The 139017-nt window shown below is 33.2% G+C and overlaps 21 protein-coding genes and 1 non-coding gene across 39 annotated transcripts; 14 read left to right on the top strand and 8 right to left on the bottom strand.

The window, feature by feature from the left end:
• Window positions 1–467: 467 nt before the first annotated feature.
• Window positions 468–4963, bottom strand: LOC150028943 (uncharacterized). The gene is made up of 7 exons (XM_090299386.1): window positions 3782–4963; window positions 3460–3730; window positions 2765–2971; window positions 2021–2395; window positions 1848–1906; window positions 1450–1757; window positions 468–480 (listed from the first exon to the last, which is right to left on the bottom strand). The coding sequence occupies exons 1-7, from the start codon at window positions 4961–4963 to the stop codon at window positions 468–470; spliced, it is 2415 nt and encodes an 804-aa protein (XP_090155512.1).
• A 2120-nt stretch (window positions 4964–7083) lies between these two features.
• Window positions 7084–8931, top strand: LOC137810253 (eugenol synthase 1). The gene is made up of 5 exons (XM_068611428.1): window positions 7084–7500; window positions 7583–7717; window positions 7917–8154; window positions 8262–8465; window positions 8550–8931. The coding sequence occupies exons 1-5, from the start codon at window positions 7318–7320 to the stop codon at window positions 8714–8716; spliced, it is 927 nt and encodes a 308-aa protein (XP_068467529.1). The 5' UTR covers window positions 7084–7317; the 3' UTR covers window positions 8717–8931.
• A 696-nt stretch (window positions 8932–9627) lies between these two features.
• Window positions 9628–11425, bottom strand: LOC137810252 (isoflavone reductase). The gene is made up of 5 exons (XM_068611427.2): window positions 11051–11425; window positions 10824–10958; window positions 10480–10717; window positions 10165–10368; window positions 9628–10046 (listed from the first exon to the last, which is right to left on the bottom strand). The coding sequence occupies exons 1-5, from the start codon at window positions 11264–11266 to the stop codon at window positions 9883–9885; spliced, it is 957 nt and encodes a 318-aa protein (XP_068467528.2). The 5' UTR covers window positions 11267–11425; the 3' UTR covers window positions 9628–9882.
• Window positions 11426–18353: 6928 nt separating this feature from the next.
• On the bottom strand, window positions 18354–20117 carry LOC137810249 (isoflavone reductase). Its single transcript, XM_068611424.2, has 5 exons — window positions 19730–20117; window positions 19504–19638; window positions 19160–19397; window positions 18847–19050; window positions 18354–18728 (listed from the first exon to the last, which is right to left on the bottom strand). Exons 1-5 carry the CDS (start codon window positions 19943–19945, stop codon window positions 18565–18567), a joined length of 957 nt encoding a protein of 318 aa, XP_068467525.2. The 5' UTR covers window positions 19946–20117; the 3' UTR covers window positions 18354–18564.
• A 21390-nt stretch (window positions 20118–41507) lies between these two features.
• On the top strand, window positions 41508–43235 carry LOC137810251 (isoflavone reductase). Its single transcript, XM_068611426.2, has 5 exons — window positions 41508–41835; window positions 41928–42062; window positions 42169–42406; window positions 42518–42721; window positions 42840–43235. Exons 1-5 carry the CDS (start codon window positions 41620–41622, stop codon window positions 43001–43003), a joined length of 957 nt encoding a protein of 318 aa, XP_068467527.2. The 5' UTR covers window positions 41508–41619; the 3' UTR covers window positions 43004–43235.
• Window positions 43236–49150: 5915 nt separating this feature from the next.
• LOC137810250 (isoflavone reductase) lies at window positions 49151–50965 on the top strand. Its single transcript, XM_068611425.1, has 5 exons — window positions 49151–49668; window positions 49764–49898; window positions 49983–50220; window positions 50318–50521; window positions 50614–50965. Exons 1-5 carry the CDS (start codon window positions 49453–49455, stop codon window positions 50775–50777), a joined length of 957 nt encoding a protein of 318 aa, XP_068467526.1. The 5' UTR covers window positions 49151–49452; the 3' UTR covers window positions 50778–50965.
• Window positions 50966–57902: 6937 nt separating this feature from the next.
• Window positions 57903–61813, top strand: LOC137809588 (uncharacterized). The gene is made up of 11 exons (XM_068610701.2): window positions 57903–59129; window positions 59397–59507; window positions 59582–59614; window positions 59726–59903; window positions 59998–60179; window positions 60360–60496; window positions 60581–60676; window positions 60772–60841; window positions 60923–60997; window positions 61226–61271; window positions 61600–61813. The coding sequence occupies exons 1-11, from the start codon at window positions 57975–57977 to the stop codon at window positions 61659–61661; spliced, it is 2145 nt and encodes a 714-aa protein (XP_068466802.2). The 5' UTR covers window positions 57903–57974; the 3' UTR covers window positions 61662–61813.
• Window positions 61814–64672: 2859 nt separating this feature from the next.
• Window positions 64673–67751, top strand: PPA2 (pyrophosphorylase 2). Of its 2 annotated transcripts, none has more exons than XM_068611420.2 (9): window positions 64673–64816; window positions 65188–65324; window positions 65505–65533; window positions 65892–65957; window positions 66147–66254; window positions 66357–66422; window positions 66897–67017; window positions 67305–67386; window positions 67494–67751. In XM_068611420.2, exons 2-9 carry the CDS (start codon window positions 65198–65200, stop codon window positions 67534–67536), a joined length of 642 nt encoding a protein of 213 aa, XP_068467521.1. In that variant the 5' UTR covers window positions 64673–64816; window positions 65188–65197; the 3' UTR covers window positions 67537–67751. The 2 variants fall into 2 exon arrangements, with proteins under 2 accessions (XP_068467521.1, XP_068467522.1); XM_068611421.2 differs by having other exon boundaries at window positions 64790–65101.
• Window positions 67752–68881: 1130 nt separating this feature from the next.
• LOC137810246 (gamma carbonic anhydrase 1, mitochondrial) lies at window positions 68882–72222 on the top strand. Its single transcript, XM_068611419.2, has 5 exons — window positions 68882–69037; window positions 69125–69268; window positions 71018–71143; window positions 71241–71392; window positions 71642–72222. The coding sequence occupies exons 1-5, from the start codon at window positions 68923–68925 to the stop codon at window positions 71915–71917; spliced, it is 813 nt and encodes a 270-aa protein (XP_068467520.1). The 5' UTR covers window positions 68882–68922; the 3' UTR covers window positions 71918–72222.
• Window positions 72223–73106: 884 nt separating this feature from the next.
• On the bottom strand, window positions 73107–73178 carry TRNAE-UUC (transfer RNA glutamic acid (anticodon UUC)). Its single transcript has one exon. It is a non-coding gene; the product is annotated as a tRNA-Glu (tRNA).
• A 2102-nt stretch (window positions 73179–75280) lies between these two features.
• LOC137810235 (uncharacterized) lies at window positions 75281–81296 on the top strand. Its single transcript, XM_068611394.2, has 8 exons — window positions 75281–75730; window positions 76330–79432; window positions 79508–79580; window positions 79687–79781; window positions 79862–79927; window positions 80008–80097; window positions 80357–80533; window positions 81160–81296. Exons 1-8 carry the CDS (start codon window positions 75381–75383, stop codon window positions 81193–81195), a joined length of 3990 nt encoding a protein of 1329 aa, XP_068467495.2. The 5' UTR covers window positions 75281–75380; the 3' UTR covers window positions 81196–81296.
• LOC137809864 (uncharacterized) lies at window positions 80457–83024 on the top strand. The gene is made up of 3 exons (XM_090298087.1): window positions 80457–80533; window positions 81160–81212; window positions 82511–83024. Exons 2-3 carry the CDS (start codon window positions 81197–81199, stop codon window positions 82861–82863), a joined length of 369 nt encoding a protein of 122 aa, XP_090154213.1. The 5' UTR covers window positions 80457–80533; window positions 81160–81196; the 3' UTR covers window positions 82864–83024.
• An 823-nt stretch (window positions 83025–83847) lies between these two features.
• On the top strand, window positions 83848–89123 carry LOC137810234 (alpha/beta-Hydrolases superfamily protein). Of its 4 annotated transcripts, XM_068611392.2 has the most exons (6): window positions 83918–84047; window positions 84172–84299; window positions 86723–87340; window positions 87441–87543; window positions 88336–88541; window positions 88677–89123. In XM_068611392.2, exons 3-6 carry the CDS (start codon window positions 86724–86726, stop codon window positions 88951–88953), a joined length of 1203 nt encoding a protein of 400 aa, XP_068467493.1. In that variant the 5' UTR covers window positions 83918–84047; window positions 84172–84299; window position 86723; the 3' UTR covers window positions 88954–89123. The 4 variants fall into 4 exon arrangements, with proteins under 4 accessions (XP_068467494.1, XP_068467493.1, XP_090154211.1 ...); XM_068611393.2 differs by lacking the exon at window positions 84172–84299 and having other exon boundaries at window positions 83848–84047; XM_090298085.1 differs by lacking the exon at window positions 84172–84299 and having other exon boundaries at window positions 83939–84047; window positions 86723–87330.
• A 3399-nt stretch (window positions 89124–92522) lies between these two features.
• Window positions 92523–98023, top strand: COAD (4-phosphopantetheine adenylyltransferase). 2 transcript variants are annotated; one of them, XM_068611416.2, is made up of 7 exons: window positions 92523–92752; window positions 95621–95777; window positions 95866–95937; window positions 96505–96564; window positions 97047–97141; window positions 97467–97536; window positions 97658–98023. In XM_068611416.2, the coding sequence occupies exons 2-7, from the start codon at window positions 95646–95648 to the stop codon at window positions 97781–97783; spliced, it is 555 nt and encodes a 184-aa protein (XP_068467517.1). In that variant the 5' UTR covers window positions 92523–92752; window positions 95621–95645; the 3' UTR covers window positions 97784–98023. The 2 variants fall into 2 exon arrangements, with proteins under 2 accessions (XP_068467517.1, XP_090154214.1); XM_090298088.1 differs by lacking the exon at window positions 92523–92752 and having other exon boundaries at window positions 95567–95777.
• Window positions 98024–99162: 1139 nt separating this feature from the next.
• On the top strand, window positions 99163–100632 carry SYP112 (syntaxin of plants 112). Its single transcript, XM_068611415.2, has 2 exons — window positions 99163–99468; window positions 99573–100632. The coding sequence occupies exons 1-2, from the start codon at window positions 99264–99266 to the stop codon at window positions 100493–100495; spliced, it is 1128 nt and encodes a 375-aa protein (XP_068467516.1). The 5' UTR covers window positions 99163–99263; the 3' UTR covers window positions 100496–100632.
• A 380-nt stretch (window positions 100633–101012) lies between these two features.
• Window positions 101013–102693, top strand: LOC137810242 (Tetratricopeptide repeat (TPR)-like superfamily protein). The gene has a single exon (XM_068611413.2). The coding sequence runs from the start codon at window positions 101013–101015 to the stop codon at window positions 102567–102569; it is 1557 nt and encodes a 518-aa protein (XP_068467514.1). The 3' UTR covers window positions 102570–102693.
• On the bottom strand, window positions 102666–105871 carry LOC137810245 (Galactose mutarotase-like superfamily protein). Its single transcript, XM_068611418.2, has 10 exons — window positions 105737–105871; window positions 105539–105655; window positions 105348–105461; window positions 105137–105188; window positions 104681–104818; window positions 104267–104365; window positions 103914–104011; window positions 103324–103431; window positions 103162–103243; window positions 102666–102923 (listed from the first exon to the last, which is right to left on the bottom strand). The coding sequence occupies exons 1-10, from the start codon at window positions 105802–105804 to the stop codon at window positions 102858–102860; spliced, it is 942 nt and encodes a 313-aa protein (XP_068467519.2). The 5' UTR covers window positions 105805–105871; the 3' UTR covers window positions 102666–102857.
• A 129-nt stretch (window positions 105872–106000) lies between these two features.
• Window positions 106001–108206, top strand: RUG2 (Regulator of chromosome condensation (RCC1) family protein). The gene is made up of 4 exons (XM_068611414.1): window positions 106001–106293; window positions 106643–106859; window positions 106947–107256; window positions 107358–108206. The coding sequence occupies exons 1-4, from the start codon at window positions 106001–106003 to the stop codon at window positions 107840–107842; spliced, it is 1305 nt and encodes a 434-aa protein (XP_068467515.1). The 3' UTR covers window positions 107843–108206.
• Window positions 108207–108305: 99 nt separating this feature from the next.
• Window positions 108306–110960, bottom strand: LOC137810241 (laccase-11). Its single transcript, XM_068611412.1, has 6 exons — window positions 110607–110960; window positions 110377–110528; window positions 110009–110253; window positions 109794–109922; window positions 108778–109701; window positions 108306–108651 (listed from the first exon to the last, which is right to left on the bottom strand). Exons 1-6 carry the CDS (start codon window positions 110712–110714, stop codon window positions 108521–108523), a joined length of 1689 nt encoding a protein of 562 aa, XP_068467513.1. The 5' UTR covers window positions 110715–110960; the 3' UTR covers window positions 108306–108520.
• A 2162-nt stretch (window positions 110961–113122) lies between these two features.
• LOC137810240 (laccase-11) lies at window positions 113123–116407 on the bottom strand. The gene is made up of 6 exons (XM_068611411.1): window positions 116188–116407; window positions 115946–116097; window positions 115606–115850; window positions 115297–115425; window positions 114037–114960; window positions 113123–113403 (listed from the first exon to the last, which is right to left on the bottom strand). Exons 1-6 carry the CDS (start codon window positions 116395–116397, stop codon window positions 113273–113275), a joined length of 1791 nt encoding a protein of 596 aa, XP_068467512.1. The 5' UTR covers window positions 116398–116407; the 3' UTR covers window positions 113123–113272.
• A 6045-nt stretch (window positions 116408–122452) lies between these two features.
• LOC137810239 (tubby-like F-box protein 5) lies at window positions 122453–125554 on the top strand. The gene is made up of 5 exons (XM_068611410.1): window positions 122453–122958; window positions 123379–123770; window positions 123861–123948; window positions 124309–124438; window positions 124529–125554. The coding sequence occupies exons 2-5, from the start codon at window positions 123417–123419 to the stop codon at window positions 125199–125201; spliced, it is 1245 nt and encodes a 414-aa protein (XP_068467511.1). The 5' UTR covers window positions 122453–122958; window positions 123379–123416; the 3' UTR covers window positions 125202–125554.
• Window positions 125555–126364: 810 nt separating this feature from the next.
• On the bottom strand, window positions 126365–132052 carry LOC137810237 (U-box domain-containing protein 5). 13 transcript variants are annotated; one of them, XM_068611397.1, is made up of 7 exons: window positions 131550–132052; window positions 131191–131404; window positions 130224–130295; window positions 129834–130019; window positions 129301–129408; window positions 127939–129095; window positions 126365–127549 (listed from the first exon to the last, which is right to left on the bottom strand). In XM_068611397.1, the coding sequence occupies exons 3-7, from the start codon at window positions 130275–130277 to the stop codon at window positions 126778–126780; spliced, it is 2277 nt and encodes a 758-aa protein (XP_068467498.1). In that variant the 5' UTR covers window positions 130278–130295; window positions 131191–131404; window positions 131550–132052; the 3' UTR covers window positions 126365–126777. The 13 variants fall into 13 exon arrangements, with proteins under 13 accessions (XP_068467498.1, XP_068467496.1, XP_068467499.1 ...); XM_068611395.1 differs by having other exon boundaries at window positions 131191–131428; window positions 131550–131883; XM_068611398.1 differs by having other exon boundaries at window positions 131185–131428; window positions 131550–131800.
• Window positions 132053–139017: the final 6965 nt, after the last annotated feature.

The raw sequence follows: 139017 nt of genomic DNA, 5'->3' as shown, positions 1-139017 counted from the left end.
AAATACGCAAAGCATTAGCACATTCAAAAAATAAATGTTGAATAGATTCCTCGTGCTTTTCACAAAGCGTACACATAGAACAAATATGCAAACCTTTATTTTGAATATGCTGATCTGTAGGAAGCCGCCCATGAAAAACTTTCCAAAGGACAAGAGTTTTGGAAGGCGGAATATATGAAGACCAAATAAATTTACCCCAACCACAGGAAACCCCTGGATCCAAGAAAAAAGTCATAGCTGATTTAAGAGTGAGACGACCAGACTCATCTAGAATCCAATTAGGAATATCCTGTACCGCCCTAACCATGTTATGACTAAAAAGATGAGGCATCTGCTGTAAAGACAATGGAATATTCCAACCACTACCTGTCCAAAACTGAGAGACTGTATCCGGAATACTAGCACCATCAGATAATCCTGCAATATTTGCTAAAGAAGAAGTAGCACACCATTTATCCTTCCAAAAATTAATAAGAGAACCTGTACCAACAGTCCAAGAAGTATAATCAAGTATAGTAGAATAAAACTGCTTAATTCCAGGCCAAAGAGATGACGATCTATAAACCATTCGAAACTCATTTTGATTTAAGGACCCTAGCTTTCAAGAGCAGAGACCAAGGCTTGTTGCTATAAGCAAAGTTCCAAGCAAGCTTAAGAAGATAAGCATTATTTTCATGGTGAAGGTTAATAATTTTCAAACCTCCATTCTCAAGGGGAGAACAAATCGTATCGCAATTAACAGTAGCTATACCTTTTTTCAGAATATCACCAGTCCAGATAAAATTTTGACACCACTGTTCAACTTGCTTAAGAAGAGAAACAGACCATTTATACAAATTAAAACTATAAGCTAGAAGACCCGTAATCACCGTATTGACCAACTGAATTCGACCCATCATGCTAAGAGATTTACCATTCCAAGAAGCTAGCTTCAATTTGACTTTATCAGCCAAAGGTTGAAGAAAACGACCCCTTGGAGCACCAACAAAGATAGGCACTCCTAAATAAGTGAAAGGCAAACAACCATGACTACAAGAAAGAATACGCTGAATTTTGGTGACAAATCTTGTAGAATTATCCATGGTGAAAAAACTACTCTTAGAATTATTAACATATTGACTAGAGAAATCACCATATGTTTTAAGAAAATTTCTCAAATTTCTAAGAGACTTAGTATTCGCCCTACAGAAAATAAAAATGTCATCCGCATATAAAATATGAGAGGGAGTGAGAAAACCTTGTGGACTAGCCATATGTAGAATCTTCTTATCATTCACAAGCTTTGAGAGACCTCTACTAAGAACTTCCTCTGCAAGACAAAAAAATATAGGAGACAAAGGATCACCTTGTCTAACACCTCTACTACAAGGAAAAAAACCCACCAAACTACCATTTATTCTGATAGAAAGCATAGCTGAACGGAGAATAGTACTAATCCAACCGACAAACGAGGGCTGAAAACCAAAGTGTGACAAAACTGATAGTAAAAACTTCCAACTTAGAGTGTCAAAAGCTTTGTGAATATCAACTTTGTAAGCCACATTGCCTCCGTGAACCTTTTTAGAAAGCAAGTTAATAGCTTCAGAAGCAATACTAATACAATCTTGAATCTGTCTGCCCTGCACAAACCCATACTGATTAGGAGAAATAATTCTGGCAGCCACAAGAGCAAGCCGATCTGCCAAAATCTTGGAAATAATCTTAAATTTAAAATTAGCAATAGCAATCGGCCTATAATCTTTAATAGATTCAGCACCCTGAATCTTAGGAATAAGAGATACCACATTGCTATTCATTCCAGGGAGAACCCAGTTTTGTTTAAAAAACTGTTGGACTGCATTACAAACATCTGTCCCAATAATATCCCAACAAGAACGATAAAAAACACCACCAAAGCCATCAGGACCTGATGCACTATTACCATTAAGGTTAAAAACAGCATTCTTGATCTCCAAAAAATCAGGACATTTAAGCAACATCATATTCTCCTCAGAGGAAACCAGCTCAGGAATATAAGTACTAATAAAATCTTCCATATTGTTTGCATCCTGATCATGAGAAATAGACTCGGCATAAAGAGTTTTATAAAAGTCCAAAATATGTTCCTCAATGAGTGTAGGATCCTCAGTAACAACATTATCAATTCGTAGACGATGAATCCCACTAAAATTATTCCTCCTCTTAACCACAGCATGGAAAAAAGCAGTATTTCTATCCCCATCTTTAAACCAAAGCATTTTAGCCCTTTCTTTCCAAAACAAATATTGACAGTGAAGAGCCTGATTAAGCTCCTCCTTAGCGATCCTTTCTTGACAGAGAAGTCCATCAATATCAGACATACTAGCAGTCTCTAAGTTTTGTTGAATACCAAGCAGAAGACCCTGTTTAAGAAGAACTGCATTGTGAACATTACCAAAAGAATTTTTATTCCAGTCACGTAGCTCAACTTTCAACCTTTTTAACTTATGATGTAAAATAAACATAGGACAACCAACAACCTTATTAGCCCAAGAATCATGAATAAGCTTCATACATGAAGCGTCTTGAAGCCACATAGAAAAGAAACGAAAATTGCTAACCTTCTTCAAAGAATTACTAGCAAGACTAGTAAGAATAGGGGAATGATCAGAACAATTTTTAACAAGAACCTGATAAGTACAAGAATCCCATTCATCCAAACACACTTCGTTACATAACGCCCTATCCAATTTTCTATGAATTCTATGGAGCCCTCTCCTTCCATTACACCAAGTATAGCAAGTACCGGTAAAAGGCATACAAGAAAGATCATTAGTATTAATCCAATCAAGGAATTCATTGCAAGAAACTTGATTAGGAGCCACCCCTCCTTTACAGACATCGGCTGAGAGCACAACATTAAAATCACCCATAATACACCAAGACCCTTTGAAGGAACTAAGATCCCTCCACAAAACCCGTCTAGCCACGTATGTGGTAGCACCATAAACTCCTGCAAAACTAAAACATTTATCATGCAAATGACAAGTTACAAAAATAAATTGTTCATTTACCAAGAAATTTCGAACCAAATTAGGAACCGACAAACACCAAAGCTTAGCAGTTTTATTAACAATAGGAGACGTAGCCACCAAATGCATATTAACAGATTTGAAAATGACTTCAAAAGCATCAGTGTACGGCACCATAGGTTCAACAAGAAAAACCAGAAGAGGTTTGTGTAGTTTGAGTAAACTAATCAACATCTCCACAGTTTTGTGCTTTCCCAATCCTCTAACATTCCAGAAAAATGAAGAGACTTTCATTGCGACGGTGTGGAGAGAACTGCCTTAGCAGTTTTTTTGGATTTACCACTCTTCTTAGGTGGTCTCCCTGGGTTTCTTTTAGTGCAAAATATTTCCTCCCCAGTATCACTGTCATCCTCCTCCATCTCGTTGGGATCAGCCCAAAATTTTGAAAGAACATTTGTATTTTCCAAACCATCAAGAGAGGAAAAGTAATTTTGTAGGACCAACGATAGTGCTTTAACATTCGCAGAAGATTTAGCCTTATGAGGTTCAACAATGGCACTAGACGTACCAATATAAGGATCACCTCCCACATCAGTAGTGTCTAAACCATCAAGAGAGGAGAAGTGATTTTTTAGCACCAACGACGGGGATGGTACAGTCACAATAGCAGAGACCTCCTCATGATGGCCATCAATTGGAGTATTGGATAGGGTTGTAGTATGAACAAGTGATTTAACCCGCTAAGGAGAGATGGGACGTAATTGAGGTGATACCACCACAGGAGTCAAGACCTCCACATGATTGGAGCCCTTGGCTTGCATAAGGGGAGGTGAATTCCTTAGCGTCCCCGTTTCTGGGAAATTCGAAGTGTGAGTGGGCAATCCCTGCCTGGATTCATGATCTGAGGCATCTTCAAGAGAAGGCATATCAGCAAAATCGTCCTCCACTCCACCTGGTTTATCAAGAGCAGTATAACCCAAGAGTGACCCTGCTTTAGCTCCGGCAGAAGCATTAATGTTCAATTTATCAGTGTAACCTTCCACGTGCTTCGGCTGCGGATCTTCTTTACGATACTCTTTACGTTGTTTTGGGACCTCAGTCCTCCCCTGATCTCGTTCAATTATCTTATGAGAAGATTTATGTTGAGACCCAGGAGCACGACCCTGATCATGAATCACTCGGCACTGAGCAAGCTCATGGCCTATCACCTTACCGTGAGAACAAAAAGGAGGGAGCCATTCATATTCCACACCAGCTACAAAGGTAAAGTCTGAGCGTTCAACCCAGAGATGATCAGGAAGAGGGGACAACATATCAATATCCACCAGTACTCTAGCAAACATACCCCTTTTCTTTCTCATAGTATTCTCATCCAAAACCAAAGGAGTACCAAGACATTTTATGATTGAAAAAATCACATGTGTCCTCCAATACTCCAAAGGCAAACTATAGATTCTAACCCAGGCCTGAGTTTTTGTACTCTTCATGGTAGTTGGAACAAAATCTTTTGTCCAGGCAAAAAGTCTCAAGAAACCCGGAGATAACTTCAAGGAACCCATCCCGAGAACCCACCGCATGTCTTCTAAAGAAGCGAACTCAAACTCATAAAAACCCTTCCTAAGAGGAATTGCTTTCCACGGTCCAAGAGCCTTCCACACCGGTTGCAACTTTTTAGTTAAGTCTAGGTGTGTGAGAGGTTTATCTCCTTTAGAAAGAATAACCCGACCATGTAAATGAGTCTTGCAATCCTCAAGGCCAGTCAAGTATTCTGTTTCATCGATCCGGACCACAATCATGTCTCCCTTAATATAAGGAGTGGGTAACTCGGACAAAGGAATATCACATGTAGTTCCCAAAGCTTGAGCAAAAGTTTTCTTTTGTCCAGACTTAGCATATACAGTCTTCGCCGAAGATTCTTCCCTATCCTTCAAACACTTCCATGGGATGATGAAACCATTAGAACCCTCTGCCATTTCAAAAGCCCACCGCACCACCGCCACGCACAGCCGCCCCGCACCACTGCGCACAGACCCAGTCGCGCGCCACCCCCGCAACCCCTGGTCGTCGTCGTCCGCTGCACCTGGTGAAGAGGTTCGCACAAAACGCGATCAGAGCCGCCGTGCTGGTGGAAAACGTGAACGCACGTCCGCCGCCCCTGATCGCCGCTCCTCACTGGTCCGATGGAACGCTGTCGCGCCTCCGCAAACCCTAAGCGCGCCGCCACAAACCCTAAGCGCGCCTCCGTTTTCTCTCACTTATTTCGTAAGATCACTTTCACAAATATCTCTTTTTTAAAAAAAAAATTAAGAAGGGATAGTTCAGTTGTACCATTTTTTTTTCTTGTTTTCTTTTCCCTTGGATTTTTTTGTTCTTATTTTAGATAAAGTTAAACTTTCTTGTCGAAAATAATTCAAGACTCTCTCAGCAAATAGATTAAAAATAAAGAGGATGCCATTTTTTTTTTATAAAGATTGGAAATTTTTAAGTGTTATCTTTTTAATTAATTAATTCTTTATTGATAAAAAAATACAAATTATTCGGATAGATAATTTATTAGATATATAATAGATTTACCTAATGTGCATGCGATCTTAATAATGATATTATATTTACTGTTTTAATTTTATAAACTAATTTTATCTTTTTAATTAAAAATAATAATCTCTTTCTTTATTTCGTTACACACTTTTTTTCTCTATATTTTTTTATGTGTAAAACACATCATTTATCTCTCTTGTTATATCTTACTAATTAGCTTGGTTTGAAGGGTCTTATATATTTTATATTCTAAGACTGATATTTATTTGTTTAGGATTACTTTAGAATTGACATAAGGTGAAATTCTGATTACTTTATTTATTTTTTAAGACTTTATGGTTTTTTTTCCCTATAAAAACATAAATAATAAAATTTAGAGTCTAGAAGTTTGTGCAAGCTAATTCAACCTCCATTGAGTCAAATTTCGCGGGCTTAATAGTAACAGAGTATAAATGTTGCTATTTTAAAAGTTATATTATTACTTATTTAATTGTATTAATACTATTATTATTTGTAGAGTTTGCTCAATAAAGTATGATTGTTTAATATTCATTATAAACATTGACTAATTAAATTTTTTATACGAAATAAAATACGACTGTTATCATACCTTACAACACAATATGGAATATTCCTCCATACAAAATAATATTATATTATGTGCAGTTGACCACCCAAAAAAATAACACTTTTGGTGGTACTTTCTTTATCCACCACTTTATAAAATTAATCATAGTCAAAGATCTAACTATTTATTAAAATTTTATATGCAGAAATAATTGAGTACATATAATAACGATCTCCCAATAATTCGTTCTTAAATCTTATTACTAATTAGATATCAATTTAAAAATTATTTAATAATAATAAAAGTTAATATAGAAATCAATTTTTTTTTTAATTTTTAGAATGATCTCTAATTTAATTATATTACAATTAATTATTTTGACATTAAAAATTGATTTTTATTTCATAATTTTTTTGTAATGTTCCTATGTATTATTATTTTATATAAAAATTCACTCAAAAACTTGATAAAATAATTTTTGCATTGTTTCTTTTTGTAAATCTTACACTAATCTTGATACTTGTGATTTGGTGAATTTTATTAATAATATTATTTTGGCTTTAAAAAAAACTCGAAAAAATAACTGTGTAATTTGTTCTGTAAATTTAACAATTCGCATTATTATATTAGCAAATCCAAAATTTCTTAACAATGATACATGAACAACCAAAATTTATATACAACCATAGTTCACCACTGCAGCATTTTTGCACTGTTTCCACTATTATTTGTAAGCTCTCATAATAAAAAAAATTATTATAAAAAAAATCATAATAATACATTGACAATCCTATTTTTTATCCAACCACGTTATAACTCTCAATATTATTATTTTAATATTTTTTATATAATTTAATTATAAATTTATTTTTTATTATATATATTTATATCTAAATCAATCACATCAAAATATATTCAACTTTCATAATTGTGAGAGTGTCATTTCTAAAAATATATTCAAACCATCATTTTCCTTCTAAAAAAAATGTGTGAATGCATAATAAGAAACTTCAAAAAATAATTATAAACAACAAACTTCAATGAATCCCTTCAAGTATTAGTACATTTTTCTTAGTTGATTATTAGACTTTTCTCTATTGACGTCAATGAATCCCAGAAACTGTTCTACAAATAGGAGGCCAATTCATCCCTAAACTCATCACATCCTCAAACTCAGTGCTTATTTTGATCTGAACCTGAAATTTGAGTTGTTTTTGTTGAATGGCAGCGAAGAGCAAAATCCTGGTTCTTGGAGGAACAGGATACATAGGAAAATTCATAGTTAAGGCCAGCACAGAAGCAGGACATCCCACGTTTGTGTTGATCAGAGAGAACACTGTTTCTCATCCTGAAAAGTCTAAACTTATTGAGACATTCAAGGCCTCAGGAGTCACTCTGCTTTATGTATGTGCCTTTCTTTTTATGTAAGTCAAATTTGGTTAGTGTTTCAAATTTTGATGGAAATCCCTGTGGGTGATTTTTGCAGGGTGATTTACATGATCATGAAAGCCTTGTTAAGGCTTTAAAGGAAGTTGATGTTGTAATATCTACACTGGGTGGACAGCAGATAGATGATCAAGTGAAGCTCATTGCAGCAATTAAAGAAGCTGGAAACATTAAGGTACACGCATAATGTCTTGTGTTACAAAACCTTGAATGAGACATAATAATGTTGGAGATCCCACGTCGACTAGAGATTAGAGTCTTTCATTATAGATAAGTGGGTGCAAACCTTAACCTTATAAGCCAGTTTTATGGGATTGAGTTAGGTTCAAAAGTCTACTTTCATAACAATTAATCCTTGTTTCTTCTATCATCAGAGGTTCCTCCCTTCGGAATTCGGGCTTGATGTGGACAGACACAATGCAGTTGAGCCAGCAGCCAGTTTTTTCAATAAAAAGGTGAATATCCGAAGGACAGTTGAAGCTGAAGGAATCCCCTACACTTACGTTTGTTCATATGCTTTTTCTGGTTACTTCTTGTCAACACTGGGACAACAAAATGTCACAGCCCCTCCCCGGGATAAGGTTGTCATTCTAGGAAATGGAAACGTGAAAGGTAACAAACCACATGCCAAATCAATCTATTGCATGTTTTTGTACAAGTAAAGTGTAATAGACAGCAGTTCAGTTATCTCAGTTGTGCATTTGAAACATTTGTTTCAGCTGTTTATGTGTCGGAGGAAGATGTTGGGACTTATACCATAAAAGCAGTGGACGACCCAAGAACCTTGAACAAAACTCTATACATGAAACTCCCTGCCAATGTTTTGAGCTTCAACCAGCTGGTCTCCTTGTGGGAGAACAAGATTAAGAGTACCCTTGAGAAAGTCTACATTCCAGAAGATCAGCTTCTTAAAAACATCCAGGGTCAGTGTATATACTTTATCAACATTGACCACCAGTGAATGCAATGCTTTTGTTTTTATGTTGTGATTTTGTTTTTCTTTGCAGAGTCTCCTTTCCCTGCCAATTTCATGTTAGCATTAGGCCATGCAATGGTGGTAAAGGAAGTTATTTCCAACCATGAGCTTGACCCTTCTTTAGGTGTGGAAGCTTCTGAAATTTATCCTGAGGTCAAATACACTACCGTTGACAACTATTTGAATGCATTCGTCTGAAATCTATGGAATGCGTAATTGCCAATAAACTACTGCACCCGGTTCAATAAAAGCAGAGCATTTGTGTACACTTGTATTGTCTTTCGTTTGGTTAGTTACTTGTGCTTGTGTTGTCTATAAAAGAGTTCTTCACTGTCTCTTTGTTTACTTAACATGGTTCTGCGTAAATCTTCTTCTGATATAGTAATACTAAAGTTCTGTCACGATTTGTTTTAGTACATGTGTGTTACGATTTAATTACAAGATACACTAGTCTTACATTATATTAGAACTTTAAGACAGTATGCAATTTATTAGATTTTTTGAGTTCTAAACTAAAGCACTGGTATTATAGTATGATTTTCTCAAACATTTAACAAAATAATGTCAAAGTTTTTCATTATATTTATGGGCTTAAATAAGTTGTGCAGGTGATAATACCAGCATTATAATAAGAAGGTGAGTGTAAAAAGATTATGTAGTGAGATTTTAAGACCTAAAAACAATAAAATATAGATTTCCTAATAATACCCATACTTGCACTATAAATTCTGGCTACAACTAATACACAGAAAAAATAAAAACATATTTTTTAGGCAAACCATGCTTCACAAAAGCAAGTGTAAGGGTGTTTGAGTGTGTTTTAATTCAGTTTCATTCATAAATTCAATTTTGAACCTAATTTAATATCTTGCCTTTGGTTTTGATGAGTTTTATTTTTTTAAATGTATTTAGCTGCTTTAATTTTTTTAATTTGATAAATGACAAAATAAATTTACCCCTGGTGCTTTTCCACACCATGCACAGTTATATTTTAACATTTTTCTTTTTAATGAAGTGTAGTGTATGCTTCTGTACTATTTTTTATTTTTCCTTAATCTTTTCTTAGCATATATCTTAGCACCAAAGTGCTTGAAATCTTTTGGGAGCCATTCACCAAATCAAGCATAAAAGAAGCAATGAGACGCATTCATCCAAGAATGATGTATAAATTTAGAAACAGTACTTTTGACTGCAGATTACAGTGTTGCTATTCTTACTGGGTTAAAAGAAGATGCATTAATATAATAAATGGTTTCTGAAGGATTAGACAAACGAAGGAATTTTGAAAGAAAGGAAAACGACATCATTAGTCTTATTGGAGATTTTGCACAGCATGATAAAATATGTTCCTGAAATTTGAGAAATCAGAGAAACTGGTTCAGGTATTCATCAACAGTGGTGTATTTAACGTGAGGATAAGCCTGAGAAGCCTCAACGTCTTTGGTGGGATCAATCTCATAGACTGCATCTCCCCTTATCTGCTGTGAGTGATATAACGCCAACAGGTAATTATTTGGGAAAGACAACTCTGCAGTAAACCAAAACCAAAACCAAAATCAAAATAAATGAATACATGGTTTATTAATTTCACAAACTTATTATTCAACCTGCAGCAATATTGCATATATAAGATATGAGAGTGTTACCTTGAATATCCTTGAGAACCTCTTCCTCTGGAACATAGATTTTCTCAATACTCTTTCCAATTTTTTTCTCCCACAAAGACACAATCTCATTTAAGGTCAAATAATTTGCAGGAAGTCTTATATGCACGGCTTTGTTTAAGGTGTTAGGGTCATTCACTGCTTCCACGGTGTAAGTCCCCACATCAGCCTCAGTCACATATGCACCTGAAACAACTCACTCACAATATTAATTATATATATACACATTCTTCAACCAATTTTATCACTTGTTTTCAAGAGTGTGTGTGTGCTAAAACAATTATTAATTATAAGTACCTTTGACATTTCCATCTCCTTGAATGAATATCTTGTCGCGAGGAGGAACAGTGGTGTCAATCTGTGCTAGGTTACGTAAGAAGTAACCGGTAAAAGCATGACAACACAGGTAAGTGTAAGGAACTCCCTCAGCTTCAATTATTCTCCGGATTTTTGCTTTTTCCTCAAAAACTTCTCTCACTGGTTCAACTGCATCTTGACGATCCACATCCAATCCAAATTCAGATGGGAAGAATCTCTGTTGAATAATCAACACTTAATATGTCACAATATATAGAAGGATTTATGTGGAAAATGTGCATATATTCAGAAAGAAAGATATTTTCCATTAGCAAGAGTGGCACCTTGATGTTTCCAGCTTCTTTTATGGCTGCAATGATCTTCACCTGGTCTTCTATCAGGAGTCTTCCAAATGAGCAGATTACGACATCAACTTGTTTGATTGCGCTGAGCAGACTTTGATGATCATTCATATCTCCCTGCAGAGACAAATGAGTAGTATAAATAGTCTGAGAAGAGTTGAAAAAGAGAAAATGGTAAAAATGATGATGAGATGAAGAGAGGAAGGAACCTGGATTAGAAAAACTCCAGAATTTTGGAAGTTCTGAAGGAGCTCTTCCCTGGTTTCAGGATTGGCAGCTGTGACAAGCCTTGGCTTGTTAACAGTGGGTGGAGTGTCCCTAACCAAGACATAGGTGGGATTGCCTGCCTTCACACTTGCCCACACAATGTGTCTTCCAATGGCTCCTGTGGGTCCCAAAACAAGGATTCTATCTTTTCCAGCCATGAGAGGATATCACAGTGAAAGCAAGCACTGAGCAGTGTGTGGTTTTCTTGTTTTGTAGGTAACTGATTAAAGCAAGAATGGCTGTGTGATGAATAGACAGCAACACTTGGGTTGGTATTTATAGGGCAAGCAAGTTTTTGGGATATGAGAAATGTGGCTGAATATGTCAACAAGAATAACTGAGTAAATAAAGAAATATGTATTTTTTGACAGAAGGGAGGCTGCGCCATGAATTCAGCGGTCCAAAACCAACGAATATTTGAGTTTGGTATATGATGTTCATAAGATGTGTTCTAAACGTATATCTACAGCATTGGTCTCCATGTTGAACGCACCAAAAATAAACAAATATCTATTTCCTCACCGCGCCCATCTGCATCATGGCGTCATGAATTCTCAAGGCCAATAAAAGCCATCATTTTGACTTTCGTTTATTTTTATTTTTATGCAGCACATATGTTTGCAAATAAACAAGCTAATGTTTAATAAATTACATCTTAGTGTTTTATGTTTTAGAGATTACTTATGTTTGATGTTTGTGTTGTGTAAGGTGTTCGTGTCTTACCTAGTTTGTAACTCATTTGAAACATATACTCAGTTTAATATACGCTCCAGTCAAGAAGATTATTAAGCAAACTAGAAACTCAAACATATTTAAAATAAAAATATTTTGATTCGAAAAATTATCCAATATTTAGTGAAAAATGGAAACATGAGTTTGTAAGATATTTAAAAAAGAAAAACGTCAATTTTGTGCAACATACCACATTGGAAGAATCAGTCAATGAAGATACAGCAACCGAACATAACTGTCAAAAAAGGGTGCATTCAATAAACATTTTTGTTTTTTTGTGTTTTTCCTGCAACCGCCTTACATAGTTTAAACAAATGAGTCTATGCTTTTGATTAAAATGATTTATAATTTACATAACATTTTTCAGTTTTTAATTATTATCTAGTTTTTATCACAGGAAATAATACAGTAAATATTTACCCAATGTAAAATTGATACAAAATAAGTTTTAAATGATAAAAAAAATTATTATGATGAAGAAACGTAAGAGACATGAGAAAAAAGTTATTATGGAAGAATTATGAGTGAAGAAATAATATGACTGTACTAAGCCCGGCGGTAATCGGATAATGTTATTATAATCTCTAAAGTTCTAAAATGGCGACATCGTTGAATGTCTCTTTTCATCTTTTTAATAAATTGGTTGAAATCTTGTAGATTCTTCTTCTTCTTTGGTCTTATAACAAAAATTATTAAAAATTTAGAATCAGAACAAGTCAATGAGTAATTCTTTTAAAATGTAATATTCAAATATGTTATTAATATCTAAGGTTAAGAATTTTAGTTTCTATCCTTTTTTTCTAAATCATGGTACATTAGAATGTAGTATATTTACGAATGAATAAGTATTCTAACTCTTTTACATAATTATCAGTACAAGAAAAATTTATTTTAACTGTAAAAAAAAAAAGCTATAAAAAAAAGCTATTAAAAAGGTGAAGCCTATTCAATTGGACACAAAAATAAATATTAAATATTGTGTCCACAATGAAGATCTAACTCACATTATTTTTTTTTAAAAAAGAATAATAATAAGTTAGCGTCTAGAACGAAGAGACAAAATAGATGCAATGAAAAAAATTAAATGTCAAAATAAAATTAAGTCTAGAATCGACACACAAAGTGGATGCAAGTTAAAAATTATTAAAAGTAATAATAATAAGTTAGCATCTAGAATGAAGAACAAAGTAGATGCAATCAAAAAATAAGTTGCAAAATTATATTGCATCCAAAATGGGGACACAAAATGGATGCAAGTTAATATTTTATTACATTTAGCTTATGTCTAGGCGACACTAATATTTGTTTCTCAAGTAGTGTCCCCAATGGTGACACTAAGTTTAATTATTGTTAGAGATTTCACATCGACTAGAAATTAGAACATTTCATAGTACATAAGTGGTTGCAAACCTCACCTTATAAGTTGATTTTATGAGGTTAAGTTAAGCTTAAAGTTCACTTCTTAATATGATATAGAATCATTTCGAGTCTATCCTAACAATTGTTTGTTGGTCTTATCAGACCATCTAGTATCGGTATGTTATCATACCACCCATAATATATAGTTCCACACATATAAGTGGGTGCAAATATAACCTTATAAGCCAGTTTTATGAGGTTGAGTTAGGCTTAAAGTTCATTCTTAATAATTATTTAATTTTATATTCATTTTAGTGTCCCCTAAACCTACACTATAGTTAAATAATATATTTTTCTTTATGTAGGCTTAGCTAACATTATCTTGTAAATTTGTATCCCATTGGAGGTCGTCTCTAATGCATAGCCACCAAAAGATTAGCTTCCATTTCTATTGGGACACTAAGTCCACATTAGCTCCATGTAGCGTCTTTCTTTTGCTCTTTGCATCGCCTTTTTGGAGACTCTACCATCATTATTTCTTGTAGTGTATAGAATAAATTTTAATGTCTGGTGACTTATATTGTTGTTTATCTTCATAAAAAAAAATTGTTTTTTTTTCTATTATATTAATGTATTCTTTACTAATTGTCACACCCCTTTTATATATTCCATGACATGATTTCAGTTACTATATCTTATACATCACTTATACAATAACATAATTATGTGCATATATACTCCTATTTTTTACTACCTATTTCATCGTCATTGTTTTCACTAAATAGTTTGAGTACCTTAGCTTATAGTATCTTGTTGTTGTGTATGAGATTGCACGAATGTAAATAAAACAAAGTAAAGAGTTGTGTCATTCAATTGGAAAATTGGGATTGGGGGTTAATCCTTCTCACTCTTTTGTATTTTGAAAATAATATAATATTTTTCTTTGATTGATATTGATGTTCATATAAAATTCATTTATATTGATTCCTCACATATAAAATTATTAACATAGTCTCATGAATATCAATTCCTCGCATATTTATAAAAACTCCTTATCGTTACGAACATATGTTGATATCAATTAAATTTTCAAATCTATCCATAACATTATGTTAAGCATTATCATTTAGGTCTTAAAAGTACTTTCCAGTAAAATCTAAGAATCAAAATAATGATAAATCAAGTGTTAAGAATAAAATTGCAATACCAATCATCAATCCAGAAAAAAAAGTTATGTTTAAATATCATCTCAATACATAAGAGTTTGAACATATTACTCTCAATCCGAAATGTAGAAGTGGTCATCCATGTTGGCCATTACAAACATGGAAAACAAGATCCAAGATATGATTCTCCTTGACGACGACCTCCTCTAGGATTTTCTATCTCCTTCTAATGATATTAATGATGATATTAATATTAATATTTTTATTAATATTGATAATAACAATATTAATATTAATGAGAATATTAATATTAATAACATTATTAGTAATAATAATATTAATAATATTATTAGTATTAATAATATTAATAATATTTATAATATTAATAATATTCACAATACTTAATAATATTAACAATATTTAATAATGTTCCTGCAAAAGGGTCCAAAAACTCTCTTTAAGCAGAATGTGTTGACTTCTCGGATTGGGCTTTTTGGGTTGGACTCTCGGATTAGGCCTTCGGGTTGGACTCTCGGATTTGGCCTTTGGGTTGGACTCTCAGATTGGGCTCTTAACTCCTACTTAGTTGAACCTAAGTTTGGCAAGCTTCTTAAGTTGGGCTGGATCAACTGCACCCTTCGACTTCTCCTCTCGGTCTCCTTTCGCGGTTGGGTGTGTGTGCCTGCAAGACACTCCGATGCCAAAGTCAGAATTAGTTTTATGTAATTATTAGATAAAAATCACTCCACTTACCTCTTAGACTAATGTCCTATTTATAGTGTTTTCTTATTGGGCTCATAACCTATTTGGGTCTTTCTTTTTGTACCTAATATCTTTTTAAACACACACCTATTAATCTGTGCCTTATCATGCTGGACCTTGCTACAGTAACCATATTTATTATATATATATATATATATATTTCTTATATTTAACTTTTTTATATATATACTTTTCGACTAGACCTTTCATCTATACTTTTCGGTTAGACCTCTCGGCCTAGCAGTACACTAGCCCCTAGACATGAGGATTTTTGTTGAAAAAGACATTATGCCTAAAAATAAAAATAAAAAGGTGCATTCAAATCTTGTCGTAGAAAAATCTTTTTTCAAATCATTTTGATTTTGTATTAAATGCCTCGTTTTATGTGTTTTTTCTCGATCACAACGATTGACTTGATGTGATAGATGCACCTGACCGTTAGATGCGAAACATTTTAACGATTAAGATGTCATGACCTTTCAAGTGTAGGGTTTTATTGTTGTTATAAATATCCAATCTCATTTACACTTTCTTGTATTCTTACTTATGAGAGTTTTAGTAAATTGCATCAAGGTATAATGTCTATCTCCAACTCTGTTTCCGTGTCTGATGAATTTATGGGTTTTTCGAGCGCGGGTGGCGAATCTACTGGAAGAGTGATACGAGACGACCGAGATGCATATTCGGTTTCATCATCTGCTACTCTTTCATGTACGAAGGATTCAAATGAAGCGACTACAGATGTTGAAGTCGATAGAGCCAAGAGGACTACACCAAGGATAAATCTTCATCTCGGTAATATTTGGGTCAATCCTAAGGTCTAAGAACTTTTCTCTCGGTATCGTTCTTCTAAAGATCTTCGTGATTTTCTTTCAAATATTCACATTTATTCTCTCAATGTTGTTGAAGAAATAATTTCTTTTCGTGTGGTGGAGATGTTGATAATGTTTGTCATGGTCGTGAAGATGATAGTTGTGATTTTTTTTAATTTTATGAATTTTTTTTACTGATCTTCACATTTGATTTCCTTTAAGCGAATTTCAAATGGGTGTACTCAATTATCTAAATATTGCTCCTACCCAACTTCATCCTAATGGTTGAGCTTCTATGCAAGCTTTTAGTATCTTGTGTAAACTAATGTCGCTTTTTCCTAGTCCAAAAGCTTTCTTGTATTACTATAGTTATCGGCCTGGTAAACGACCAAGTTGGTTGTCTTTGATTAGTGAATCTAGAATTTGTTTTCTTAAACCTTTTACTTCCTCATATAAGAATTTCAAAGGAGGTTTTTTCAAAATTCTAATCGAGGAGGATGGAATGAAATATTTCTTTGATGGTGATGCTCCAAAATTTCCTTTCTACTGGACTAGTCAACCCTTGAAGTTTAACTATTGGTCATACCATTCGATGGATGTCGAAGATCGTCCTGTTATTGAAGTTCTCGATCATTATCCTACCAGATTCCTACTCGCGCTCTATTACGGTTATACACCTCAAAAATGCCGAAAAAAGATTTCTTTGGTATGAGTTTGTTCAAAATTTTGCTACGTAACAAGAGATTTTTAACTTTGCTAAATGTTTTATTGGTTTTTAGGTTTGATGGCTACCACTAATCCAAAAGCTCAATCTTACTTCTCCAAAATTGTGAACAAAGCAGGAGGTTTGACTCCTCGGCCTGAACCAGAAATTAATCATGCAGTTGAAATGGAGATTGTCGAACCGATATCTCGGGTTGAAGCTATTGAGCTCGAAAATGATGAAAATGTTGTTGGTCCTTCACAAAAGAATAAGAAAAGAGATTGAAGTACTAGGAGATCACATTCATCTTCTAGGCGTCATCGTCATATCCAAGGTAGTTCTTCACAATCACTTCTAGGTTCAATCTTTGCTGCTACTACTCGTTTTCGGAATTTATTCTAACGAACCTTGATGAGTCCTCGTACAACATGCTTAAAGCATTTGATGTTCCATCTTTGGTTGATTTTGTTATTGAACTTTCAAGTCGTGCTTTATTAATCGAAAAAATGATGAAGGAAAAAAGTACAAGCGTATTTCCTATGCTGATTTTGAAAGGATGAAGACTGAACTTGCTAAATCAAATGGAAAGCTTAAATCTTTTAATGCTCAAATAAAAGAGTTAGATACTTTGAATTTTCATCAAGAAACCGAGAAGCTGGATGTATCTGAAGCTGAAGGTTTTGTTATTGATCAACATAAATTGGGTTTCGACTTCAACAAGCCAAATATTTTTACAAGATTCCCTTGGATGAATGAAACTTTGATGTTGACAAGGACTTCTACAATGGTAATGGGTGTTATCCAAAACTTGTGGGGTAAGTTTTTCTTATTCTGATTGGTGTCTTGAGCCTCCGGATTACATGAGATCTATCAGATATTGCTAGGTGGTTTTACGTGGGGTGGGGAGGCATAGGAGTTATGTTATGATGTTTTTTTGTTTGTCTGGTTTATGTATTTTTGGTTGGTCATAGTGCTTAATTGTAAGATGTTTGTATAAGAATTGAGGTATCCCTAAAATACTCCATTATATTCCTAGGTTCGAGTCCTAGTCAGTGCAAAATGCCTCTAGGTGACTACGACGGATCATTGGAAGCCAAAAATACATTTTCTAAATTTTAAAATCAATAGGACGAATAAAAGTGTTAACTAGATTTGGGGTTGTGTGAGTTGTTGGTAGATACGCTATGGATTCATAGGAATAGGAAGATTTTTAAAATAAGTACGATAGACCACATTGAAATTTTGAGAATGATGTAACTTAAGGTATGATCATGGATGTTATCTAAAATGTGTAAGGTAAGTTTTTCATATTTCAATTGGTGATTTTGAGTCTCTCAGTGAGATCTATCCTGAGATCTATCCTATATTGTTAGGTGGTTTTACATAGGAATTATAACTTTCCATTATATTCATTCGTTTTTTTCCCATAAAAAAAAAACTCTTTGACCGTCAACCCCTTGCTCAAGTCCACGGAGCTTGCGTCTTCTTTTCAATAACAATGATATTTTTTAGCTGAAACTAATTTCTACTTTCTTTTATTGCCTTTTCTCTTTATCTTTCTCTTATCACATCCCTAGTTTACATTTCCTTATTTTATCTGTTTATTTAGTGTGCCTCTTTAATTAAACTCCATCACGAGTGCAGTCCAGTGTGCTTGAAAAAATTTCCAGGGACCCTCAACACGAAGCATTAAAAGAAGCAATGAGACGCATTCATCCAAGAATGATGTAAAAATTTAGAAACAGTACTTTTGACTGCAGATTACAGTGTTGCTATTCTTTTTGGGTTAAAAGAAGATGCATTAATATAATAAATGGTTTCTAAAGGATTAGACAAACGAAGGAATTTTGAAAGAAAGGAAAACGACATCATTAGTCTTATTGGAGATTGCATGATAAGATATGTTCCTGAAATTTGAGAAATCAGAGAAACTGGTTCAAGTATTCATCAACAGTGGTGTATTTAACATGTGGATAAGCCTGAGAAGCCTCAACGTCTTTGGTGGGATCAATCTCATAGACTGCATCTCCCCTTATCTGCTGTGAGTGATATAACGCCAACAGGTAATTATTTGGGAAAGACAACTCTGCAGTAAACCAAAACCAAAACCAAAATCAAAATAAATGAATACATGGTTTATTAATTTCACAAACTTATTATTCAACCTGCAGCAATATTGCATATATAAGATATGAGAGTGTTACCTTGAATATCCTTGAGAACCTCTTCCTCTGGAACATAGATTTTCTCAATACTCTTTCCAATTTTTTTCTCCCACAAAGACACAATCTCATTTAAGGTCAAATAATTTGCAGGAAGTCTTATATGCACGGCTTTGTTTAAGGTGTTAGGGTCATTCACTGCTTCCACGGTGTAAGTCCCCACATCAGCCTCAGTCACATATGCACCTGAAACAACTCACTCACAATATTAATTATATATATACACATTCTTCAACCAATTTTATCACTTGTTTTCAAGAGTGTGTGTGCTAAAACAATTATTAATTATAAGTACCTTTGACATTTCCATCTCCTTGAATGAATATCTTGTCGCGAGGAGGAACAGTGGTGTCAATCTGTGCTAGGTTACGTAAGAAGTAACCGGTAAAAGCATGACAACACAGGTAAGTGTAAGGAACTCCCTCAGCTTCAATTATTCTCCGGATTTTTGCTTTTTCCTCAAAAACTTCTCTCACTGGTTCAACTGCATCTTGACGATCCACATCCAATCCAAATTCAGATGGGAAGAATCTCTGTTGAATAATCAACACTTAATATGTCACAATATATAGAAGGATTTATGTGGAAAATGTGCATATATTCAGAAAGAAAGATATTTTCCATTAGCAAGAGTGGCACCTTGATGTTTCCAGCTTCTTTTATGGCTGCAATGATCTTCACCTGGTCTTCTATCAGGAGTCTTCCAAATGAGCAGATTACGACGTCAACTTGTTTGATTGCGTTGACCAGACTTTGATGATCATTCATATTTCCCTGCAGAGGTAAATGAGTAGTATAAGTAGTCTGAAAAGAGTTGAAAAGAGAAAATGGTAAAAATGATGTTGAGATGAAGAGAGGAAGGAACCTGGATTAGAAAAACTCCAGAATTTTGGAAGTTCTGAAGGAGCTCTTCCCTGGTTTCAGGATTGGCAGCTGTGACAAGCCTTGGCTTGTTAACAGTGGGTGGAGTGTCCCTAACCAAGACATAGGTGGGATTTCCAGCCTTCACACTTGCCCACACAATGTGTCTTCCAATGGCTCCTGTGGGTCCCAAAACAAGGATTCTATCTTTTCCAGCCATGAGAGGAGATCACAGTGAAAGCAAGCACTTAGCAGTGTGTGGTTTTCTTGTTTTGTAGGTAACTGATTAAAGCAACAATGGCTCTGTGATGCATAGACAGCAACACTTGCGTTGGTATTTATAGGGCAAGCAAGTTTTTGTTCTGCATGCAAACGTTGGCTTCGTGTGGTCTGAAAGTCTATTGCAGCAAATAAACAAATATGAATATGCTGTTCAGCGGCCGGCGGCGCCATAACTTCCTCATGTCCACACCAACCAATAATGACATTTTCTTGACCCAACATATACATCTTGAATCTTGGTCAAGCATTGAATTGTGCATCATAATTATGAATAATATATTTTTTTTCAAGATTTTCCTAAAACTAAAACAATCAAACAGTAACCCAAAGATTAGTTCTATGTTTCATCATTAAATACTTACTAATGACGAATTGTTTTTAACATTAATCATATTGTTTTAATATATTATTTTTCATTCTAAATACAAATTAGTGTTTAATTTTTTCTTTTCTAATTTTTTATTGATTACTTTTATTGATATTTTAAATTATTTTAGTTCATAAACAATAAAAGTTTTGAATGGTATGCTGCTTTCCTTTGTGAAGATTGGGAGATTAAAATAAATATTTTCAAAAGTTAAAAATTTATTATTATTCACTTTTCATGTATTAATTATCCAATGATATTAAAAAGAGGAAGATCAAGGAGAGAGGTTAAATTCTTAATCGGATGAGTCTAATAAATAATTATAATTAACCATTAAATTTAAAAGTAAAAGGTAATTTTCTTATAATCATTTTCTATGTTCATCAAATGTGTTACAAATATATATCTTGACAAAAGGTAAACAAAATAGAAATTATCAGTAAGAGACAATCACTCTTACACCCGTTTAATTTCCAAACAAGAAGAGAAATGAGAGAGTTTATTGTGCATTGAAAACACAATAATCAAGATAATAAAGGTCAAAATTACAGAAAATGAAAACTTTTTTTCCTTTCAATTTTTTTTTCACATTTTAAAAGAGATTTGTAAGAAAACTTTATATATATATATATATATATATATATATATATATAATTTTTTATGATTTATTCTATTATCCTTTTTCATTTTAAACTCATGTTATTATTAATTTTTATGTAAAATAAAATTATAATCTACACACAAATAAATATAAACAAAATCATAAAAATAAAATTTTTTTAAAAAATATAATCAATCATATTATAAATATAATATGTTATATATTATATTTCAATCACTAGAAATAAAATTTTAATTAAAAATAGTTATATATAATTTAAAAATATCAATCAAATTAATTTTTAAATGCAAAAATAAATCTGTAAATTTACATTTTTATTAATTAAAAAAAATATAATTTCAATCACAACAATCACATACTCGTAAACTTTTACCATATTTTCCACTCTTTATCTTAATTTTAACAATTTTACTTTCTTCATATTTTCACTTTAAATCACCTCAAAGTTATTTCTCTTTAAATCACCTAAATCCAAATTAAAGAAGCAAATTTTTTTAATGAAATTATTAGACCGCACTAGCGATGCAATAATTTGCTTAAATATGTTCCATTAATTATGTTATAGCTACTATTTTGATCATCTTTTAATTTTATATTTAAAATAATATAATCCAATAATATAAAAGGTTTTTAATTTTTTTTCCTAAAGTACTAGACCAATTTAAAACTTGTTAAGAGAGATACTCACAATAAAACCTATTTCCAAAAATGTTCAATAAAAGAAGTCAGTCAACGTAAATATTATTTTCTGATATACATTAAACAAAGTCAGTGAATCATAACGTATTCGAATTTTAATTCAAGTATGGCTCAATTGAGATTATGGGGTATAATTACATTTTAATTTTGTGAATATAAATGAAATAAGCTGATAAAAAAATATAAACCAAATAAATCAAATTAAATAAATGCGTAATTGATTCATTATATACTACTTGTACATTTGATATTAATAATTACTTTTAATAATAATTAAAAAAATCAAGTAATATAAAGTTCTTTATTTATTTCTACAATAATAATACTAAATTTTATATCAATAATAATTTTATATCATCGTGTTTCAATTTAGCCACCAAAAACAAAGTCAAACAAGTTTGTGGCTTATACTAAGGACAAACTTATGGAACGGATTGGTCCATTAAATTTTAATTTTTTATTTATTTAATAAGTAGTATTAATGAAAATTTTATTCAAAATGCTCATATAAGATTAAATATATGAAATAACATAAGAAATCAATAATTAGGTGGTGGTTGATTAAGATCAAAAATACGACCTAAAACACCAGATTTACTACTACTACCAGTATTACTACGATTATGAATCACTTTGTGTCCATTTAAACTTCGTTGGGTATCAAAAGCTAAGCCACATTGAGGACATACGAAACTTTTAGGAGGCCTAGAATGGATGCTCTTGTGTCTTATTAAACCATGTTTGGTTGTCATTTCTTCATCACATATGTCGCATGTGTAATCCTTCTAATCTTCATTCTTCTCTTCCATTAAATTTTAAGGGAACCGATAATTTGACACCCCAATTAAGTGTTGTGCCAGATTACGCCTGCTGATGTGGATGAAAATATAATAAAGTATTATGTGGGGCCAGTATTGTTGAGGTGGCAAAATTTTAAAATTTAGGGTTCTGTAGTAAAATATTAGGTTTTAGAAAGGCAAAATCAGCCCCATTTTCTCAGTGCAATTTGGAGTGGTAGCGATTCTCATTCCGATTCCGGTGAAGTCTACGATCAGCACAATTTGTAGTGCGATATCGGTACCGCATTACATTGGATTTCGTTTTTGTTTGGATATTTCTGAAATTGCGATTCCGATTTTGGTAACGTTTGCGATTCTGATTCCGGTAACGTCTGCGATTTTGATTCCGGTGAGCTCTTTGATTTGGCATCTATTTTCATATAATTTTTCGTCAAGTTTTCATTGGTTTCGTTTTGATTTTTTAGGACTTAGCGTTTTTCGATTTCATTTATTTGTTGGATGTTGGGCTTTTGGAGTGTTGGACACTGGGGTTTATTGGTGTTTTAATTTTCTATATGTTGAATGACCTTTGTATTGGTTTGGATTTGACTTTTTAGGGTTTCCTAGCAATTGGTGAAGGAGGGAACTGCAGTTTGGTTAACTCGTATGCGAGAGAGGGTTTTCCTTACAAACCCCGGGAGGTTAAGACTTTGGTCATAAAGGCGTTGGTGTCTGAAGCTGCAGCTGCATCTCAAGCCAATGAGTTCTTGTTGGCTAACCAGGCTTGCTTCTAAAACCTAATCCTATCCTAACTTAATATTTAAAATATATGCTTCTGGATTTTTGCTTCTTTTTCTTAACTTAACTTAACATATAGCTTCTTCCATGTACAGTTTATGCAACATGTGATGCACCTATAGAGACTGGAATTCTTCAAAGCATGTTCCTGGTAATCTACACTAGTTAGTTCGTCTCTTGGTTTATTTCTACATTTTAATTCTATTAATAGTAATTAATTGTCATCCTTGTCTGTTTGGTGCCAATATGTCGTTCCGTAACAGATAGTTATTGTATTATATTGGATCCGACCAAAGATGAAGAAGAGGTTAGTAGAATCAATTTTGGTTAAAATGTTATTTCATTTTCATCTAATTTCTTGGGAGTTTAGTTAGCTGAGTAAATTTGGTCTACATTGGACTCATTTGCATTCTACATTTGTTGTGAAAAATATTTGAAAATATCATTAAACCTTTGTTGCCCCAATTTAGTTATTGGTGTCTTGAAAAGCCTTACGTCATTGATGTTACAAGCCTTCCTGTTAGAGTGAAGATTCCACCATGTACCTTTTTAAATTAGTTTTAAATTATTCTGTTCTTTGGTTCTTAAATTGTAAATGTGTTGAAATAGTTATTTAGTTTTAAAATTTGCAACTATGTTGAAATTGCTATTTGGTTCCTAAATTTGCAAGGGATGGGTGTGTGAGACACTAATGTAACAAACAACTATAGGGCAGTATTCTTTTATGTTAGTTATTGATGAAATTGTGGGACAATATTGTTTTATGTTCTCTCTAAATCCCTTTGTAGTTGCTAATGATGTGCCGCCACCTGGTGATGGAAAATGCTTGGTTAATTGAAAATCTGATTGCTCCCATTTGTAAGTGTATGTTGCCCTATTTGATGAGCTGAAGAGAAGTGCCAATTGATGCCACTTTTGTGATCATACTGCTTAGTAATTGCTTGGAATTAAATTGTAGTTTATAGTAATTCTGATCCTTAACTCTTCTTCCAATATTTAAAATTGATTACATGCATTCTGTAATGTCTTCCAGACAATCTTTTTCAAATAATTTCTTACTAGTGAGATTCAAATAGAGATATGATTCCCCTTTGTATGGAGAAAACTTTATTAGAAGTGTATGTTGGTTTGGTTTTGAACAGGAAACATTCACACAAATTATTTTTTGTTAATTTTAAATCAACGAAGATTAAATAGGTTTGGGGTATCATATATATATAGCTTTATATTATTGTTTTAATTTTTTTAACACTGGGACTTCAACTGTGTCTATTTTACATTATTGACAAAAATATCAAAAGTGAGAGAATATGAACAACATCATATTTACCCAGCAAGATAAAAGTATAGTATAAGACCACAACTGAAATAAGTACGAGTAAGCTGTTGGTAGTCCTTGAGATTATTTAGGTTGAGCAATTTAATCCCTATGATTTCAAAAGCCTTGTATTATTAGACACTATAATTATGCTTCACTGCCCAATCCTCATGGGCCTTTCTTTGAAGGACCACCACTGCCACCAAAAAATATTCAAAACTGTTTGCATAGACCCAAATCTGCATGTAGAATAAAAAACTTATTTATTAATAGAACTGCACATATATTTAAGAATTGAGGTATTAATAGAACTGCACAACAATTCATGTTGCTCTAAATTTACTGAATGTTCTATTATTGAAGCATAAGCATACTGATGTTATAAGAATGTATGTTGGTTTCGTTCTCAACAGGAAACATTCACAAAATTGTTTGAGGATATAATGTCAATTAGCGGATGTTCAGATGAGGAAGTTCTTACGATTGATCGTCATCCTCAGGGTCAAGCTAAGGTTTCTTTGAAATGATGCTTTTTGTTTTTAAGTAGACATGACAATTACATTTATTTATCTTTAATTACAATTATTATAGTGTATTTGTATTTGATTTTGATATACAGGTGTTTAGGCATAATTGCAGGTCAAAGCGTTTGGCTGTTGTGAACATGGTTATAACTTTGCTACAAAAGAGTATTATACAGTCCACCCCATTTGGATGGCTTTTGTTTGTTCGTGAGGACATCAAATTGAGTCGTGGACTTTTAAGTAAGTTATGTAGTTCTTGGGTGGAGAGGAAGCAAAGTTTTTCAATTCAGTATCAATTTGTGTCGTTTAGTTTGGTAGATGTGTGTTTAGGTGTAGGTCTTAAAGTAGGTGGTAGAAAAATTGATTTAAGGAAAAGTAGTATTATATCTCACATAAGGAGTTTTTTTGAAGAAGGTCATGTAATTGTGGAAATGATATATTCTGTTATTTTGAAACTTGGGAATGATATTTCCTCAAAGGACTTTTGTAAGTTGTATGTCTTGTTAGGTTTGTCGGAGTTTATTCTCCCTACTAGATTGGGTTTAGTTCATGATGGGTTGTTTAACCTTGTTGATGATTTAGACAAACTTGATATGTATAATTGGGGGGGTTTAGTGTATGATATTTTGGTTGATAGTTTGTGTTCAGCTTCAAAATGGATTACGCGGGGAAATATGTCGTATATCCATGTGGATGGTTGCGTTTACCTCTTGCAGGTAAAATGAAACATTTTTGTTATTGGTAAATGTTTGTAATAATTGTGCATTTGTGTTGACCTTTTAATAAATGCCTTTTTTGTATTCATTGTTCAGATATGGGCGATGGAACATTTGTTCTCTTATAAGCGTCAAGTACCTACTAGTGGGAATAAATATTCCCGTATCATGCATTGGATGGATGTTAGAGTTGGTGACCATGAACTTGAACGTGGTCTGCGTAAGAATAATGTATGTTTTTTTTTTTGTAATTTGTATTACCTTAATGTTGTTTTGAATGTAGATAATTATTTTTGGAATTATATATGTCAACAAATAGGTTGTTGTTGAGTTATGTGCTTCCAATGAAGAACTTTGCAGTAAATTTGTTGAAGAAGATTTTGACCAAATTGGGTGTCGAATTACGAAGAAGAAACCAACAAAGGATGAAGTCCGTGCAATGAGGGTGAAAGTTCTTCAACTGATGCAGAAATCTGAGGAGCAGGAATTATTAATCACAAGTATGGAGAAAGAGGTTAATGACATAGTTGAGTTAATTGCAAGGAGAAATTGTCTTCGTCGTGATACTCAGTCAGAAGTAGTTGAAGTTGAACCTCTTGCAATGGATTGCACATACTTGAAAAAGGCAGAAAGCAGTCATGAAGATGTAGATGAAGATAAACAATTACATGTAGATGAAGTACAACCAAATGAAGAATTCAACAGTCATGAAGATGTACATGAAGATAAACAATTACATGTAGATGAAGTCCAACCAAATGAAGAAGTCAACATGTTTCCTAAAATGAACGGTGAACCGAGGAAACGTTTCAAGAGTGCTGTTTTGAAAACACCTTGGACCACATATCAAGGAGGAAGCCAAAAAAACCCAAAAACTGATGCTTCATTAATGGATATGTTTTTAGGTGCTTTTTGATTTTAAGTTAGTGCATGTATGCTTTGCTGACATTGTTGAAACCATTGTAATTTGTAGTATTGCACCAATAATTTTGTTCAGGAGTAATTATTATGGAAACTCTGAATGTGTAAGTGGATTAATTTTGTTATTCATTAACAGTATTGTTATTGATTAATTTTGTAGTATTGTTTTTATTAATGAACTTTGTACTGAATGGTGAAAAACCCAAAAACTGATGATTCATTAATGAATATGTTTTTAGGTGCTTTTCGTTTTTAAGTTAGTGGATGTATGCTTTACTGACATTGTTGAAACCATTGTAATTTTGTTATTCATTAATAGTATTGTTATTGATTAATTTTGTACTATTGTTTTTATTAATGAACTTTGTACTTAATGGTGACAATTATATTGTGAACCCTGTTTGCATCCAAAAAATCCAAAACTAATCACTCAGTTGCAGGATTAAGTGACTGTGCAAAAAGTACAACATAGGTCTCCAGTTAAAATAAAAGGGGTCCCCACTTACATCAAAACACCAGAATTTGAGGTAGTCTTTCACCAATGAATGGCCTGAACCTCCAATGAGGTCCCTGGACTCCCATCTCAACCCTCTTTGCAGCCAAAAAATCCAAAACTAATCACTCAGTTGCAGGATTAAGTGACTGTGCAAAAAGTACAACATAGGTCCCCAATTAAAATCAAAGGGGTCCCCACTTACATTAAAACACCAAAATTTGAGGTAGTCTTTCACCAATGAATGGCATGAACCTCCAATGAGGTCCCTAGACTCCCATCTCAATCCTCTTTGCAGCCAAAAAATCCAAAACTAATCACTCAGTTGCAGGATTAAGTTACTGTGCAAAAAGTACAGCATACGTCCCCAATTCAAATGAAAGGGGTCCCCATTTACATAAAAACACCAAAAAAACTGAGATGTTAATAATCGTCATTTAACATTATTTGACGTCACATACAAGTTTGAGCTACATAATATTCAAGATTGTCTAATTCCTTATTTTTTGATGGCCTTGAATAATAACTCCATCTTTTCTGCATCTGAAAATTGATGAGGATGTCAAATGTTAGACAATATACATGGGCAACTTTCATTATAGTTTTTAAAGTGTTGTTCATTTCTTGTATTGTACCTAGAGTCGTGGGTGGAAGTCTTACTACTGGATGACAAGCACGAACTAAGTCGTCAGTGGGTGGACATATGTCAGAATTGAAAACCTACATGAATGACAATTTAATTTCAAGCATGTAATGTAATGTAAAGAAGACGATTATTATTTTAACCTGCACAGTTGTATTACATTTATGTTGTTTGACTGCATACCTTGACAATGTTGTTAAGAGTGATATTAAGGTAGAAGTTCCTTCGATTTGGAGTGAAAATGCCCACCTAAAAAACACACAAAAATACTTGTATGAATGACATGACATGGAATTGTAAAAGAAAAGTTTTTTTTTCGTGCGTTAATACATTCTTTAAGACTAAGACAAAGCCAACTTCAATTAGAGAACCAAATTCTTCATTCTTTAAAACCTTCCCATGAACACTTGCACTTGCAGTCCCCGTCGGATCCTGTAAAGCAAGAAATTTAATATACAACTTCTTCTGCACAATGTAAGAAAGACTACATAATAGGTATATTACCTTAATTGTTATTAACATGTCTCCTAGACCAGTGTGCTTGCATGATTTGATTAGACAACTTAAGAGTGGGAAAACATCTAATTCTTTCAAACTTCCCAGGAATGATCTCTGTTCAGAACCACGTCCTTCAATTTCTCCTTCGCAATAAAATGAAAAAATCATTAGACATAAACTTTTGTTGTTCCATTCTAAAAAACGTGATTGAGTATTACCTTGGAATTGAAGGAATTTTTCTGCCCATTTCCATTGGTTGGATGTAAAATCACGGTCATAAGTTTGTTGACCTATACGGTTTATAAGTTCTTGAGTGTTTACTGATTGCTCAGAGTTTCGATTAAGAATGATGGCTTGCACATTACCAGCTGGTCCCGGAATGACATTGGTAGTAGAGTTGCAACGTCGTACATAACTACAAATGTCATTGTCGTCGATATCAAGCCCTTCCCATGACTCCATTTGGAATGGATGTATAGTTCAACAAATTTATCCTATCGCATGCCATATATAGATGAACGTTGGGCACATGTTATTGAAGGAAGGAAAAGGGACGAAAAAGCAAATGTATTGTCTAATTAATAACATATCATAAATGCAAGAATAATTTGTTTTTTTAAATATTTTCTAAGGTGTGGTGCAGTTTAGGTGAGGTGTCATATAAAGATGAACGTTGGGCACATGTTGACATTTGAAGCAAGGAAAAGGGATTTATGTGAAAAAGCAAATGTATTGTCTAATTAATAACATATCATAAATGCAAGAATAATTTTTTTTAAAAATATTTTTTAAGGTGAGGTGCAGTTTAGGTGTGGTGCAGTTTAGGTGAGGTGCCATATAAAAATGAACGTTTGACACATGTTGACGTTTCAAGCAAGGAAAAAGGACTTGTGTGAAAAAGCAAATGTCTTGTCTAATTAATAACATAACATAAATGCAACAATAATTTTATTTAAAATATCTTTTAAAGTGAGGTGCAGTACGGTACTTTTCTTAAAATGGCAATAAATGCTGAATTTGCCATGAATGTTACGTGGAAGGATAGTTTTGCTCCAACTTTAACTTTACTTTTTTGCAGGTGGGGTTCATTCCTCAAAGCCACAAATGCTGATTTTTCCATTCACACATTAAAGAGAAAGTGTGTGCCCTTCCTCAAAGTCCAGCACCCCGTCCAGCACTGTCAGCATTCATTGATAGCAACAGTTCTTCTTCATTGTTCTTCATTGCATTAACTACAAATTCAAGAGCAGATAACGTCCAGCACTGTCAGCATTCATTGATAGCAACGGTTCTTCTTCATTGCATTAACTACAAATTCAAGAGCAGATAACGACCAGCACTGTCAGCATTCATTGATAGCAACAAATTCTTCTTCATTGTTCTTCATTGCATTAACTACAAATTCAAGAGCAGATAACGTCCAACACTGTCAGCATTCATTGATAGCAACAATTCTTCTTCATTGTTCTTCATTGCATTAACTACAAATTCAAGAGCAGATAACGTCCAACACTGTCAGCATTCATTGATAACAACAGTTCTTCTTCATTGTTCTTCATTGCATTAACTACAAATTCAAGAGCAGATAACGTCCAACACTGTCAGCATTCATTGATAGCAACAGTTCTTCTTCATTGTTCTTCATTGCATTAACTACACATTCAAGTTAGCAGATAACCATTGAAGGTTCTGTTGGTGAAGGTACTCTTGCATTCAATACATAGCTTATTTGTAACTTTGTGCAAATTGTTAAATAATGCATAAAACTAGTCATAGTTGTTTAATAATGTAGTAGATTTATTTTGTTCATTGTTTGAAATGTTTAAGTTAAGTTATATAAAGAAAATTGTATACATATGCATTCATGTTTTTTGTCAATGTGAGTTAAGCTAAGCATTGTACACACAACATGTTTAAGGTAATGGCAGATTTGTCACTTGATGACATTCCGTTCTTTGAAGAATCTCAGCATTTGAATCATTTAGCTGGGAATGATTATGTGGCAAATATACTTCCTGATACAGATTCCCATATCAATATTGATGAGTCCGTTCCAAATGTAGTTGATGAATCAACTCCTACAGTTGGAATGTGTTTTGACACTGCAGATGCCGTGAAAAGTTATTACCGACAATATGGCATTAAAAAGGGTTTTGCAATTAGAACTCGAAGTTCGAAAAAAGGACCTAACAAGGAATTAAGGTACTTCATCTTGGTATGTGCTAGGGCGGGAAATTACATGTCTGCGATTCCACCAAAATTAAGCACTCACCCTACTCAGACGGTTAAATGTCCGGCTCGTATAACTGTTGGAATAAAAGAAGGCAAGTGGTATATTATGTCGGTACACGAGGAACACTCACATCAATTAAGCCCGACGAATTCTAGATTGTTTCACGGTAATAGAAAAATATCTTTGCAGACAAAAGAGTGTTGGATATTAATGACGATGATGGGGTTCGTATAAATAAGACTTTTAGGTCTTTTGTGTCTGCTGCTGGTGGTTACGAGAATCTCGACTTTGTTGAACGAGATGTGCGTAATTATGTTGCCCAAAGTAGGAGAGCATTGGGGAAGGAAGGTGATGGAAAAGCTCTCTTAAATCATTTCTGTCGCATGAGGGAATTGAATCCACAATTTTATTTTGACATTCATTTGGGCGATGATAACCGCATACGACATGTATTTTGGGCTGATGCTAGAAGCAGGGCAGCATGGGATAGTTTTGGAGACATTTTATGTTTCGGTACCACATACCTAACAAATAAGTATGATATGCCGTTTGCACCTTTTGTTGGTGTAAATCATCACGGTCAATCAATATTGTTGGGATGTGGACTCCTATCTTCTGAGGACACTGATGCTTTTGTGTGGCTTTTTCAAAGTTGGTTGCATTGCATGTCAAACAGACCCCCTGTAGGCATTGTCACCGATCAATGCAGGGCAATGAAAATTGCAGTTGAAGTTGTGTTCCCAAATGCACGTCATAGGTGGTGTCTTTGGCACATTATGAAAAAAATACCAGAAAAACTTCAAGGATATAGTCAATACAAGGAAATGAAACGTGGAATGAAGACAGTAGTCTATGAGTCCACAAGTGTTGATGATTTCTTGTCTTCGTGTGCAAATTTGATAAATACGTTTAACTTATGTACAAACGATTGACTTAGTACATTATTTGAAGAACTACATGTATGTTGCACTTGCTTGTTATTTGAATTTAGGGGAATTTTGTGTCGGCACTGCCTTGTTGTCCTTGCTCAAGAAAAAGTGACAAAAGTCCCAAAAAAGTATGTATTTGAAAGGTGGAGTAAAAATCTAAGGCGAAAGCACACGTACATAAGATCATCCTTTGGCACAAAAGACAAGGATCCACAAGTTCAAAGGTATGATGGATTGTGCAAGAAGTTTTATGACATAGCTGAACATGCCAGCGGGGAAATTAATACAACAAAAATCTTGCATAAACAACTTGACCAATTTGTGTTGGAATATGGTCAACGAAGACATGATCAAGATAGGACAAAGCATAACATCTGTGGAGGTCCTGAACAACCAACACCAAGTACTCCTACCACAGCAATCAACATCAACGGTGATATCCGTAGCCCTATGCTTGTGAAAAGAAAGGGTCGGCCGCGATCAACACGACAAAAATCCAGGTGTGAAAAGGCTCCGAGAAGAAAAAATACATGTACTAGACGTCAACTTCCTAGTCAGCCAACTACGGTTAGTAAAACTATTTCTTTTCATTACCTTTTCATTATTTTGTTTACTTTGATATGTCAAATGTAAATATTATATCTAATTCAAAACTAAATGCCTTAGGGAATTGAGGAAGGAAGTTATGTGGGAGGTGCTCAAGCAAATCTGTCTGATCAAACTGAAGGGAACATGAATACATTCAATGGGATGACTAATGCAATTGCAGGGGTACGTGTCTATTGTATTTGTTGTTGTACTTCTTCACTATTTTTCACGTTTGGAACTTCTTGTTTTGTTTAATTACTACGAAATAAAGTGTAGGTGTCAAGTACGGGGTCTGTTGGCTTTCTTTCATTGTTGAACTCAGTCCAAACTAATTTACCAATATCTCAAGAATCAAATGCATCAGAGTTGTTTAGGTTTGTGACCTTAAACCCAACAAATGTTCTATAGATATCAATTTGTTCATGTAAGTTAAATTCATTATTTGGTTGCAGGTTGTAATGAAGGATCCACAAAAATTTTTGCACACAAGGAAGTGTTTTATATGACATAGAAGAGAACCTTTATCATTTTTGGTGCATCACAACTCCTCACTATTTGAACATCGTACATGGGATAAATTCCTATATGTATTGATAATATTTGTTGTACTGCAATGTTAAGTTACAAATCAATTTCATGTCTTCTTTGTTGCATTGAATTTCGTTGAATTGAATGACAATTAGGTTGGTCATAAAATTATTGTAATCCCCTCCTCTGCATGCATGCAGTTGCAGTGAGAAAAAACAACATGAAAACCATAACCATGCAGAAAGTAATTCATGGGTCCCCACTTATTAACACATGGGTCCTCACTTACAGTATAAGGGTTTCTATGACCACCACATCACGGTAAAATCCACCCAATTAACATTCATACACTGCAACTATGTCTCACTTACACACAACATTCACTTCCATTTACAGGAATCCAAAAGAATATTTGAAAACAATGACCAAGCAGAAAGTAATTCATGGGTCCCCACTTATTAACACATGGGTCCCCACTTACAGTACAAGGGTTCCAATGACCACCACATCACGGTAAAACCCACCCAATTAACATTCATACACTGCAACTATGTCTCACTTACACACAACATTCACTTCCATTTACAGGAATCCAAAAAAATATTTGAAAACAATGACCAAGCAGAAAGTAATTCATGGGTCCCCACTTATTAACACATGGGTCCCCACTTACAGTACAAGGGTTCCAATGACCACCACATCACGGTAAAACCCACCCAATTAACATTCATACACTGCAACTATGTCTCACTTACACACAACATTCACTTCCATTTACAGGAATCCAAAAAAATATTTGAAAACAATGACCAAGCTGAAAGTAATTCACGGGTCCCCACTTATTAACACATGGATCCCCACTTACAGTATAAGGGTTTCTATGACCACCACATCATGGTAAAACCCACCCAATTAACATTCATACACTGCAACTATGTCTCACTTACACACAACATTCACTTCCATTTACAGGAATCCAAAAAAATATTTGAAAACAATGACCATGCACAAAGTTATTCTTGGGTCCCCACTTTTTAACACAAGGGTCCTCTTACACTATAAGGGTTCCAATTAATTTATTAACAAAGACCTTCACATTCATGTGCTCCAGTGACAACTTTCTGCCCAAAATATCATATAAAAAAATTCTTAAATTAAATAACTTAAATGAAATTGAGAATGCTTCCATTCATTAAATAAAAGTATCTACATTGTTCACATCAACTCATAATAACTAACACTTTTTTTTGTTATAATTGAAAGTGTCCAATAAAAATCAAGGGCAATCTACTTCCAAATCTGTCAATACGGCTTTTCATTGAACGTTAGACTCATGCAGCACCCACGAAGTTAGCATCTCTTGACGAAAGCGTAAGAGCTCCTTCTAAATAATATATCATGGAATCAGTTTGCAATCACCAAACTATAAATAAAATGTGTTAAGTAATCAAAATAACTTTTACCGTGGTGTAATTGGGAAAGGTATTCCCTTCCAAGTGTTGTGAACCATCCCACAACTCCATATATTTCACAACTAAAATACCACAGTCATAACTGCATACAACCAATATAAATTTAACCCTAAAGAAGAATTCTAAATATTAACTCCAAACCAAATTAGAGAAAATATCAAATCAAAATAAATATGAATATTACTGTCAATACTAACCTATTCGGTTGTAGGGGAACATTTTCTTTTAACAACGAAATTTGAGCACCACTCTTTCCAGAAAATTCGTCAAGAATTTCAAAAAGGTGTTGTAGACGATCAACCTACAACATGCAATTTAACAACAATGATAAAGAAATCCAAACCAAATATATTCATAAGTATTCAACAACATCCAGGTATTTACCATTGCTTTATCAATCTTGAATCGATATTGAATTCCATGACCAATGGAGTCCAATACATGCAATTGCCTGGTTCGACAATTGAGTGCGTAAAGCCACCAGTGTTCCTTGAACACGGTTGGGACAAACACCTACAAAACGTTGCAAAGTTTAAAGTCACACTCAACATCACCATTCTAACAAACACCAACAAATTTCACAGAAAACATCAATAATATTAACTTACATAATCACAATAAGATATTCCCTAATATGGGAATAAAGCATTCTCATAAAATGACATGTAATCCAAACTGGACCATGAATTTTGTACCCCATTGTTGATCATCTCCTCAATTACACGAGTCTGCAACAACAAACTCTATTATTAGTAATAACAAAAACTTAAAAGAAATCAAAATGAATTTAAATCAACACTAACCGCAAAAAACGGATTGAATGAAAAGCGATTCACCACTCCAAAATGAACAATTTGATTCATATTTAAGAAGCCAGTTACAAATAGCATAACCTACAAACACATTCAACATAACTAAGTAAATATTACAAGTAAATAGAATAACTACTACAATATGTACATTTTTACCATATTGTCAACTCTTGATCGCGGCCTTAATTATTGCAAATCCAGCCTCGTCAACATGTTGTTTTGTATATCCACAATGACACTACATCAACATTTAACACCAACTCAATAATCAAGCAATAACAACAAATGAAGTAATGCCTACAATTATATGTACTTACCGTTTCATGTCAAACTTGAATGCAAAAAATGTTTTATAAATTTTGGAAATATCCAAACTGCATGAGCTTGGACCAGCATAGCTTTCTCCATGAGAGGTTGGGTTGGCTCCACGCACAAATCCAACTGACCACTTGTTTTCTTTAACAAGCATTTGTCGGACCTCTTTAATTTGCTTATCCAAATGATCAATTTTTAATTCGTTATCTACAACTTTCTTCTCACAAAGTTTGTGCTGGTAAACTAAGTCGTCCCACTCACTTTTACCACCACTACCTTCCCCAACACCCTCATCAGAATCTGCTAAGGCTTCTTTCAAAATTTGGATTCCTTCCTCTTCAGCACTTACTGGCCAATCGCATACAATCTGAAAAAACACTTACTTTTGAGTTAATCTAAATTTTCTGCAATAACATGCACCAAAAACTAAACAATTCGCAAATATACCTCAGCAGATAAAAAAACTTCATGTAACCTTCTTCCACGATTATTAACACTCGGCCAATGCAAAAATCGTGGAAAACCAATACACTGGGCACGGTCGCCAACACCCACATGGTGGACCGCCCACACCTATTTCCAAAAATATAATACGTAACTAATTAACAATTAAACAAAATCACTAATAATTTAAGACAACATAATTTTAGAAATTGTAACTAACCTGCAAAACAGCGACACAACCTGCCAAATATATTTCACTAACATTCTTGTCTTCGTAGTAAACTTGGGATGCCCTCATCAAACTTGTAACTAAGACATTATACAGTGCACCCCCCCAATTATATAATTGTAATGCATCTAAATTGTCTAAACACTTAAAAGCAAAAGAAGTAAATGTTCTAGAAGTACTAGGAACATAAAATACATATAACCCTAGCAATATGTATAACCTAACAAAATCATCAACATTTTTGTTCAAATTTTTATCCTCCAACTTTTTCAAAATTGTTGATAAATTCATTTCCTCCCCTTCTTCAAACAATGTATTCACAACACCTCCCCCATCATTCTCCATTTTCACCTCTTCCCCCACAACCGACAATCCTAATGCAAAACGCACATCAAGAGTTGAAAATGGAACTATACTTTTTCTAATCCTAAATGCTTCCTTATCGGCTGCCCATCTACTTAATAGTTCTCTCATGAGGCTGTTAGATATATCCAACACTTTGTCCATTTCAAGCATCCACTTAAATGGAGTTTGTTTAATCCTTTCTTGTTGAAACCTACTAAGTTTACGGTTGACATCAACAATATATTGAGTCAGCACATTCTGCCTAACTCGTACCTGCAACATCAGAACATAAACCAATAACAACAACTTTATTTATTCAACCATGTCAATTCACAAAATATTCAACTATTATGAACAAAATGTAAAATTAGTACCTTCATATCAGCTTTTGCATGACGGACAAAATTCTTGGACCGTGAAGTTTCCATTCTCTAAAACTTCAAAAAACCAATGACCACCACATCATGTTAAAACCCACTCAATTAACATTAATACAGTCCAACTATGTGTCACTTACACATAACATTCAGTTCCACTTACAAGAATGCAAAAACAAAATTTAAGACAATAACCATGCACAAAGTTATGCATGGGTCCCCACTTATTAACTCATGGGTCCCCACTTACATTATAAGGGTTCCAATGACCTCCACATCATGCTAAAACCCACCTAATTAACATTGATACCATCCAACTATGTCTAAACTACATACAACAATCAGTTCCACTTACAGGAATGCAAAAACAAAATTGAAGACAATAACCATGCAGAAAGTTATTCATGAGTCCCCACTGATTAACACATGGGTCCCCACTTACACTATAAGGTTTCCAATGACCACCAAATCATGCTAAAACCCACCCAATTAACATTCATACCATCCAACTATGTCTAAACTACACACAACAATCACTTCCAGTTCTTGGAATCCAAAAACAAAATTTAAGACAATGACCAAGCAGAAAGTAATTCATGGGTCCCCACTTATTAACACATGGGTCCCCACTTACACTATAAGGGTTCCAATGACCACCAAATCATGCTAAAACTCACCCAATTAACATTCATACCATCCAACTATGTCTAAACTATACACAACAATCACTTTCAGTTCTTGGAATCCAAAAACAAAATTTAAGACAATGACCAAGCAGAAAGTAATTCATGGGTCCCCACTTATTAACACATGGGTCCCCACTTATTAACACATGGGTCCCCACTTACACTATAAGGGTTCCAATGACCACCACATCATGTTAAAACCCACCCAATTAACATTCATATCATCCAACTATGTCTAAACTACACACAACAATCACTTCCAGTTCTTGGAATCCAAAAACAAAATTTAAGACAATGACCATGCAGAAAGTAATGCATGGGTCCCCACTAATTAACACATGGGTCCCCACTTTCACTACCAGGGTTCCAATGAACACCACATCATGCTAAAACACACCCAAATAAGATTCATACCATCCAACTATTGTCAACTACACACAACATTCAGTTCCAAATACAAGAATCTGAATAATAAAATGAAGACAATCAGCATGCAAAAAGTTATTAATGGTTCCCCACTTATTAACACATGGGTCCCCACTTACACTATAAGGGTACCAATGAGATAGAAATTTAATATACTGACTTCCTTTCTAGGAGTGTGCGACAATTCCTCTTGTCGGCTGAAACATAAAATATTTGCAGTATTCTAGACAACAAATACATATTCAAGGGTAAAAAACTAAATATAATATGTACACCAAATGATGATACCTATTTGCTGTTAACAAAATGTCCAAAAAAGAATAACCTTAGAGGAGGCTTTTGGAATTACAAGTACTTTTATGAACACATGATTCTCCAACTTACCAAATGTGTTAGGACTTTAAGATTTTCATGAAATTTCATATGAAGGATCAGGAGACCAAAAACCTTTAACTGCCCTTCAGGACTTAGGCCATGAACCCACGTTAATTTCTAAGATACATTTGTTGCTTCTCAGTATATCAATTTCGAATGTCAGCCACCCTCAGTTCGCACTACTCCGCCGTCACCGTCAGTTCGCACCTTTGCCCTCTCCGCCGTCACCGTACACAACTTCTTCTCCGCAGTCACCGAAGTCACCGTTCGTCTATCTCTACACATTCCTATGCTTGCGGGAAATTTGAATTTCAAACCCTAATACACTCTTCCCCCTTTTCAGATCACATGCCACGTTGCTTTTACCAAAAATACCAAAAGTGCCCATGCCACATCATCCATTCCTCCACGTCACACAAGTGTAAATTGGAACAAACGGTTTGGATGTGTCAAATAATCATTTTCCAAATTTTAATTTGTCAAATAATATTGTTTTACTTAAATATGTTAAAAAATTATTATTTTCTATATGAAATTATAATTAATAATTAAAGCATCACTTATAATTATTTACGATTTAAATTATAATATTGTTATTATTATATATTTTCATTCTTCAAATAACATAATACAAAAATTTTAATTATATAAATTTTAATTTTAATTTCATAAATTAATTTAAATATTTTAGATATAAAATTAAAAAAGAGTTGACTAGTGAATATAAAGTTCTTTTTTATTTATTTTATGAATATATATATATATATATATTACAATATTTATATATTGTACTTTTTTTTTTATCAGCAATGAATAAATAAAATTAAAGGGGATACTTCAGGGGTATCCCAACCCATATACAGTAACCAGAAGTGGACTTCCTATATCATCCACAAGCGAAACTCTCCTTTATGGTTGGAGCAGAACAACCTTAAAGTGAGAAAACCCTACCCAAAAAAAAAAATAACCAACATCGGCGACCACCGATTACACATATGGTGAACGCTGCTTCATCGATCGGCGATCATGTTGACCTATGGAGAACGTCGCTTCATCAACCGGCGATTATGTTGATCTTTGCATACCTACGACGACCACCGACTACGCACATGGATATCGCCGTTTCATCGATCGGCGATCATGTTGACCTTGTATAACTTCAGCAACCTCCGACTACACACATATGGAGAACGCCGCTTCTTCGATCGGCGATCATGTTGACAGAACGCCGCTTCATCGACTACACATATTGTACTTTTTTTATTCTATTTTATATGTTTGTAGGTTTAATTTTTAAAAAGAAAAGAATAGTTTTATTTATTTATAAATCCTTCATTTCTTAGGTATTACTAGGAAATATATTAAGGTTGATATGAATGGTAAATAGGCAGGTAAGAAGTATGTAAGAAGGATGGATAATTGGGGACCTTTGTGTCTTAGACAAATGTTGGGATTAAGTATTGTTCCTTAAAATATAACTTAAACTAGAATTATTGAATAAAAACTAATTTTAGATAAAAAAAATAATTAGTTTTTATATTATAAGTAGTTGTTGTATTGACTAAATTAGATATTATTTTAGGAATTAAAAAAAATTATCTAAATTAATTTTTATTATTATACATATTTTCTAAATTAGTATCTAATTAGTTACTTTATAACAACTAATTATTTATTTATAATTTTTAAAAATTGATTTTTATTAATTAATTTTATAGTAGTGTGAGTTATCGATAATATTTGCCTTCGAACTGGTTACTGGAAAGACTACGGAAAATGGATTAGGACAATTTGATCCTGTTGTAATAAGGAAAGTGAGAATAATATCATATTAAAACACTATAAAAATCATCTTTTGCAATTTTAACAATATAGTTCATTTTATTTTATATGAATTAATATTGTAGTGATCAATGGATAAATAAGTTTTACAATAGTTAACAAAGTAACATAAGATCTGGACCATAAGTTCGCAGGCCTCTAATTTTTTTGAAACAGTGACCAAATGTGATAGTAGTATCTTAGTCATCTGCACTGTTGTGTTTATTTTTATTTTTTTTGTTAGAAGTTTGATTGTATTGCGGATGTTTATAATCACATTTTTCTAGGAACTCTTTGCTGGATATTAGATATTAGATATTAATAACATATTTGAATATTACATTTTAAAAGAATTACTCATTGACTTGTTCTGATTCTAAATTTTTAATAATTTTTGTTATAAGACCAAAGAAGAAGAAGAATCTACAAGATTTCAACCAATTTATTAAAAAGATGAAAAGAGACATTCAACGATGTCGCCATTTTAGAACTTTAGAGATTATAATAACATTATCCGATTACCGCCGGGCTTAGTACAGTCATATTATTTCTTCACTCATAATTCTTCCATAATAACTTTTTTCTCATGTCTCTTACGTTTCTTCATCATAATAATTTTTTTTATCATTTAAAACTTATTTTGTATCAATTTTACATTGGGTAAATATTTACTGTATTATTTCCTGTGATAAAAACTAGATAATAATTAAAAACTGAAAAATGTTATGTAAATTATAAATCATTTTAATCAAAAGCATAGACTCATTTGTTTAAACTATGTAAGGCGGTTGCAGGAAAAACACAAAAAAACAAAAATGTTTATTGAATGCACCCTTTTTTGACAGTTATGTTCGGTTGCTGTATCTTCATTGACTGATTCTTCCAATGTGGTATGTTGCACAAAATTGACGTTTTTCTTTTTTAAATATCTTACAAACTCATGTTTCCATTTTTCACTAAATATTGGATAATTTTTCGAATCAAAATATTTTTATTTTAAATATGTTTGAGTTTCTAGTTTGCTTAATAATCTTCTTGACTGGAGCGTATATTAAACTGAGTATATGTTTCAAATGAGTTACAAACTAGGTAAGACACGAACACCTTACACAACACAAACATCAAACATAAGTAATCTCTAAAACATAAAACACTAAGATGTAATTTATTAAACATTAGCTTGTTTATTTGCAAACATATGTGCTGCATAAAAATAAAAATAAACGAAAGTCAAAATGATGGCTTTTATTGGCCTTGAGAATTCATGACGCCATGATGCAGATGGGCGCGGTGAGGAAATAGATATTTGTTTATTTTTGGTGCGTTCAACATGGAGACCAATGCTGTAGATATACGTTTAGAACACATCTTATGAACATCATATACCAAACTCAAATATTCGTTGGTTTTGGACCGCTGAATTCATGGCGCAGCCTCCCTTCTGTCAAAAAATACATATTTCTTTATTTACTCAGTTATTCTTGTTGACATATTCAGCCACATTTCTCATATCCCAAAAACTTGCTTGCCCTATAAATACCAACCCAAGTGTTGCTGTCTATTCATCACACAGCCATTCTTGCTTTAATCAGTTACCTACAAAACAAGAAAACCACACACTGCTCAGTGCTTGCTTTCACTGTGATATCCTCTCATGGCTGGAAAAGATAGAATCCTTGTTTTGGGACCCACAGGAGCCATTGGAAGACACATTGTGTGGGCAAGTGTGAAGGCAGGCAATCCCACCTATGTCTTGGTTAGGGACACTCCACCCACTGTTAACAAGCCAAGGCTTGTCACAGCTGCCAATCCTGAAACCAGGGAAGAGCTCCTTCAGAACTTCCAAAATTCTGGAGTTTTTCTAATCCAGGTTCCTTCCTCTCTTCATCTCATCATCATTTTTACCATTTTCTCTTTTTCAACTCTTCTCAGACTATTTATACTACTCATTTGTCTCTGCAGGGAGATATGAATGATCATCAAAGTCTGCTCAGCGCAATCAAACAAGTTGATGTCGTAATCTGCTCATTTGGAAGACTCCTGATAGAAGACCAGGTGAAGATCATTGCAGCCATAAAAGAAGCTGGAAACATCAAGGTGCCACTCTTGCTAATGGAAAATATCTTTCTTTCTGAATATATGCACATTTTCCACATAAATCCTTCTATATATTGTGACATATTAAGTGTTGATTATTCAACAGAGATTCTTCCCATCTGAATTTGGATTGGATGTGGATCGTCAAGATGCAGTTGAACCAGTGAGAGAAGTTTTTGAGGAAAAAGCAAAAATCCGGAGAATAATTGAAGCTGAGGGAGTTCCTTACACTTACCTGTGTTGTCATGCTTTTACCGGTTACTTCTTACGTAACCTAGCACAGATTGACACCACTGTTCCTCCTCGCGACAAGATATTCATTCAAGGAGATGGAAATGTCAAAGGTACTTATAATTAATAATTGTTTTAGCACACACACACTCTTGAAAACAAGTGATAAAATTGGTTGAAGAATGTGTATATATATAATTAATATTGTGAGTGAGTTGTTTCAGGTGCATATGTGACTGAGGCTGATGTGGGGACTTACACCGTGGAAGCAGTGAATGACCCTAACACCTTAAACAAAGCCGTGCATATAAGACTTCCTGCAAATTATTTGACCTTAAATGAGATTGTGTCTTTGTGGGAGAAAAAAATTGGAAAGAGTATTGAGAAAATCTATGTTCCAGAGGAAGAGGTTCTCAAGGATATTCAAGGTAACACTCTCATATCTTATATATGCAATATTGCTGCAGGTTGAATAATAAGTTTGTGAAATTAATAAACCATGTATTCATTTATTTTGATTTTGGTTTTGGTTTTGGTTTACTGCAGAGTTGTCTTTCCCAAATAATTACCTGTTGGCGTTATATCACTCACAGCAGATAAGGGGAGATGCAGTCTATGAGATTGATCCCACCAAAGACGTTGAGGCTTCTCAGGCTTATCCACATGTTAAATACACCACTGTTGATGAATACCTGAACCAGTTTCTCTGATTTCTCAAATTTCAGGAACATATCTTATCATGCTGTGCAAAATCTCCAATAAGACTAATGATGTCGTTTTCCTTTCTTTTTTTTTTATTCTCTCAAAACTCCTTCGTTTGTCTAATCCTTCAGAAGCCATTTATTATATTAATGCATCTTCTTTTAACCCAAAAAGAATAGCAATACTGTAATCTGCAGTCAAAAGTACTGTTTCTAAATTTATACATCATTCTTGGATGAATGCGTGTCATTGCTTGTTTTATGCTTGATTTGGTGAGTGGCTCCCAAAAGAATTTCAAGCACTTTGGTGCTAAGATATATGCTAAGAGAAGGATAAGGAAAAATAAATAAAAAATAGTACAGAAGCATACACTACATTTCATTAAAATGAAAAATGTCAAAGTATAACTGTGCATGGTGTGGAAAAGCACCAGGATAAATTTAATTATTCATCTATCAAATTAAAAAAAAATTATAGCAGCAAAATAAATTTTAAAAAATAAAACTCATAAAAAAGAAAGGCAAAATATTAAATTAGGTTATGTACATGTCCGGATAGATATTTAGTCTAATGTATTATGCTGATGTGTCTAAGTAGAAAGCCATGTCTCCCTTCTGGAGAAGGGGAGAAGTCGGGAAAAAGAAAGAGGGGATCATATAGAGGGAAACGAGACTAGCAGAGGAGAGGCAAAAGATACAAACTTATCATAATAGATTCATTGAGAAAAATTTTGGAAATTTAACCTTAGACTCGAATTACACATCTATTTATCTTCCCATAACCTTATCTCCTTACCATTCTCAACCTCCTATATACAGTTATCCTCAAAGCTGCCTCTTCACCCCTCAAGCATTCACACTTCCTTCAAATCTCTCCACCATAAAGAATCTAAACTACATTTCCTTTGATTCCTAAGGTTCCTCCATCCACCATATTTTGATTCCAGCATTTCTTTTCACATACCTTTCTTCTTGTAGCCCAAACACGAAACTATCTGATCTCTAGCATTCCCAATCCTCCCTCTTCCTTCGGCTTACAAACATCTTACCACAAAGCCCGCACTACTTTCCTTCCTTCCAAACCCCAACTCCACAAGAAATTTCTCTATATCTTCACCACTTCCTTTGCCACCATAATTGGAATTTTGTACAAAGACAAATACAACATAGGTAGTGAAGATAGAACCGATTTTATCAAACAAAGTCTTCCAGCCATGGAGATAAACTTGTCTATCCACCACCTCTTCCCAGAACTTGCCTCTTTTGTGACATCCCCTAACTAGCATGCCCAAATACTTAAACCGAGTCTTTATCACCGCACAATTTAGAATGGACACACAACGTTGCACCATATTTTGATCACCTCCCACCTCGTCGATTATGCTATTCTCAAAATTAACCTTTAAACCAGAAGCTAATTCAAGACAATTAAGAATGACTTTGATTACGAACACACTTTGCACACAGTTTTAATAATTAAAACACTACATAGTTTTAATATGATTTATAACTAAATTCTCCAAAATTTTGAAAGTGTACAAAATTAATTCTCTAAACTTTACATTACAAGAAGTTTTCTAAAGTTTCAAAAATAAGTATATCAACAACTAATCTTGGATAATAAGTATTTCAACAGTATTTGTATATTTTTTTATGATTGATTGTTGTTGGTTTATATAATTCCTAGTTTTTTTTGTTACGAGCTCATACTTCAAAAAACCTGACTTATTTTGTTTTAACTTTTGATGTACGTATATTTTATGTGCAATTTTAGTTTTAGTTATAATTGTTAATATTTAATTCTCATAATTTTAAAATATTTTAAATTAAGGTCTTTATTTTAAAAAACATCTAAGAATTAATTCACAGTGAAAGTGAGAAGTAATACAATTAATTTCTCCTTGCAATATGTTCTTGCAATCTTTAGCTAAGAACACACATGACTTTGAAGTCCACATCTGATAGATAATGCAATTATTTAGGATATATAAAACAATGATAAACACCAGTTAATGTCGAGCTAGTTAACAGTGGCTTGTGACCCAAGTTAGGGCAGTAAGGTGATGGAAGAAGCAATATTGGAATAAGAAGAACACAATGTCTTATTTAGTGTTTATTTTCCTTAGATATAATAGACAAAAGTGTGGCTGAATTATTATTCCTTACTAGGACTGTCGTCGGTAGCTACGTTATTTCAACATGGGTTCTGAAAGACTTTTTCTGAGGTTTAAAAAAACTTCGGGGAATGGTTTAGTGGAAGAAACTGCAACCCTAGTAAATGACTTAATAGATGTTTTAACCCTAAATAATGTAAAAATAAATGTCAGTTAAAACCATTTTTTTCTTGTAATATTGATATCATATTCATATATATCTAATTATAATATTATAATAATTAAATTTTAAAATAACTATAATCTAAATATATATATATATTAAAATAGAGTAAGATCTTTTATAAAAATGATTTTTTCTTCTAAAATGTAGATCACCAAGGAAGATTTTCATAATATTGCTTTTTCATGTTAGAACTATTATTAATGATATATATATATATATATATATATATATATATATTAAAATCACATCATAAACAAGTTAATATTTGATTTTAATAATATTTTAAATTTTATAAGTCAACATTCATTCAAATTCAACCTTTTAGCATAATAATTTAGTATATATATACTAATAATTGATTGAGAAATATACATGAAGAATTTATAAATTGTAAGCCCAACACCCAACATGGATTATTATACTAGTCTTATAACAATAATATTTAAAGCACGATATTAAAAAAATCGTAACTTAATTTTTTAAAATTATATTTTCAACATATTAAAGTATATTTATTACCCATATGTTATATCAATTATAAGATGTGTATAGGTTGTCATTGATTCTCAAAAACAGTAGTCAAAACTCAGTACGTGGTTGCATTATTTCAATATATAGATATATTAGATATTCTCATTTCAGAATCCTTTTGAATCGACAAAAAATGTTTGGGGAACACGAGCAAGTTTTTAATTATATATTTTAGTTGCAATTAGCTGTATGTAATCCAAGTCGTTTAATACACAGTTCATACTAAAACATATAAATTTCACTAATTTATTATTAAATGGGTCTCTTTTTTTAATTTCCATACTAATCCACTTAACTCATAAGTTAATTTGGTATGCCAACTCAATAATAAAGATTAGAAAAATATAAGAAATTATTTAAAACTTGAAAAAAATTATGAAAAACTAAAATATCTATCTATCATATTATTAACAAAGTTGTACTGGTCGGATTCTGGACGACCAGGAACCGATGTCAAATAACATCTACAACATAATAAATACGCAATAAAGAAGCAACTACAAATAATGTTGAATGGGTTAAATGCACACTCCGAAATATCCAGAAATTATCTCAATGCAACTACATAAGCTGATCAAATCGAAAGATACACTCTCACGATATCAGGGAGCCACTACGCATGTTCGTTATTAACGGACTATCAGCCCACGCAGGTAAAAGCCCATAAGTCAACACTATATATAGAACTCTGGTAAAATGAATAACGTACGTTCTTCACATCCCACAATGACTCACCTAAATCATAACACGGACTTGAGCGTCAGAGTACAATCGTAGACAGAGCATCTAAAGCGAAAAAAAGGAAACTTGAAGGAACTTGAAGACAACCGACACATCAACAAATTATGTACCAAGCGGACAGGTATTGTCTGGACCCCTACTCCGTACTGATACAAAAGTATATTAAAAACTATATGAATTATTTTTTTCTAAAAAAAGTCGTCTACATCACTCAAAACATCAAATAAAAAGTATATCTCCAACTTCTTATATCAATTCGTCAACATTCAAATATTTTTGGAGATTTTAAGTGTAACTTTCAATAGTTAACCCTTGAGTTTACATTTGCCAAGAGAAGTCTTTTTGGGCAATAATAAACTTTTGACTACCCATCTCATTGAATGGTAAGATATCGGCGGTTTCGGCCCGTTTGGTTCTCGAGAATGCGGAAAAGGACTTCAAAACAGCCTTTTAATTAAAAATTGCAACTTACTTCAAAATAATAATAAATTTAAGTATGTTTTGGTCTCACAAATATAAAAACATTTTATTTTGATTTCTAAAATATTCTATTGACTTTCTTTATTATTTTATTTTTTTTATAGTAGACTAAATTACTTTTTTTACGTATAATATGCAGATTGTTATTTTGTTTTTAGTTCCTATTAACTATTTTTCAGAGGGACTGATAAAAAAATGTTAAAAAGATTAAAATAATTTATTTTAACTGTTAATTTCTTAATGTGCTTGTTAAACCTATTAAGTTTTCACCTGTGTAGCTAGTTCCCTTGTAGGTAGAGCTAAATAAACAACGTTATTCTCACGTATAAGTTTTGATTATTTAAATATATTTAATTCTTCTATTTTTCTATTTTAATGAGTGATTCAACGTTTTAATATTTTCTATAGTTGGAAAATGATACTTTGAACTACACGAGTGTATACAAGTTAATAAAAGAAGTTTGAGTTGAATTTTAGTTTTTGTTATAATCAATCTATCTCAAAATATCATTCATTGGATTGGTTAGTTAGGTCAGAGGTTTTTTATTTTTCTTTATACTAAAATTTATAATTTCAAAACACTCTTTTGATATTTATTTTATAAAATAAACTATATTTCCGTAACCTTTCTAGTTCCAAACCTAACATCACAAATAATCTATGCAATGGACCAGAAATTACAGAAAAAAAATAACATAAACGAGAAATCCAAAAAAATCACAGTCACACCTAACACATAACCTAAAAAGTCCTTACATAAGTAAAAATAAAAACAAAATTTCTTTTTACAAATATAATTTATTGATATGTGTATTAAAATGTAAACTTTAAATCTAATCCAATCCCATAAAACTGACTCATGAAGATGAAATTTACACCCACTTATATACAATGAAATGACTTCATCTTTAGTCAATGTGGAATTTTCAACACACCTCCTCACGCTGAGAGTGACAACAGCATGCGTGGGATAACATATTATGGGTGGTGGTCTGATAAACTCAATAAATAATCGCTAGGATATGATCGAAGTTGTTAATAATGTGTTATATATATATATATGGAATAATAAACAAATAAATTATGGAGTCAAATTAAAAAATATGAACTGAAATTTAAGTCTTTAATTAATATAGACTCTGAAAGGTATGCATACTTTACTTAAAAAATCAATTATAAAAATCTATGCGAAAACGCACCTAAACATGTTGAGTTGTTGACGCTGGTGGTTGGTTTACTCATCTTTCGCAGAAAAAATAAAGAACTTGTCACTAAGTCACACACACACACACACACATATATATATATAACAACATGTGGAATTTTATTCAAAAAAAAAAAATTCATAGGAGTTGGATTGGTAGGAATAAAATAATATTTTTAATAAATATAAATTATTTTAAATTTTTAAATTTTATATTGATTTTTTTTTTCCAAAGTTAGAATATGTGTTCTAAGTTTGAAAGTTCTGAGTAAATTATTATTTTTTATCTTCTATAAAGAATGTCTTTATAAATTTCAAAGTCTTACATCGCACTGTTCTTTTTCCAAAAGTACGTATCACTAGAATTTATTTTTTTTTGGTCGGCACGTACCGTAAGACTTAAAATGAGTAAAATTGTGAGTACCGTAGTATAAAAATGACGTGAAACAATGCATCTTAAATGCACAAATTTCTATTGCTTCATCACAAAAATCATTTTAAAAATTTTATGTATTTAAAAAGAAATAATTTTAAATTTCCTTTAATAATTTCGTTTGAACTAGTTCTTGATCCATTTTAATCCAAATTACTTATCAAGCATTCAAACTTTTTTAAAACAATAAATTAAAATACAGAAAACATCAGAGTCATCAAAATACATTAGAAGCAATTATAGTTATTAGTAAAATTTGTTTAAGATTTGTGTTTCCTCTGTACCTACATATAGTTTTTTTTATTCTTTTAAACGGTGGCTCCTAATCTCTCTTTTTATATGTTTTTTGTTAAATTTATTAGATATTTTTTCATTTTCATGCCAGTGAGAATAACTGATATTAATGTATTTGTTTTGGTCATCGAGTGAAGAGGGTCTCGCTCTTTGTAAGCACACCTTTAACGAACAACCACAGTCAAATGGTTGATTAAGAATTCAGAAACTGGACGCAAACTAAATGGATATTTGTTGAAGTTGTGAGAAACTATGCAATCACACTAATTATTTAAGCCAAAAACTGCACATAAAAACCAAACTTGGTTGCCCTATAAATACCAACCAGAGTGTTGCTGTCTATGCATCACAGAGCCATTCTTGCTTTAATCAGTTACCTGCAAAAAAAGAAAACCACACACTGCTAAGTGCTTGCTTTCACTGTGATATCCTTTCATGGCTGGAAAAGATAGAATCCTTGTTCTGGGACCCACAGGAGCCATTGGAAGACACATTGTGTGGGCAAGTTTGAAGGCAGGAAATCCCACCTATGTCTTGGTTAGGGACACTCCGCCCACTGTTAACAAGCCAAGACTCGTCACAGCCGCCAATCCTGAAACCAGGGAGGAGCTTCTTCAGAACTACAAAAATTCTGGAGCTTTTCTAATCCAGGTTCCTTCTTCTCTTCCTCTCATCATCATTTTTACCATTTTCTGTTTTCATCTCTTTTTGAACTGATTATATTATACACTCATTTATCTCTGCAGGGAGATATGAATGATCATCAAAGTCTGGTCAACGCAATGAAACAAGTTGATGTCGTAATCTGCTCATTTGGAAGACTCCTGATAGAAGACCAGGTGAAGATCATTGCAGCCATAAAAGAAGCTGGAAACATCAAGGTGCCACTCTTGCTCATGCAAAAAAATTTCCATATATAAATCCTTCTATATATTGTCACATATTAAGTGTCCATTATTCAACAGAGATTCTTCCCATCTGAATTTGGACTGGATGTGGATCGTCACGACTCAGTTGAACCAGTGAGAGAAGTGTTTGAGGAAAAAGCAAAAATCCGGAGAATAATTGAAGCTGAGGGAGTTCCTTACACTTACCTGTGTTGTCATGCTTTTACCGGTTACTTTTTACGTAACCTAGCACAGATTGACATCACTGTTCCTCCTCGCGACAAGATATTCATTCAAGGAGATGGCAATGTCAAAGGTAGTTAATTATAATGTAGAATTTGTTTCAATTAGTTATAAACGAAACAGTTAGTTATAAATAGGTTTGTTTAATGTTTACATGTATGTTGTTTCAGGAGCATATATTACTGAGGCTGATGTGGGGAGTTTCACCATCGAAGCAGCGAATGACCCTAATGCATTGAACAAAACCGTTCACCTTAGGCTCCCTGCCAACTACTTGACCTTGAATGAGATTGTATCTTTGTGGGAGAAAAAAATTGGAAAGACTCTTGAGAAAATCTATGTTCCAGAGGAAAAGGTTCTCAAGGATATTCAGGGTATGTTACAGTAACTTCACAGATTCATTTTTGTACACGTTTTGGTTGCATCAATTGTGTGAAATTAAGCATCTGTTGATACTTTTGTGCAGAGTCATCTTTCCCGAACAATTATCTATTGGCGTTGTATCACTCACAGCAGATAAGGGGAGATGCAGTGTATGAGATTGATCCTGCAAAAGATATTGAAGCTTCGGAGGCTTATCCTTACGTTAAATACTCAACCGTAGATGAATACTTGAACCAATTTGTCTGATTTTCCAAATCTGACAAACCAATGCTCTTTTCAAGAATGGCCTCTGCAGGCTCTGTACTTGAAATTATTTGTTACTCTCATAACTTGTGTTTTATTTTTTCTGCTGTCTTCAACAATAATATCTCCACATTGATGTAATATTCTCCCTGAGAAATAATAATGAAATGGGTACAACTGTTTGTGCGTCATCCACGTTCTGTTTCAAATTTTTATATCACTTTCATTTCTAGTTTTCTGCAAGATGATCCATGACTAGACAAACTTTGTTTATGCCGCACACCAGAATTGATTCTCACTTTTCTGCGAACCAAAACAAAAGTTGTTTTATTTCAAACTTTTGAAGAAATCGACTTTAAATGTAACTCAACTTCATAAAACCGACTTATGGGATAAAATTTACACCCACTTATATATAATCAAATATTCTTATATGGAGCCGATGTGGGATCTCCAACACACCCCTCACGTCGAGAGTGACAATTTATGCGCGGGACAAAATATTATAAGTGGTCCGATAATAGTCTGATAGCGGGTGACACGATAGACCCAACAAACACTCGCTAAGATAGGTTTTAAATGGTTCTGATACCATGAGATGAATATTTTTTGTCGGATGTGGTGCATCAAATGGAGCGCACGTAATCGCAATGGAGAAATGGAGGTTTTGATGAACTCTAATTGAAAATGAAAAAGAGACAATGACTTAAACATATATGAGAGAAAAACAGAGAAAAGAAAATACAAAAAAAATTCTTATTTAATTGTGTATTAGAAAGTAAAATACATGGTGTATATATAAGAAAAAGACTAACACCTAGCTGAAATAGAAAAGTAAAGTTGGACCAAACAAACAAAGTCCAATAACTTAAATAAATTAAATTGTATACAACTATCTCTAAAAACTCTTCAAATATGTATAAAATAATATCAAAATTAGAAAAATACCAACATTCAAAAAATATTAGGAATTACATAATTTTAATTCTTCGTGCTCTCATATAAGTAAAAATGAAACATCGTTCTTGTCATATTGAAGAAATAGAAAAAAAAAAGTTTATTTTGATGATAAACTTTTCCAAGTTGAAAACTTACAAAAAAAAAATTATTGATTTATAGGGAAAGATAAGTATTTCCAAAAAAAAAATGATTTAATTAACTAATTAATATCGTTGGAAGTAATTGTCAATTAATATCTTCTTTACATGATCTCCAAAATATCTTTTATCTGTAACAAATATTTTGGATTTTTTAATGTATTTTAATAAATATTAGAATTAACTTCGTGTTTACAAACTCTTAACTAATGTTATTAAATTTTTCCCACTGAAAAAGTTAATAAATATATTTTAACTCTTAAACCAAGATAAAAAAAAAGGTAGTAAAAATATTCTTGCTCATTTATAACCTTTAAAATAATACTAATAAATTATAGAAAAAAAAAATGTTGATAATGAAGTGGGTTGATGTCTCCATCTTATTACACTTTTAATAATAAAAAAAAAGTGTTCTATGAATTTAATTCAAACATACAATGAAATTCAATCCAAATGCATGCTAGTATAAAAATATTGTAAGCTCTAGCATTTGAAATTTGTGTTTGAATATAATTTATTTTTTTTTTATAAAAGATCATTATACAATTTGACATTTTAGTTAGACTGACACATCAAATAATAATAATTATTTGTTATCACATAAAAAATATTATTATTAAAAAAATATAAAAGAAAGAAAATACAAAAATATGAGTAATTATAACAAAACTTATATATTAACAAAAATAAAAAAAGATACATAAGTATATTATACCTATTTATAAAAAATAAAGAATTCTAAAAATATATTAGATGGAAGTCTATTATAATAAAGAAATGATTTTATATGAATAAATTTTAAATTCAGCACACGCGTTTCTTTCAAAAAAAAATATAAGTAATCTTGAACCCAATTTTTTTATAAGACAAATATTTCATCAATTACAAAAACATCTACAGATATATTATTTTATTTACTAATTAAATCTATTATTCCAATCTAAATTTTGCATGCATCACGACAGAAAAAAAACTTTGTAAGTATAAAAAAAACTATTTATTGAACAATTTGTGTCGTAAACAAGCACTACAAGATATAGCAACACACTATTCAAAGTCAAATCAATATAGTTTGTAAAAGGAAGAAAATTTCTTCTCTGTGACATCATACACATGGAATTATGTATTAGAAAAAATGTTTCTAAATCTCCACCAACTTCTCTATTTATTTATTTTTCTCAAGACTCAATTTTCAAAAGACACATAATTCCGGTCAAAGCGTTTAATTAAAAAAAATGTGAAAATAACAAATTGACCTTTTGATTATAAAACTATATAATAATAGAATAGGTTAGACTATTAATTAAGACTCAATGGGTCGGTTCAATTACTATAACATTATTATTATTAGCATCCATGTGATAGCAAATAACAACGTTACCATACATATATTTATGTTATTATAAGGGTCTTTATATATGTTTTTTCTATATGTCTCTCTATTATATATCTTTTGTTGATAATTTTTTTTAAAATTAAAAGCTCTTTAGCTTCCAATTTTTAATTTTTTTTCTTCCACGATATACTTTGCATATTTTAATAGATCTATTTCTCTCAAATTGATATAAACTTGTTCTCATATGCCAATACAGTTCCACATCGCTCAGGAATCGAGGCCAATGGCAGTTTATATATTCTCTCCTCCCTTCACCCTTCAAGGTGTCTTTTAAGGACAAAATCATGACGAATCACCAACCTACAAAGTAGACAATACCTTAGATGTGATTATTATGTAGCATCTCTATATATACTTCTTCTACCTTATACATTTTTTTTTTATCAATAATATCCTCTTCTCCATTTCCTTTATACCACCATACAATTAAGTCTTTAGTTTGAACAACCACCTTTAATTATTATTAGATAACTCAAATTGTTAAACTGACTCGTTAGGAGAGAGCTTTCAAAATAAAATTAAAATTCAGATAAGATTTAAATTTTATAACGTGTTTATTTTATATAATTTTATAGGATTTAAATTCTAAGAAAATGGGTACTTTTGAATTGTGTGGCGAATCACAATCATAGGTTTTTCAACAAGCGTATGTTTTTGACATTTGACGCCCTAACACTGTGGAAAAACCCTCCTTATAAATTAGGAATGAGTTACTTTGCAATAGATGGGTTGACTTGGTAAGAGTTATATGTGATTAAGACTTTTTGTTGTTACACTCACTTTTTTTAAGATATGTGTAATTGTCTAACGCAAACTTAATGTGAAAATTAGATCTTCTCATAACTATCTCAACACTAACTAACACAGGTCCAACACAAACACATAAAATTAATATATTATAGGATCTCAAATATAATTCAATGTAAAATACACTATATTAATTATATTATTTATATTTAATTTTAAATATAATTTAAATTAATTTATTTAGTAAGCAATTTGAACATAATATGAAGCTCGAATACTCCTCTTAAATGGCGTGTCAGTGTCCGATACTCGTATCGGACACCGACACTCGTATGACACCTATAGGACACGTATCTATGGAGTGTCAAATTCAAAAAGTATTTGTTATATTTCTGACAATTCTAGTACGGTTCTAACACAATTTTAAAAAGGAAAAATACATTAATTTTCTAAAAATTCAAATTTTATTGTATAAATTGTTTTTATGATTATAAAAATAAGAAACAAATTCTTGTGAACTAGTCATGAAAAACATCTTTCTGGTCCAAAAAATAATCTAGAACATACTTGTGCACATAAATCTTTATTGTCAATTTATATAATTCATAATTATATAATATATAGATTTGTGTCCCTATGTCCTACATTTTAGAGATTTTACGTATCTGCGTGTCCGTGTCGTATCTCTGTCCGTGTCAATATCTATGCTACATAAACATAAATCCAGTAAGATAACAACTTTTACTATCCTGATAACTTGGAGTGAATTAAAGAAAAAAAAAACGTAGCTGTGGCACTGTCTGGGCCATATAATTTGGGCTAGGAAAGAAGAGATGGGAACCCACTTAACAGGGAGTTTCTTCCTGCAGCCCCACATTTTTCTTCCTATACCCCTACACTCTTTGAAATACCAAAAATATCCTTTTACAGTTTTGGGTAATTTCGAAATAGAGGTACCGTAAGCAAAAATGTTTCTTGAATAGATAAATCCGGAATTAATAAACTATATTCCAGAAAATATGTTACGAAAATATTTCAGAAAGAGTAATTCATAAGTCAATTTTAAAAGGGGTAAAATAGTCTTCTTCGAAAATGATAGCGTGCAGGAAGAAATTTATTAGGTGCAGGAAGAAACAGCCGAATTTTGAACTGTAACAAAAAAGAGCCCATTTCTTTCTTCATCCCATAGTTTTCATGTGGACCCGCAATACGGTAGTTAAAAGACAAAACTAACCCACTTGTTGCCACTACCACCCTTCCCGCTGCCTCATTACCATCACTACCACTTGTTGTTGCCACCACTTTATTCTATATTGTGAAAAAAAATAATTAAACAAAGAAAATATTTTGGAATATGAAATTCAAATTTTTTTATTTGGATTACATAATTTACAAGTTTTTTTAATGAAAAATTAACTTCTAAATTTTGTAATTTAAAAAATGATTTTTTAATTTACAATGTGGAAATAAAAAAAAACTGAATTATACAAATTAAAAGAGTTTTATGCAAAAAATAATTTTTAAATTGTGTAATTCATAAGTTAAAAAAACTTCTCTATCACACAATTTAAAAATAAAAAATTCATGAATTGTATAATCCATGAATCATTTCTAACCTGAAATTTTTTTTTCATGAATTATTATTATTTTTTTTAGATTTCACAATTTAAAAATATTTTTTTATAAACCATAAAAGTAAAGTGAGAGTTTTAATATTTATAAGGTGCAGAAGGAAATTATGGAGGTAAAAATAGAAATGCCCAAAAAAAAGGCTATTCTTGCCCAGTAATTTCTACAAAAAATGAAAACATTCTTAGTTCAACTCCCCCTAATTATATATAAACTTTGGAATATATTTGGACAATTTTCTTCTGTATAATACATAAAAAAAAATATTTTTTTATAAATTAACATGAAGTTAGGTGCAAGCTAAAAACACTTAATTATATATATATATATTTATTTTATTTTATTTTTTTTGTTTTATTTTACACGACTTTTATTTGTGAATTTTTATCATTTCAGATTTAAAACTACAAATATTTTATTTTCCCGTCAATTTAGTGTGGAATTACTAAGATATGACTGTGTAACGAATGTGAGGTGGTTTCTAATCTAAAATAAAATATAATACATATTTTAAATTTTATTACTACTGAGTTTTCAGTTTAATAGATTTTTCAAATGAACTTTCAATTTATCAATAAGCTTTTAATTTCATGAATTTTATTATTAAGCTTTTAATATATCAATAATTTTGCAACATAAGTTTTAAAATTATACATATTTTATGTTTTCGTCAATTATAAAGTGATCAAAATAAAAATATTTAATCATAATAATTTAACTATATATTTTCAAAATAATTTAATTACAAATTTTCTCTAAACCAATTTATTTAACTATTTTGCAATAGTGTAAGGTATAACGATTGTGTCATAAAATGGTCTCAATAAAAGGCTAAAAATTATCATGTTTATTATTAACTATTTACTATATATGTTATATTTATTATTTCAAGTTAAAAAAAATTGTCTATATATTTTTCTCATTCTACCCTGTTATATAGTTTTTTTTATGTAGTAGTTATCTGGATATCAACGCTCATAAAACATTAAAAATATAAATTAGGTCGGGTTTTTAAAATAAATGTAATTAAGTCAAATTAAAAAATTAATTGAATATTTAAAATGGAATTACCAGGTTATCCTTTTTAATCGATACAACATATAATATTTTTGTTTAACTATTGATTTCATAATTACATCTTCACCTTTTTTACTTTATTGATTGGTCGCGTCATTATATATAAATGTTATTTTTATTTTTATTATATTAAATATATACAGTTTTATAAATGTTATACAATTTTATCCAACCTAATTTATTGAATGAGAAGATCGAGAAGTTAATTATCTGTTGTAAAATTAACAATTTTTTACCATTCCTTTTTCATATAACTACGACGTTGTGAATGTGCAACTAATTGGATGAGTTCGTCTGAAATTTTATTAAATACATACTTTTTAAAAATTAACTATAACTTCATGGTATGATAAGAAATTAACAAAGTGTTAAAGTGTTAATTGTACTGATAGGATCCGTACGAATGTAATCATGTTTCAGATTCGGTTGCTGACTAATAATACAAATCTACTTACGTTTAAATAGAGTTAGTGAGGTTAATCAACAATTTAAGAACTAGGTAATACACTTATAAACATTACTCAAGCTTCATAAATAACACATATTCCAAAAAACGTCATTATAGAGTACTGAGTATACCGAGTGTCGAATACTAAAGTTGATTTGAACATCGGAGTGTTTTCCGCAGGTACCATCCGAGTTTGAATTACGTGAAGGCCGAGGATAGAGCTAGTAGAGAAGAGGAATGAGCTTGTAAGAAAAGGAATTGAAATGCAAACCGACCGACTAAGGAGAAAAGCAGTTACAATTTTTCACTATGCCCAACCCAACATTAATAATATAAACAAATTAATGAAGTTAAATAAAAGCATAATTAAGCAAATAAAATGGTGAATTTAACTAAGCTGAGCATGACCAGGATAGAACAACGTTGATAACCAAGTAAAGTTGGGTAATGTCGTCGCCATATGCAGGCATATGTAAATTGTAATATGCAACATCCCAAAGCCAGAGGAGAAAACGACAACCTCGTGTAAATGTCAATGGCCTAAACGACACATTTTTTTCATCTACCCTCGTACAAACATGTTGTCATTATCGTCACCAATGCCTCTCATTTAGAAACCATCGTGCTTCTACTCCAAATTCTTCTTTTTCCTTGCGTTGGAAGATACCCTTTTGCAGCATCGTCTCAAAGTATCAAACTCCTCTTTCTCTCTCTCACTATATTACTTCTTATCAGATTCCACCCCACTCTTTCAGTACTAGTTTCATTAGTTGTTGTTTGAGCGCAGTGAAGAACCTTGTTCATAGATGGATCAGTCGCCACCTTATTATAACCGATTTCCTCAGACTCCAAACTCAACGAAGAAGGGACGCAGTGGTTATGAGCCATCGGACACTGAGACCGAGTGGCAAGAGATTCCACGCCACGAAAGAGAAAGAAGAAACTTCACTTTAAAAGAAACAAAAGCACTTACTCTAATGAACAAAAGTCCCATGGCAGCACTACACAGAAGGCACCCTTCCAGGGTTGAACATCAAATCTCATCAGCTTCAACAGCTTCAGTTCCACGTAGAAGACACAATAGCAAATCACCCTATAAACTTCCCGTGGCAGAAGATTTTGCTGCTTCATCAGGTTTGGATACACGCAGAAATATAAGTCCCTTGCCGAGACCTGACCTTGGAAGAACTGTGTCCCCTTTCAGGGAGCAAAGAACTGAGAAGCCGCACAACAAGAGATCAGTGACTGCTCCCAGATTGAGGATTCAAGAGAGCAGCCATGGAGGGATAAGCAATGACACTGTTCCAAAGCAAAGAGGAGTTTCTCCTTTCAAAGCGCCTTCGGTTGGAAAAATCAACGAAATGATAGCACAGGTGAAGCTATCTAAAGATCCCAGAAGTGATTATTCATCGGTGCTTGAAAGCACTGATTCCATTCAACCCGGTGACCTTTTCTTTTCTCGTGAATGCAATGCCTTGCAAGGGAGGAATTCTTCGTTGCCAAAACGCCTCCAACAGTGCGAGTATTTCAGTCCAAGGCCAACGGTGAACGCCACGAGAACCCCATCTGAATGCAAAGGAAATAATGGTGATCTTAACATGAATATCTTGTCTCAATCAACCACGGGTGTGAGTTCTGGTTCCACGAGTAGAAAGGGCAGTGGCACTGGGAAGCCAAGTAGTGTAACAAGCGAAGGTAGTGGAAAGACAAGTGCAAGCATGAGGAAATTCACAGCTAACAGACAAAAGAACCAGAAAGATACATGGTTTGCTTGCATGAGAACAGGTAACTGTAGAACCACTACAAAATCTCCTGAACGTCGACCTATTGACGAATCTTCTTACATTGAGAGAGCAGTGGTAGTGGAAAGCCTCCCACAATTCTTGGCAGATAAGCACCAACCTGCTTCACTTAATGGCTTCATTTGCAACAGACAAGAAGCTCAACTTCTGAAGGAATTGGTATGTTTCCAAATACTCACATGTGCCTCTGTCCCTTAATTGTTTTCATGCCTCACAAATTTGCTAATTTACTCAACTTCTTATGTCTTGTCAAAACATCTTAGTTTTCATGTGAACAAAACTTAGATATTTAGAGTTAAGTGTTTTTTTTGTTAATGTTCTTCACTTAGAATTGGAATTTTTTTAGGTAACTTCAACTAACTTTCAATACAAATTTTCAATACGCAGATTACTTTATTGAAGAATAGTAACAATCCTACTTTTCAGGTGTCTCATGGCTCTTGCCCTCATATTTTGCTCAAAGGACCCTCTGGTTCCGGGAAAAGAGAGCTAGCAATGGCTCTTCTTCGAGAAATATATGGTGATGCATGTTGTAATGTATGTTTCTTCCCATAAGTTTCCTTTCAGACGTGTTTTGTACTTCTAACCTCACTTTATTAGACCTTTTGCAGTTATCTCATGATCTAAGACACTTCCCTATTCAGGTAGAGATTTCTCACATATGATAAGTACAAACTAAAAAGCAGCTTATGAGTTTATTTCAATAAGTTGCATCTCCAATCCATTAAGTCACAGTACTTTTACTAAATTGACAGGATCAAAGGCTTAAGAAAGTGTCTGTCCCCATAACATCAAGTCCTCATCACATGGAGCTAGATGTAAATTCTGAACCAAATGCTAAATATGCTTTAATGGGATTAATCAAAGAAATTAGCAATATATATGCGATTGCCCCTGAAGTCAGCAATATTAATTTCAAGTCAGATTTTAAAGGTTAGTAGCTTAATTACTTGTTTATTTAACTTCTTGAACAGATTCATCCTTTAATGCGAACCTAGCTAATGTGGCTGGTTTCTCTGGATTGCAGTAATGGTTCTTTATGAGGTCCACAAAGCAGTAGATAACATCCAGCACATTATCAAATGGATTGTAGACCGCTATTCGGATGTATGCAAATTAGTACTCTGCTGTGAAGATGATGCAGACATTATTGAACCTGTAAAAAATCGGTTCAAAACTATCCAAGTTGATGCTCCTCAAACTCACGAAGTAAGAACACATTTTGGAATATGTAAAAGTTAACATCAATCTAGGACATAGCAAATCATGTGATTTTTTTCACTAGTATATGTATTTATTTTCTAGATCATCTTATAACTTCTAAGAAGGAATTAACTTAGTGTCGACAAAGCAAAATTAATTAACACTCATGAATCTTAAACTATACAGGTTGTTGAGGTTCTTATGCAGATAGCAAAGAATGAGAATTTTGATCTGTCCATGAACTTTGCTGCGAAGATTGCAACAAAATCTAAGCAGAACCTCAGAAAAGCAATCATGGCTCTTGAAGCATGCAAAGCACACAAGTAAGAACTTCTGATTGGAAACATTTATTTTAACATTCCAAGAAAATTGTCTCCATAGACTAAATGGGGTACTATGATGGACAGCTATCCATTTTCAGAAGAACAACCAATTTCAGTTGTATGGGAGGAGATCGTAATAGAAGTTGCCACAGAAATCCTGGCTGATCCATCATTTTCACGGCAAGAAATTTCTCCACCTTATCTTCTATAATAAAACTAACATGCTTCATGTAAATTGAAAATTATCAATTTAAATTTTGCTATGATTTTATCAGCTTACTCTCAATTCGAGGGAAATTTCAAATGCTTCTCTTAGATTTTGTCCAGCCGAAATTGATTCTCCAGGTAAGGAAGAAGAATTTATAAATAATTTACTCAACTCACCAAAATACTACTGCATAAAGTACATTCTGTTCAAATATGCAGAAACTCGTAGAACATCTCCTAGAAAGAATTGAAGCCAACTTAAAAAGAGAGTTATACTACTGGCATGCCTATTATGTGAGTTTCTCCCTCCATAGCTTGTGATGGGTAATCTGGTGCATGATGTTATGATCGTATCAGTTGTAATCTGGTGCATGGTTGTCAACATAAACATATCAACATGATAAATTATATTTTTAAGATATCTATGCTACTCACCCTTTTCACTCTAGTTCTATGCAACCTCTTCCACCCTTTTATGTGTATTTTTTGGAAAAATTAGTAACCAAAGTTTATAATATACAGGACAGAAGACTTCCACCAGGAATAGCAGCTTTACTAAAATTAGAAGGTAAGACAAAATAACCCTTCTAATCATATAGATTGCCTTGAAAAAATAACACAATAAGGGATCTTAATGAGAGATGTTACACGTATATAATACAATGATTCATATAACTGCATAACAATTTTCTTTTTTTGCCTATTTCTCTTCTGTTTATCATTTACTGCATGTCATAATGATAGAAAGAAATGAATACAAAAAGTTGTACTCATTGTTGTATGCATATAGTATTTATAGGTTCTAACATAATGTGCATGACTTCCCTGAATGAGCTAGTGAGACTTGCTGTTTTGGGTATAACATTAATGACTAACTAATATGGTCTTCTCTGCAGAATTTGTGGCGAAGTTCATGAGCATGTGCAGAAAAAACTCTGGCAATCGGCAATATGTGTAGGAACGTTGTCAAAACAAAAATCAGAAAGGAAAGTACTTAAATAAGATTCTGTTTCTTGTCTTATATTCAGAAATGTGGAACTAATTCTCCACATTTTTAGTAAAGTGCACCACTTTACTCAGAGTAATATACATGACGTTAATTCATTAGCTATTTGTGTTGGTAAAATGTTTGAGTAATACTCATTGGTAAAAATAACTAATTTTAAAAAAAAATTACCAAACTACTTCTTTGGACATCACCTATATCTCCTGGTAGCATCGGCGTGAGGGGTGTGTTGAAATCGCACGTAGACTAGATATTATAGTTTTTCTTAGTATGTAAGTGGGTGCAAACCTCACCTTATTGAGCCGATTTTATGAGATTAGTTAGGCTTAAAACTCACTTCTTAACACTACTAAATTAACTTTTATTATTAATTATTTTTATAAAAAAACACCATTAATTAATACAAAACACAAATACTTATAACATTTATTAAGGATAACTAAAGAAAATAAATTTGAAGTGATATAGAAATCATAAAATCTTTTATCAAAAAATTAATAATTTCTTCTAAATTTGATCTTGTACTAAAGACATTAAAAATTAATTGTTCAATCTAAAAGTCACATTGGTGTTCTCCAAGTACATAATGAACCAATGGGTTATATTAATTTTGTTACCAATTTATTAACGAGTAGGTTTCTTTACTAGTGTAATCTCGTAAAGAAATTAACAAAACGACAAAAACCACTTTGATCTATTTTCTTTCTCACTTCTAAGTTGTGCACCTTTAAAAAAACTTTAATTTGATTAATTTTTTAATAATATATTAAAGTTACACCTAATAAAAGATATTTTCAATTTTTTTAATTGAAGTCGTGTATAAATCACTTCAATTGTTTTATTTTTGAACTTTTAATTTGATTAACTTTTTAATAATATATTAAACTTATACCTAATAAAAAATATTTTTAATTTTTTTAATGCATCAAATTAGTTTAATTGTTTTATTTCAATTAAAAATAAAATAATTAAAGTCATACTTTTCATACCAAAATTTAATTAAAAAATATTGAAAATCCTCTTCATCATGCATAACTTTTATGGAAGAAAAAAAAAACAAAATTATCTTTGTAATGCATGATTTTCGTAATCACAGTTCAAGTTGTGTTTATAAAACATGACTTCTTTAATACAAAGTCCTCAATCCTAAACACGATTTATCTATTATTGTAATCTTTATGAAATTGCACAAAAATGATAAAAAATCATGAATTTTAATCCTTGATGTTATGACCAAAATTGACTATCTTACATTTGCGGAAAGGTGAAACCTCAAAAAAAAAAGATGGATATAAAAAATTGTATATGATGAAAACCAAAAAGATGATTGTTGATGTTTATAAAGTCATAAATCATGAAAATGTATCTTTGTTTACCCACTACCCTCAATATTTGGAATGTTTTGTCAAAAATGTTTTATGATGGAAGTGATGAGCTAAAGCTGTTTGTCCTTAAACAAAGGGTATTTTTCGAAAAACAAACTAATAGAACCTTAAATGAATATTATAGTAGTTTGTTGAAAATTTTAGAGAATTGGACCATCATGACAAATTAGTTATAAATGAGTCTAATGATGTGAAGTCATTTGAAAGATTGATTATGCATACATTCCTTATAAGACTGAATGAGCAAGTTTATGCTTTTGTAAAGATGAGACACCTGATTTATAAGAATGTTATGCATTGATCCAGAGATATACAATCTTATGAGTAAAGTTGAAAACAAAAAATGTAATTTATGATTCCACCACTATGAAGACAAGGAAGCAAGTAAAACAACCAAAAGCTTTGAAAAATATAACTACAAGTCCAAATACAATAAGAACACACCAAAAAAGAATGTTATAAAATCAAAGAGTATCATATATAAGAGTGGTAAGATCAAAGTTGAAAGTAAAAGAAAAATTAAAAAATAAATTAAATTACTATTGTAACTAACAATAATAAGAAAGAAGACAACATGTTTGCTACAACTAAAAGATAGTGATGATTCTAATGGTAAGAAACTAATACATCTATCATGTGAGTTTTGATGTTAGATAGATTAAAAATGTTAAACATTCCTAAAAAAAGGAAGTATTTATACATGATATTAGAGAAGGAGTGATTTTTGGGGCGATATATTTATGATCTTAATCAGCAACTTGAACCTTTGTGTAGGATTTTATTAATAAAAAAAGTTATCCTAAAAAATTAGCAATTAAACTTAAATTCAGCAAAAAAGTTTTAGCAGTCACCTGTGAAACGCTATAATTGAAGCTGGGACAATATAATTATAATGCATATTTGTTTGATGTGTACCTTTCACTAAAAGCATCTCAATATGGCTTCATTTTTTTTATTCATATATTCTGGAACATGCCACAGTTGAACTACTCTAACTTTCTCAATTTAAATTGTCAAATTAAAAGATGCCTTCTAATAAAAAAATAAATATTTATAAGTTTTAAAAAGTATTAATGGATTAATTAATATTTTTTACAAGTGTTATTACGTAACTCACGATTAGTCATGACAAAAATTACACTTTTAAAGTTATGCTTTTATGATAATAATTTTGTATTGAAATCAGTTTTATACTTAATAAATATATTATTATTAAAAATAAATATATTTACAATTGTTAGCCAAATTATTTCCAAAAAATACACATGATTGGTCAGAGTAGTCAACAAACGCGTTCTCTTTTTATTGGGTAGAGGTTCAAATTTCTAATTTGTTCAACTCAACTTTTTATTTATTTAATTACAATATAATAAATTTTACCATATATATTTATATACACACGTGGATTAATTATCAATAATTTGATTTTAAAATAATTTTTTGAGCAGGCAGAACAGTGGAAAAGAAAAAGATGGTGATTTGACGCTGTCCGAAATCCAAATATTCCGTTTCCATCCGTAGCCGTCTGATGGAAGCCCACTTAAATCAGACGACACAGATTCAATCAACGACTAGCTTTTGAAACGTGTCGTAGATACATACATTGCCCGTTATATTCTTCACTTGTTTCGTACCTTCACCCACCACCACCTCCTAGTCTCTCTCTATATATGTCTCTATCTCTGCAAGTTCCTTAACCCTTTGGACCCAACAAGGCAAAAGGTTCACTCTGCTGCTATTTTTCTTCTTACCCTTTTTCTGATTCGCTTTTTATTCTCTGTTTCGCCTCCGTCTTTTGCTTCTTGATCTAATGCAACATGTGTAGACCTTAAAAAAGTAATCACCATTTTGCAAATAATGCTACTTTTTGAGGTCCCGGGTTTCTTTTTTACCTGATGCTCTGTTAGTTAGCTACGTCTAATTGAATCGGTTTTTGTGTGACTATATGCTTTCGTACACACAGATTCCTAGCTAGGTATTTGGGAATCAATCCTGTTAGGAACTGAGGTGGATTCTTCTGATTGTTGTTTTGATTGAAATGATTCGGATTAATAGTGTCTTCTCTGTGTGTGATGGTTTTGATGATGATGTAGGTAAGTTGATATGGCTCACCATGAAGATTCAAGTGCATGGAATTCGGGTTTACCTCACCCTAAGCTCAATGAAAGAATACTTTCTTCTCTGTCACGGAGAACTGTTGCTGCTCACCCCTGGCACGACTTAGAGATTGGTACGCCAACTCTTTCCAATTTTTTTGGTGTCACTTTTAATTTTAATGAATGTATGTTTTTTTAGGAAAAGAATCTGTTTTATTTGTTTTCTCCTAGGTGAGAGCAAATTATTGTGATTCAAGAGTTCCTCTTCAAAAAAAAAAAAATATTTGGACTGAAATTTGTTTTTCTACATGCAGGACCAGGAGCTCCATCAGTTTTCAACTGTGTAAGCTGTTACTGTTTTGTAACTTATCGCAAATCTTAGAAAAAAAGAACCCTCGTCAGTACTCTTCTGGCAACATCATGGTCATCTGGGTTTTGGGGCTTATATTATTTACTTCTGGCAATCATTCAAACATTGCAGATTTTGTACCCTTAGTGAATGCAGCTAGAAAAAAAAGTACTTTAGTTTTAGATGATAACGAAATCCTCATTTTATATTTGAGATGAGGCTGTGATTAATTTAGGCGATTCACCAACAGATTGGAACATAAAATCTTACATTTTATCTGCAGAGATTATTTCATTGAACTCTTGTTTTCTAAAAACTTTAAGATAGAGAAATAAATCAATTCCCATGGCAGGTGGTTGAAATTGGCAAAGGCAGTAAGGTCAAGTATGAGTTGGACAAGAAAAGTGGACTCATAAAGGTGCGGTTTCGATTTTCTTACTTTCATTGCCCTTCTTCCATTCCTTATGCTTTGATGTGTTTGGAAAATATGGAAGACTTTCTTTTAATGGGGTATTCTCATTTTAATTTATCGTTTCCAAACTTATCATTGCTACCTGTCTGTACTCAAGCATAAATAACACACTAACGAAAGAGCTGAACAACTTAGGTTGATCGGATTCTTTACTCATCTGTTGTCTACCCGCACAACTATGGTTTTATCCCAAGAACCATTTGTGAAGACAGTGATCCTATGGACGTGCTGGTTCTAATGCAGGTAGTTATGGTTAAATTTTATCTGTTCCTGATACATGGCAGAAATGTCTGTTTCTGGCCAAAATATTAACTGTATTAAAATTTGAACTTTTGTTCTGAGAAGGAGCCCGTGCTTCCTGGTTCCTTCCTTCGTGCTCGCGCTATAGGATTAATGCCCATGATTGACCAGGTAAAAGTTCTCTCGTCCTTGCTTTCTGTTTTTCATTAAGATTTGCATTGGACGATAAAATAGAAGTGAGGGTGAGAGGGTTTATTCGGGGAAAAAAAAGGCTATGTTATGTTAGTTAATTATTTGCTTCCCTGCTAGTACTTGTGTCCTGTAGTCTATTGAAATGATAAACAAAACCACGCCCAACCATGTAGTTGGCATGACATGGTGAAATTTGTCACCATTAACCTTTCGAACCCTAGTCCATTTTTAGCCAAGAGAGTGTTAGATTGAGATGGATGCTCGTTCCTTGCGAGCAACGAAATAAAATTGAAGGTTGCAAGGAACATTGTTAAATTTATGTCAACACGAGTGTAGGGAACTGCAATTTTTGTTCACTTTATACTTGCCTTGGGCATCACAGAACTTTTGAATAGTTTTGTCACCAATTTGTAAAAATTTGGAGAAATTGTTTTATAATTATTTCTACTACAGGGTGAGAGGGATGACAAGATCATAGCAGTTTGTGCTGATGACCCTGAGTTCCGTCATTACACGGACATCAAGGAGCTTCCTCCACATCGGCTAGCTGAAATCAGAAGATTCTTTGAGGAGTGTATCCTGTTATTTGCACTTGTACATAAAACCAGTAACCACATGCATCTCATTGCGTAGTTATTGACAATTAGTTTTTCTCTTGGAATAGAGCCTAAAGAAGATTAGGCCAATATAAAAACTTTTTACTTGAAGATTTTCTATATTGTCACTCTTGCAAGGAGTGTCTGATGGATTATAACCAAACACACTAAATCTCCCATAGGTTTTTATGACTGTTAAGTGATTTTCTTCTATCAATGCCACATCCCCTGGTTTTCTGCGTGTATCCTTAGCTTGCTGCACTAGACAAGAAGAATGAAAACAAAAAGGTTGACGTTGAGGACTTTCTACCAGCTGAAGCTGCCGTGGATGCCATCAAATACTCCATGTGAGCTACTTTCCTTCCGCAACTCAATTTTTATGTCTATTTTTGGATACTTGGCACTAATCTTGAATGCTAATTTTAATTTTTAAAATGGGTGTTTCCTTTTGCAGGGACTTGTATGCTGCTTACATAGTTGAGAGCTTGAGGCACTAACTTCTTTAGAAACTCAACAGCCAATTTCGGTGATCTCTAATCAATTGTGTAAAATTTGAGTGAAACATCATAAACATTGCGATTTCCGTTCCATTGTGTTATGTCACATGTGCTGCTCGGCACTTGACACAGTAGTGTCTAATACTCCTGCTTTGAGATGCAGTTGTAGTGCCACCAAATAATGAACTCGTTTCAAATATTGAAGCCCATATTCCGCTTAAGCAAACTCCTCTTTTAGTGTTTTTGATTTTACTTTCTCAATGCAATAATGGTTTATGCGTTTTTCCTTTAAATTTGTATACGGTTCTCCAAAAACACGCATACTAGTTTTAACTTGAAACTTAACTTGGATTAGATTTTGAGGATGTTTATTTACTAATTTTTTTAACATTTAAATGATTTACAACCATAGTTTTATTAATTTTTTAATATGTTCTTATAAATTACAATAATAAGTTTTCAGACTGAAAATTGAATAAGCTTTTATAATAAAAATACACATCTACTTTACATATCGGTGGATTGAAGTAGAAATAGAAGAGAAATAAGAAAAGGAAAAGATAGAATGAAAAATGATAGAAATGACAAATGATGGGATAAAAAAAAAATGTCAAGAAAATAGAACAAAGGTAAGATGAAACAAAATTTGGATACATAATAACTATTATCCTTATTTGATTGTTTTTCTCACTTAGTTATATATATTTATTACATCTTTATTGATTTAGGTTGAAAACTAAATAAATGATTTTTTTTCAAAATTTCAGATATTATAGATCCCAATTGAACCTAAACAGCAGCAAAACTTGAATTTTCTGCTTAAAAGAATCCAAATGAATATCCAAACACAACGTTAAAATCTAATGTGTTCGATATATAATTATTATTTTTATATAAATTGTTAAAAGTTGCTTTTTTATCATGTCAATAAAAAAATTGTTAACAAATAAAACTCGTTTCAACTTTAGTTAAAATATATCTTTAGGGTAAAAACGTATAATATTGTAATGTTAATTTTTAACATGAAAAAAGAAAATTATAAACTTTTCATATTTGTTCTCAATTCCTAAAGTTAACCAGTAATGAATATTTACTCTATTTTTTTCTTAAAACAAAATATTAATTTCAAAGGAGGTGCACAAAAAATGTGCTTGTAAGAAGGTGAATTTGTTGTAGTTGAAAAGGTAAATCTAATTTATAGAAATGACTTTTAATAAATTAATTTGGTCTATACAAAATTGATGTAAATAATGAAAAAGTTTTCTGGAAATCAGAGGTGTGAGTGAAGAGAGAAGAAGAATAGGTGGAAGAGACGGAGAGAGAGAAGAGAAGAGAAGATCGGAGTAGAAGTGAGGCGGCAGTGCGAGAAGTACTAGCAATAGCAGAATGGGAACCTTGGGCAGAGCTTTCTACGCCGTCGGATTTTGGATCCGAGAGACCGGCCAAGCCATCGATCGCCTCGGCTCTCGCCTCCAGGGCAACTATCTCTTCCAAGAACAGCGTATGAATTCCTTCGATTCTTCATTTCCATTTAATTAGGGTTTCATTTCAATCTTCAATGTTTCTTATTTCGATTTCAAATTTACAGTGTCTAGGCATCGACCTCTGATGAATCTCTTCGACAAAGGTCCCTCCGTTCACAAGGATGCGTTTGTGGCCCCCAGTGCCTCTCTCCTCGGCGATGTTCACGTTGGTCCAGCTTCCTCCATCTGGTACGGATGTGTTCTCAGAGGTAAACCCTACCGCCATCGTCGCTCTTTCCAACTTTTATTTTCATTGATTAGGGTTTGCTTGCTTCGTCTGAGATTAGCCTTCCTGTGAACGTCTAGGTTTGTCTATTTTACGCTTGTTTGATACAAATACGAGAATGTGGAACCGTTTTAATTGATTTTTGGTTCTCCTTCAATTGCTGGAATCGTAATGTTCATACGCTATCAGTATTTGTATTTGTCTGAAATGCATATCTTAGGATGAAGTGAGGCTGGTGTGACGGTGGTAATTTATTTGCTTAACAGAAACGTTAAATTTTTGCAAGGCTTCTGAAGTGAGCTTTTTCCTTCAAATAGTCTCTTTGAATAAACTTTTCCGCTCTTGCAAGAAACAACCAATGTCATAAACTTCTCTCATAAATTAAAAGTCAGCTCGTGCACAAGTTAGAATAAGGTTTTGGAAAAGCTGATTTGAGAGAATTTTTCTAAATTAGGTTATGTAAAAGTTAGTTTTAGCTTATGGATATACTTCGTTCGTTTTTTCTTCTTATTTTCTTTTTCTATAAGTACTAATTTAGAAATTTATTCAAACTGGACCAAAATGTGTAAGTGTATCTCTGATATATCTGAACACTCGCCTTAACGGATTTAAAAATTCATTTCTTACTAAGGGTATGGTTGGATACACGCTTGTGTAGAACATGATTCCAAGTTTTAGACTCCAGTCTTGTTGATTTCGTTAGCAATAGTTTTTGCATCAACACTAATGCGAGTCATCATGTCAATCCTTGGTGTCAACATTCATTTTATAATTTACAATAACCTGAAAGGTCACGTCCCTTCAGTTCCAGAATGTCAAATTATAAGACAAAGATAATTATGATAAATTTTAAGTGACAAATGAGACACTTACACATCACACGCAAAGAGAAGCTAAAATTGCTAAACGTGAACCTTAGTTTTTTCATTAATTTTTTTTCTTATATCAGTATTTTGAATATTAACATCAAAACAGAAAAAAGAGAGTTGAAGATTAGTTGACGAAGTTCCGTTTCCTGTCTACGTTGACACATTTTTTCTTTATTGCACTTGTCGGTCAAACTTGTGTTGCATGATGAATTACTTCTCTTATTTGTATTTTTTTGTTTGTTTCTTTATATGTGATTGTTATATTAATTTATTTTTTAAGATTTCATCTTATGCATTTTTATTTCAAATTAACGAATTACAGTACTGGAATTACAGTACTAGAGACGCCTACATAATAATGTGTGTATGCACTTTAAAACCCATTTTGGGCAATTACTTGTCCAAAATCAATTTTGATTGCAAGTTTCCCAGCTGTATTTTGTATCTAAACCAATTTTCCAATATCTTTAATCTAAACATAAAAATCACATTACTCCAAGCGCACATTTACTCAGAATTACTTCAATAAATCATGTTGATTCAAAATTAATTATCAAAAGCATATCCAATACGCATGAAGTTACAATGCATTTCCTTTTGCTTTCTAAGTAAGATAGTATGACCAGACGTTTGTTACCTCCTTCGCTTTTCATTGCTTCAACTCACATTCGAATGGAGTGTGAAAGACTACTGTTGTACTACCTCTCAATGCTATATGCATGTACTCAATCATTTTACAGGCATATTTGCATACTCAATATATCAGGGAGTTGGGTACTGATATTTCCCAGCTTACTCTTTCCAATATTTGTGCTTCTCTCACTGTTTTCTACCTCTGACTGAACATTATGCTTTGTGTGAAGGTGATGTTAACGGCATAGTTATTGGATCTGGAACTAATATACAAGACAATTCTCTTGTTCATGTTGCCAAGTCTAATTTAAGTGGAAAAGTCTTGCCAACTATCATTGGAGATAATGTTACTGTTGGTGAGTGAATGTGATGAATTATTATTCTGTGAATGACTTAAGCATTGTTTTAGTGTGAACTCTACTCTATCTAAGGTTTTTGACACTTTGATTTTAGGTCATAGTGCTGTGTTACAAGGATGTACTGTTGAGGATGAGGCATTTATTGGCATGGGTGCAACCTTGCTTGATGGTGTATATGTCGAGAAACATGCCATGGTTGCTGCTGGAGCCCTTGTTAGGCAGAATACGAGGATTCCTTATGGAGAGGTTTATATATGAACCTTTTTTTTTTGTGTGGAGAGAATGGGAATGTGCCTTGTTCTGCTCTCTGTCTCTTGAAAATTTAAATTAAATGAAGTTACACGTGTTATGATTTCTTAGAGTTATAAAGATAGTTGTCTAACCACTAGGACCTTAATTTAAATGGATGGTTCAAAAGGTCTTCATCTTATTTATTTGTATCAGGCATGAAGTTGTCTTTGTATCTTAAAACTGAAACACTGCTTTTAATTGCAGGTTTGGGGAGGTAATCCAGCAAGGTTCCTGAGGAAGCTCACAGAAGATGAAATGACCTTCTTCTCACAATCTGCCTTAAATTATTCCAATTTGGCTCAGGCTCATGCTGACGAAAATGCAAAAGAACTAGAGGAGACTGAATTTGTAAAAGTTCTTCACAAGAAATTTGCTCCTCGTGGTGAGGAATATGATTCAATACTAGGTGGTGGTCAAGAAACGCCCGCAGAGCTTAACCTTCAGGATAATGTTTTGCTAGACAAAGCGCCCAAGGCTTAATTTCTTTCTTTTTTCTCTATTATCTTTTATGTGCGATTTTCCGGAGAATGGCTGTGCTGCTTTTGTTTCCTCCAAGTTTGGAGAGCTCACACTGTTATCTCAAATGTCAACACGGGCTGCACGTCTTAGCCCGTGACTTTATTCATCTCTGTGCTCAATAAGAAGCCTTGTTTTTTTATTTCTAGATAATGACTGCAAATCAACAGTTTGGTAATAGTTTTACAGTCATCCAGGGACACATCTTACAGCACTCTAGTTGGAATGTATTTTAAAATAAAGATATCAATTCAGATATGCCGGATAAACCAGTGTTTTCAAGGATTATAATCTATACTTTTATATATTTTTCCAAAAAAACCACCTTTGGTGTTCATATTTATTTTTCAATTTTATTATTTTATTTTGGGTATTCCAGTTATTTTATCATTTTTCTTAGCAGTTACTAAGTAAGCATGATTTTGTGATTGACTGGCCATTTTGTTTTGAAACTGTTTTTCTTTGTTTTTTATTACTAACATATTTGTTGTTGGTCTGACGCATGTGGGTCTAGGATGAAATTCAGTCCATATAAGGAGATTAATAATCTTTGATATTAAATTAAATTAAACTTTGTAAGGTTTCAAAATATGCCTATAGATAAAGATCAAAGAATGTTGCTAGTGGGAAATAACATATCAAACAAACAATGAGCACAAAAAAATCAGAGAGCTTGAAATATCAAACAAACAATGAGCACAAAAAAATCAGAGAGCTTGAAACTCTCTTTTTATGTCATTAAAAATTCAAAATAATTGTAATGTATTTAATTTTTTAATTGTATATAATAAAAAAATATTTTCTAGAAATTAAATCATTCTTTAATTATATAATAAAATAATATGTTATAAAAACTTATTTAGTTAAAAAATATTTTAATTTAATTATATATTAAAAAATTATAAATAATAAATTAAACTTATATAATTTCCTATTTATTAATTTATATATTAAAATTAAAATCCTATATCTCATTCACGATTTTAATAAGTATACGAATTCTAAATTTTGTTTATAATCTGACAGAATAAAAAAATTTAAAAATATAAATATATGACTTTTTTTAAAAATCACATTTGAGATTCGAGATTTTAAATTAAATAAATAATATTTTAGATTGACAAATTTAACCATTTTCAAAAAACAAAAAATATTCCGTTGCCGGGAATCGAACCCGGGTCTCCTGGGTGAAAGCCAGATATCCTAACCGCTGGACGACAACGGAATTGTTGATAGTAGTCAAAATAAATATATATTGTATGTTCTTTAATGCTTAAATACTCTAAAATGGTTTTCATGATAATATTTCATTGCTATGCCTAATAAATGTCATAATGTTGTGTTGCTCAAAATAAGATCAACAATAGTACGATCCTATTTGTTAGTCATACAAAGTATTCCTCGTCAAAGTATAACTATATATTTTTTTGGTTCGTTTAACTCAATAAATTTATAATACTTTATTATAAAATAAAATATTTACTCTGCACTTGTATTTCAGATTTAATAATTTTTTTTCAATAAATATTTCCTCTTAACTATTTAAATTCATTATAGAAAATTATATTTTCCTTGATCTAGTAACACATGTATATTTTCATAAGAAACAATTTTATGAATTAGGATATGTCCTAACCAGAAATCACATGCCAACATCTCGAATAAAAAATTCCTTCTAAAAAACTAATTTATCGCAACAGAGTAAAGTATATTTATTACACAATAAACTTAAGAAAAATGAAAACTTCAAGTATATTGTTGTCATTAAATAATAATATCGAATCTAGAAGAAACTACATGTTTAGTTCGTAATTATAATAATTTAATCCGAATTAAAAGAAAAAACAGTTAAAATTAAGTATTGGTCGTAAAATAAAATTTTAAAAAAGTAAAACAATTATACTTAAGTTCATACTAACTTTTATAAAAAATATATTAAAAGAAAGCAATAAATAGAAAGTATATTTATCACATCAAGAATTGTATTTATATTTTATTATACAAATTATGTTGATACAAAAATTGTTGACAAAAGTACGTTTTATTAAAAGAGGTATAAAGTAACTTAATAAATTAATTGATATTATTGAGAAATAGTGGGAGGAATATAAAAGTAGGAGTTTTGCAATAATTAAGTAATGGTATTTTAGTTTAGGAAGGTGAAGATATCCAACAAAGTCTTAACGGTGCGTGACTTAACAGTGAATATAAAGTGGCCAACACAAGGGTCCCATTCCATTGCAACCTTTATTTTTAATTCCATTGCACCTTCTACAATCCTCTCTTTTCCTTTAGACCATTTCAAATCTTCTCAACGGTGATTCTACCCAAATTAGTGAATGGAACAATATAGTTTCAAATCGCTCAGAAGTCGAGATAAAAGACAGTTTATATACTTTATCCTCCCTTAATCTACCAAGGCGTCTTTTTAGAATAAAATCGTGAGGGAGCATCGATATCTAAAGTAGTTATTTCGGATGCAGTGATTGATCCTAACAATGTTGTTCAACGGATTTAAATCTGAAACATTGACGCTCATTGTGGAACCAAAAAAGTCCCTTAGTCTCTTAACTAGGAGAAATCCACTTCTCTTTGACCTCGACTGAAGAACTTATTCCTACTAATATAATTTCACATAGTCGCATTTCTTACTATATTACTATATTAGTTAGTATACATTTTATATTATAAATTAGATTTATAAGATTAAAGTGGATTTAAAATCAAGTATTAAAGTTACTTCATCAAAAATAATTTCATGAAGCCTCAAGTCTGTGGATTATTATTGAGAAAAAAAAAGAAAAGAAGAAGAAAAAGTTGATTGAGACGTTTACCCGCACCGTACAAAGTCCAAACAAACAAATCTAACTCCAATTATACAACGTAGGACAGTACCGGAATGCATAACCTTTGTGTTTGTCTGCATGTTTTTAATGTAAATAAATGGGCATGCACCTCGCTTCATTTTGTTTCTAGGAAACACATATTTTCCACATTGCACTCATCAATTTTATTTTCACTTTTTTAGAACATGGTAACAAATTTAAAACAACTATTAAATTTAATTAAACTTCATAAAATTGACTGAGGTTTATACTCATTTATATACACAAAAATATCCTAATATAAAACTAACTCATAGATAAGGTTTACACTCATTTATATACACTAAATTCTACATAAGATATCAACACAACACAAACTATTAAAAGGTTGTAACAATAGAAAAAAAAATGAAACTTATGCTAAATATTATGTATCATTTGTTTAATATTAAAAGAAAGGTCCAGTGTTTAAGACCGTTATCGTCATTTCACGCTTCATCTTTATGTTTTTTACCATCTTGGATTTTTCATCCCAAACACTTTCTGCACACTATACTTCACTCCACTCAGCGAGAGAGAGAGCATAGTGAAGAAGAAAACCAATGGCGCATTCTCGGCAACTCAACACCAAGATCAACAACAATGCCACCTTCTCCTCCAGTAACAACCTATACGACGACGTTTACGGTGGTCCTCCGAAGTTCGGCGTTTCAACCCTCTCCCCTCGTTTCGAAGATTACGCTGAGATTTTCGGAAGCTTCCACACCGGACGATCCTCCTCCATTCCGCTCCTCGATCTTCCCGCCGTCCACGACGCCGAGGCATTCTTCGATCCCCGAAGCCACTCTTTCAACTACACCGAAGTTTTCGGAGCCTTGGATTTTGAGCTTCCGTCCGACAACTTGTTTCACTGCCACACTGCTCTCGACGCTGCCTCCTCCGAAGAAGCCTGGTAATGCCAATGCTACTACTGTTCGAGCTACCTACCTTACTTCGTGTGTTTAGTTCGTGATCCTTTCGCGGGTTCTGCTTTGCTTTCTGTGAAGGAGCAGTTTAGAGGATTGGAAACTGAGTTGGTTGCTGTTTTTTTATGTTTGACTCGGTTAGAGTGAGTTAATGACGTTGATTGAGGGAAATCGTCACATTTGGTTGAGGGTGGAGCGTTCTTGTGATTTAATTTAATTAACTGTGTGCTCGGAAAATTAGTTTTTCTATGATGAAACTGGGGTCGTTTTTGTTCTTCAGGACTTTGATCTTTAGTTACTTTCGTTTTTCGATGAAATAGGATTAGTGTGTTGTGGATTAACTGTTGGAGTTGTGACTATTTGGAGTTTGATTATGTTATGTGGAATTATGGACTCCTGGTATCTGTAAATCAACGTGTCATGCTTTAAAGTATTTTTATCATATGGTAAAAATTGCTTAGTTGCACGTAGAACATACACACAGATTATTGCTTTTAGTTTACTTCAAAGAATTCAAATGTTGCTTAGTCTGTATTCAATGCAAATATAATTCTGCAATATAATCATGATCTTTCATCGTTTACAGGAGTCCTGCAGAAACTGATTCATTTTCTGAAGAGTTTGATCAATCTATAATTAACCAAAGCATTTTGAATGGAGATCTTTTCCACTCTGTTGATGGTAATGTGGGATCGAACATTTTGTATCATAATAAGGTCAATGGTACAAGCAATGAACATATGTCAAAGGGGAAAACTCACTTGAGTCAGCAGCATGCTGTACCTGGTTTGGGACGAGTATACGATGAAACTACACAATTGCATCGAACTGATCCATCCTGTCAGGTTGCTGATGATATTGATCTTGATATAGAATTTCGTGCGGAGAAAGTGAAGGGAAACCACCCAAGGGCAATGGCACATCTCCGCAATTTTACCTCTGGGGAACAGATTTTTGACAGTGATCTAAATCTTCAAAATGGAGGAAGCAAAAAGGATTCTCATTCAGGTGAGATGTTCATAACTGTGTCTGACATCAACCTACGAAGTATGCCCTCTCAAGTGCCTCCCCCATCTCGCCCACCTCCTGTGCTGGATGTAAAAAAGGAGGACATGTGGGAATTTCATTCAAACAGCAGGCCGGTTGCTTCTGAAGAGACACTTGGTGCTGGTTCACCACCTTTCTTTGATGCGGAGGATCATATGAATTTGTCTGCTACCGCCTCTGCTGATGCTATGAAAGAAGCAATGCTTAGAGTAGAAGCAAAACTTAGGAGTACCAAAGAATTAAAAGGGAGAAAGAAATGGGATTGTGAAACCTATTTAAAGTCTAGTTATGATGCAAAAGTTAATGAAGCAAAGACGTGTAAGGATATCACTAGATTAAGTAGCTTGAATGATGAGACAACGCTGGGAAGTTATGACTGGAGACATTCAAAAGAAAAATTGTATGTCACAGATGACAGGCAGGAACTTAAGAAAGCTTCCCCAGAAACTATGGACAATTTAGAAGGGAAAAGAACTGCAAACATGTTTGAGGAAAAGAACAAGATGGAGTCCAGGTCATCTCAAGAATCCGATAGAAGTACTGAAGTTGGAACATGGAAAGACGAATCTGAATTTTTTGAATTGGTGGGAATGGGAGAATCTGGAATGGTAACTCAACCCACAAAGCAGACTAAGAATTTGATGCAAGGTACTGGAACCCAAAAACATGGTCAGAAGGAAAGAGAAGCATCCAATGTGCAAGAAAAGCATAAACAAGTAAAAGCAACCGAAGAAAATTATCAGGTGGAGGAGTACGAAATAAAATATACAGCAACAAAAGAGGCTTGTGAGCATGATGAAAACATTATGAAATGTGAAGCATCTAATAGACAAACAGCCAATGACGTTCAGCTGGCAACGGGGCTTAGGGAAAATCAGAAGAAACTAAGGGAGGTTGAAAAGCAACAACAGAACGTGAATAGGCAGCACCAATCTGGAAAAATCGAGGAAAATAGAAAAACACAACGAGAAGCTTTTGCTATAGGACAAACTGAGCACGAGGAAAAACTGAAAGGTTCTTGGAAGCTGGAAAATATTGACGAAAGATCAAATGTCGCTCTTGAATCGGATTCCAGTGAGGAAAAAGAGGTCTGTAAAAGTGAAAATGAAATGAAATTAAAACTAGGTAAACGGATTCAGATGAATAAGGGACTGGACGAAGCTCATGAAATAGTAGAAATTGAGAAAAGCCTCAAAAGTTCTTTGGACAATGAAGAAAGTGATGGAGCTGTAATACCTGCTTTCAGGTGGGATGAGAATGGAAAACAGCTCAAGGAACACATTGAACTGGAAGCAAATGAGATAAGACTGAAAGAGGCTTCTGAGCAGAGGGAAAACAAGGCATATGGAAAAGATCAAAGTACAAAGAAATTTGAAGATGTTTATGATGGGCACGGAGAAGGAAATAGACTTCAAGAATCAGGAGATGACAAAGGGATTCAGAAAGTTATGAATCAAACTCCAGTGCAAGAACAAATTAATAGGATTCTGAATGAGGCTCAAAAGAAAAAAGTCACTGAGAGCACATCAAGCCAAACATTTTGCATGGAAGGAAGTGTACCAGTATCAAATGAGAATAGTCACCTGGAGCAATCTGAGAATATGGACAAAGATGTTGGTGGAATGGAAAAAGTTAAGGGACCGAACAAGGCTTTGGATGGCAAGGAGAGGAAAGACGTGGGAAACATGAAGAATGCTAAAGCACCTGATGAGACATGGGAAATAGAGTGTGACGAAGATCTAGCAAATCAGTCAGCTTCCATGCATGAAGAATTTATTAGGAAACTGAAGGTATCTAAAGAATCTGTTGCTGACCAAACTATTGCAAAGATGAGAGCTGAATGCAAAGTTGGAGAAAGGCAATTGAAAGAGGTAGGGGTGGAAAATCAACTGGATAACAAAAAATTCAGAGCACCTAAACAAATGACTGCAGGAGATGCAGAGCATTCAGGAACCCAGTCAGAAAAGGAGGAAGACACAATGACAAAGGTCGATTACAGGAGTACAGAAGCAGCTGCTGAAACTGTTGTTCAGGAGACTGTAAATGCTCAGAAAACCGCTCGGTGGTTTCATATTAGTCAATCCACAGAAAGCAAAACTAAGAGTATTAATGAAACTTCTGCAATAATGAAAGATACTGAAAGGATGAGAAGAGAAAGAGAGTCAGAAAAGGATCATCTTAGAAAGATGGAAGAGGATGGGGATAGACAAACAGAACGTGAAAAAGAAGTTGAGAAAGCAATGCTGGAGGCTGAGAGGGAAAGGGAAAGGGAAAAGGATAGGATGGCTGTTGATAGAGCAACTTTGGAGGCTCGGGATAAGGCATATGCTGAAGCTTCTGAAAGGGAAGAAAGGGCTGCATTTGAAAGAGGAACTATGGAAGCACGGTACAAAGCACTGGCTGAGGCCAGGGAAAGACTTGAGAAGGCATGTGCAGAGGCCAGGAACAAGTCATACATTGATAAAGAAACTACAGATGCAAGATTGAAAGCAGAACGTGCTGCTGTAGAAAGAGCAACTGCAGAGGCTCAAGACCGAGCCATGGAAAAATTAAAGAATGAAAGGACTGCGTTTGAATCAAGAGAACGGTTAGAGAGATCTGTATCTGACAATTTTTGTGAAAGACAAGACTCTTTGTCCTCGGTGAGTATCTGTTTAAACCTGCTATTGATAAATTGTGACATTGTCCAATAAATCTCTAATGATTTTAAATGACAGGATATGCCGGATCCACAGTTTCAGAACTCTAGCTCCTCCACAGGTTCCAGACAACCATATTCACTTTATGGTGGTATGTAAAATTGAACATCCCTGCAATGCTTCATTATGTACTCTCGTTCAATATTTTACTACATCCTGCTATATAATGTTGGCTAAATATTTACATTTCTTTGAAGCTGCCTCTTTTTCTGAGAGATCAGAAAGAGAAGGTGAATCAGCTCAGAGGTGTAGAGCTAGACTGGAGAGGCATCGCCGAACAGCTGAGCGTGCAGTAAGATCTTCAATCTTTTGATGCTAACATATAAATGCACATAGACAACGACATAATGATGACTTTTCTGGAAATTTCAGGCAAAAGCTTTGGCAGAAAAGAACATGCGTGACCTTCTAGCACAGAAGGAGCAAGCAGAGAAAAATGTAATCCATATAATTTTTCTCTTTGTATAAATTGTTGTTTCTGTGGCACATTGATTACTCAAGTCTGCTGCTGTTTGCAGAGACTATCAGAAACTCTGGATGCTGAAGTAAGGAGGTGGTCAGGTGGAAAAGAAGGAAACTTGCGTGCCTTACTTTCTACACTGCAATATGTAAGTGCACAAATTCTGAACTAGGTTTATGCTGCTTCTATAACCTCCTACTCCCAATTTCGCACATATAAGTGATACACACAGTATAGTTTGGCATGTTTAGGTCAAGGTGACGAATCTCAAATAATGAGAAATGTATCTATCGGCATGCTTGATCAAGATGTTTTAAACTTCTGCAATTTGCGACCTTTTGAGTTACAATGAGCAACCATCCATTATAATCTAAAATTGGTTCCATTTTTAACTTTTTTCTTGTCAGATCCTTGGGCCTGATTCTGGGTGGCAATCAATCCCATTGACGGAGGTCATTACTTCTGCTGCTGTGAAGAAAGCTTACAGGAAGGCCACCCTGTGTGTTCATCCTGACAAATTACAGCAACGTGGAGCAAGTATTCAACACAAATACATATGCGAGAAGGTTTTTGATCTTTTGAAGGTGTGTAGTGCATGCAAGCTATATTTCACTTTGTTGGTTTTATTCATTTATTATTTTGTTGCAAAAAAATGTCCTGTACCTAGTATGAATAAGGAGTAGAGGAAATGTTCCTGGCCGACTAAGTCGATACTGGATAGCCGGAAGGTAAAATATTTAGAATGAACACTTTACACGGTACAACAAAAACATGAGTAGGATTCAGCAAAACAAAATCACGAGTAGGCCAAAAGTGAAATGAACTCGATTTCGCTTTTGGTTGACAATGATTTTTGCAGCCCTAAATTCTCTTTCTTTCATCTACTCCCCCAAGCAACAGCTAAAACGAGAGCATTATCAATCCATAGGAGTAGGGGATCAAGTGCTTTTCCCGGAAGTTAAAGTGTTGGTAGGTTGGCCTATTTATTTGCAGCATATTATTAGTGTCAATTTTCCAGGGTCTTGAATCATAGTTTTTGTTTTATGTGCTTGGAAAGTTGGCGATTTCCAATAGAAATGTAATAAAACAGTTTATGAGCATTTATGTAACCGTGTAGTATTCATTGATCACATTATTTGATGAGTTCACCTTACAGTTTCAGTTTATTGCTTTTTATGCTTAACTTATTATTATACTTTATCTACTTCAGGAAGCTTGGAACAAATTCAACTCCGAGGAGAGGTAACATGCCTAGCAGCCCAGGTCTGGTTTTTTCAACCTCCCTATCTCTTGCAATTGTGTACAGAAGCCTCACCTTCCTTGCCCGGCTTCCAAAACCTTTTATGATTATTGTCAAAGCCTATGTTCTGTTGTAATAGTCTCATCAAAAGTAAATAGATACATAAATTATAAAGCTGTGGAAGCAAAATTGGAAATTTTTGTTATAATAACTTATTAATAAATTTTAAGAAAAAAAGTACCAAGAAAGAAAGTGAACAAAATTGGTTGGATGTTATCGAAGCCTATTTATAATGCTTGCAATCAGAGTGTGCAAAGGCGACTTTGTGTGAGCCATTGATGTGATACGTTAGTGGAAAAGGACTTATGCGATTTTTTCACAAGAACTTTTTATCCTAGTTAATGTTGAGTTTGAGTTTATCCCAGATATAAAACTTTGAAACTTGACACGACTAAATGCCATACACTAGAAGATTGGACTGAAAAGCTTCACCAAAACAATGACAACTGTTGCAACAGGAAGCAACATATTAAAATTATCCATCAGTCATTTTTCAACCAACTGCGCATGTGCATGTGTTTGCTTGTGTGGGTATGTGTTCTAAGTTTCACCCAACAAAGTCGTTAATGTATAACAAAAGAAAACCTTAAATTGCACCCAATAATGTATAACAATGTTGTTGATGAAATAATAATAATAATAATGTAGCGTGTTATGAAACTGTCTCTCTAACTATATGTATTTTTTTTAGCATACACAGAGGTTAATGAAAGGGAACTAGTGTGCTTTATGAAACAGTTTTTTAAACTTTCCTTTGGTATATATGAGTATTTATCCTCTTATGACTTTCTCAGTCACGCCACCTTGTCAACTTTTTCCACCTATTCATTTGAATGTTTCAATGGTTCATGTGCAAGTAATAAATATTTAATCCAGACATCAATTAATGGGCACTTTGACTGAGGAAACAAAGCTTGGTATACCAAGAAAAACTAAAATGTCATATTCGCAATTTATTTTTTGAAATTTCTCTCTATGTCAAGGATACTTCATGACTTTCAATTAATTGTGGATGTAATTTTGTTGGGACGGCACAAAAGTCAACCAAAATTGAGTCACTACTCACAAAACATTGAAAACAAAACACCAAGGATAACATCAAAGAGCACAAATGAAGAAAAATGGAACCAAACTTAATATATAAAATGCCCTCTATCATGCTACAATTTATCTCTCATTCTCAACTCTCACTAACCATTTTCCTTTCATCTACACATTCCTAATCTGAAAATCAGAAGTATTATTCTTTTTCACTCAACAGAATCCAACATGTTTAGATCCACAAGCACTAGGAAAAGCCCTGCTAGGTATGAGAAACTAGATAAAGAATATGGTGGCAATGGAACTTCAAATGAGGACTTCAAGAGGAGCACAAGTTTGCCTTCTCGAGCTATGGCTTCAACCTTTGGAGAGATGAATCTACAGAGAAACCCCACTAAAAAGGGCAGTAGTAAATCTAAGGAGAAGAAGATTCACCCACTTCTCAGCTTCTTTGATTTTCGGAGGAAGAAGAAAACAACAGCAAGGCCTGAGTTTGCTAGGTATCTTGAGTATGTGAAGGAAGGAGGCATGTGGGATATCAATGCCAATAAACCTGTCATCTATTACAAATGATACTTATCCCAGGTTTCAAACTCAAGTGTTCCTGCTATATTTCTTGAAACAATTAGAGTTTGATTCCATGTCAAATAATCATAAGATGTAGAGCAAAACACATGCAAGTGATGTTTTCCTTAGTGTATGAATCAAATGCAAACTTCGTCTTCATCTTCCTATTGCTTCTTGTTGAGTTTGATGACATAAATTTATGCTTTACAAATAGAATTCTTGGAGGCCAGATGAAAAGACACTGCACATTCAACACCATTCTTCTTGTCATGATGTCATCTTTTATGAAAGTTTATTAGAGATGGTTCTTAAATTCGGGATTCAGAACTTGAGAATAAGTTTAATTATAGGATTGCGAAATTTTGTATAAATTAGACACAAATTTATGCAAAAAAATTCATGTAAGAATATGAACACTGGAAAATGGTGACCATATGCAACAAGCGTGATGAACTATGCATGGAGTGGAGCCGCAATCACTGACCCCCATGACGTGATAAAGTGAGAATAAAGCTATTTGACCCTTAATTATCAAGCTTTTTATTTTGAAACGCTGATTTCGTCATAAATTTTATGCATTTTTTTATACATATCAGCTCTGTATAATCAAATCAATGACGACAGGATCTATCCCATTGTGTGGAGAAACTTCCCATCTAATATGATTAGAAGTGAAAAAATATCGGTTTTCTAAAGAAAGTAGATTTTTTTAAATTACTGTATTTGAGGTGTTTCATACGGTTTTATTTGGAAAAGATGTCTGAATAAGTTGAGAGAAAAGAAAATATTAAACTATCAACTTCGATTTTGTGAGACCATATTGACAATATCAAATAATTAATATTAATTTAGTCGATACTAAAATATTAAATTTTTTATTTATATATTAAAATCGATTGAACAAACCTAAATGTTTTATTTTATTTAAGAATTAAATTTTGGGTCTATATGTGGAATACTAATATTTAATTAATTAAATAAACGAAAGTTATCAAGCATTGATATTATTTATTTTTTAATAAAATGTGTAAGTGGTTAAAGTTTAATGAAAACACCAATTCTTCATTATATTCGTTTACTTACCCTTCTCAAAAGTTTGGTAAATCTATCTCCCCCATTGAAGAAAAATAAAAAATCTTAAAGTTTGTTTGAATCAGCAATTGAAGCAAAAGCTAAACGAAGGATTATCGGTGAGTCGCTTGTCCTAAATGCGTAATGGTTCTTCACACTTGTTTTTCCCCAAATCTGTTGATTTTATTTGGTTATCCCTAATAATGCTTGACCGAAATCAAAATGGTGAGGGTTTTGTTACAGGTCCAGCAGACACGAGGCCGCGTAGGTACATGTACAGTTAGGCCTACAGAGAAGCATTGCGAGGCTTTCAGGCTTCCGATTAGGGCTCCGGTTTTGTGAAGAGGGGTTTCAGATTTCTTCGTGAACTGGTTAGTTTGTGTTTGTTTGTAGGTTTTATTTTTTGTAAGATATCATTTGAGTTTGTGTGATTAGAGAACGGACAAACAAAGCGGTTGCTTTTTCTCAAACTGGCAGCAGAGGAGTGATTCTCCTTTTGCTCCATTTTGTGCCACCTCCTCTGCTGGCTCTCAACTTGCTAGATATATTCAAAATTTGCCACCTAGAATATATAATATATTTAGTCAACAAAGCAAAGAATCTGAAAGAATGGGAACAAAGAGATTCTGAGCAGTTATTTCATAGATGAAGAGAAAAAAAGGAAAGTAACAGAGGTTGAATGTAGCCACTGTACAACAATTGCTATCACTTTACTAGTCACAACTTTTTCCTGGATTGAGATGTGTAGCAGTACCATCAGGAACATGGTTGCCTTTGTAGAGATAGTTAAAAGAAAACTGAACTTCTGGATTTGGTAGCATTGAAATTTCTAAACACCGTAAAACTATTAAGAATGAGATTATTATAATCTAATAAATATTCAATGAAAAATGAAAGAGCAAGAAATATTTTATTATCAGTAAAATATTCAGTAGAGTACATGCTTATAGACACTTTGAGAAGAGTGTTTTGCAAGTTGATACTACTTTGCTGACTCAGTACTGCTATGTCTGTTAAAAAATAGTTGTTACAAGCTAAAAATTTGTTGTTTGTTACTCACTGAAAAATAGTTAGACTTAATGATCACTTACAACAAAGAGTATTGTATTAACATGGACTGCACTAACTAATATACACCATCAGAGATGAGTTCATTTTTGGACTTATGTCTTTAATTTGTCAACTAGCTAAATTTCCAACATCCAACACTTTATTTAGCATATTTTCATAATGCAATTATTATTGCAGATAGTTAATAAATTTTTCATATCACAAAAACACAATGAATAGAAGAAACTATATCATAGGCAATTGAAGGCTATGTTGGATGAAATAAAAGACAATTATGATTTATGTATGAGACCCTTGTGTTTTTTAATTAGGCCAGTTATTAGCATCAACAGAAATAGACACAGGTGGCTCTTATTGTTTAGTATCAACAGACATAAGCACTTATTTTCCTCTAGTGGCAGTTATTTATGGAATATAGACATAGGAGATGATATTAAGTTAAAGGAAACTAAGATATGAAATGAAAAAAACTGGAAATAGCAAAATGTAGCCACTGTAACCCCTGAAAGAAGAAATCTTAGCCATGATGTAAAGTGTCAGCAACAGTACTAAGTAGTTTTTAAGGCTTACTTAATTTAGAACTGAGATACTAAGGTTGGACCAACCTAAAAGGCCTCCAGCAAACACATCCTGCTAGTGGTGCCAGTAGTCACTGACTAGAGAAATGGCAACAAGTGATGCAAAAAGTAGTGGCAGAAAAACAGTTCAGAGTTTTGCAACATGACCTCTGCAATGAAAAGCTTTTATTTTCCCAGATAAGTACAATGATAAAAATCCCAGACCAGAAAATGTCCCTGCAAATAAATTGAAAATATCTAAAGCAAAGAACTACAGAAATTTGAGAACACACAAAGATTATTCTAACAAACAAAGTTGACTGTATGGTAATTGATGATTATTAGTTAGAGATAAGCAGAGTGAGAGGTGCAGTGCATTGGACACTGATCTCTCTCAAGTCAAGTGCTCTTTAGGTTCACTTTTCTTTGAGCACCCAAAGTTTTATATAACCGGACAACACAGTCCAATAATAACTGGCTGAAAACCAGTTAATTAGAGATAAACAGAGTGAGAGGTGCAGTGCATTGAACACTGATCTCCACATGCTTCCTAACCCCTGGAAATCTGAATAACTCAAATAGATTTGAAAAAACTGATTCTATTATAACGGACTGGTCAGCCCAGTACTTAATAACGACTTGTGTTAACCTAGGCCCAAAAAGTCTATAAATATAGCCCAGTACTCAATGTCATTCTCACTCTAAATACTTGTATTTTCTCTAAGCTACAAGGTACAAGGTTGTCATAGGTTGAAATGCTTCACAAAAGTGTTCAATATCTGTTGGATTAATTGATTTAGGAATCAATTTAGTGTTCTTGATCACGCAGCTTTGACATGTAGTGACATTTAGTGGCATTTGATAAAGAGAAAATAAAAGTTTTATTGAAATGTAAAGTTGATAAAGTATGTTTTATGTTTGATTTACATGTTAGAGCTAACATTTCTAAAAAGTCGATAGTTTTTTGGGATGCTTTTTAAGAAGCATTTCACAAAAACGTTCCAACAAAGAGGTTAAATTTTGTTTTGTTTTGTTAAAATACATTCTTTATTAATGTTGATGCTGTAACGAATTAAATATTTTAGATAAAATGATACATTTATAAATTGTCATTGGATCTGAATTCTGATAATCCAAGAATCCTATTGTGTTGTATTGTTTTGTAGGATGATGATGGTCACCAAAGCTGAAATCAGAGTGTTGAGACCCTCTACTTCGGTTCGCCACTTTTTCTGCAAAACAAACTCATTCTCACGCTCTCATTCTTCTGTTTCCTTCCAATGCGCTGCTTCCACCACAACAATCTCCTCTCTCACGTGCCGCCCCATTCCCCCAAATTCCAATCCCCGTAACTTCTTCTTCTCCTCTCTCGCCTCTTTCCAAACCCTAAACTCTTCCAGCCACCTCTCCAATGCTCCCAACAACCCCTTCCTTTCTCAATCACAAGGTGGTGGCACCTTTGTCTGGAACCCTGCTTCGAGCACCCCAAGCACCACAATTTACGGAGCCAAGGATTGCGTGCCCACAGTGGTCCTTCTAGGGTGGCTCGGAGCGAGGACCAAGCACCTCAAGAGGTACGTGGAGTGGTACAATTCACGTGGCTTTCACGCGGTTACCTTTGTTGTGGATGTCAAGGAGCTACTTCGAATTGACCTCGGCCATGTCCTCGAGACCCGAATCTCTCTCCTTGCTGACCACCTCGTTTCTTGGTTGTCCCTCAAGGAACAAGATGAAAGGGATCGATGCTTGGTTTTTCACACTTTCAGCAACACGGGTTGGTTTGTGTATGTGCACTTGTTAATCATTCTGCAATTTCCAAATGACCTCTCCTTGTGACTATTCCTTGTTTGACATTTATATATGTACTTTTCTTTTTCTTTGCAGTTATGGTTACATGCTAGCCCGAATGCTGGGTAGTGAGGATCTCATGATGAAGATTAAGGGATGCATTGTTGATTCGGGAGGAGGAGAACCTTTCAATCCACAGGTTTTTAAACGCTAATATTCTAATTTATTATTGTTTACTTGGAGTATCCATTGCTTAAGCCTTGATATAGGGGATGCACCATTTGTTTAAACTCAGCTGTTACTGCAGTTCTATGGTTTTGAGTATATTTGTGAACCTGGCTGGCCAAACTATGTTTTCCTTTGCTTGTTTTCTCTTGATTTTGTTACCTCCCCTTACCCTCTGGTCTCCCCTGCACCATTATGATTGAAAAGAAAATTGTGACGTTGTGTGCTGTGTATAAAATAATGTGGGGATCAGCAGTCAGGCCCCCTCTTTCCGTTTAGAATCTGTTATTCAAGGCTTACATTTCTTATGTTACTTTTGAATTGATAGAATAGAAAGGAGTGGATTGGAATGAAATGATATTATGATGGTTATATTCCTATTTGAATTGTTAAAACAGGATGGAATTGAAGTGGAATATAGTGGAATGCATTTCATTCTATTCTATCAAATACTCCTATTTATCAGGTAGTCAAGGACCATCAGGTATTCGTGGTCCAAATCAATGTCTGCTTAACCATAGTTAAATTTTACAACTTGGAAGATATAATTAATTATACTCAATTACACGTCATGTAAAGATTAATGGGTAACATGTAATTCTTTAATCCTTTTCTTATATATCCACTCTAAATATCCAAACATAGCCTTTAATCCTTTTCGTAAGCTACCTTGATTTGTGGTTTATTCTTCTTGGCTGGTAATTCCTCGGATTATGAATTCTCAAATTGTTTTACCCCATGTTTTAACCAAACGTCTATATTGTAGGTCTGGGCTTCTGGTTTTTCTGCTGCTATATTTAAGAAGCGCAGCTCTGTAGAACCTGTAGTCGAGGTAGAAGGCAAGCTGAAATCAAAGACTGAAGCTAGCTTGTCAAATATTCAGCAAAATGAACCTTCGAAGATTGAAACAGCGGTCTTGTCTCTATTAGAGAAGTTCTTCTCATTTGTTTTGCAGTTACCGGATGTGAATCGGTAATTTTCTTCCCTGCAATCTTGTATGGATCGCACCCTTATCTAAGTTTGTTAATAGGCTCTCACATATTTAATATACTTGAAAATGTTAGGTGGTAACTGATAATAAGCACATTTTTTGTCTCTTGAAAACAGGAGGTTAACAAGGATTGTGAATGTGCTCACCAAACACCAGCCTTGCCCTCAGCTTTACCTGTATAGTACAGCTGACAAAGTAGTTCCATTTGAATCAGTAGAAGCGTTAATTGAGGAGCAGAGAAAGATGGGAAAGAGGGTAAGGTCCTTTAACTTCGGATTATCTCCCCACGTAGATCATTATAGGACATTTCCGGACCTATATTTATCACAGGTTACTGAATTTTTGAACGAATGTTTTACTACTACGACCACACAGACAGCTTACAAGACTTAAGTTGCCTTTCAAAGTCTAAATTTTTTGCATGGCATTAGTCATTACTGGAATTTGCTTCCTTTATTTTTTCCAAATGGAATGGTCCTTCATTATCACAAGGACAAGGAGAAAAGTTAGAAGTGGTCACATATTACATAAGTCCATTCACACAATACATTGACTTGCAAACAGTGCCAGCTAGTTACACATTAGAGTAATTCTTTTGACGATTGTCCACAAAGCTCAAGTGACTAACAAAAGTGGAACATGGCTAACTGATGAGATGAGACCATTGGTGATCTTGTTAGATTGACCAAGCAGTCTACTTGAAGCTGAAATGGCATGGTCTGTTTTCAAATAAATTGATAATAATACTTCACTACTAGTTCTAAATTAACTAGTATCAATTGCCATGTGGAGCTGTCACAAGGGAATTTAACTCTTCAGAAAAGGGCAAGATACGGTTTTCATAGATTGAAATGCTTCAGAAAAGTGTTCAATATCTGTTGGATTAACTGATTTAAGAATCAATTTAGTGTTCTTGATCGCGCGGCTCTGACATGTAGTGACAAATAGCGGGCATTCGATAAAGAAAAAAAATTATGGAAATGTAAAAATGTTAAGAGTTAACATTTCTAAAAAAGTCAACGTTTTTTGGGATGCTTTTTTAAGAAGCATTTAACAAGAACATTCCTACAAAGAGGTTAATTTTGTTGTTGTTAAAATACATTCTTTATAAATGTTAATGATGTAACGAATTTAATATTTTAGATAAAATTATACATCTTTTTTTAAAGTTTTACTTCTGTTATAATAACGTTTATACTTGATTATGGTATATATTATGTATTATTACAGACATGGGCACGTAGGTGTGATCTATGTTTCAGCTAATTATAATTGTAAGGATTAGTAATTCTTATAAATTGTAAAATTTCTCTAATAGCAAATGTCAATTTAAATGTAAAATTTCGTATATGCAATTGTGAATTTTTGTGCCTTTTACGGTTTACTATCTTTTGAGTTTATAATTTTTTAAATTGGTTTTTGTTTCTATTCTAATACAATTTTAATCTTTACTTTTTTAATACAATTTTAGTCTTTATTTTTTATTAACAGTTTTCATCTCTTTTTAATACCATTGTGATAATCACTGGACTTGTCACATTATCAATTAATTTAACGCCATACTTATGGATAATTTCATTTGAGTAAATTATATTTAGCTTTTTAGTTTTTGTTATTCTAACATTATCTTTTAAGTACCATTGTGATTTTTTTTTCAAACTTAATCATAAATAATAATAATAAAATAATATTATCAAAGAGGACATAAGTTTGTAGATTTTGGAATTTTCTAGAGATGAGATTTATTTCCTTCACAGGCTTGATTTTCATCTCTTTTTCTTTGAGACATGCATGCAGGAGTAGGGTGTTTTATTTGTATAAGAAAGAATGTAAATTTGAGTTGACTTTGGGATATCATTGTCTAGAACTATAGTATTTAGATGAATTGAAGCTTAGATTGCAAGTGTGCTTCAAATTATCTTTTCCAAATTTTAGCTCCTTAATTCACAATAAAACAAACTAAGAAGAGGTAGAAGGTAGTAAAGTTAGAGTACAAAGTTAGATAGAATTAGGTGCATGTTGAGATATTTGAAATAACATGTTGTAAATTTGTTTGATAATTCAGTTTCCATATAGAGATTTTGGGGTGACTTTGGGATCTCATATGAATTATACAACACCTTGTAGAATCGAAAATTGAAATGATAACTATTATCATTGAAGTTTTTGAGCAAATTTTCAGCAATGACTTGCCTTGTTTTTTTATAATCGACATTGGTGTTGGTGGAACTCATGAAGACATGAATTAATATTTTATGATATTAGGCAGAAGTGTTAAATATAAGATGGGGTAAATGTTGTGTGAATTGAAATGGATTAAGTTAGAATTTAATTTGAGAAGTTAATTTGGTAAATTTAGTGGTTACAGTACGTTAGGTCTCTGAATTGTGTAAAACTTTTTAATGTTTCTTGTCACATGGTACATTAAATGGTCATGGATACATAGATTGGTGTTGAATTCAAATTAGGGTTTTATTGGGTTTAGGGTTTTTTTTTTGTTTTTGGGCCGCGTCATGAATTCCGGAGGCCCATGGATTGAGTGGATGAAATGAAAATTTCTATCTTATTTTGATAAGAAATAAAAAAACTAAAGAAGCTACTTTTTCCTAAGTTAATAGCTAAATAGTTAGTTCATTATCATAACAATAATAAATATTTTGTATAAATTACTGTATGGATCAAATTATAATAAAATAATTAGTTGATTTGCGTAAAAATAATTTGATAACTAAATATTATGTATAAACTAGTTACAGCATAGGTTCAATTGTAATTAAATAATTTGTTCACTGTTATAGTCACAATTTGGTAATAAATAACTTATATAAATTATGAAAAATTAAGAAAAAAATTACTAAAACAATTTCTTATAGCAATTTATAATTTTTGTGAAACATTGTTTAAATAATACTATGTTAAAACACAATTATTTCGAAACAATTTTTGTTTAATGTGTATTGTTTTTATTGATTATTTTTGCTCAGTCACTCATTGTTTACCTAATCGTGTTTTCTGAAAACCTAACCTAACATGTAATTACTCTGTCACATTCCCTGCCTAACACAACACTTCATTACTCTCAATCAATCACTATCTACTTCCATATCTTTTCTCGCCAAACAACTTATTCGGTTTATTATGTTAATTAATATTCTGCTATTTATTTATTTTACTTATTCTACTAATTATTTTATTAATAGAGATTTAACATCGACCAAAATTCAATATTAAAACTTATTTATCTTAAAATTAAATTTTATTAACAGTTATATATTACACAAAATTGATTCCTCCCAATTCGAAAAAATAGATTAGAAAGTGAAGCATCTAAAATTTATCTAAATTTCTTACAGTTTAGTGGTGGTGGCGGAGACTTAGGTTCTGTGTATAAATATTATGTTTGAAATTGAGTTATAATAATTTTTTATAAATTTTTTTATTGTTAATTACGTTATATTTTTTTTTAGTATTTTTTTTTATTACATGATTTTTAATATTAAAAAATAATAATTTTCTTTATTTATATAATATTTGATTTATTTTCTAATTTTATAATATATTTTTAATATTGTATTATTTTGTTGTAGTATTTTTTATTTTTTATTATTACAGGATTTTTAATATTAAAAAATAATATTTTTCTTTATTTATATAATATTTTATTTATTTTCGAATTGTATAATATATTTTTAATATTTTAAGAAATTATATGAATTCTTGTTTTTATTTAATTTGTTAAATATATTATTTCTTTAACTATAATTTTTAAATTTATGAATATGTAAAGTTATTTATTTTAAAAAAAATATTTTATAATATATTTATAATAGACAAGAATAAATTTGTAAAGTAATATTTTATACATTTAAAAAAAATCAAAATTCTATCATAACTATCATACCACTCACAAACTCTTCTAAATTTTTATTTCTCACATATCGAGTCTAACATTCTTCAGTTCAAAAATCATTATTTTCTTCATATTTTTCTCTCACATCCTTATATATTTATTCCCTAAAATCCCACACATTCTCATCCTAATCCAAACGCACAGGAATATTCACACTTCATCTCCTCAATCGTATCTCTCCTTTGCCTTCTCCGATTCGCTTCTTCTCCTCTCTCGCCGAACCTCAATTTCTCAGCTCATTTGCTGCGATTCGACTTTCCCTTACTCGCTTCAATTTTTCAGGTTTTCTTCTTCTTTCTTTTGCCTCTTATTTAGTGTTTAAAGAAAAAAAAAAAGCAAATTTATGCTTCGGCGTTCTGCATTCCCCTTTGTTATCAGAATTCATAGATCGATGAGGACACGGGGTCTGCTATAAAGTCTTTGATTTGTTTTATTATGATACTTTTAGTGGTTGTTGCTATCTGAAAAATAAAAAAAAAAGGTGACTTTGTGATACATAGGAGTATTTTTTTCACTGTGTAGAGTGGAGATTTACTTGGGTTTTGTTTGGGTGGCTCTTTTTATTTAGTATCAACAGACATAAGCACTTATTTTCCTCAAGTGGCACTTATTTATGGAATATAAACACATATGGGATTCATTTTCATTTTTTTTTCTGCAGTGGAGGAGTAAACTATATTTTTTTTTTCAAATAACACTATTTTTACTTTTATTTCTTTACCTATCATTCTTTTCTTTTTATTTTTCTATCTAAACTTTTTTTCTTTAGATATCATATTTCCATTTCTAAATATTTATAAAACTATAGTAAATTTAAATATTTATAAAATTGAAATTGAAGAAAATTTGAAAATTAAAAATTAAATATATAAAAATTTATTTATGAAAAAATATCCATAAAAAAAATTAAAATAAAATATTTTATAGGTATTTTGATGTAAATAAATATCATGGATAAATCCTAAACCTTAAAACCTAAAAAATTATAAAAAATATTATATAATCATATTTGTTATTATAATTTATGATATATATTTATATATTTACATAATCTTTCAATTTAAATATAATTTTTTTCTTAAATTTTTTATTTTAAAATTATAATTTATACATTTATTTTTTTATTAAATCTAATAATAAATTTATTTACTTATTTCTTTTTAGTATTACATACATATCATCAATTAATAACTTAATTTTTATTTATAATTTTTTAAACCAGTTAATTTTTTTTATAAAATATCCAAACAATTTTATTTAATTTTTACTATTACTTATTTTAATACCTTTTCAATTACTTAATAACTACTTGTGTTAACAAGGTTTTCATAGATTGAAATGGTTCAGAAAAGTGTTCAATATCTGTTGGATTAATTGTTGATGCTGTAACGAATTAAATATTTTAGATAAAATGATACATTTATAAATTGTCATTGGATCTGAATTATGATGATCCTAGAATCCTTAAATATTAAAGTTTATAGTTATTAAAAAATTATACAAATATTAAATTTCAAGTTATAGTAAAATAATCTGCTGTCAATTTGATTATTTTGCATTTTTCAATTACTTAAATAGCTACTTATGCTAGATAATTACATTTTTTAATGTTAGTTTATCAAAACTTTCAGCTTTAAGCTTTCAATTTCAGCAAACTTTTTAACTTTCAACTACTTTATCTATTAATTTTGCTAACTGCATCCTATTTCAAGAGTAAAAAGAAATACAGAACTAAAGTTAAAATACATTGTACAACATAATATACATTAAATTAATAATTTTTTCATTAAAATATAAATACTAAGCATATAAATTGAATAAAAGATAAAAGTAAGTTAAAATAAGAGAGTAGAAATGAAAATTGAATCCTCAAAATATACCTAATTTATTTATTTTATAATGAGCAAGCTGAAATGAATCATTCATTTAAAATATTGATTTGTTCCGTGAAGGAAGTAAGAAAACAAATGCAATTTGGACACCTATTTCTATGCACTACAAAACAAACACAATAAATAACTCATTTTTATTTAATAATACATACAATTTCAAGTGCATATTAATTACTTAAAATCATTTTGTTAACAATATGTTTTCGTTTTAACTATTTTCATTAATCATGTCTTTAAATAAACTAATATTTGAACATTAAAAACACTATTATCAGACAATATTAATACAAGAGTTTTCTTTATGTTACTATTTTAATATTTTTTTATAAATTAACTGAAATTAAGAACAACAATTTCAAAGACAATGATTAAAATCTAAAAAAATTAACATAATGCATCCAAATTGTTTTCGTAATTCACTGTGTCCTAACAGGGGTGATAATGCGGGCTGGTCCGTCCCGCACTTGGCCCGCCTCGCATAATATCTGTGGACTGATTTTTGTAGCCCATCCCGCATAAGGATTGGTTCATGGGCCTACAAAACAATCCGTATAAGAAATATTTTAAAAACATAATAATTTTTTAAATAAAAATTTTAAATTTTTATTATTTAGATGCATTAGGTAAATGATTTCATATTATTATTTTCATTAGACATGCGTAATAAGATGCTATTAAAATTGTTGGAATGTGAAATTTGAAACTACATGAAGAAAATATGAAGGTGAAAAAAAAATTCTGCATTTTAAAGTTATGAAAATTATGCGAGTCAACCCACCCCACCCGCACTTAACCAATGCAAACTAGGGATTATTATGCTAAATAGACTTAAACGAGACGGTTCGATACACTATGACAAAGGCACAATTACCCAAGAAATATATATTTTTTTTATAATAACCAACCACAAAGCACCTCAACTGTTTATAACTATATATAATAACAAAATAATTTTTATATTTTTCAACAAGTATTATCCATCAAATAGTGACAGAAAATGGCAGCAAACAAAATTCAATATATTAATAATGATTGTTTTATATTGTTATAAATTTTTTTCATGAATTAAAATTTGTTAAAAATATAAAATTTTAAGTTCTGCTATTAATAGTTTTATATTTTTAATAAACCTTAATTAGAAAAAAAAACATGTGAAAAAATGTATGAATGACATTGATATATAAAATATAAGATTCATTGTAACAAATTGTATTGTTTATGTGATACTTACCCAATACCACTCTTTCCTCGTGCTTAGAGCGAAAGCAATTTGAGCACATCGAATGGCGGTTCACGATGACCATGACCCTATGCTCATGGTGCTTCCTTCTCTCTCTCCGCCCAACACCTACCGCGCCGTCGTTATCGGTGGCACCTTTGACCGATTGCACGACGGCCACCGCCTCTTTCTCACCGTCTCTCTCTTGACTATATTCTTTTATTTTATTTTATTTTATTTTTTATTTAGATAAAAAAATATGAAAGTTTGAAACTTGTGTGCAGGCTTCTGCGGAAGTGGCAAAGTGCCGGATTGTAATTGGAGTTTGCGACGGTCCTATGTTGGCAAAAAAGCTGGTACTTTTTGAATTGTTTCTTATTTTTGTTTATTTCTGCAAAATTATATTTGCACACAACCTCTCACCAATTATATTGCTTCTACAGTTTTAGGTTTTCAACTGAAACTGCAAAACGCAATTCGTTTTACAGTCCAACCATATCGTTATGTCGTTGCTTTGGTTATAGAATTTGGTTGTTTTTCTCAGTCTTTTCTTGAATTGTTGAACTCTATAGAATTCTATGTTAATTAATTTCAATTTTGACTGTTCAAATTATTTATAGGAGTAGGTAGCAGTCAGTGTTCAAAATTTCCAACAGATTAACTGAATTTAGCCCTTAAACAGGGAAAGTTATTGAGTGCTTTGAAATGTTCTGCTCTTGAAATTCAGTGATTAATTTTTTTTATATAAAGATTATATTTGGAAAATGGTACCAGCTAGCTAAATTAAGGTCTTGTGCTATTTGATCTTGTTAATTGAAATTTTTAACCATATGGTGAAAATCACTTTATTTCTGTCCGACAACCCCGTGGCTTGGATTTTTACACACAAAGGAGTCTGTTTTAATCCTTGTGCTCTTTTGTAGTTTGCTGAACTGATACAGCCAGTTGAAGAAAGGATAAATAATGTCAAAAATTTCATAAAGGTATGAGTACGAGTACAGACAATTAAAGTGTTCCTTGTTATTTATTCATGAATTGAGTTTCCTGTGTTTTGTTCTTTAAAGAAGAAAAACAAAATTGACAGGCATTAATGTTGGTCAGAATACAATAAGCTTTTCATTTTGCATGTCAATGTAGAACAAGAGGGGCAGCATTTTTACATCTGTTTCCGCAGTAACATATCTTTTTCAAGTTGCATACAAGAGTTTGCATGGTTTTATACAGTTTTGTATTGCTGGTTATATGTGTTAGAGATATAGTATAGAAGTTTTCTCGTTTCTTCATCTAACAGTTGATGTCTTCTGGAATAGTTAGTTCGTGGGTTGTGTGTGAATGTGACAATAATGATATAGGAATCTACACACTGTTCCATCAGATGCTTAGTGTTTCTTCTAGCAGAATTTATATGAAAAGTGCATTTTTTCTTAATAAATTTTTATTGATATTTGTTTGAACTAACATGCAGTCTATCAAGCCAGATTTAGAAGTGCAAGCTGTACCAATCACAGATCCGTTTGGCCCTTCCATTGTAGATGAAAATTTGGAGGTTGTGATTGTAAGGTTAGTGTTAAGACTGTTCCTGTGTAGCCATATTAGTTTATGTATATCCATAGACAGGTTATAAAAAGTATCTTCCATGTTCTGATCAAGTATCTCATTCCCATTGGCTGGTTTCTGATCTCAATGATCATGATAATTAAAGCCTTGTTTAGGTAGAAAACATAACTGGGTGTTCTCTTTTATCCCATGGTCCATTGTTGTGATTTTTTATTTCTCTCTTCAATTCTGATTGCATTAAAAACAATTGAACACAACTTTATACATGTTCATTTTTAAAAGTGTCTTGGAGTTATTTCATTACGAACTGGATTTGGCTACTTTACAGCAAAGAGACATTACCGGGAGGATTGGCAATAAACAGAAAAAGAGCTGAAAGAGGCCTTTCACAGTTGAAGGTCTCAATTTATTGTTTATGTGGTTGCTTATTGTTTCTGACATAAAAATAGTTAAGAAAATTCTTCTATTTTCGAAAAATTTAGTGACATATAAGGAATTATTTTCCTGGATCATATGCAGATTGAAGTTGTGGATTTGCTTTCTGGAGGATCAGGTGAAATTAAGCTGAGTTCATCGATACTACGGAAGATTGAGGCTGAAAAGGCTGAAAAGGAGAAACATCAAAACACGATATCGCAGACGTAGTTACAAAAAATTGGTTTAATTTTTTTCTATTAAAATATTTGTTCAAAGATTCTTGAAAGATGAGTTTAAGATGTTCATTGAAGCAACTGATATGCATGTTATGACACTCTTTCTAAGTTTGAAAGGAGGAAAGTCACATTCTTTCAGAAAAATGTTGTAATGATGCATCTTTTTTTCTTTAACCGACAGCAACACAAACACTACTGTTTTGTTAATAGAAATGTGTTGTATTTGTATTTATATTTATACTTTCTCTAATAAAACCAAATGTTTTATTTTACTGTAACCGGTGTTCTTCATTGGATACAGTCACATGAATATATTATATAATAAATTTAAATAAAAATAAAAAATATCTTAAAAAGACTTTTCTGATTAATTTTTCATGGATACAGTGATGGTTTAATCTTTTCTCTTATCCTATTTTATGTTAATCTCACATTCATATGCACAATACATTCTTGTTTGACTAAAAGGATTCTCTTTTAAGAAATTAATTTGAACTCCTTTAATTTTTAAAAATATAAAAAATTAAAACATGAAAAGTTAACCATCACTTTTTCTATTAGATTTAAATTGCAATTCTATATTATTATTTTATTATAATATTATATTTGTATTTTGTTTTTATTATTTTAAAAAACAAACTAACACGTTTTTTTATGAAGAATAATTTGAGTAACTATTTAAATTGATTTAGATTCTTTTTTCTTTCCCAAAACAAACCAAACTAACCCATGAATATTCTTAATTATGCTTCGCCTTTAGTCAAAATCACTGTTTTCGAACAATTTTTCTAAGATTGTGGCTTTTCATCTTTCTTCTTCTTTCGAGTTTCAACTTTCTACTCAAATATTTATAGTTAACAAATGAATAAATGATAAATTTAGTCTATGAAATTATAGTCTGAAAGTTAAGAAAAAAAAGCGAATTTTATATAATTTTGAAAAATAATATTAAAAAGTTATATAAGAAATTATTTAGTTATTTTGAAATAAAGAAAAATATTAAATTATTTATTTTATTAAATAAATAAATAAAGTATTTTTTGTTTATTAAAGGTAAAATTGTCCCATTAAAAGATAACATCAAATAAACTGACTAATTATCTTTGTATAATAGTATAGATTGATATCTAATGAATGATTAATGCAGTGTTTATTTGAAGAGTTACCGTTTTTCTTCGTTCCACATATCCAAGGGATGTTTTTTCGAACTAAAAGGAATTCAAATTGTAGTTTTGAGAAGATATCTGACTCAAAATCTCTAATTTTCGTTATCTTCTCACTAATTTGTTTAACGAGGGATCATTAGCACTCAAGAAAAAGGTAACAACATTATCACTCTCTACTCTTTTATCCCTTCTCTGAAACTGCATGGGTTGTTCTTACCACTCTGAAATTGCATGGGGAGTTTTTCTTTTCTGATTATACTTTTCCTTTTCAAGTAAAACAAAACCTCTCCCGAACCACGTTTCTCTATGCGTGGCACAACAAAGAATCAATTTTTGATGTTTCATTCTTTCCTTTTCTTTTATGCTTTGGTTCTCATCTCTTGCTTTCCTCGTCATTTGCCATCGTTAACTGTGTTTTTCTTTCATGTAGGTCACTTGGAGCATTTTTTTTCTCGGCAAAATCTTGCGTCCATTGAGAAATTTCACTCATTTCTTGAATTTGGCCAAAAGGGTATGCTTCATTTTCTTCTCATGAAAAACTATAAGCGTTTCGTTTTCTTGTTTTGTGTCTTATCAGTTCTCTCTGCTGTATATCTTGTTCTGTGGGTTTTGCAGGTGGGATTTTGCAAAACTTTGCAAAGATGAATGATTTGATGACAAAATCGTTCCTAAGTTATGTGGAACTTAAGAAACAGGCAAAGAAGGACCGTGAAGACGATCTTGACATTGAGACAGGGAGACTCAAACCCACAGAAGACCGCAACCTCTCTCAGTTCTTCCAAGAAGTTGAAGCGATCAAGGTTGAAATGGAAGAGATTACCAATCTCTTATTTGATCTTCAGCAACTGAATGAAGAGGCAAAGTGCACCCACAGTGCCAAAGTTCTTCGTGGCCTAAGGGACCGGATGGAGTCTGACATGGTTGCCGTGCTTCGCAAGGCACGGATCATCAAGGCAACGCTTGAGGTTCTTGACAAATCCAACATGGTCAATCATAATTTGTCAGAAATGTACAAAGAGGGGAGCCCCATTGACAGGACCAGAATATCTGTCACAAATGGTTTGAGGGTCAGGCTTAGGGCAATGATGAATGATTTTCAGTCCTTGAGAGACCAAATTCTATCTGATCACAAGGAAGATTTGAAGAGAAGGTACTACACAGCAACGGGTGAGGTTCCCTCTGAGGAGGTCATGGAGAAGATGGTTTCTGGGAGTCTCAAAGTGGAGTTTTTGGCTGGGAAAACGGATGCAGAATTGGACACTCAAGTTAGGCATGAGGCAGTGATGGATATCCAGAGGAGTTTGAATAAGCTTCACCAGGTTTTTCTTGATATGGCTGTTCTGGTTGAGACACAGGGAGAAAGCGTGGATAACATTGAGGAGAATGTGGCTAATGCGGGTAACTTCATCCATGGTGGAACTAATAGTCTCTACTATGCCAGCCAGATGAAGAAAAAGAACAGAAAGTGGGTCTGTTGGGCTTTTGCTGTGGGGCTGATTATTCTACTCGTATGCATAGTTGCAATGTTGTCTTCTTGACGAAAGCAATTGGCAAGGAGAGTGGTTTCAAGTTTCGAGACTGTAAAGCTAGCTACTTTCTACTTTCATTTCCTTTAACAGTTCAGTGGTTCTTGTGTTGATTGATTCAAATTTGTTCACGAGAACAAAAATTACCTAATAGTAATATTCGAGTAACTTTTTTGGATTTGGTTAAACTTTAGCGAAGTTAGTTTGTTTTTCATTTGTACTTCAGTTAAAGTAAGAGGCCAAAATATCGCCAAATAGCCGTTTCCATTCGTAATTTTCAAAAACTGTCTGGTAATAACTGGTCAATAATGAAACGGCACAAAGTAGGTGGAAAAAGCCAAAGGGCATTTTTTTTTTCTCTTTCTATCTAAAACAGGATATTATACATTTACTAACAAATATCTTATCCGAAACTAGTGAGAATAAATTATAGCCACTAATTTTGCGCCATGTCCACAATTTTTCTCTCCAAATTTCTTCGACTTCTCTTCGGAAGATAGTTTGATTTCTTTGCACAATAACGGTGACTATGCTGCTCCTTTCACCAAATGCGGAGCAGACCCAGGTCTTATTGGAGAGATGTTCAAATATAAAAGAACTGATGCAGATTCATGGCCGATTGTTTAAAAAAGGCACCTTCAGGAACCATTTAACAGTAAGCAGGCTCTTGGCTTCATATGCAAGAATAGAGTTGGGTAACTTAGCCTACACTCGTATGGTTTTTGACAGAATAAGCTTACCTAATACTGTCATATGGAACGCCATGATCAGAGCATACTCAAATAGTAATGACCCAGAAGCAGCGCTCCTTTTGTACCATCAAATGCTTCACAATTCGGTGCCTCACAATTCTTACACTTTCCCTTTCCTTCTGAAAGCATGTTCTGCTCTCTCAGCCTTTGAAGAAACCATGCAACTCCACGCTCACATTATCAAAATGGGTTTTGGTTCGGAGGTTTATGCCGCAAACTCTCTCCTTCGTGCGTATGCAATTTCGGGCAACATCCATTCTGCACACGTTCTATTCAATCAGCTTCCCTCACCGGATGTTGTTTCTTGGAACACAATGATTGATGGGTACACAAAATTTGGAAACGTAGACATGGCCTACAAGATTTTTCAAGCGATGCCTGCGAAGAATGTCATCTCTTGGACAACCATGATTGTTGGGGGTGTTAGGGCAGGCATGCACAAAGAAGCTTTGTCACTTCTTCGGCAAATGCTGGTTGCAGGCATCAAACCTGATAGTATAACTCTCAGTTGCTCCCTTTCAGCATGTGCAGGCCTTGGTGCATTGGAGCAAGGCGAGTGGATTCACACCTATGTTGAAAAAAACGAAATAAAAATAGATGAAATTTTGGGTTGTGTTCTTATAGACATGTATGTTAAATGTGGTGAAATGGAAAAGGCCCTACTAGTGTTCAGTAAGTTGGAGAAGAAATGTGTCTGTGCTTGGACGGCAATAATCAGTGGCTTTGCAATCCATGGAAAGGGTAGAGAAGCCCTAGATTGGTTTACCCAAATGCAGCTAGCAGGAACTAAGCCAAACTCGATCACTTTTACGGCAATTCTGACTGCATGCAGTCATGCAGGACTAACTAAAGAAGGAAAATCCCTGTTTGAGAGCATGAGTTCTGTTTACAATATTAAACCCACTACGGAGCATTATGGATGCATGGTGGACCTTTTGGGTCGTGCAGGGTTGTTGAAAGAAGCAAGGAAGTTCATAGAGTCCATGCCCGTAAAGCCAACTGCTGCAATATGGGGAGCACTGCTCAATGCTTGCCAACAGCACAACCATTTTGAGCTTGGTAAAGTGATTGGCAAAATTCTGATAAAGTTGGACCCTGATCATAGTGGCCGGTATATTCATTTGGCAAGCATATATGCTGCAGCCGGAGAATGGAACCAAGCAGTCAGAGTGAGAAGCCAGATCAAACATAGAGGACTGCTAAATCAACCAGGATGCAGTAGCATCACCCTGAATGGGGTTGTCCACGAGTTCTTTGCAGGGGATCGATCCCACCCACGTATCCAAGAGATATATGACATGCCTAATCATCTTGCCAATAGATATGTTAACTGATGAGGAAAAAATTGAGTGGAGAATTAAATTGAAAAATGGTTTTCAATGCCTGTTGAGAGTAACGAAAATGAGAAAAATGTAGTTTTCCAGCGCCTATAGAAAGAAGACGATTATTATTTCCTTTTTGTTGTTACAATAATGTTATGAGGATTAGACAAGGTTTACCTCTTATACATTATCCCTCGCCACTAGCCTACTAATTCGTGGCATAGAAAATTATTTACACAGCAGATACATTTTTTTGGCCTATCAAATTAAAAAATAATCGATGAGAAGCACATTTACGATTCAAGCTGTGCTAAGGTGCTGCACAGCTGTCCAAGTCTGTTCTGGCTCTAGCTGGACACTTCCAATCTGAAGCAATTAGAAGTAGTAAAAATAAAATTCAGAAGAATCAATAGGGAAGGCTTTAAAACTATTTCAGCAATCAAAATACTGTGTTACTGCAGGATGCTCAGGAGGAATGACAAAAAGCCACTGGTTTCTACTTAAATTCAATAGCCATCATGCAAAATTGTGGTCATGAAAAAAATGCACAGCCAAGCGGAGAATATCTTTGATACTTTAGTAAAATGTTTTGTTAAGCCATTACCTTAGCATTTTCGACACAAACAAAATCTTTATAACATGCCTCCATTTGAAGATAAGGATTCCACAACACAGCATCTGACCAACTGCATGGGTAAGAGGCAAAAGAAGTAAAGCAAGTGAATTGGGCAAACCAAATAACTAATAGAAGTTTAAAATTCCATACTTTGTGTTCTTGATAGATATTAGATCACCCAAACCATTGTCAAGTTGCAACTCACTGGAAGCATCAAGGTAAACACAATCTACAAATCCAGGGAAAGTGACCACATCCCTGCATTATGAAGATTACTATCTATTAGGCTAAATTAAGAAATTTAATGTCAAGATATGATTCCACATTATTGAATGAAATTTTGGTTTTACATGAATTAAATTGAGTCAAAATATACCTGTGTAATAGATAAAGATTAAGAATGAGAAAAAAATTGAAAACTCAATGGGAACATGTCAATAAATGAATGTAATGTTTTGGACTTCTACTTTAAATTTAGGCAAAATGAATAAAGGTGGATTTTAAGTAATAGATGACATATATAAAGAACAAAGTGTATGCACAACAAAATAATGCATGTCAATATGTGTATAGAATGGTAAAGTTCATTAGAAATGCTTAAAAGTCAGTTAGCATAGTTTGTTATCTAACCCTTGGACTACATGAAAGCAAACTTCAGTAACTGCCATTTCTTTTCCCAGCGCAATTAATTACTGTTTTATATCTATCGAAGAATCCCAGACAAAAAGTATCATACATACCTCTCTTCCGTCCCCTCCACTGGACTCTTAGGATCTGGATTTTTGTTCAAAGTTTTGCAAGCTTGCAACCCCTTTACAGATGCATCACTAGCAGAAGCCTGCAAGACAACACTAAATGATTATTTCTACAAGTTCAAGCAGCAAGTTTAAGCAATGGAGTCAGAGTTAAAAAATTGTGCATTAGATTAGATCAAATTGATTTAAGTAACACTGAAAGATAAATGTTTGATAACGGATTGGATGCTTAGTTTCAGTTTAGATCTTCAGCAAACCCAATACCAAATGTTATAGATAAACATTATTTAGGTTATTCCGTGGTGTGATTATTCAAAATTCAGACCCTTATCACTTACTCGAAAATATGTGTGCAAGGCAGTACTAAATGAGAATGCTTTACTGTCTGTATTTTTAACTGTTAACTCGGTTGAAAGACTTTTAGCATTTAGTGCGACCTGCACAAAAGGAAGCAAACCATTCCATCATCATTAGGTAGTAGAACATGACAAACATGAGCAAGTAGCCTAGTGCTGTTGTGGTGGCTCTTCTATAGTGACAGTGTGCACTTCAGAGGATAAAGTGCAATTATACTTGTTCAGTGAAAAAACAACAGTTGAAATTGCAGTAAAATACATGTATATGCACAATAAACTATGAAGTTACAATCTCAACTGTACAGTTTATCCTCTAAAGTGAAAACCTCATTTTGGAGAAGTTAAATATGTAGTATTGCAAAGATGAATTGTGGGTGAAGAAAAAAAGCCCTTAACCTTGAATAAAGCATGGAAGCTGAAATCCCAAATAGCACGACTATAAGGAGCATCCTTCAGTTCCAGAGTTACAACAGGATTTCCTTCTGCGCTTTCAGAATCAACAACAGTCCAATCCATATTCCGTGCAAACCCATGCTGTTGAATACTCAACAAGCAAATGTTTTAAATTAAAGCATTGTGGTATACATGGAAAAGAAGAGATTACAATCATAAACCACTCATGAATTGGAATTTTACTAAAGGGAAGCAAGTTTAATTAGCTAAAAGAAGCAAAATTTACCAGAGTAACATAGAAGTCAACGATTCACACCGTTACCTATAACCCAGGACCGACAGGTAGATTACCTCTATTTCCCAGTTTTTTGCATTTTAATGAAGCAGATATAACGTAAAAAAGTATGAACTGCAGAAAATAGGATGGCATTGAGTAATTGACTAAAGAAGTACGCATACCTGCTGAATTGGACCAGGACCAAACTGTGGAAAACAATGCGGAACGCCTCCACTGCCCAAATATGAAATTCATCAGTGTCCGGGATCCAAAATTAGTAAGAACAGCAAAAAATCAAACTATACGATTGCCACAATCTCTGGAGAGATACTTAAAAGAGTAATTGAGCATATGAAGTAAAGAGGAAAACGATTTGTACGAGAAGAACCTAACCTTATGGGTTTCTTCTGGTTAAAAACAGCGTCAGGGCGAACAAAGAGGAGGTCCTTGCCACTGGGAACCTTCCAAGAGGTAATGCAGCCTCCGAAGAGGTATATCTCAACCTCACTGCACACACACCACAGATTGATTCAACGCGTACACATCGAGTGTGAAGGGAAAATAGGTTGTAGAAAACTACGCACCTACCAGCCGGAGAAGAGAGCACAAGCTTGGGCAAATTCCCCTCTCCTTCTGTCAGTCGCACACCCAAAGATGCACTTGCTTTGTTGCTCAAGCTTGCATACGCCATTCCACGACGCCTTTCACCAGATGCAAAGTTTATGAAATTGAAACTACCGAAGAATTTCTATGTTTGCAAACAGATTTGAATTCAGATTAACCTGTTAAATCGGCAGCGGTTGGGGAGGGTGGGAGTTTGGACACTGAATGCCATGGAAACCATCGCCATTTGTTTTCCTCGTCTCACTCTCACTCTCTCTCACAAATATTACTATTATTCTTGTTTTCATTTTTATTTCACATTATATTGATTTATAGCCCGAACCGGCCCATGACCAATGGTGGGCCGAACATGTTGAGCCCAGGAAGGAATAAGGAAATCCAGTGGAAATGTGTTTGGGACAAGAAAAGGCAGAGAGAAAGAAATGTGGCGATCACAGGAGTTGTTGAGGAAGCTGAAACCGAAAGCGGTTAGTGGGGTCCAGCTGAAATGGATGAGCACGGTGATGTGTTTCGGTGACGGAAGCCAAGGAGCCGTTGGATCTCCGGTGGGTGTGGGACTCCACGCATACGAACCCACCCCTGTTGCTACTCTCCCTTCCGACATCGTTAGCGTCCACGCCGGACACTACCACTCCCTGGCCCTCACTTCTCACGGCCATCTCTGGGCCTGGGGCCGAAACAACGAGGCCCAACTCGGCCGCGGCCCATCCTCTAGGTAAGTAAAGTAAAGTAGAGCTATGAAATTTACACTTCTCTTCGATATCTCGTAGAACACTCTTAGGATATGTAGGACACTCGTAGGACATTCGTAGAACACTCTTAAGATACGTATCCGTGAAGTGTCAAATGTATTTGTTAAATTTCTGACAATTTAATAATCTGGAACATATTTATGCACATAAATTTTTATTGACAATTTATATAATTCATAATTATATAATATATAGATTCGAGTTAAGTTGGGGTTAAGCTCTAATACATTTTAGAGCTTTTACGATTTGTTGTCAGTGTCAGTGTCTTTTTGGGTTGTTTTTGAGAAGCAGTTTTTTCTGGTATTTGCGTAGAGAATCATGGCATGAGGCAGAGAGAGTGAAGGGGTTAGAGAATGTGAACGTGTGCGCTGCTTTTGCTTCGGGTGTTGTTTCCGCTGCCGTTGGGGATGACGGTTCGGTGTGGGTGTGGGGGAAGTCCAAACGCGGTCAACTTGGCCTCGGTGAAAATATCACCGAGGCTCTTTTGCCGACAAAAATTGAAGCGCTTTCTGGAGAAAACGTCTCAAAGGTATTTCTTCCACTTCATCTGCTGCTTCAATTCTTAACAGGCTTAACTTTTGTTGTCTTCACTGTTTCTATGATTGAATTTGGACAGGTCTCGTTTGGATGGGGACATGCTCTCGCTCGTACTGCTGATGGCAAGTTGTTTGGATGGGGTTATTCTGCGGACGGTAGGATAGGCAAAATGGGTAATCGCTTTGACACATCTCTGCTGGAATCCACGTTTCAGAATAGCTCACAACTCTCTAGTTCCGACCTCGAAAATGCTGAAAAGAGAGTCTTGCAAGGAATGGAACAGGAGAATGACATGCCAATAGTATGGGAGCCCCGCTTGGTGGAAGAATTGCATGGTGTTCATGTTCTGGACATTGCATGTGGCCTTGATCATTCTCTGGTTCTTTGCCGTAAGTAACACACAACTCTCAATACACACCTCTTTCATTTCTTGTAACAATTTATAAGATGCATGCTTTGACCTTGAGTTTTGATTGTGTTGTTATATCAGGTGACGGTGTGCTCTTGAGCTGTGGGAGCAACGTGTATGGCCAGTTGGGTCGAGCTGAAGCAGATTTGGGGATTTTGCCCGTTGATATGACCGTCCCTCCCATTTTTATTGCAGCAGGGCTTGGACATTCATTGGCAATATGCCAGCTAGGTGAATCAGATGGTAGTGTGGGGACTACAAACATTGCTTCATGGGGATGGAACCTTAGTTCTCAGCTTGGGAGGCTCGGGGATGGAAAAGTACCCTCTTTCATTGATGTATTGAATGGGGAAAACCCTGTCTCGGTTTCAGCAGGGCGTGCACACTCCCTTGCTCTCACGTCCAAAGGGGAATTGTGGTTGTGGGGCTCTGGTAAAAGTGGCAGACTTGGATTAGCTAGTTCTGCTGACCAAGTGGAGCCATTTTGCCTTGATTCCTTGGAGGGTTTTCAAATTTTACAGGCCGTGGCGGGGTTTGATCATAATCTGGTCCTAGTTGCTGGCTGATTTGGCTTCAACATATACCTTGATGTTAGTCCCAGACCAAGAAAATTTAGTCGGGGGGAAAAGGAAAGATAGAAAATAGTCTTGTATGCTTGAACTTAAAGATGGACTGAGTAGAGTCTATCTATAAATAAATATATGCCCTCTGCTGGTCCAATGTCATATGTACTTTTCTCTTTTGTAGATGTTTTATGTCGTTTAAGCTTAAACTTCATTGTGCAGTTTCATGGAAACACGCATTACTGGTATAATTTTCTGGACGATAGTTTATCTGTATGATGAAGTGCATTAAATCATGTATAAGGGTGAGGACAGAAAGATTATGATGATATTATTTTAATAGGGGTCTTTGTTTTTCAGTGGTTTAGATCGTGATGTCTATTTTTGCAGACAGTTTTGGTACAAATAGCTGAAGGGATTTTAACTTTTAAGAGATGCGAGAAAGGAGGAAGCAATACACATGGAATAACAAAGTAGTACGGACATTTATTCTTTTTTTTGAAATTTAATTAAAAGAATTCCTAAAAATCACTCCTAACTATTGCTTCTGCCCTTTTTATATCACACAATTAAAAACCTTCTGCAACTTTCACAGCAAGGTTGAGCAGAAAGACACAATAAAAGTAAAAATATTGAAAAGTGTTTTATTGAATATCACTTTGGGTATATTTTGGTGGATGGTTAGCATGTTGGTAGGTCCTTCGGTGGAGGCAGAACAGAATGCTCTTGTCCTGGTCCATTTTCCACAACAAATGCCGTTTTCAACCCCCAACCAGTGTGCAGCTCCAAATGACAATGCATGAACCAAACACCTACAGTACACAAGAACATAACATCAATCAAACATAATATATACCTGTTAAATATCAGACAAAATCAGCAATTCTTAGATTGTTCAACACTTAGAAGTTTAGGACAACTTCACGAGACAGACATACCTGGATTATCTGCCCGAAAACGAAATGCAGTCCAACCGCCCGTAGGAACCCCAACTGTGTTCCTCTCAATAGGATCTACCAAGTTGTACTTGGCAGGGTCTTTAGCGGGATCGAAGTTACCAACCCCGGTTCCAACAACAAAGAAGTTATAGCCATGAAGATGGAATGGATGTGACTCAACACTGAGAAGATTGGTGTCCTGCAAAACTAGCTCCACAGTGGAATTGAAAGCAATCTTACTAACCCTTGTGCCAGTTAAAGTGGCAAGATTGGCGGTTAGTGGCGCACCAGTATAGTTGAAAGGGGTTGGAGGGTGGTCAGGGAAATCAGTCCTGAAAACCCCCTTGATATTGAAGTGGTGAGCTTGGAGAAGCGCTGTTTGGGGCATCACAAAAGATACATTGTTTAATGAAGCAAGTATCCGAGTCCCATTGAGGCATGTGGGGCAAGAATTCTGGCCTAAACCAATAGTGTAGAAAAGGTTTCTATCAACTTTGAGAGGAACATTAGCAGGGTAACGAGCAGAGTTCAGGCTCCTTAGTTTCTTGTTGTAAGTCAAAGCAAAACGTGTGTCATTGCTAGCCGGCAACTGTGGAAGGATGGGGAGGACAGTGTTTGGGATGCCTTTGTATTGGAGAATAGCTGTGGCAGTTTTGTTGTCAACTGGAATTGGAGCATCCATAAAGGCCCTGGTGGCTATGAAGTATCTACCTGCAACTTGGTTAGCTTGGACCAGAACGTTTGTGGTTTGACCAGGTGCAATTAGTATAGCTTGAGTGGTGAAGGGTTTGGTATAAACAGCATCAACCTCCACAACTGTCAAAGTGTGACCAGCAATGGCAAAGAACAGCTCGTCATTGAGGGCAGCATTGATAATTCTCAAAAGGTAAGTCTTCCCTTGTTCTACTTCCATTGCAAATGTATCTAAAATATTGAAACAAACTGTAGTTAGTACAAAGTTTTCACTCTTTCCAAACCTCAACCAAGTACCCAACTTGAACTGAATATTTCCTTACGCTTCTCAGAACACGGGAATAGTGGTCCTGGCTTCCCATTGATCGTATGTGCATCTGACATATTTGGTGGCAACCCCATTTGGTTCCCTTGTTTTTCAATCTCTTCTACGTCATTGTTCCACCATTCACCTATTGCATGCACACACAGTTAGTTATAGCAAATTTCTTACTATGTTATTCTTCCAATATTAAGATATAGTGACATTCAAACTGACCTAGGAGAATTTCAAATTCTCTGTCTGGCTGTGGGAAAGGAAATGGTGTTCCAGGTGTAGGCATAATCACTATTGCACCATACACAGTGGCCCTCAGCCATAGAATGTGTGCATGCCACCATAGTGTTCCTCTTTGACCAGTAACATTGAAATCGTAAGTATAGCTTCTTCCTGACTGTATTGGACACTGTGTGATATAAGCTGGTCCATCCGCCCAACCATTACGATATTGTTTAAGTCCATGCCTATAATAAACAATAAGGTTGTGACTTGTGAGAGAAATAAAAAATTAACGTAGCATACACATATACATGTTTGCTTGTATCAAAAGCTTTACCTATGTTTCTTATATAGCACAATTGGCTTACCAGTGAATCGAGATGTTGTATTGTGCATGATTGGTAACATTGATCAGCACTCTATCTCCTTCATTGGCATATATAGTTGGCCCTGGGAACCTCCCATTTACCGTTACAATGGGCTTTGCATGACATAGTCTACTCACATTCGCCACTTGAATCTGCAGAAAACACAAAACGCTATCAAGTGAACCCTGCATAAGCATGTTGATTATGATATCAAAATAACTCTAACTCACATCAAACTGATATTTCTTTATGGAAGCTTCAGATGAAGAAGACATTAAGCTAACAAAGACAAAGAAGAGAAAGGTCAAGGCAGACATGGAACACCCCAAGCTTGCCATTCCGTCTTTGATTTCCCAGTTCTGTTAGATATCTTGGCTTGTAGAGATGCAGGAAGTGTTGCATATGTTGGAGTATTTATGAATGGGGAGGAGAAGGTAAGATATGGGCTATCAGTTTGTTGCATTAAGAATTATAAACAGCATAGGATGATTAGGTAGTACTTTTAAGTTTGAATGAGCTGTGAGTAAAAACTTGTAAGCAAAATATGACCAAAAAATTGTAAGGTCTTTGCTTCTGTATAGGCTGAGTTTCTATGGATCAGTATTTAGAGATGATATAATGGTATACTACAAGTTTTCAAAATTTGAACTGAAAATGATAGGTAGATGAAATCTAACCCAGTAATCTACCTCAATATACTCTGCCTACAGGCTTTATCGTTAAGGAGAAGTAATGTCTTAAAGCCAAAGGGTGAATGCTAATGCTAGAAATCAGTTCCTTGTGTCACCCAAGTGAAAAGTTCCTCTTCCCCTTATTTTAGTTATTGCTGTGAGTCCATTATAGTGACATCTCACTATTTTAAGATGTAGCAACTTTTAAGAAAAGAAATGTAACGACCATGTTCTATATCAGTTTATCTTCTGCTTCATATAATAGTTAACTCAATTTCTTCTCTAAGAACCTTTTGAACCCACGAGGCTGTTTGAGAAGCTTAAAATCGGTGGATGAGTTTTGAAGGTCACGGCACGACAATACCACTATGTTTTGAATAATTGGAATAGCTCATTTGATTTGAACTAATTTAGAAATAAAACCAGATTTTGACATAAATAAACCAATATTTTGACCATGGGAGTAACAACCATAGAGTTTTGTTTATCACGTCAATCTTAGACCTTTATTTATCTTTTTCCATCGTTTTTATTCATCATTTTTCCCTCGTCTGGTCTCTTTCTTTCTGAAGTATATTGATCCTCGGATGTTTGAGAAAACATCTTTTTGGAGGCAAGTCATATGTAGCTTTATGCTTCAGCTACCAAACCTGAAAACAATATATTTGATTAGGCTTATAATTAAGGATAGAAATTATTACTGTGTTTCGAGATAGTTTTGATAATGATTGAATACAGAAAATTAATTACAAGTTATAATAGTAATATGCATTAAGAAATGAACTTTAAGTCTAATTCAATCTTATAAAATCAGTCAACTCATGTGTAAAATCTATGAGTGATCCGATAACGGGTGACCTTATCATACTACCAAATTTCATTAGGATAAATCCTAAATGACTTTGATATCATATTAAGAAAGTGAACTTTAAGTCTAACTCAATCTTACAAAACCAATTTATAAAACCAATTTATATAAGGTGAAGTTTTATTTAGTTTATACTATGAAATATTTTATCTTTGATTGATGTAAACTTATGAAATCTTTTTTTATTCATTTAGAGTACTTAACTGATTATCTTGGTTTAATTGGTTCAAGAGTGGATGAATGCTTATGACATTAAAGTGAAATAAAATTTTCTTATTAGTTATAAATTGTTATATCATTAACCTGCCATCAACCTAATTTGTTTTTATTGCTTGGAAAATGCCGTTGAATGGTCGAGCGTGCTCCACCAACTTAGTTTCGTTTGCTAGCTGTTTATGTTTTGCCACCAACTTATGTTCTTTTGATGAGTAGTTTTTTTTTTCCTAAAATTCTTGTATATTTTTTAGTTAAGAAGTGCATGGAGTTCAAGCATTTTATGCACTAGAGCTTTCCCTATCACATCCCTTGTTTTGTCACCGTATTCATTGAATCAAAGCAAAACTTTCCTTTCAAAAGGGTCTTAAGAAAGAGTTAAAAATAACATTTTTCTTTTATTAAATTCTTAAAAATAATATTTTGGTGAAGCCATATCATGACTTGGATATCACAAAACTACTTGGCAAAAACTATTGGCAGAGCATCATATCAGCCATGATATGACTAAACCTTACTGGGTACATGTAGCAGCTGGGAAGTCTCGTCTCAAACATGTGTGAAATAGCTCAACATTTGATTACTCATGCATGAATTTACCTATACCAATCATGGGAGTGTTGAATCTTGAACCATAAAGAGCATTTTATATATTTATCTGTAATAAGCATTCTAATTTTAAAGTCCGAAGCTTCAATCAAACTTCATGAACATAGCAAGTTGAGTTTCAAAGAAACTAGCAAGCAAGGCAAATAGTAATCTTGCTTTCAAAGCTCTACTAATTGGATGCATCGATCAGTTTCATCTTTGGTGAAAGAAATGTGACAATAATATAACAAATTCGTGGTAAATGAGAACACAAGCATACTTTATGCAAGTATTGTTTAATAGTTAATTGATAGTTTAAATTCTTGAATAAATTTTTCATTGCTCGTAAAAAGTGTCCCTTGCTTCAATATAACTCTGAAATCGCAATACGTATCAACAAGTGGGATGAAAGAACAAGTAAATTTTTATGCATGCTCCAAACATTGCTTACATTTGTTAACTCTTAATTAAAACTCTGCATCTCTAGCAGGAAGTATTAACAGATAATAAGTGTTGAATAAAACACTGTTACAACACAATCCAAGGTTGTACATGTCTAGCATGTTGGAAGGTCCTTTGGTGGAGGCACAACAGATTGTTCTTGTCCTGGCCCATCTTCCACGAGGAACGCCGTTTTCAATCCCCAACCAGTGTGCAGCTCCAAATGACAATGCATGAACCAAACACCTACACAACCATACGTGCAAATTAAACAACAAGTCATCATATCACAACTAAGACAATCTTTGTATTACAGAATGTTTAACATTTTCTTAGTTTTCCAAGGTCATCGTGAAGAAATTATCAGGTAGTCTAAGATTGTATTACCCGATGGCCAAAAGGCCGACCAAATGACAAAGCCGACTAGACGAAAAGCTAAACACGTAATTAGGTATAAACAAGTCAACTTAGGTGATAAGTACGGTTAAGGCACAATTGGACCTTTGTTTGGACCTAAAGCAGTCATAGTCCATCTAGAGCAGTGTAAATAGGAGAAGAGGCACAACACCCAAGGTAACTATTCACTCTCTGCTCTTCTGGTACCTAGCTCTCAGACTGATTTGATCGTTCGCAGGTACTCCCCAATCGTGTCCAGATCAAAGGAGATCCAGTAGAAAGAAGCCTAACCGAAAGACCGGAAAGACGAAAAGATTGCAACAAGAAGAAGTGTTCTGCAGGGTTTAGGTCTTGTAGTAACAAAGATCATCGCGTGTTCACTGCCCTCACCAATCTTTATATGATATGAAGTTAAATTTTCTAATCTATGACAAAAAAATGAACAGCACACTGCACGTAATAATTTCTTCTTGACATGCATACCTGGATTATCAGCTCTGAAACGAATTGCGGTCCAGCCACCAGTGGGAACCCCAACAGTGTTCCTCTCAATAGGATCTACTAAGTTATATTTAGCTGGGTCTTTTGAAGGATCAAAGTTACCGATCCCAGTTCCAACAACAAAGAAGTTATAGCCATGAAGATGGAAAGGGTGCGACTCAACAGTGAGGAGATTGGTGTCTTGCAAAACTAGCTCCACTGTAGAATTAAAGGGAACCTTGCTAATTCTTGTGCCCGTTGAGGTACCAAGATTAGCCGTTAATGGTGCACCCGTGTAGTTAAAAGTAGTTGAAGGCTTATCAGGAAAATCAGTTCTGTAAACCCCCTTGATATTGAAGTAGTGAGCTTGGAGAAGCGCGGTTTGGGGCATGACAAAAGAGACATTGTTTAAGGAAGCAAGAAGCCGCGTTCCATTGACACATGTAGGGCAAGAATTCTGGGCCAAACCGATGGTGTAAAAGAGGTTTCGATCAACTTCGAGTGGAACATTAGCGGGGTACTGAGGAGAGTTTAGGCTTCTTATTTTGTTGTTGTAACTCAAAGCAAAAGGTGTGTCATTGGCAGCAGGAAGAGAAGGAGGAAAAGGGAGGACAGTGTTTGGAATGCCTTTGTATTGGAATATTGCTGTGGCGGATTTGTTGTCAACTGGGATCGGTGCATCCATAAAGGTCCTTGTAGCCATGAAGTATCTTCCTGCTACTTGGTTGGCCTTGACTAGAACATTTGTGGTTTGACCAGGTGCAATGATAATGGTTTGAGTGGTGAATGGTTTTGTGTAAACAGCATCAACCTCCACCACTGTCATGTTGTGACCCGCAATGGCAAAGAAAAGCTCGTCATCCAGGGCAGCGTTGATGATTCTCAGTAGGTAACTCTTCCCTTGTTCAACCTCCATTGCATATGTATCTGAATTATACATGAAACGGTTTTTAAGTTTATCTCCCATGGAACAAAGATACTTTTTATTCATGTTTATTTCCTATTCTCTATTCTCTTATGTTTATGATTACATCATTTTATAAGATATGTTTCCTATTCTCTTATGTTTATGATTACATCACTTCATGTATAGGAAATATATAGGACATTTTCTCTCCACGATACTAATGATGATACTAATGATGAGATTCTATCATTATTAAATTAATTGCATATAATTAGTTACAATATCGTACAATATGATTAGATATAATTTAATAATTATTATTTCCTTAAACAAAGTTGAGAGCAAATTTTACTTACGTTTCTCTGAGCAAGGAAAGAGCGGTCCTGGCTTTCCATTGATTGTATGTGCATCTGACATATTTGGTGGCAAGCCCATTTGGTTCCCTTGCGTTTCAACAGCTTCCACGTCATTGTGCCACCATTCTCCTGTTAACAAATTTTATCATAAGTAATTGAAAATCCATTGAAAAGCCAGAAAATCGCCTCAATTCCCTTAGAGAATTAATATAGAAACCATAATGATTAACTTTCCAGTTAAAAATAGCATCTACAATGTATAACCAAACATTATATATATGTATAATGTCTTTCAGAAACTGGACTAACCTAGCAAAATTTCAAATTCTCTAGCTGGCTGTGGGAAAGGAAATGGGGTCCCTGGTTTAGGCATGATAACAATAGCACCATACACTGTGGCCCTCAACCAAAGAATATGAGCATGCCACCACAATGTTCCTCTTTGCCCTGTGACGTTGAAATCATAAGTGTAGCTGCTACCAGTTTGAATTGGACATTGTGTGATGTAAGCTGGCCCATCAGCCCAACCATTGCGATATTGTTTAATTCCATGCCTGCAGCATAGAATAATCCATATAATGCTATAAGAATCCCACATTTGCATTTATAAACATAATATGATTAATCTGGAAAATACAAATTGGCTTACCAGTGAATTGACATGTTATATTTTGCATGGTTGGTTACGTTGACTTGCACTCTATCTCCTTCTCTAACATAAATCGTTGGCCCTGGGAACCTCCCATTTACTGTTACAATGGGTTTTGCATGACATAGTCTACTCACATTCTTTACTTGAATCTGTAGGTAGAATATAATCAATGTGATCAAAATTCAAATAGATACTTAAGCATGCTGATTTTGAACATAAATGCATACTATATAACTCACATCAAATTGGTATTTCTTTGTGGCTGCTTCAACTGTGAAGGAGAATAAGCCAAGAAATCCGAAAATAATTATTAACAAAGATCTGTGACTGCTGAAGTCCATGCCAGCAGCCATTTTTTCTGCTCTTCTTAGACAGCTATTCAGTTTAGTATATGCCTGTGATTCACTGTTGATGAGATATATATTGGTGGCGAAGAAATGTGGACACATAGCATTTATACAAATTGCTGCAAGGTTGGACTAGTTAGTTTATTAAAGAGAACTTGATTAGGTAACGAAATTGTTTTGCATCAAGGCTTGCAAGCGATATGTTGACAATGACTTCATGGTCTTTGGAATGCCTTAGAGGCTGAGATTCCTAGGCCAATAAAAAATATTCAGAAGCACAGTTCATTTTTTTTAGTTTCCGATTTCAGTGTGGACTTAAAGTGAGGATATGTGGACCAAACAAACCTTGTACATTGCGCTAATCTATTCCTTTAAAGAGAAGTAATGTGTTAAAGGGTGGTAGAATGCAACTGTAGAGTGGGAGAGATTGAGCAGAATTGTGTGTATAATATATAATTAATATTAGTGTTTGAGTTAGTAAAACAATCTAACTTTTGTTCATAATAATTCATTTGGCTATTTTCAGGAAAAAAGAAGTAGTTGCTTGCTTTAGGGCTTGCATACTTTCTGTAAATCGCAGAACTTTTACGATACTGCTACGTTATATCCAAGTTAAGAAATCTGAGCCCTGTGTCACTGTGTAAGCAACCAGTTATATGATTCTACATAATATGAAAATGTTATATGACAACCCTATAAACTGTGAATTCAACAGTTTATAATTGGAATTTTGTCAATAAAATTGTTTCATTTCTATTTTACAAATTTATTATAACATTGCTGTAATGAATCAGCAGCACTCTTCGTAATATTAGAGCACTAATATAAACGAAAATGTTTTGCGTGTATAATAAATTATTTTTTTTATAATAAAAATAAATAAATGTGAACCAGGGTGATCTAACCCTTATACAAATATAAAATATGTAAGACATTTCATCTCAACACTCACACCGCCGGACGCTAGAATTACAAAACACCCATGACTCAACCCAAAAAATTTGAGCTAAAAGATAAATCAAGAAACAATAGTCATACACACCAAAAGTTCGAGACACCACTTGAAAAAGGTGAACAAACTAAAGAAAGACTTAAGCCTTCACTTGAACCAAGACAACCACTTTTAAACCATCGATCACTCTTCCATTAAAGATTACATTATTTCTATGTTTCCGTAACTCTCTTCCAAGTGATATATATAAATTCGTACTATTTTGTTAGGTTAAGGTGCCATGAATTGTCTGCAGTTACTTTTACAGCTCCACGACATGCAGTTCTCCAATTAAATCTACAATATATTTATAAAAAAAATTAATGGTGAAAAAAAAGACCTTAAACTGTAGCATGTTAACTTTAATTTAACAATACATTCAAATAAATTAATGTGTTATTATAAAACTTTTAATTGACACCTATGATTTCAAAAGCTTTTATTTAGCTGCCTGAACTTATTTTAAGATAATGATGCTCCAGTTGAATACTAAGTTTAAAATATAATTTTGTAATTAAAATAATATATTCTTGCAGAATAGTTTAAAGCTGGTTATTGTTGTTGTGGGGAGATAAATAGGTAGGGAACAAAGTGCTGGGTTACTGGGACACAGTAGATGGGCCGAAAGATTACAAATAAAATATGTAATAGCCCAACCCACGAACTGGGGGGCCCAGTACCACGTGAACTGTCCCTTGTGGGCCTGCCACTTTTCACTTTTTCAGTACTAAATATACCAAAGACACAAATGCCCAAACCAAAACATCAAAATAAACAAACAAAAAAAGAAAATTATGGTATTCATTCATTCCTTTGAACTTTTATTCATTAATATCTCATTATCATGAATCTTAAAATTAATATTATTAAATATTATTATACAATTATTTATTTTCCTTAAATTAAAAAAATGTAATCCACTTTCAATTTTCATTGCCGATCCTCCAATCAAATGGTCAATTGAGATTAAATATTGAAAACATAAAAAATATTTTAAGTATGCATAAACTTAATATTTCGAAGATGGGGGTGTTAAGGTGGACGATTGATTAAATTAAATTTAATCAACTTAATATTTATATCTTTGATTACAGTAAATATAATAAATAAAATAAATTTATTAATAATAGAAAAATATATTTTACTCTACACTCATTTTCATTTTTTTAATTGAAATATATTATTTTTTTCTCTTTTTTTTTCCTTCATTTTTCAGTCACTTACTTTCTATATTCTAATGCAAACAAAACTTTAAAAAAAACACATTGTAAGCATAATCTATAACTAAGACATTTGAATTTGAGGAGTCGTATGTATTATCTCATTTATTTCTTCTAACACGGTCAAATTATAAACATCTATTTATACACTTAATCATTTTTCTATCTTTCCCCTTACCCATTTTAGATGGTTTTGAGTTTTTTTATGCAAACTTTAAAAAAAATACATTTGAAATAATTTTGAACTTAATTTGAAAATATAGTTATTTTTATTTTCAAAAACCATTAAAAAAATATTATTATTATTATTATTATTTGTCATTGCTGCTGCCACTGACTATCAATATTACTATTATCTCCACTAATATTATTTATTGCTATTACTATTATCAAAATTACCATCAAGGCATCTCTTTACAAAATATATTTAAACTAATTTATCTAAAAACTAAAAATCAGAAAAAAGAAAGTATAAGTAAAGACTGAAACTGAATAGTTTTAAAATTTATGATTAAAGGAATCCGAAAGTCTTAATTGTTTGTTCTTCAATTATTATTTTTTTTGGACTCCAGGCAGAAAAATTGTACAGGGAAACTTAAGTTCCGTGTCAGAGCGTAAGTGGTACCACATCGTGAAAGAGCAACACCGTTACAGTCAAAAATATCTTAGTCTCAATCATTCATTAACTCACTCACTCCTTGCAAGACTGGATTAGAGAGGAAACCACAGTAGAAGAAGAAAAGTGCACACTCACTGTAAAAAAAACTCCCTTGCTCAACCCATCACTATAACTTAAAGTAACAAATAATTAAAATAATATCCACATATCCTAATCATCATTTATATGTTTTAACGAAAATATATAGATGAGGTTTGCACCCACTTATATAGAGATAACATATTATAGATGGTGACCTGATAGATTAACAAATACTTGTTTGACTTTGATAAGTCTAACTCAATTTCATAAAACCAATTCATGAAATAGAATTTGCACCTTCTTATATACAATTTTCTTTGTTTTTAATCGATGTAAATATAATAGGTAAAACATTTTCCCAGTTCATAAAAAAAGCGAATTGTATTATAAGAGGTGAAATGAATTTTCTCAATAGACATGTAAGGGCTTAAGGAAACAGCACAAGATTGGACATTTGCTTCCCAATATTTAAAGACAGGTATTAATTTGTAGGTATTAATGTCCAGACATGTGGATAAGATGAAACTTAAAACACAATATGAAAACTTCAACTAAAGAAGAATCAATATTATCCACTCACTGTTTTTTTTTCTGATAACAAAAAGAAGATGATGCCAGCTATTCCATTCCAGGTACAATTTGAAACATGAGTACTGAATTTGAGGAAGCCCCACCACTAGGAGGAAGCTTCCATTTGAGCAGCATGATTAATACTCAAGTCATGATAATTCATGAACGCAGCAAAATAATATATTAATTGCAAAGACATTGTTTTAAAAAAAAATTTAAAAAAATATCATAAGAAAAAAGAAGTGGGATTATTTCTCTTAATGATATATGCTGATAAGTTGGCTAATTTATGATTTATTCATAAATAACCATTTCATTGGTATAATAGGCTTTCATCTAGTTTATTCTTAGAATTTTTTAGTATAATCTACCTATGTATAGTTTTTGTTAATATATGAGGTTTGATCTAGTCCTCCCATATTTTTGTATTTTTTTTAATAATACTTTTTTTCATGTGATGTGTGTTGGGTATGAAGCCAGGACCAATTGGATTGGACTGAGTAGACACCATGTTTTAGTGAGTGAGTTTAATCATGGTGTCTCTTTATTATCTCTATTTATCTCTATTTAAAGATATCATTGTACTTGTAATTGATGTGCAATAGGATATAATGTAAACATAATAGTTGTCCGTGTGGATGTAGGTTGCAGTTGCCGACCGAATCACGTTAAATCTTGTCTTGTTTATTTTTCTACAGTTGATCCGTGATTGTGTGAATGTGAAATGACGATTGTTACTTCAAGTGTCACTCTAACTGAAATGTCAATTAACACATACCTAACATAAAAGCTTTTTTATATATATATAAAAAAAAAAAAAAAACAGTCCAGGACCATGTTTGTGAGTAGAGCAATGGATAGAAGATAAATGTTGAAGAAAGGACATTGGAGACGCAGCACGTGCAAAGTCTAAAATGTGTTCTTCTCTTCTCTTCTCTGCTTCTATTGTCCAACCCAATAGCCCCACTCTCCTTCAACCTCTTCACGTCTTATCACACCCTATTTCTAAACTCATAAATTATTATTTCTATTATAAGGGCTTATTAATATTATTTTTGTGTCTACAAAAATATTTTATATTTTACTGATAAAAAAAGAAAAATCCTCTTTCCAATTTTAAATTATTAATGGGTCAAACTTGCATTATTTGGATACAATCTAAATGAAATTATTTTTGTAAGTAATCTTTGGCGTTATTTTGTTTTCTGATCCAACTAGATTAGTTTAAGGTAAGCGTTTAAAATCCTATGAAGTTAAAACATAACTCAATTGTGACGTGGCAATGTAGTTGGCATTCAGGAACGTGCGTTCCTTCAATGTCGTATTTAATACTCCCGCTCCTTTCTTTGTCCCATTCTTATTCTAATTTAGATTTGTTTTTTAATTTTTCAAATTTATTTGGTTTTTACTTATAAACTAAATAAAATTGAATTTTATCAAATTTTACAAAGTCCTCATTTTTATTAAAATATATGAATATCTGTGATAAGTTTAAGGTGTGTTTAAAGTTGACAGGTAAACTATTTAGTGAAAATTTAATAAAATTTAGAGGATTTTGTGAAGTTTTTTAGAGAAAGTTAAAAACAATAGTAATAAACCCTGTTTTACACAATTCAAAATGAATAGACCGATATAATTAAATCTCACAAATTTCATTTTATTTCATGATTAAATTTTAATCGTGTTCAACACTATCCCCTCTAAATCGGCTAAACTCATCCATTTTTATTTATTTTTAAAAATATTTTTTATTTAAAAAACATCATAAAGCTTACTTTGCATATTCTTATCTGTGAATGCAAGCCACTAATATCCAGCTGTATTTCGTACAGCTAACAATTTTACATTGCTGGGTGCTACCACCAATTTTAGTTTTTTATATTTAATTATTTTAAATTAAATCTGGCAGTAGGTTTTAATTCTCTTAATTTTGAATTATTTTTAAATTATTTGAAGAAATTATTATTACAAAATAGACTTTAAGTCTAACTCAACTCCATAAAGCTGGTTCATGCAGTGATTTGGGATCTCCAACATCCTCACTTCATAAACCTGGTCATGAGGAGAGAGTAACAGTCTATGCGTGAGATAACATATTTTGGGTGGTGCGATAATGACGCGATAGCGAATGACACGATAGGTCCAACAAATACTGCTATGATAGACTTTAAATGACTCTGATACCATATTACAAAGTAGACTTCAACCCTAACTCAACCTCATAAAACCGCCTCATGGAATGAGATTTACACTCACTTATATGTAAAGAAATATTTTTTTATATCTAGTTAATGTAAAATCTCCAACAATTATAGTGACCGATGAGATATATCCAACAAGAAAATTACTTTTTGACCTTTTATAGTTTAAACAATTGGACCTTTGATTACGATTAATAGTCATCATTAGAAAAGTAGATTATATAGCAGCACATTTTTGACATTCTATCACAACGTATAGATACAAGGCACATAAGGAATTTTTATTGAATATTAGGATTTGAAAACTAATTTCTTTTGCAGTGTGTTTCAAAAGGATAATTTTACTTTAACAGAAATACAGAATGATTTAATAATTTAGAAATGTAATAATTTAATATTCTGTTATTAAGATACAAAATTAGGTTGAAGGGGAAGTTTTGTGAGTGGGTATGATTTATTTCCAACGAGGTAACACAGAAACGTTGATTGGATATGATGAGCATTTTTTTTGTTAGCGAGTAAAGATGATGAACAGAAAGAAACGGATTGCCACGTGTCGCGACGTAGGAAATAGGGAGTAGCGTGGGTGGAGCGCACTGGATTGCCCAAATAAATTACGCTTCGCTTTCTGCAACAACGTTGCTAAAATAAGATTTCACATAAAAGGGTGGATCCGATTCATGTCACACCATTCACGGTTTCGGACTACCTTTTTCGCGGCGGTGCTGGTGGCGGAGACTTAGGCGCCGGAATATTCCCTCTTACGCGTCCTCCTTCTTCTTCCTAACCTAACCTTACCTTCTTAGCTTCAAAACCACTTCATCTCCTCACTCCTTTCTCTCCTTTGCCTTCTCCGATTCGCTTATCGATCTGCCTTCTACAACTTTCCTTTCTCATTGCTTCTCCTCTCTCGAGCAGAACCTCAATTTTTCAGCTCATTTCCTGCGATTCCACTTTCCCTTACTCGCTTCAATTTTTCAGGTTTTCTTCTTCTTTCTTTTGCCCCTTATTTAGTGTTAAAGAAGAAAAAGTAAATTTATGCTTCGGCGTTCTGCATTCCCCTTTGTTATCGGAATTTATAGATCGACGAGGACACGGGGTCTGCTATAAAGTCTTTGATTTGTTTTATTATGATGCTTTTAGCGAGGGAGAAGGAAAAATAGTTTATTCCTTAGTTACTTTGTTTATTAAACTTGTCAGGAATTAGGGTAAGGCTTGTGATTAGCGAGGTGCGATTTGTGAATATGTTTTGAGCTGGAATTGAATTAGCATTATGCTGTGTTAAGAGCTATTGTTGTTGGTATCTGAAAAATCGAAAGAGGTGACTCTGTGATACATAGGAGTCTTTTTTTTTACTGTTTAGAGTGGAGATTTATTTGGGTTTTGTTTGGGTGGTTGCAGTTTTTTTGGTGGAAGGAAGATTGGTATGCTGTGGGAAAATGTCGTTGAAAAGCATAGTAAGAGAACTAAAGGAGATGAGAGATGGGATTGGAAGCATGTCTAGGCGAGGTGTGGAGAGCAGGCGTTGGAATGGTCGGACAAAGTCACATGTTGCTCCAGAAATCACTTTAACTTCACTTGAACCTATTCAGCAAGGGCAGTGGGCGAATTTACCCCCTGAATTGATTCTGGACATAATAAGTAGAGTGGAAGAGAGTGAGACTAGCTGGCCTGCACGTGCCGTAGTTGTTCATTGTGGTTCTGTTTGTAAATCGTGGAGGGATGTTACGAAAGAAATTGCCAAGACTCCTGAACAATGTGGAAGGATCACATTTCCTATTTCGTTGAAACAGGTGATAAATCCCTCACCCTTGCGTATCCCAATCAGTTCTTAATCTTTCCTTTTTCTCTGTTTCTTATCTTTCTCTTATGTGTATAAATAGCCCGGCCCTCGTGACTCTCCAATACAGTGCTTTATCAGGAGGAACCGAGAAACTTCTACATATCTATTGTACATTGGCCTGGTACCATGTAAGTTTGTTACTTTGTTCATTGCTGATGTGTGCCATTTCTTTTTCCATAGAAACAGGGATGCTATGTTTCTCATTTTAAGTTACTTATCAAAATACTGAGTGAACAACTTTGAATATTGAACTGCAAGTTTCTTACACTAAAAATGCTTTATTCATGTATTATGAAACTCATTTATTTATGCACAATGATCAATCTCAAATGGATCACTTGGTAATTCACCCACTCATACTGTGAACCAGAATATATTTGAGATATTTGAATAAGAGGAAAATTGGATAATTTGGATTTACCAAAAGCCAACTTTTGTTCTTGAAGTGATATCTGACAAGTTGTATTATTTTGATGTTAATTGTGCAGCGGAGAATGAGACTGATAAGTTGCTACTAGCTGCCAAAAAGGTAAGAAGGGCAACAGGCACAGACTTTGTTGTGTCTTTGGTTGCAGATGATTTTTCTCGGTCCAGCAACACATATGTTGGAAAACTCAGGCAAGTTTTGGTTTGATAGAAACATGCCTTCTTTTTTATTTTTCATCTTGCTCCATACCATGTATTTGACTTGACAACAAACTTTGACAGGTCTAATTTTTTGGGTACCAAGTTCACTATTTATGACAGCCAACCACCAGAAGGAGCTGCAATTCAACAAGATACTCAGTCTAGTAGGAGATTTCATTCTAAGCAGGTATCTCCTAGAGTTTCAGCATTTAACCATGTTGTTAGCACCATTGCATATGAGTTGAATGTTCTCCGTGCAAGAGGGCCAAGGAGAATGCACTGCACCATGAACTCCATATCTATCTCAGCTATTCAGGAAGGGGGCACTGCTCCAACACCTACATCTTTCCCTCAAATCATTGACAAGCCTTTTTCTCCCTCACCAGTACTAAAAGGAAAAGGTCCAAGTACAGATTTAAATGATGTAAACCTCCCTAAGATACCAGTACCTAGCCAAGGCTCAGCTGAGCCCATGGTACTAAAAAACAAGGCTCCTAGATGGCACGAGCAACTGCAATGCTGGTGCCTAAACTTCAAGGGTCGTGTCACAGTGGCTTCTGTTAAAAACTTTCAACTTGTGGCAGCTGTCGATCCTTCCCATAATGTTTCTGCTGCAGAACAAGAAAAAGTAATCTTGCAGTTTGGAAAGATTGGAAAAGACATATTTACCATGGATTACCGTTATCCGCTCTCTGCCTTCCAAGCCTTTGCCATATGCCTTAGCAGCTTTGATACCAAACCAGCCTGTGAATGAAACCAAATGGCACTGGATCATCTGCTGAAGCAGCTTTGATACCAAACTAGCCTGTGAATGAGACCAATAACACTGGATCGCGTCTGCTGGTTTGTGTCATACATGTAATATGCCAGGCACAGTTCCCTCAGGCTTGGTGGGACATGCAACTGAGGTCTTAGCTGTGCAGTCTTTAGTATTTTCCCATTGTGTTGTTAGTTCATTCTGGAATTTAACTTTATGCTGTTTCATAGCCCTGCGACTAAAAGTAAGCTTAGTGAATCTCTTTTATAATATAAACTCGCATTGTATTTCTCACAAACAAATCTGTTTTTCTTTTTTTCTTTTCCAATATTGATTTTTAGTTGTACGTATTTCCGAACTCTTATTTTCCTTCAATGATTTATACAGATGACTTTATATACACGCGTTTTTCAACCGGTATGTCATTGGTAGTTATATCTAATCAATTGAATCCTGGGTTGGTTTTTGGTTAATCTATGTAATGTAATTTGTGCTTCTAGTTTGACACATAAATCTTAGGAAGCCATTTTTTAATAAACTTAAAAACAATAATGCTTAGCGAGAGTAATCCCACCTAAACCAGAAAAATATAAATTGTACAATTTGGTTGGCTAGATGGATGCTTTGTCCATGCCGGGAAGCCATTTTTGTTTCTAAAATCAGCAGGGTTGATTATTCATTTACTAAATTTATAAAATGTTTCATTAAGTTATCTTACTATGTTTTTTTTTATTACAAAATTATTAGCGGCTAAAAAGAATTTAATTTCTTTTACATGTCAAAATTAAAAATGAGTCGTTAAAAATAAGATCAAGAGATTTTATTTTAAGAGACTAATGTAAGTTGATAAACTATTATACCGTCATCAGTTATGTCCTAACAAGGATTGCTTGCAAGCAAAGGTCACCTTTGTTCAGATTACCAATGATCATAAGTCAATGCGAATTACAGGAATTAACTAAGCGTGATTTAGAAATAGTGGACAGATGTAGTCAAGAGTCTGTTTTCAAGATTGGAACTGCCCAAGCCAAGAACCTTACCATTTTGCAAAGATAGCCCTAAATGAAATAATGAATAAAATTAGTAATATAAAATTGGTCAAATAAAGAATGTATAGAGTTGGAAGGTACCACCAAATCCATACAATTAAACAAAAAAAATGTTAAATATTGGCAAACACCTTCATTGCAATAATATCCATTTTACAGCAGTATCCAAAGTACTGGAGTGTATAATATATATACATAGATACAAATGAAATGTGTACTTGGTCTCCCTAGTATATTGACAGGAAGGGAAAGAGAAATCAGAAAACTGTCTACTATCTTAAGAATTCACAAGCCCTAAATTGGAATGTCAAAAGAATATATCATGATCATAAACACAACTATACATCATCTTACTACCTGTTGTTACAGTGCAAAATTAAGTAGCAGATGCATTGCGAATGAATCTTTAACGCTGAAAATGCCGCAAGTTCTAGAAAAGGCAAAACCCACACATGGAACTCATCTGAACTTATCTGTTGTCCCCACAATAAGATCACAAGGTTGAAATGCCGAGGAATTCATTCTCATCTTTTGGTTTTTGATGCATGTGAACTGGACTTTGAAAATGGTGATAGTTTCTTCAAAAACGTGGATCTCTTTGATGGTCTACTTTCTTCAGGTGGGTGACTGATGGAATCTCGACAAGAGTTGCTGATATTTGGTTCAGGGCAACCTTTATTGTCAACAATGTTGACACCATTCAAAATATAGATCAATTCCATCGCACTTTTCTTTCCTTTATCGTTTCCATTCTGGGAGATCAGGCAAAGAGAAGTTATGATATTCTCATGCTCTCTCATTACTAACTTACTATAATCCACATGAGAGCATAGAGAGACTAGAACTGCCAGTGCATGTTCTTGTTCTTCATTATTGCCTGAATTAAGTATTTCAGCCACAGAAGTTATGCATCCCTTTGTTTCAGCAACAGAATTCCTACCCTCTTCAGTATCACACAGATTTTTCAATATATATATGCAGTATCTCAAAAGGGTTCTGTCTTTGAAAAATGGCAGCAATTTTGGGATGCACTTGAGTGATAGCATGCTGGGACAGACTTCACTAATGAAAGACAAATTGTACATTATTCTAATGGCTCGTTGTTGGAAACCTTTGTTTTCGGAATCAAGTATGTTTAAAATTGAATTGAGAGCACTTGATGCTGCAATTTTAGGTTTACTAAACCGATATCCTGACAGTTCTTCCAGTATGACAAGAATTTCTTCTATCGCTTCTGAATCAAGAAAACTCGCCAACATAATGAACGCATCATCATTCAAAGTAGTATTACCATTTCTGCATCAAATAATATACATACAACAAAATTGTCATTCTATTATCAAAGGGCAAGTGCACTGATAAACGACCAAACAATTTTACATTTGGAAGAAAATTACAACTAGAAAGTATGTTTACATTTTTACAAAATAAAAAAGAAACAACTAGTATTTTCTTCAACATTTTTAATATTTTAGAAATTTTAAAGAAATACAGAAAACGAATTTACCGTTAAATTTTTTTGAAGGATAGTAAATATGTTTCAGCAAATGAATACTGTTTTGAAGGATAGATGTGAATTAATTTAGACAAAACTTTCCCGAAAAGTGACATTAGAAAATATTATAAGCAAAGCAAAATGATTAGCAATATAGAAATAATAAAATTAAGGGGAAAAGAAATCGTGCCTGCAGTTGTTGACAAAGTCCAACAGAAGCTGAGTTCCAGCTCTCAAGGCTTGAACATCACGCAGATCATATGCATTGCTCAGAAATCTGAGGAGTGGTTCAACCAAATTTTCTGCTGGTACAGAAACAAAAGCTTGGCTATTGCTTTTCAAGTGATCTTTCAGGTCTTGAATGACCTTGCATTGAGATTCCCATTGAAAATCACGGAGTTGAGGCAAGAGCATCAAATCACTATCTTGTATCTCTGCATGAACTTGATGTCTTTCAGAATTGTCACTGCTCTTGATCAACAAAGAGCCACGAGTGGTCTTACCATGCGAGGCATCTGAACAAAAACTAGTATCAAGTGACCCAATTGACATGCTACTGAGATCCACTGGCGAGTTGAAGTCGTTGAAATAACTTCCTATACTATTAATGGAAGTGCTTGAAGCTTCCCATGAGCGAATATCTTCTTCATGCCTACTAGGATCTGGAATAGAGACTTCATTTTTTCTGCACCACTTTGATATATGGTTCTTCATGGACACGTTTGGAGTCAAAGCCGTATGGACTAGTTTCTTTCTGGTTTTGGGGCATATGTCATTATCCTCATCAAACCACTTTTTTATCCACATCCTTTCATATGTTTCTCCAGACTCAATGATAACAGGATCATACATCAACCTTGAGGATATTGGGCACTTAAATTGCTCAGGGGGTTCAACTCCACCCAACTCACTGGTGTGAGTTATATATTGACCATAGTTTAAGCTTTGGTCTGATTCCACATGATGGCTTCGTAGAGAATCGTGACTAGATTTCTGTGTTACAACTTGTTCTTCGGAAGAATAGACCCTCTCCTCATGTTCTACCACCAGGAGCTTTGCATGCTTTTTCAGTAGATGCAGAAGATATTTCAGTATCATCCTTTTCTTCGTCACGTCATGTGGTCCAAGTTTATCCAACAACTTCCTAATAGATCGTTGCTCTGTTACGATGGCCTTCCGGGATGTTATTTTCAGTCGAGATGCTGCAGACTGAAGAGCTTCAACTTCAGAATCGTTGACTGAATCTGAGGTTGAACCGAGCAACTCTCTCACAACCCTCCCAGCCTCTTCTTCATCGGGGTCCAGAACAAATCTCGTACACTCAATATCATGAATTATTCCAGAAACCTGCAAGTTATATTTCAATGTCAACTAGATTATTGGAATGAAGTTCCATTTGGGTATGCTTAAAAAGAAAGTCAGATGAGGGTAGTTAATATGCTTGATTTTAATAAACAAATGATCATTTAATTGTAGAGTTTATCCAGTTAAAAGAATCGTAATAATCCAATAGTCAGGAAGGAAATTGAATAGAGAATATAAGTTGAATGACCTTCACAGCCAACATAACAGGAACCATATTCTGAATTTGGATTAAGCTTTTCTCTAACGATCTTGTTGTCTTTAGGCATCTTGAGAGTACTGTATCCCCTGTCATAACCTGAAAGTAATATTCAAACCAACTAAATATCATCAGTACCATCACTATCATGCAACCTGCAAGTATAATCCACTGATAAGTGATAAGATCATATGTATGTTTAGGTGCTCTTGTTTTTCTTGTAAGCTTGACAAAGAAGACGTGAATAAACCACCAATTTCATCCTCTGCGTATTACTGTCTCTCCTAAGTATCTTCTAAATTAGTAAAACTATACTAGTAATTTTTCAACTATTGAATATCCATCAATTTACAATGTATTTTACTATCAAATATGATGTCTAATACTTGAAAAATTACTTATATAATTGTTTACTTGAAGGGACCATTTAGGATCGAAGTATGAAATTGAGGATGCGTTCAAGATGAAATGGCGTGTCGTATTTCTGTGTGTTGTTTTGCTATTATTGATGCAGGAGTACACACCAGATAGAGTTTGCTGCATTCAGAGCAATGCTGCAGAAGTACTTTAGCCTTTTCAATTGCGTTGTTCAGCAAACACAGAGACTCTATTCCCAATGAGAATCCTGGCCTTGTCGCCTCTATGTCTGGAACTATTATTGAGATTCTATCCACTAATTTTGCAAGTTCTATGCAGATTTTACTATGCACCTGTTAACATAAATTCAGATTAATAGATTGGTTATCTCTAATATCACAACGCAGTTCAAGAAGGCAATGTCATATCCTAAAGAAGAAAACTTGAAGTCAGTAATCTTTTTCAGTAGAAATCAATAAAATTGCTATATTAAAAGTAGAAGCTCTGGAAAACATTCACAATAAACATAACACCGAAATTCAATTGTAGTTATGTACCTTAAAGGAGCTGGGATTTAGTAAGGCCTCCCCTTCAACAATATCCGTTCTCATTAGGAGACTGTCCTACACCTGCACATTAGACAAGTAAACAAAATTATTCATATTGTACGAAAGAAAAACTAATATAGTAAAAAAAAACAGGTTTATGCTAATTCATGCTTCCTCCGTAAAGTACAATAAAACTTGGTAACAAACCACTGCCCAAATTGCTAACATAACATGCCTTTAAGAACTAAAAAATAAATGAAACCATATTTAGAAGAACTGAAAACATATTTGCATCTAAACTGAAATGTTATTGATATTGAAATGATAGAAGCAATGGCTTCAAATAACATTAAAAAAACATCACGCGACATATCTTACTCTATTTGTAAAACATACACGAGAAATGATATTATACACCGTAGGTTTCTACTTCAATGAAACCTTCCCTTTGACTGATTATGTCTTCCTATAGTTTTGCTCAACTTCTTGTTAAGCAACGTTACTGTTTGATTTTAACATGCAATTTGAAATTCTTAGGGTTTGGAAACACAACCAGAAAGCTGCAATAGAGTTAAACGGAAGAGTTGTAAATTTTTTAACTAATGTAAAGATTTTACATTTTGTATTTTTGTTGAAATCAAAAGACTCTATGTGGCCACCAGAAAGAGATAAATATAGATTTGAACGTGAAAATTGGTTCTATTCCCCTATCAGAGACACCTGTGCATTTCTAAAAATACTGAATACAGAGGTGACAAAATGACTCCTTGGACCCATATGGATTGTCCCGATGCAAACTGAGATATAGTGATTTGGGGAAAAAATTCATATTCAATTCGATTTTTTAGACCTAGATTGGTATATGGTTAAAAAAATCTATATTTAATTCCGACTAAAGTTAAAAAGGAATTCTTAAAACACTGTAACAAACAATAAATTATCCAGAGTTAAGATGATGAGTAAGAAGTACCTGTACCTTACAAGAATTGGAACAGAAGAAATTTTTTATTATCCTCCTTTGAACCACACCAAAATCAGATTACTACAAAATTCAAATACTGATTACGTTCGCAAAGCAGCAAAATCAGAAGGCTTGTGAATTTAACATGCAGCAGCAGATAAGAAAGGTCAAGAAAAAGCAACGGTTGAATGGAATCGTAATCTCTTTTGTGAACCACGTTTGACCCTATCTAGAGAGAGAGACATATGATGAACTGAATTGAGTAAAGAACAAAATCAGATAATTAACCAGAAAGAAAAAGAAGAAAAAGGGTAAGATAAGATTGTTGTTGAGTGAAAGGATATGAAAAGGTTAATGAATTATATAAGTAGTACCTATGAAAGCAAAAAGAACAAAAGTCTTCTCTTGAGGATGAATAATATGAGATGGGTGTGCAGAGAGTTACGAGGAAGGAGAGAGAAGGAGAAAGAGGAAGAGTGACCCGTCAACGTGATCATGGTTCTTACATAACACTTCTTGCATTTTCCTTTTCCATGACCAAGTCATGGAATTTTCTATTACCAACAGCAGTGGGAATGGAATTTTGGATTCTTTCGCTTCTACTCTCAAATTATTATTTCACTTCACATAATATATTAAATGTGGTATTAAATAAGGAAGGATTATATTTGGTAATGGAAAAATAAGTGATGATAATGATGTGATGGTAAAATGAGTGGGGAAGAAAGAGGTGGGTATGAATGACGATGGATGTTGTTGACTGAGACAAAAAGCTGACGTTTCAACCGCAGACTCCGTTGAATTGAATGCAATGCCATTAATACAAGTCAGTAGTATTTTTTAAGTCAAAACCCCAATTCTCAGTGCTTCTACCAACTTCTTCCCAATGTCTTTCACCCCTTTTACTTAGACCTGGTATTCATGTGTGTATATATATATATATATATATATATATATATATATATATATATATATATATATATATATATATATATATATATATATATATATATATATATAATATATATTTACTGGCACTACCAGATTACTCAGTGAGTCGGTCAGAATCCCAAACCATCTGATCATTTGAGCACAAGGTCATGTGATGACACGTGGTCGACCGACGATTGACCAAGTCAGCAGGATTAATACATAGTTAAGAGTTGTTTGACGTAACCCTAAACAGGAACCAATCTCTTAATCCGGTCCACCAACAAAGATTCATTAAAGTAATATAAATAACACAAATTTCGATAATCAGGTATGTCATTATCTACAACAATCGAGTGTCAACACTGACTGACTTGATCGTCGGAGTGTGTTCTGCAAGTACCATCCCAGTCTGTATTACCAGACGACTGAGAGAAAAAAGATGAAACAATAAGCTAAGAGTGATATCAACCGACCGAGTGGAGGAATAAAGCAATCGTTCTTTAGATCCCAACACACTTTCAGAACAATATCTTTATTCATTCATTTTATAAAATGTAAAATACTCATTTAGAAAACCAAAATTCATTATGATAAGGTTATTAAACATTACCATAACCGGTCGGAATTCAAACTGAATTAGTTGAGAGATGGATCTCTCTGTGGTCGCTCGGCATGCTGTGAAAGTGAAACACTTTATGTACCACTAAGTCTCACAAGTCAATAAAACAATATTAAAGCTAAGTATTAATGATAGGTTCTATTAAAAATATTAAGTTTCTAAATAAATTATAATCATGAGTTTATTAGAGATATTGGGCCTAGATAAGGGCTCCCAGTAGCAAACCCATCACATAGTAACGTAAATAGGAGATAGTGTTGATAACATTTATTACTTGTTAATTTCATTACTTACTTTATCTTAAGAATATCTTTTAGGTATACTAGGTTTTCTAACCCATGTATTGCAAGGAAAAAATTGTAGGGTATTAATTATTTATGAACTATTATTAATATACTAATAAATAAATGAATTATAAAGTAAATATTAATTATAAGAAATCAAAATCAGTATATTTGAATAAATAAATAAATTAAAAATATTAAAATTAATATAAATAATGTATAAACATAAATAATACATGTAACTAAACAAAAATTGTTTAACTGATACAAATCTTGAGAAAAGTAAGTGACAATATATAAAGATTCATCCTAAAAGGTGAATAACTCGAATTTTATTATTTTATATATTAACTTTTATTTCAAAAACAATCTTATAGTCTTCTTTGAAATCATTTAACATACAAAAATTCTTTCCTTTATTGATTTATTTGGCGCGTTTTCTTTCACCATTTTGTATAAAAATATAATTTACATAATTATATATATATATAAATGTAAATGTAAATAAAAAAATTACCTACATCTTTTAATATTTACCATCAAACGAGTCCATGTGAAGTCAATAAAAAGATAGTAATTAACAAAAAAAAAATTGTGATAATGCAAAAATTTAGTCCTTTTTTCTGATTATATGTGAACTCCATCATTATATGTTGCATATCATTTCAAAAAACTAGTTTTAAATTTTTCTTAAGAAATTATTTTAAATATCGAAGTGGTGGCTAGTTTTGCATTGTTTCGGAGGATTATTTATGCTAAATCATTGTGATTAATCAGTCAAAAACATCTTTCAATATCACATGTCTTTCTTGTGTTATTGTTTTATTTGTTTTGTGTTTGACATTAGAGCCCACTTGTTAACTTGATTACTGATAATAATTGGAAGGAAAATGGAAGGAAAGTGAGAGCATTACTTGTGTGGATTTGTTTGTGTTTATTTAGGTTACCCTGTTTTGTTGGTATTACTACTCCCCATTCATTTGTTGGTTGGTCACACCAAATATGAAACACCATTGAGAGAACATGTATTTTGAAGTGACTCCTCAGGCCCACACCAGCTACCACGTTATTTAATTATGTGCTAAATTTCATTTTTAGTAAAAAAATTATATTAATTTAATTTGTCATCTTCTATCTTGTTAATACTCAGTTCCACATATGTACAAAAATGTATTTAGAAAATTATGAAAAATCATTGTTAGAAAGCAACCTAGAAGATTATGATGTTTTGCTTCGTGTGGTTCATAATAGCACGAGGGAGAAGAGGAGAAGAAAATGAAAGAGAAAACAGAGGTGTGGTGAAAAAATGTATTAAAAATATATCATTCATTATGTTGTATGTATAACTAATTATCTTGTTAAAATAATACATTTTTTTTCTTGTTAGGAAGATAAGACCTAGAAAACTATTGAAGTCTTCGTCTTCTTCCTTCTGTCGGGCAGGTTACTAGGTGTTTGGCTGAGATCCTTCTCGTCTTCGTGCTTCTCCTTTGGCTCTCAGTTTCGGGTGAACACCAAATAGGGGTACCTGCAAAAGGCACTCCGACGCTCAAGTCAGTAAAGCGGGTGATTCGTATTCAGGTAGGTGCACAGTAATAAATGACGTACATTTTTCCTTGGGATGTGTGTTATTTATATTATTTTAATGGGCTTACCTCATTGGGAGCGTTAATGGTTATATATGTCGATCGGTCTGACCGTGCGTCCTGTGTTGGTCGGTCGGCCAGATAGACAGAGACATATCAGCGTGTTGTTGATTTTGACTTAATCCCAAGTCTCACATCGGTGGGTTTATTGTTTGGGAAGGAGGTTTGAGGGTTATAAATTAAACTCTTCTCCTTCACTGTTATATATCCCAATTTGTAATATCTTCTCTCATAATAATAAAAGGGAGTTGTTTTTGCTGTGCTCGGAGATTAGGCTAAACAGGCCGAACTCTGTTAATAATTTTCGGGTGTGTTTTTTTTCTCTTTATCTCTTTTATTATTCCGCTTTATTTATTCAATATTATTTGTCGGGTAGCTCTGTTAGGGTTTTGTTTTAGTGGGAAAATTACCCGTTTTTCTCAACAAGTGGTATAAAGAGCCGAAGGTTCGCCTTGGGTTGTTTGAAATTATTTGTAATATTGAATATTATATTTTGAGTTTGTAATGGCAAATCAAGAAGAAGAAGCGAAGAATGTATCCAGAATGTCGGGCTCCTCGTCATCATGGTCGAGGTTCCCGGTGTCCACTTTGAAATTGGCAGTGAAAATATTTGATGGCACTGGACATTTTGGCATGTAACAAGGAGAGGTCTTGGATTCTCTTTTTCAGCAGGGTCTTGATATTGCTATTGAAGGAGAGAAACCAAAAGAGGTAGAGGAGAAAGACTGGAGTATCATCAACCGGTTAGCATGCAGAACTATTCGATCCTGCCTGTCCAGAGAGCAGAAGTACGCTGTAAAAAACGAGACTTCTGCACACAAACTGTGGAAGGCATTGGAGGACAAGTTTATGAAGAAAAGTGGTCAGAACAAGCTCCTGATGAAGAAAAGGTTGTTCCGATTTGACTACCAACAAAGTACTACTATGAATGCACACATCACTATGTTTAATCAATTAGTAGCAGACCTGTTGAATTTAGATGTGAAGTTTGAAGCACTGTAAAGTTTGTTTTTGTTATGTTTTGAGAAGATTTGTTTTAGGTGGGACTTGAAATTAAGCCAAGGTGGAGATTTGTTGATTTTGGCTTAATCCCAAGTCCCGCATCGGTGGGTTCATTGTTTGGGAAGGAGGTTTGAGGGTTATAAATTAAACTCTTCTCCTTCACTGTTATATATCCCAATTTGTAATATCTTCCCTCATAATAATAAAATGGAATTGTTTTTGCTGTGCTCGGAGATTAGGCTAAATATTCAATATTATTTGTCGGGTAGCTCTGTTAGGGTTTTGTTTTAGTGGGAAAATTACCCGTTTTTCCCAACATGTGTCTCGGTCATTTCGGACAGGGAGACCGAGACACGTCAGGATGTCGGTCGACCATACCGGTACACATTTAATTAACTATGGAACATATAGTTGATAGTAAATTCAAAATTATGTTATATTTATTTAAAGTTGGGTCCCATCAATATTTATTTTTCAGTTTATTAAGGATATAAAAACATATGTATACCAAACTAAGCTAATATTATTTTTGTCTTTTCTAATATTTTTTAACAGTCGTTTCACTTGTACACTGTCTAGTTTTATTTTTTCTTTTGATTATAATCTTTATTAATTTTTTATTTTATATTCTCTTTTTAATTAAATTAAAATGGATGTAGTACTTTTATTTATATATATATATATATATATATATATATAAATATTAAAAAAAATTATCTTACATTTGTTCATCTATATTTTTTATAATAAATTCTAAAACAGTGCAGTTTTTTAAATTCGTGATTATTGAAATCAATTTTTTTATTTCTTTAAGCAGGGTAAAATATAATTACAATAGTTTTTTACAAAATAAATTATTGAGTTTTTGGAATGCATATGCATATATTTTTTACGGGAGAAAAGACTTAACGTGTTTTAAATAATATGCATCCAACTCTTGATGTTGTGTTTTAATTATTCTTTATTCATAGATTAAAATATAACAAATAGTGGCTGAGAGAATGCAGCGTAACAATTTATGTTTGAAAGCTACCAAGCTAAAATCCACGTTCATAAAAAATGGGCCTTCTTCTGCTCAAACTCTTTTTCTTTTTTGTCTTTTCTGTTATCGGCACCACCACATCTTCACATTTTCTATTATTAATACGCTATTTTCTAGCTCAAATTTATTAAAATTATATTTTTTTTTAAGTATCATTATGAGACTCAGAAACTTCTCTTAAATGAGGTGTCCGTGTCAGACACATGTATTGAATACCGACACTCGTAGAACACGTATCAGTGAAGTGTCCAATTCAAAAAGTATTTGTTGGATTTCTGACAATTCTAACACGATTCTAACACAATTTTACAAAGGAAAAACACATTAATTTTTTAAAAATTTAAATTTATTGTATGAATTTTTAGTATGATTATAAAAATAAGAAACAAAACATTTTGAACTAGTCATGAAAAATGTCTTTCTACTTAAAAAAAAACTAAAACATACTTGTGCACGTAAATCTTTATTATCAATTTATATAATTCATAATTATATAATATCTACATAGTGTCCCCGTGTCCCACATTTTAGAGATTATATGTATATTTTCGTGTTCATGTCATATAAGTGTTCCTGGTGTAAGTGTGTGCGATTATACATTATTTAATAAACCCTCTCATAACTTAATGATTTTTAATAAGTAATAATTGTATTATCTTGATTTATAGTTTGACTGTGTGGACGTGGATTAAACATTGTGCTAATAAATATGGATGACAAAAGTAAGGCTTTCCGTTAAGTGTAATCGCTCTAGAATATCTAAATATTACTCTTTTTTGTGGTGCATAAAAAGTTATAAAATTTATATGTAATATAGTTTATTAAATTTTATTTTATATATTTTAGCGCACTCAACTTCACTCAACCAAGACAAGGTGTGCAGTTTTGAGTGTTGCAAGCCCCTTACCAGTGGCCAAAGATTATAGGGATGAAGATTTAGTGAAGTTAACTCTTAAAGTTTTCAGAATTTTTTTCATATAATAATAATAATAAAAATTATGAGAATTTTTAATTTATTTTTATAGCATATGCTATTTAAATATAATAAAGAGTAAAAGAAATCAATGAAATGTATAGGCAAAAAAATTAAGATACTTTCTCTATTCATTCCCCTCATGCCCCTCATGGTTTATTTTCTTTCTTATATTAAAACATAACCTCTTTGTTTCTTTTCATTAATTAGTACGATTACAATATTTGTGATAGTATAATTTTTTTTAAAATTTAATTATTTTAACCTATAAAATGATTTAATTTGATAAAAGAAAAAGAAGCTAATAAGTACGAGTAGTCCTATCAATTTTATTCTTTTATCAGCAATAAAAAATAAATAAATGAAAACCACTTTGGGGTAGTCCAACCCTTATACATAAAGAGTTATGTTGAAAATCTCACATCGACTAGAGATTAGAGTCTTTCATTGTATATAAGTGGCTGCAAACCTCAACCCTATGAGCCGGTTTTATGGGGTTGAGTTAGGCTTAAAGTCCACTTCGTAATATGGTATCAGAGCCATTTTCGAGTCTATCCTAACGAGTGTTTGTGTTGGGCCTATCGTGTCACCCGCTGTCGGGCCGCTATTGGACCACCCAAAATATATAGTCCCACGCACGATTTGATAGTCTTGACGTGAGGGATCCCACATCGACCAGAGATTAGAGCCAGTTTTATGTGCAGGAACACCTTCCAACTTAAAACAAGTAGTCGTATCAACGGTAATCCTTTTCATAGACTTTGGGAATTTGATTTTCCCTAAAGGCAGACCCACAAGCAACGTAGCAGTGAGGGTAGGCGAATTTGTAAGCATTACTTTTATGGAAGTGGACTTGAGTGATAAGAGTATTATTCCATGTTTGGACAATATTATACAACAACAAGCCCCACTAAATGCAGATTCCAGACTACCAAAAACTCCACTTCCATCTCTCACAAATGCTTTCAAAGGATCTACCATCATAATATAATCTAACTTTCAACTTTCTTACAACAAAAAATTAGTTAGTGGAAGAATCCAAAGCATACTCATGAAATGAAAACACAGATTAAGGCATAGGTACCACTGTCACACAGGCAAGGAAAAACACTACTCCAAATTGTTACACCATAGTTACAGAGTATAAACACTTTTTATTACTGCTTTTAGTTAAAGTCGTTGACAATGGAGAGCATTTTATCAAGTTACAGTTAAAAAAATGAATAATCAAAGATACTGTAATTGTTGGTCTGTTCTTATATGGACAAAAAATAATGTGAGCATTGTGTTTTGTGTGTGGATATAGATTTCTTATCCATATTCTATAACTGACTTGTCACTTT

The sequence above is a fragment of the Phaseolus vulgaris genome, chromosome 2 (assembly GCF_051622355.1).
Source record: "Phaseolus vulgaris cultivar YP4 chromosome 2, ASM5162235v1, whole genome shotgun sequence".
Taxonomy (NCBI): domain Eukaryota; kingdom Viridiplantae; phylum Streptophyta; class Magnoliopsida; order Fabales; family Fabaceae; genus Phaseolus; species Phaseolus vulgaris.
This window is presented reverse-complemented; position numbering and strand designations above follow the sequence as displayed.

Coding starts and splice junctions, on each gene's coding strand:
- LOC137810245 (XM_068611418.2), bottom strand. CDS start 105,804: ATGGCGATGGTTTCCATGGCATTCAGTGTCCAAACTCCCACCCTCCCC. Junction 105,462..105,538: donor CTCTCTTCTCCGGCTGGTAG/GTGCGTAGTTTT, acceptor GTGTGTGTGCAG/TGAGGTTGAGATATACCTCT. Junction 105,189..105,347: donor AACCAGAAGAAACCCATAAG/GTTAGGTTCTTC, acceptor ATATTTGGGCAG/TGGAGGCGTTCCGCATTGTT.
- LOC137810234 (XM_068611393.2), top strand. CDS start 86,724: ATGATGATGGTCACCAAAGCTGAAATCAGAGTGTTGAGACCCTCTACT. Junction 87,544..88,335: donor GAGAACCTTTCAATCCACAG/GTTTTTAAACGC, acceptor TCTATATTGTAG/GTCTGGGCTTCTGGTTTTTC. Junction 88,542..88,676: donor CAGTTACCGGATGTGAATCG/GTAATTTTCTTC, acceptor TCTTGAAAACAG/GAGGTTAACAAGGATTGTGA.
- LOC137810242 (XM_068611413.2), top strand. CDS start 101,013: ATGCTGCTCCTTTCACCAAATGCGGAGCAGACCCAGGTCTTATTGGAG.
- LOC137810251 (XM_068611426.2), top strand. CDS start 41,620: ATGGCTGGAAAAGATAGAATCCTTGTTTTGGGACCCACAGGAGCCATT. Junction 41,836..41,927: donor CTGGAGTTTTTCTAATCCAG/GTTCCTTCCTCT, acceptor TTGTCTCTGCAG/GGAGATATGAATGATCATCA. Junction 42,407..42,517: donor AGGAGATGGAAATGTCAAAG/GTACTTATAATT, acceptor GAGTTGTTTCAG/GTGCATATGTGACTGAGGCT.
- SYP112 (XM_068611415.2), top strand. CDS start 99,264: ATGCGTGGCACAACAAAGAATCAATTTTTGATGTTTCATTCTTTCCTT. Junction 99,469..99,572: donor TCTTGAATTTGGCCAAAAGG/GTATGCTTCATT, acceptor TGGGTTTTGCAG/GTGGGATTTTGCAAAACTTT.
- LOC137810241 (XM_068611412.1), bottom strand. CDS start 110,714: ATGGCAAGCTTGGGGTGTTCCATGTCTGCCTTGACCTTTCTCTTCTTT. Junction 110,254..110,376: donor TACAACATCTCGATTCACTG/GTAAGCCAATTG, acceptor TGTTTATTATAG/GCATGGACTTAAACAATATC. Junction 109,702..109,793: donor ATTCCCGTGTTCTGAGAAGC/GTAAGGAAATAT, acceptor TCAATATTTTAG/ATACATTTGCAATGGAAGTA.
- LOC137810239 (XM_068611410.1), top strand. CDS start 123,417: ATGTCGTTGAAAAGCATAGTAAGAGAACTAAAGGAGATGAGAGATGGG. Junction 123,771..123,860: donor TTCCTATTTCGTTGAAACAG/GTGATAAATCCC, acceptor GTGTATAAATAG/CCCGGCCCTCGTGACTCTCC. Junction 124,439..124,528: donor ACATATGTTGGAAAACTCAG/GCAAGTTTTGGT, acceptor AAACTTTGACAG/GTCTAATTTTTTGGGTACCA.
- LOC137810253 (XM_068611428.1), top strand. CDS start 7,318: ATGGCAGCGAAGAGCAAAATCCTGGTTCTTGGAGGAACAGGATACATA. Junction 7,501..7,582: donor CAGGAGTCACTCTGCTTTAT/GTATGTGCCTTT, acceptor TGATTTTTGCAG/GGTGATTTACATGATCATGA. Junction 7,718..7,916: donor AAGAAGCTGGAAACATTAAG/GTACACGCATAA, acceptor TTCTATCATCAG/AGGTTCCTCCCTTCGGAATT.
- LOC137810246 (XM_068611419.2), top strand. CDS start 68,923: ATGGGAACCTTGGGCAGAGCTTTCTACGCCGTCGGATTTTGGATCCGA. Junction 69,038..69,124: donor CTATCTCTTCCAAGAACAGC/GTATGAATTCCT, acceptor TCAAATTTACAG/TGTCTAGGCATCGACCTCTG. Junction 71,144..71,240: donor TGGAGATAATGTTACTGTTG/GTGAGTGAATGT, acceptor CTTTGATTTTAG/GTCATAGTGCTGTGTTACAA.
- LOC137810237 (XM_068611397.1), bottom strand. CDS start 130,277: ATGAGAACGGATATTGTTGAAGGGGAGGCCTTACTAAATCCCAGCTCC. Junction 129,409..129,833: donor AATGCAGCAAACTCTATCTG/GTGTGTACTCCT, acceptor TATTACTTTCAG/GTTATGACAGGGGATACAGT. Junction 129,096..129,300: donor CTGTTATGTTGGCTGTGAAG/GTCATTCAACTT, acceptor TATAACTTGCAG/GTTTCTGGAATAATTCATGA.
- LOC137810252 (XM_068611427.2), bottom strand. CDS start 11,266: ATGGCTGGAAAAGATAGAATCCTTGTTTTGGGACCCACAGGAGCCATT. Junction 10,959..11,050: donor CTGGAGTTTTTCTAATCCAG/GTTCCTTCCTCT, acceptor TTGTCTCTGCAG/GGAGATATGAATGATCATCA. Junction 10,369..10,479: donor AGGAGATGGAAATGTCAAAG/GTACTTATAATT, acceptor GAGTTGTTTCAG/GTGCATATGTGACTGAGGCT.
- LOC137810235 (XM_068611394.2), top strand. CDS start 75,381: ATGGCGCATTCTCGGCAACTCAACACCAAGATCAACAACAATGCCACC. Junction 79,433..79,507: donor GACAAGACTCTTTGTCCTCG/GTGAGTATCTGT, acceptor TTTAAATGACAG/GATATGCCGGATCCACAGTT. Junction 79,782..79,861: donor GCCGAACAGCTGAGCGTGCA/GTAAGATCTTCA, acceptor TGGAAATTTCAG/GCAAAAGCTTTGGCAGAAAA.
- LOC137810249 (XM_068611424.2), bottom strand. CDS start 19,945: ATGGCTGGAAAAGATAGAATCCTTGTTTTGGGACCCACAGGAGCCATT. Junction 19,639..19,729: donor CTGGAGTTTTTCTAATCCAG/GTTCCTTCCTCT, acceptor TTACCTCTGCAG/GGAAATATGAATGATCATCA. Junction 19,398..19,503: donor AAGAAGCTGGAAACATCAAG/GTGCCACTCTTG, acceptor ATTATTCAACAG/AGATTCTTCCCATCTGAATT.
- LOC137810250 (XM_068611425.1), top strand. CDS start 49,453: ATGGCTGGAAAAGATAGAATCCTTGTTCTGGGACCCACAGGAGCCATT. Junction 50,221..50,317: donor AGGAGATGGCAATGTCAAAG/GTAGTTAATTAT, acceptor ATGTTGTTTCAG/GAGCATATATTACTGAGGCT. Junction 50,522..50,613: donor GGTTCTCAAGGATATTCAGG/GTATGTTACAGT, acceptor ACTTTTGTGCAG/AGTCATCTTTCCCGAACAAT.
- LOC150028943 (XM_090299386.1), bottom strand. CDS start 4,963: ATGGCAGAGGGTTCTAATGGTTTCATCATCCCATGGAAGTGTTTGAAG. Junction 1,907..2,020: donor CAATATGGAAGATTTTATTA/GTACTTATATTC, acceptor ATAGTGCATCAG/GTCCTGATGGCTTTGGTGGT. Junction 1,758..1,847: donor GGGATATTATTGGGACAGAT/GTTTGTAATGCA, acceptor CCTAAGATTCAG/GGTGCTGAATCTATTAAAGA.
- COAD (XM_068611416.2), top strand. CDS start 95,646: ATGGCGGTTCACGATGACCATGACCCTATGCTCATGGTGCTTCCTTCT. Junction 95,778..95,865: donor GCCACCGCCTCTTTCTCACC/GTCTCTCTCTTG, acceptor ACTTGTGTGCAG/GCTTCTGCGGAAGTGGCAAA. Junction 97,537..97,657: donor GAGGCCTTTCACAGTTGAAG/GTCTCAATTTAT, acceptor GATCATATGCAG/ATTGAAGTTGTGGATTTGCT.
- LOC137810240 (XM_068611411.1), bottom strand. CDS start 116,397: ATGTGTCCACATTTCTTCGCCACCAATATATATCTCATCAACAGTGAA. Junction 116,098..116,187: donor CAAAGAAATACCAATTTGAT/GTGAGTTATATA, acceptor TTCTACCTACAG/ATTCAAGTAAAGAATGTGAG. Junction 113,404..114,036: donor TTTCAGAGCTGATAATCCAG/GTATGCATGTCA, acceptor ATGGTTGTGTAG/GTGTTTGGTTCATGCATTGT.
- PPA2 (XM_068611420.2), top strand. CDS start 65,198: ATGGCTCACCATGAAGATTCAAGTGCATGGAATTCGGGTTTACCTCAC. Junction 65,325..65,504: donor CTGGCACGACTTAGAGATTG/GTACGCCAACTC, acceptor TTCTACATGCAG/GACCAGGAGCTCCATCAGTT. Junction 67,018..67,304: donor CAGAAGATTCTTTGAGGAGT/GTATCCTGTTAT, acceptor TTGCTGCACTAG/ACAAGAAGAATGAAAACAAA.
- RUG2 (XM_068611414.1), top strand. CDS start 106,001: ATGTGGCGATCACAGGAGTTGTTGAGGAAGCTGAAACCGAAAGCGGTT. Junction 106,294..106,642: donor GGCCGCGGCCCATCCTCTAG/GTAAGTAAAGTA, acceptor GTATTTGCGTAG/AGAATCATGGCATGAGGCAG. Junction 107,257..107,357: donor TCATTCTCTGGTTCTTTGCC/GTAAGTAACACA, acceptor TTGTTATATCAG/GTGACGGTGTGCTCTTGAGC.
- LOC137809588 (XM_068610701.2), top strand. CDS start 57,975: ATGGATCAGTCGCCACCTTATTATAACCGATTTCCTCAGACTCCAAAC. Junction 59,904..59,997: donor TTTCAAGTCAGATTTTAAAG/GTTAGTAGCTTA, acceptor TCTGGATTGCAG/TAATGGTTCTTTATGAGGTC. Junction 61,272..61,599: donor AGCTTTACTAAAATTAGAAG/GTAAGACAAAAT, acceptor TCTTCTCTGCAG/AATTTGTGGCGAAGTTCATG.